Source organism: Echiichthys vipera (genome assembly GCF_963691815.1).
Source record: "Echiichthys vipera genome assembly, chromosome: 15".
NCBI classification, from domain to species: Eukaryota; Metazoa; Chordata; class Actinopteri; order Perciformes; family Trachinidae; genus Echiichthys; species Echiichthys vipera.
Window position 1 is genome coordinate 5,619,124 of NC_139840.1, and position 144,179 is coordinate 5,763,302.

The following is a 144,179-nucleotide window of genomic DNA, read 5'->3' on the forward strand; positions in this document are numbered from 1 at the left end:
GTTAATGCTAACTAGCAGGAAAGTTTCTTGGGGAGCATACCTATGTTCCCTGGGTCCTATGTTCCCTGCTTTGGAGCCTTTTCAAAAAAAAAAATACTGCTGTGTGGGGTTAATGATGCATGCAGTAATATAAACATTAGCTGACAATATCTGATACAGGCACATCTTGACATTAGTAAATTATGATTTCTTTGGCATTAATGGTGGTGGCTGTTTGGCATTTCCTGGAGGGTGTCATCCCTATGTTCCCCCGGGTCCTACGTTCCCCGGGCTATCATGTGGGCCATTTGTTACTCACCCCTTTTTTTTTTAATAAAAAGGTCTGATGTTCCTCGCTTTCCCCAAAAAAGGTCCAATGTTCCCCGCCTGGTATGTGACCAGGGAACATCGGAAACTTTTTTAAGAAATAGGGTCTGATGTTCTGCGCTTTCCACAGAAAATCAGCACTGAATTCCACAGCAAACAGGCCTACGTAGACCCTAACCCTAACCCCTTACCCTGACCCTGACCCTTACCCTATCCGTAATCAACGAAGGCATAGGCTTATGCGACCACAGAACATAGGGATGACCCCGTTTCTTGCTAGTGCTGCAACTGTGACTCCAATAACTTTGTCTGAGAAAATGAATGTGCCAGAAATGGCTTTCTCGTTAAACAGCAGTGTTGCCAGAGGTTATTTCTAAGTTTTTTTTTTTAATTAAGTGGTCTTGTATTTTGTCAGGTTCAGCCCACCTGCACTGTGAGATTTGGTTTAATACGACTTTAAAGATGGAGCTCACAGAAAGTAAACTCTCTTGCTCAGGTCTGGCTGTTTAATAAAAGAGAATCATTTCCAACAGTTATATCACTACAACAGTTACATGATGTTGAGCAGTAAGATGTACTGAATACACAGGTTTGACTGGCTTCTCTAGGTATGTCAAATAAAACCAGGTCAAGAATCCCAATCCCAATGTAAAGTTATGAGTCTAATTTAGAAACAGAATGTAAGCTGTTGCATCACCATAATGCAATAATACTACAGCACCAGTGGCTGTATGCCGACGCTTAAATCCCTTCACGGTCTCAGTGATTTTATTTCTTCAGCTAATCTCATTCTTCCTTCTAACGCGCTAATGAAAAAGCAGATCTTAATCTTTAAATTGGATTCAGCACATTAATACAACAATTATTTCAGAGCCAGCGGATAATGCTGAGTAGGTAAAAAACTTCCCCGCAGTTGTGGTCTTGACCGGTCTTAAAATAAAACCCCTCTTTCAAAGCGGTCGCAAGACCAAGAGCAATCTTGAGTACCACAACACTGGGTAAATTAGGGTATATTAGGTGTCAGCCATTCAGATTGAAAGCTCATGCTTGATCTCACACACAGCATTTAACAGAAAAATATCACCTCAAGGTTCATTTAGTAGCTTTTCTGGAGCTTTCAAGACCTTCATCAGCAGACGGAGGTGGTCAGTTGTGTTTTTAAGTGTAACTTTCTTGTGAATAAGAACATTAATACAGAAAGTATAATGTTTTTGTTCTGATACCAAAGGTTATCCTTAACCACATCCGCCCTCACTGGTGCTATGTACATAACTGTTTATGCAGTTAGTCGCATCTGTCCTGCACATCTTTATCTGTGGATTATAATGGCACAGCTCAAGATCATAACATAATCACTGTATCATAACCACAAAACAAAAGCCTTCCTGCCTGCTTCCACTCCCATCAACATGCAGATCTGCCCCGCTGCAAACACATTCACCCCTCCATCATCAGTACTAAAGACACTAAAACAGCTGGATGCAGCGGTAATTGCATCTTTTAAAGCTGTTGTTTACACGGCTGAGTGGAGGCAGTGGTGAATAATTGAGGGATTGAAACGGTCAAAATGCCAGTTGGTGAAAGAAAGAGAAGCAGAAACAGTTTAATGTAATAACAGAAAGCAAGAATGAATGATGACGGAATAATCTGATCTCAGCAGGGGCTATTCTATCTGTTTCATTATGATGAGCATCAGGCTTCATTTTATAGAGCTGACCAGCGCCATTCATACAGTAGATAATGAAATATGTGCATACACATGGACAAGCCGTGCTGGGGCTAAACAGATACAGATTATCTTTATCAACAAATGACCTTTTAGGACTTAAATGTAGTTTAAACAGCCTCGATTAGGTACAGTATGACATTGGCCATTATGACTGTATTGTTACAGCATCATTTCAACACTGAAGCAGCTCTGTAGCTTCCACCAAGGTGTGAATCTAAAAGAGCCAAAGGAATAAGTATGCAACTACATGCCGACGACACTGTATTATAAAGTAATGCTGCAACACTGTCAGGAGCCATGGTACCAGTGTCCCACTGGCTCCAAAACGGTTGTCCACATTTGAATACAAAGAAAACAGTCTGCATGTTTGTCTCCGGACAGCCAACAGAGGGACAGTAACCATCAGTCATGGTGGGTGGAGGGAGACTTGTCGTGGTTGAACACTTTAAGTACCTTGGGGTAATTTTTGATTCTAATCTTACCTTTAAGCAACATGGTAAAAAAGTCAGAAATACAATAGCACTTCATTTAACAAACTTCAAACATTAAAGACCTTTCCTGACCATGCAGACAGCAAAGACCTTTATGCATGCAATGATACTTACCCATATTTCCTACTGTCCTACATACAACATGTTCACATACATCAGAGTACTCTTAAACCAATTTAAGTCTCTCTTCGAGAGAACACTTAAAACTCTTGACAAAAACACATTACCATTATTGTACTTGGAATTTGATAGCTACCCGTTGTTTTTGGATGTCTGCCTCATCTCGAAGGTCTTGAATGGACTAGTCCCTCCGCTATTACAGGCCTTCATAAAGAAAAAACATTCAAGAGTAAACACCAGAGCACTGAGTAGAGGAGACTAAAGGACTAAATTTGAGGAACACAGTCTGGGAATACTCTGCCAGCTGATGTCAGAAACTCTGACAATTACACCACCTTTAAAAAGAAAACAAGCCACACCTGCTCTCATGTGTAACCTCTTTGTCTTTTTTACCATTTGTATCGATTTGAACCTTTTTGTGAATCGGGACTTATTTTTGTGTAAAATTTCCACGTTTATCTTTTCTCTCTCCCTCTTTTTTTGCCATGGTGTGTTGTCTGTATGTTTTTATAACACCTGCCTTAGGACGACGGATGAAATTCAGCAATTATGCATATTTACATTGATGCCCTTTGATATGTTAATCAATGTGCACTGTCCTAATCAAATAAGTATAAATAAAATAAATAAATACAAAAAACGTGAGCTATATACTGCATAGGATCCCATAAGCTGAAGGAATACCAACGGCAAATTCAATGTGATGATTCAGCACATCAAAGGTTTTTTTTTTAATGTTAACCTAGAAAGATTTTCAAGCTCCCTCGAAATGAAACCGTGTCCCACTGCTATTTATCATCCAAAGCCTGAATCTGTTAACAGATAAAGCCAAACTCTAGTTGGCAGTAGGTTAGTTGATCCTAACGCTGCCGACATTTCTTTCACTGAGGCTCTTTCACTTTGATATCGCTGATGACGCAGAAGATGTCAGTAATCAGCTGCACATCTTGTCTCTGAACACATCCACTAAGATGGATCAAACAGGGATCGCTGATCTGAGGCAGTTGAATCATCTCGGGCATCTTAAGTGTTTAAAAAGGCAGAGAGGCTAAGTGGCTCTTCATAGAGAATCACTTTGATATGCTCTTCTTCTGGATGCTCTTCTTCACAGCTTTACACATTTCCCTCATCTGTGGTCTGCAGAATGTGAACATCTATCAGAAATGTCAGCGCTGACGGATGCGTATCCTCCCACGCTGTTTGAAGGAGCAAATATAAGAGATGTAAATATATGTTAATGATCCTGGTTGCTAAGGGGGAAGTCTTTGCTGTGTGTCAGCTTCGTTTAAGGACGAAACAAAAGAGCTCTGTGGTTTCGATTCTTTGAAAAGAATCCCACAACAACAAATGAATTTCCTTGAACTTCGTTGCGGAGCAGTTTGTCCATCAGATATGTAAACGCAAGAACAAAGTAGTTCACAGTGACAATAAGGGTGTATCCTGTTAACATTTATTCCTCTGGTCAATCATTAGTAAAGTAAAAATTATTACATTAAACAGGATTTTGTTGATAAGCAAACAACCAGAATATGTGTAAAATCTGGATATTTCCATGGCATGTCATTCACACGCACAACATCACTGTAATTCACCATTACACCAATTAGTTACACTGAACACACTTCAACCAGTGTGTTGTCAGGAGGAATTGCATGTCCCTCAAAAAATGCACTTCTTAAAGGATGAACAAATCTTATGAAAACACCAAACTCAACAATATGTTAATCAGTATCTCTATAGTATCGGACTTCCCTTGTGGCCTCAGTCCCAAACCGATTGGTTCCCCTAAAGGAAAATTCCGGCGTGAAATCATCCAATGGTTTTTTTCGACACACGCTCACATCAAATATGCCATCGAGATAGTTTTTTCATGTATAAACTATTTACAGAGCTATCCCGGAGAGGCACTAACAATTGCTAACAGCCAGATGTGGCTAGCACAGATTAGCTTGGGGCAGTATGTTAAAGGCATTTAAATGGCTTTTTTAACCACTAACTTCTGCAGTAGCATGATAAGCATCCCTACACATAAAAGGAAGCACAAACAATGTAGTTAGAGAACCCAGAGTTTATTATAAGAGCGTTTTAAAGACTTACCTACTGGCCCCTGTACCAGCTCCTCTCATAGTAAAGTCCATTCAAGTGGATTACCAAAGTCAATCCAAAAGGAAGGAGCCCATTGGTGCTTTGTTTTCTGTGTAGGGACTCTTCCCATGCTGCTGCAGAGGTTAGTGGTTAAAAAAGCCATTTCAATGCCTTCACCATAATGCCCCGAGCTAACCAATGTTAGCCACATCCGGCTGTTAGCGACTCTACCGGATTTCTCTGTTAACAGTTCATACACAAAAAACAAATTATCTCGATGGCTTATTTGATGTTTGCAAGTGTCGAAAAAGACCATGGGATGATTTTACGCTTTAATGATGTCAATATTATATATAAAAGCAGGTCACGAATATGTAATTTGATTTAAAAAAAGTCTCAATCATTGCCTGAAACAGAAGTAAACAAAGTATTTGTTGGAGACTATTTTCAGGAGCAGATTAAATCCCATTTGGTGGCCTAGAGAGTATTCACAGCACCAGGATGTTGTAGGGGAGAAAGGGGACAAATATATCAAGGAGTTATCGTAATGTTTTATATTGCACCAATCACAAACGAGGCAGATCTGTCAGTCGGTCATGATACATCTCTGCCTGCCAAAGGACAAACTGATATCTCGTGGTGTTCACATTGGCCAAGCACATGCAAATGTAAAACTGTTGTGGTATTTACGTTCTGATTAAAATCCTTTGACATAACCGAAAGGTCGTAGTGACACCATACTGAGGGTGAAGGTCAAACACGTTTCTTGCTCTTTTTGCACATGTCACCGCGTACATCAGAAAAGTTCAAATGTCCGTCTCTGGATCTCGATAAACACTTCTTATGCAGCCTCCTCCAGCTGCGCTCAGTCTGCAGGATTATCTGGCTATCAAGGTTACCTGTTGAGTTTCTCTCAGCAATCAAGTGCTGCACTGCAGTCAGTTGTGCTGCAGGGTGGAGGACAGTCGTTGCCGCCGCCGCCGCCGCTCTGCACCGTACAATGAACTCAAGGATGTGGCAAAGACAACAATGTGTGGTTTCAGCTGTTGTGGGTTGGGGAACAGACACAAACAAAGAGATGAATAATGCACTTTGAAGTTTTAGCAACTTTTGCCATTAAAATCCCATCAGCGCTTTGGGGTCTCGGAGAGAGATGGTGGTGTGTGTTTGATAAACAGCTGCTGTCGATCCTCTCTCTGCTTCTCATCCAGCACTCTTTACACATGAGTTGAATTAACAGATGGGGGGATTTGCCTCATTTTCAAGCGGTAGTGTCAGGCTGTTTTCATTATATCCGTGTCTGTTTGACGCTACCTCTTGGATTCTCTTTCCGTCTAGTTGTGATCATCTCTCTGCTTTTCATCGAGTCAAAATCCACCTGTCACACACAGGCAGATTAGCATTTCGAAATCACATTATCCGTCTCTGTGTGCAGTGCACGAGGTGACAGGCAGCCACTGTGTTATAGAGTGCTGCTGTCAGAGTTAAAAGCTTTCCTCTTCAGAGACATTTAGAGAGCTGGGAGAGGAAGCTCCCAGCAGGCGGCTTACAGCAGGGAGGAGAAAACTTTTATGATAGAGTGAACAACCTGTGCGAGCTACAGAAAAAACAAGTGCTCATGGATGTATTTTTGTACCCTGCAATTGTTTTGCTTTCACGTTACAATGGAAAGAATATGAGAGGAAATAAATAATCATAAGAAGAAAAAGAAAATAGTAAGAAAGTAAAAAATTAATCCCTACTGTAGAAAAAAATCTCCAAGTCTCTCGTCCAGTGGCTATCAGACTGTAGTGTACCATTCCTCAAACAAAACAAATGTGCTCAATGCGATGATCGGAGTATGTTCAATTTGAAGAAGAACACATTGACTGGGTTTAGAAAATCATCAAACAATGTCCTGATATTTGGTGCGTGTTTGCAGGCTTCGAGGACTCGGCAATTCTTGCACATGTGTACGCAGGTTTCCCTTTAAAGGGGCTTTGAGGCTCTACTGCCTCTAAAGACTGCACACACACACACACACACACCAAACACCAGCTCTTAAAGAAGACTTACACCTCCTTAGGGCCTAATTATGGGTCAAACATTTCCACCGACATCATCATTATCCTAACAGAGCACTGCTTCAGCCAAACGACTCCAGTGCCAGACTCCAGGCATCCTGATTCACTGAAATAAAGTTGTCTGAATACTCTAAGTCGTAACAACAAAAGTCTTTTTCACAAAAGAGTAATTACAACCTTTCGATATGACAGTATCTTTAGTTAGCTGTAGACATCACTTCCACATTTACATTTTTTTCTTATATTTACAAAGAAAAGATAAGTCCAGTAAACTATATACAGTAAAAGACAAGACTGTGCATCGTTCCTTTTTTGCTTTCCACATTCTGTGGAACCATAGCCTTCAGCATAGCATGAGTGGCTGAGTGCAGTGTAAAGTCCTGAAGCGTGGCAGGACTCCGCTGTCCGCAACCACCAGTTCATCAGGTCATCAGGCCTGCAGTTAAATGAAATACTCCTTTGGGTTTTCAGCGGAGACGTTCTGAGGGTCAGTCTGGTTGTTGAAAGGGAAATCTGGGCTGTTTTCCCGTTTGACCTCCTTCACTTCCTGGTTTCGATACGTCTCTTTTCTCCGGTAGAGGAATCTGGCAGTTATCGCCAGAGCGGTCACAATCACAAAGATCACCACTGCTATCACACCTGCAAGGTAGACGACATTTACTCTGACATACCCAAGCAGGTTGGGAAATATATTTATTAGACTTCTCGCTAGGAGTGGGATGAGAAGATTGATATAAATGTTAGCACAGGTAGCTATGTGTTGTGTTTACTGTAAGCCAGGAGTCTGCAATCTTTTTTTTACATGAAGTCACATTTTTACATTTTCTTGTTCGTCAGTGGGCCATATCAATGAGTGCTGCAGCAATGGATAATATGATAAATATGATATGTGGTTTTTAAAGTTCGAAGCAAGTAAAGCTTTTGTAGTTGATCTGAAAAAATCACCCTGAGAACTAGCATAATAGGGCCTCTTTAAACCAAGAGCTCCATCAAGTCACTTCATACAATAAAGAAATGCTTCATTTGGACATCATTACTGCACCAGCCAATGGCTTTGAAAGAAACATTTCTTGTGCACTTGTTGCTAGTGTGCCATTGGTGAAGCTGCCCACGTGCCGATGGTGGCACCCATGCCCAAGGTTGCTGACCCGTGCTGTAAGCAGTAGATAAAGGCTAGCATGGCATCGCTAGTCGCTACCAATATTACTATAATTAGTGTACTTATTAGTCTGGAACCTTTTGGTTGATTTTCAATTAGATAGACCTATAACCATCAGAGCAACGAAACGACGCAGTGCTGAGCGAAACATGCAAGTTGAGGCGGTTCTTTGTTCATTTTGAAGCCGAAAAACAATAGACAATACGTTAACATATTATTGATTATTACTTGATCAGTGCTGCATAGTTCATGAGCCCGGTAAACTGCAGTGGACACAGAGAACACTGCAGAGAACACCAGTTACATTAGAAAGTATGACGCTCCTTTGTCAGACATCGTCTTTAACCCGCCCCACATTAGATAAACAGCTGTGATTGGCTTCCCCAGGGTCGGCTGGGATTCTGCCTGAACGAGAGAGGGGCCAGATGTACCTACCAGAGCAAACGAAACATGATCTTGGCAAATTTGTCTGGTTTCCAGGCGAGAAAAACACCAGTGAAGATCAATAAAAAAGTCCATTCCAACAACTTAGAAGCGGTCATATTTTCATGTTGTATCCTGTGCATTTAACAGGTGGAGACATAGAAAACAAGGGGAAACGGTACTGGTGTTGGAATCTTGAAATGATACCCAGACCTCATTTTTATGCTGTGGTATCGCTACTTTTATGTGAATATATTATAATTAACCACTGCTGGCAACCACCTGAGCAGAGCTGTGGCATTTTGATGTGTCTTCATCTCTCTGAATCCAGGAAAGTCTCGTTGGTCGCCGGCTGACGTGCTGCAAAGTAAAACTACCCCAGTGGTCATGGAGTTTTGTGAAACTACTGTGATGATTCCTGCCCATCCTCGCCTCCCCTGGGTACATGAGCTCTTTTGCCCTATAGTCTGGTTTGCTCTTCTAATTTAACTTCAACGCACGATGAACAGCATTTCACATATTTGGACTTGGCTGCACATTTCATTACTCGGGGAAAGTTTGATTTAATTGCAATTTCAATATACAGCTGGAATCAATTCCGCCCTATATTACTTTGGTTTGCATTTGAAGATAACGGTGTGAAAGTTTCTCCATCAGCAAGTCATTTCAGTGGCGGTTTAATTTGTGAAATTAGCCGTCCTTTGTGCACTGACACATAGTCGCAGAGATTTAATGGACACTTTTAAATTACTTTTGACTCTCCCTTTTTCTATCTACATGCTGGGCAGAACATTTTTCATCATCACATCACCTTTGCTGACTTTCAACAGAATATCGCAAATCAATGAAATATTGAGTGTAATCTCTGACAGAGAACAGTTAAACATGGTGAAGTAGTTCAGTACCTCCGATCAGAGCCGAGTCAGTCCTCATGGCATTGACTAAAGGTAGACCTGAACCCACTGAACCAGACTGATCTGCAGCAGAGAAAGGCAGAGAAAGGGAAGATGGAAGAGAATAAAAGAAGGCACCAAAAATTAGAAGATGCTGAGAAGAACAACAGCAAAGCACAAATGATGTAAAGAAGAGGTGAAGAGAAAATATGATACAAAAAGAGAGGAGCATAAAATAAACAGCTTAGAATAGAAAAGAAAGAAATTTAGAGATCACAGTATCATCATTCAGGGCGGGCAGGGAATAAAGCATCAGCTCTCCAAAGGCATCTATTAAAGCAACATGAAGCTAGATAAAAGCGAGACCAGAGGAAAAGACACTGGAAACTTCCCTCTGGGGTCCAAATTAATTATCTCATCAAGCACATTGTCATGAGTCTCATCAATGAGGTGTTCATACTTAATGAGCCCATTACACAGTTTGAAATAGCAGCTCCTGCACACAGAAACAGAGGAGGGGATAAATAGCACACAGGTTTCTATGCATGCGTTATTTTTAGGGGCACAGTGCAACATCTAATGGTGTTTTTGTTAGCCTTTTAGCCAACATACTATTATTTATTTACTAAAGCATACACTTTTTTTGTAATTTCAACTGCAAACTGAAAAGGTTGGGAATCTCTTTGGTCCCCTAAACAAAAAGCCAATGTTCCCATAGGTTATTCCAGAAACACAAACAAACTTGTGGGACCCCTGGGTGTCTTCCGCCCAGGGGCAGTTACCGGCTTTGCCTGGTTGGTAATCCAGCCTTGATCATGGCCTTAAGGGCAAGAACACTTCGGACCAGCACAGACAGCAGTTCAAAAAATAAGAAAGAAAAGTCATGGAGGACAGACTGGCTGTGGGCCCTTGTGCTGTGGTGGAAGACAGAAAACTGAACCTAGACAGTATCCACTCTCCCCAATGCACTAGCTGAAGCCAAATAATGAATTCCTTAGGAGCTTTTAAAAACAAAACAGATCTCCTCCAAATGCTACATAACCTACAAACGTGACTCCTCCCCTCGTACCTGACAGGTGGTGTGTGTTCTCTGCTGCGTAGGGATTGGCTGAAGTCGAGGAGCCACAGTTGGACTGGACTAAAGGTCCCGTGATGATGACAGGGCTGGTGTCCGGGTGGAGCAAAGCAGCTTTCAGAGGGCTGATGGAGTTAAAGTGAACCACCGAGAGACAACCGGTAAAACCGAGGGACGCCAACCGGGCCAGGTCTGGATCCAAATCATCGGACTCTGGAGAGAGAAGAATGAGAAGCTTGAAATAATAAAGTCATCCAGAAGGTTCCTGACGAGATAACTTTTGTTTATTAAAAATAAGAAAAAAAAACAAGCTCTGAAAGGAGTCCTTTTATTGAAACGACAGTGGTTGTCAATTGTTTCCCATAAAACCCTTTTTTTGTATGGTTTTCTTGAATCATGTCACAATTTCTTTAAAAGATTAGCTCAACCTTTTTGGAAATACGCTTAATCACTGTCTTGCCGAGAGGCAGAAGAGAAGATTGATACTACTACTTTAGCTTAGCATAAAGACTGGAAACAGGGGAAACAGCTGGCCTGGTCTGTCAAAGGTAACAAATAATGGGTCTGCCAGCACCTGCAACCTCAGGTCTGGTCTTTTTTATTAGATTTTTAACCTAGCAATATAGTTTAAATTGATTGTATTTGTTCTTGAAGGTTTTAGTTCTTAATTAGTTTCAGTTTACTAAAACTATTTTTCACTGCCTATTTTTATTTTTGCTTATTATTATAACCCTGAGGGGTGTACTACGAAGCATGCTGAACATACCCAGGGTTGCTTTGGATAACCTGGATCGACAAACGTGAAACTGGCAATCAGAGTTAAACGGTACCACAAAGCTCACTGTAGAGTTCATTTGTCAAGCCAGGGTTCCCACTTTAGTTTCAATGCACATTCTCATAAAAGGGACGCGTGTCGTGTCATTTGACTCACCCTTTGAATAGATCAAGGGCTGCAAATTTCACTAAAGAGGAGCAGATCATTCTAATCATTATAAAGGCCTGCTGGCAAAAAAATATATAGCAGATCGTGTAAATCTGTAAGTGAAAAGATTCGGCATATTGTCAAAAATAACTATGCCAAATGCCATTAGAGTGACGATGATTTGAAAATGCAAAAATGTCCAACCTGCTTAATTTTATATTTTTGAGGGAATGCAAAGTTGTAATACACCATACAGGCCATTACTCCATAACCTTTAGTGAATACGTTTTCAGCAAAAAAAGGTCCAACAAGGATGATCAAATAGCAATAACCCTCTGATGAGAACCTGTATCTCTCATAAAGGAAGTCTAGGAAGCTGCTCTTAACGGTTCGATCCCCAGGCAGCTGTGGCTTGGTGGAAGAGTGGCTCGTCCTCTGTTCGAGAGGTTGGTGGTTCGATCCCCATCTCCCCCCGGTCCACATGTCGACGTGTCCTTGGGCAAGACACTGAACCCCGAATTGCTCCCCGTGCTGCGCATGGGTGTGTAAATGTGGTGTGAATGGTTAGATTAGTCCACTGCCATCAGTGTGAATGTCTGTGTGAATGGATGAATGTGACTAGTGTGAAAGCGCCTCGAGTAGTCAGAAGACTAGAAAGGCAAGTTAATTTACTCTGAACACATCCACCTCTCTCTCTCTTGACCAGACCACACACTTCATTTACATTTGCGTCGACACCCTACAACATCAACAACGAAGGGAGTGGATCAGGAGATTGATCACAGAGGCAAAGACGTTACCGGCTGAAAACACTGTCGCTGTACAATTGGTTGAACTTTTATACTTTCATTTAGAGCATGTAGCCTCTCTAAGCCAGCAGGATGACTCGCTGAATGAAAATCACTACACACACTGACAGGTTCATTGACTCTGCTTCACAATTCCCTGTTATCAGAGCAGGACAACAGTGGCAGCACATTGACTGTAATGATTAGCACACACACACACACACACACCCTCATTACAGCAGACAGATCATCAGCGATTCTGATTTCAGTCTGCATCCATCACTCCTAAAGACAGATGTGCTGTCTCACCTCTATCCGTTCATTTAATGAACGTAAGTTTCGTCATCATTCACCAGCTCTCCTTGAGCAGTGTAAACAGCAGCTGTGAAAGCCTACATTACCCCCGTAACCAGCTGCATCAGTGCCTGTTGAGATGACTGAGAGGTGACAGTGGCTCTTATCAGCACACATCTGCATGTTGATGAGAGCAGCAGGAAACATTACTGTAGCCTGTAAGCTCCTCTCTCTTCACTCCATCACCTCTCTCCCCCTCTCTGTCTCTCTGTATTCCTTCCGGGTCCATTAGTTAGGCTGATGGATGACAGCGTTGTCAGGAAAACGACAGAAAATCCACTTTCCTGCAGCTTTTCAGATTCTGATCTGACTCTCTGCTTCCTCTGGTTTGACAGAGAGGAAGATCGGTCACACGCTGACATGACGGGGTTAAAACGCACTGAGCTGAGTTACAACACGCTGGAGCTGTGCATCCAAAAAGACAAAAAATCTTGGTGAATTTGTATTAGTTACTTCATAAGACATTTAGTGTGCATGTATGCCATGCCACATGGATTTTGTATTATTGTACATTTAGTTGTTTTGACTTATTCTAAGTCCTACCACAGACATGTTTAAAAGTATGTATAATTGAGTTTGCTATGATTAATATTTTACTAACATTGTTTTTCAACATTTGAAGTAAAAAAAAAAAACCCTCAGAGAAGGGGCTAGATTCTAGAAGTACATCTACTCTTGATCTGGCCTTGCCCTGCCCACTGATGCTTGCGTTATCCTTGAGACTTTTGGTGACTACATTCTAGCTCCCACCGGAAGTTGACCAGTAAAAGAACGGCGCATCAAGATGGCAAAACACATTGGCGAAGTTCAGCTATAGGCCTATTTTTGAGTCAGCCTCAGAAAGGACGGCTGGACCTGGAGCCTTGCAGAGCTTTGTGAAATTATGATCTACAACTCAGTTTGGCCGTCCTGAACCCAGGAACCTACGAACCCAGGAACCTAAGAACCCAGGAACCCAACCTTCTTTCTACTGCTAGAAAGTAGATGGTGTTGTGTGTTCACAGATGCTCTCCTGCAGTCCTCTGTTGGAACCAGTGGACTGTTGCCTTTATATCAGCTCCAACCAGTCTGGCCATTCTCCTCTGACCTCTGGCTAAAACGAGGCATTTGCGCCCACAGAACTGCCGCTCACTGGATCTTTTCTCTCTTTTTGGGACCATGCTCTGTAAAAACCCTAGAGATGGTTGTGAGTTAAAATCCCAGTAGATCAGCAGTTTCTGGAATACTCAGACCAGCCCGTGTGGCACCAACAACCATACCACGTTCAAAGTCACTTCAATCACCTTTCTTTAACGTTCTGATGCTGCTGTGAACTGCAGCACAGCCTCTTCACCATGTCTACATGTCTAAATGCATGTGGTTGCTGCCACGTGTTTGGCTGTTCAGAAATTTGTGCACCTAATAAAGTGGCCGGTGAGTGTATTATCAACAACACACTTAGCTTATGTTTTGTAGTTGCTAACCTTATAATATTTAGTCATCTACAAGGAAGAAACATGCCTTTCTAAAGAAATCACACTTTTGATGCAGATAACAGAAACTACATGACCTCCTGAATGGCACTGATAAACTGAACTCTTCTGAAATTAAATACAATTTTAGTACAATTCCTCAGACACCTTTTACAGATAACTTGAGTAATTTTCCATTTGGTGCAAACAGCTAAAGCTACATTTGTTTCTTTGAGTATTCCTAAACCGTGTGTCAGCTGAGGTTAAACATCTTGAGGCTGTTATTCAAATGTGTGTGAGTGCTCCGTTACTCTAACTCAAAAACGCCATGCCTCTGTTTTTACTGCCTCCTCACTTACCGTGCACTCTGCCCAACACCAGTGACTTGATGCCGTTGAATTCTTCATCAGATGTCAGATTAAATTCCTCTCTGGCGTTTTGGTCGATCTGAAAGGAGAGAGTTTTTTCCTAAATTCACATTTGAGAATTTCTCACTTTGGTTAGATGAGAAAAAGCTGGTGGTGAGTTCAAGAAGGGAATGGTTCAACCCGTGGGGAGCTCCATAAATATCAAGATTTATGTTGTGGGGACCAAAACACCCAATTTTATGTAGATGTGTTGGCAGTAAACTGTGAACTAAACTGTCACCATATGACTTTAGACTAGAGTATGGTCCTAAAGATATAATGACTCAGTACGATGGGAACTGATAACATGTGATGCAGCTCATATTTCACTGAAGCCTCACAACACAGTGAATCAGGAGGCTGCACCCATGCAAGATGAGGTCACCTTGTATTTCATCTCTGGCTGTTGATAATTATACAGTCACTCAGGCTCCTGCTTAGATGGAGTTAACCTCATATATCATCTGATGCTGCTGTTAACAAGATACGACGTTCAGAAGATCATGATATGATTACAATGCTTCATATTTCATCTGGAGCTGTTTTAATGTGGAGTCTGTCCCTAGCTGCATCTAGGACAGAAAGTGCTTTATCATATAGATGAATATCATAATATTGTACATTGGTACAATGCTGCGAGTAGATGTGACTGCCTGTGTGTGCATCTGTACATGTGTCATTGTCTTTGCCCTTGAGATCGCGGCCTTATTTGGCAAACATGAAAAAAATGTCAACCAGGCCATCAGCAGCAGCAACACTTATAGTCCAATACAGTGTGTGAACAGTGTGTGCAACTCAAAAGAAAACTTGAAGCCCATAAAGATTAATGTTGTTCCCCTATTTTGCATTGAAAGCAGAATATAAATATTTAATACACACTATAATATAGGTGAAAGCTGATATAAGTGTTTATTAATGTATTTGCCAACTGACTTTAAGTGTGCACCCATAAGTAGAGGCTGCAATCTAAACAGATTTATGACAATATAGTAAAACACAGTTGCAATAATATAAAATATTATAATTTCCATCAAATAATGAAGATTAATAAACACATAATATGTCCTTATATCTGCGTATAACTCAGTGGTGATTGCTCTAAGACTGCAAGGGAAGCTCAGCTGCCCCTAAAATGTCACAAAATAAAAAAAGTGGTGAAACATGTACTGCTGTGTGTACATTTCATTGACTAAATCGGCGCTAGACAGCTTCATCTTTTGCCGAGCTCTGCTTCTGCATGATGATTGGATGAGCTGTCTGAGGCGGAATCCTTTTTTGATTGACAGCTAAATGAGCGAATCAGTGACCTTGAAGAATAAACATCCACTGGAGCATTTTCCAAGTTTTTCACCCCGTTGTTCTGAACTGATCCGGAGACTTTACCGATCCCCAGCAACTAACTGATCACCTCACACCAAAACAGACGTTGAGGTGATTTGTGAAGGGTTGTGTGGTGGCCACTTCCATTTATGTCTCCATTGTGTTCCCCACTCCGTTGTGTTTAGGCCGATTGCCAGCAGGCATGGCTGGACCGGCCATCTGGCATACCGGGCAATGCCGATTCACAATCGACCGCAACGGTATTTGAGACACGAAACGTGGCCCATTGGTTGATTTTCTTGAAGGACATCGTCAGTTGTGATAGACACAGTATCAACCCTCCGGAGAACCCTAACCACATGAGCTCTCACCTCCTGGTAGAGTTTTGGCACCATCACCTGACTAAAGAGCTGTCGTGACGGGATGCGGTATCTCAGCCCCAGCGTGTTCAGCAACAGCCGAAAGCCCGACGGAAAATGGCCTCAAATCTTACCAATAAATTAACCTTTGCCCTGGTAATTTCTGGCGCTCTTGCGTTGTTATGGGGGAGAGAAGATGCAAAGCCTCTCGTTAGGGTGGTTTGCCCCTTAGTTTCGCTCAGTCGGTGGCGTAACGTTACTTTGCTTCTCACTGTGGTGCCGGCTAATGTGCTGCTGCATCTTGCCGGTATATGTTAGCAGTCTCTTGCAATATTTACATGCTGTTTTGGTTTTGTCTGTCCATTTCTCACCGGTTGTATCTGTGTATACGGGAAATCCAAAATTGCGCCACACGGATGATTTCAAACCGCTCGGTGCATCCTCAACTTCAAAGTTGTTGCCTACTGTAGCCATGTCTGCCCTTGTTCTGTGCCCTGTAGCGTACCTACGCAATGACCTAAGTCACGTGACTTGCCGTTGAACAAATTAATCACCAACCAGTGACTTTCTTTATGATAACATAACCTCTTTCTAAAAAAAAAAGGGGAAAAAAACATATTCTACTTCTCACGCATTCATGATTCATTTTTTCTGTCAACCGGTGCGAATCGTCAATCGTTTGTACCGATTTTGTGTCACGATGCATTGTTTCATCCCTAGTATTTGGTGAACGGTTCTCCGGTTTCCTCCCACAGTCCAAAGACATGCTCGTGTTCGGTTCATTGATGACTCTAAATTGCCCGTAGGTGTGAATGGTTGTCTGTCTCTGTTCATCTCTATGTGCCCTGCGACAGACTGGCGTCCTGTCCAGGGTGTACCCTGCCTCACACCCCATGTCAGCTGGGATTGGCTCCAGCCCCCCGCGACCCCGACAGGGATAAGCGGTTGAAGATGAAGCTGTAGTGCCCAGTGTCAAATAGCAGACAAAGCTGGTGTGTAGCTGTTGTAGAAAGTGGAACATTTTGAGCAGTAGAGTAAATATTTGACCTACATTTGTTAGACGGCCAGAAATCCAAACTCCAAGGGGATTCTCATGTTGCTCTGTTTCTGCTGGATATGTACGTAGGCTATTGTTTGCTAAAATGTTAGCGACAGGGATTAGATGAACGGATGAGATGGTTTTACCTGCACGGACACAGAGTCGGTCAGTCTCCTGATGGTAACAGAGTGCAGTTGTCCGTTGGCCAGGCTCTTCACTCTGCTCCTCAGCACTTCAGCATCGCCACTGCTGTCCAGCTTGTATCTCACCTCCAGTTTATCTACACACACAACGCACACATCAAACCATGGGATGACATTATAGGTCTCACAAAAAAGGAAATAACCTTCAAAGATTGAATTTCAGAGTAAGAGATTTTCAAGTGAAATATGATCATCGTTTCAGAATGTGCGACTTAGTTGGTGTCTTGTTGTTTTCCTACAAATGGCCTTGAAATGTCTCGGCTAACAGGATAAACACAAATTTAATCCTTCAAAGATGAATGTGAAGATTTTAAAGAAGCGGCTGCTCTATTAATTAAGACTTCAATATTAAGAGGATAAAGACTAATTCCATATCAATAACAGGACTAATCTGATTAAATCAAATTAATTCTCCTAATATTAAGAACCGTAAGTGAATATTTAACAGAAGAGAGGGATAAGGAGGTAAAGTTTGTCCTTCAAAGTATTTCTTTTTACAGCATGTATTATATTAATGTGAATAACCATAATAAAGACGACTGTGGAGAAATAATTAGTAACAGTAGGAACCTGCTGCTGCTCTGCTAATGCATTCATTCTTGAAAAGATGCCGAGGGAGGTTGTGTTTGGCTTGAGGAGGTGTAATTGCAGTCGAGGGTGAAACAAAATGAACCATCTTAGTGCAAATAAGAGAAAGCTCTCAGGGATTTAATTGGACACTTCAGTTTAAGTGCATTTACCTGACGACTCCACGGTCAGCATAAAACCTTAATGCCCGGCTGTCCATCAGCTTTTTCTGAGTCATTAAAGTCAGAAAAAAATCCATTTACATCTAATCTGGCAGCAAAGTGCCCATTTTATTAGACTCTCGGATGCTAAAAATGTAATTTTAAATTCAAAGTGCCTCATATTACTCTTAAAAGCCAAATTACACAAAAAGTTTATACAGAACTTTATAAAACACATCCGCAAGTGTTCTGCTGTTTTAGTCAGCAGCACACTGAGCTGCCATCCATTCATAGCCCACAAAAGTTCTATTCCCTCAGCATCGCTCATCAGGTCTCAGTGATACGACCAGGGGATACTTTTTCAGCCTGATACTAAACATACTAGCTGGACACTGGCTGGACAGATTAAAGGGCAGTCGAGGCTGACGGGGTAAATCCAGGGAGGGAAAAACCTGACAGATCTGAGGACGAGGGGTGGAGAGGTAAAACGTTGAGGGAGGAAGACGAAGAGAGGTGGAAAGGAAAAGTCTGGAATAGAGTTGTTATTTGGGTTTGAAAACCGAGAATAAAAACAAGAGGAGAGAAGAAAAATGACTGAAGATGAAGAAATGAGCAAGACACTTTAGTACAACGTCTTATTAAGTTTGAATAAAGCCTCCTCACCGTGCTTGTTGATGAGCAGGGCCAGGTGCTCTCTGTGGTAGGAGCTGACGTAGAGCAGCAGAGCCGGACTCTGGTGGGTCCTGAAGCTCAGGGAGACGTTCTCTCCTCTCAGCGTCATGTCAGAGTAGATGGAGGACGGCAGGGTGCTGCTGTTCCTGCTCAACTTGTACGGCTCCTTGAAGGTGTAGCTGACGGACGTCCCTGACTTGAAGCTGGCCGACACCTCTGGAGGAAGAAAAAATCTGATTTGTGGTTGATGTATGTGGACGTTTAGCTGTGTCACTGACTGTTGATATCATAGAAGGAGTAGAAAGGAAATTATCATTTAAATCAAAGTAGCAGGATAATCAGCGGTGGCCATTTTTACTTTTGCCTTTGTAATCTTCCATATAAAAGGTTAAATATGGAGAACGAGCAGAACACCGCCATCTAGTGTCTCAAGATCGTAGGTGAGGTTTTGCAGTAACATTAACGCTAAATAAGTCAAATTTAATAAGTTAAGTTTAAGTTAATGTGTCGTCTACACACTCTTGCCATAGTGTAGGAAAGCACATTGCTATCAACTGATGAGTGACAACTTTGTTCAGCTCATTTCCTGTAACCAGTGTAGCGTTAAAGCATGGTGGAATTAGCAAGCTAGCTAGCTAATTAGCGGAAGGTTGGCTAACTCTGCCATGCTTTCATGATACACTGGTTAGAGAAAATGAGCTGATCAGTGGGCTGATGGTCCCTCCGCTCCACTCTCTGCAACCAACACCATTTCTGGAGTTGGGGCCAATCTCCTTCTGGTAAGTTGACATGACATGTGTTGGCACCACAATGACTAACAACTATAGCCATTTTCTTTTGTACTTTCTGTACATTCCACACATTTACAGGTTCCAGAGTACATTTGCTAATTAGTCTGGTGATGCCATTACTTTATAATCAAAATGTATTAATTAATTAACCTTTTTTGTGGTGTTTCAGCATTATTTAGTGTTAGAGAATGTCATGCACCACCATCATTAAGTTTTTTATCCTGCATGAACAAAATTCAACTTTGAAACCCTTCTGTAAATATAGTTTTCTCCATTCCACAAGACGTTTTTTTAACAGTGAACAAATGACCAAGAGCACAGTAGCATACATTACATAGTCAGTATAAAGACTTTATCTGTGTAGAGTTTTCAGACTTTATGTAACTTCCAAGGGAGGCGTTGGAAAATATCTGCATGTCTGATTAGTTAGCGAGAAAATTAAAAGATGTTCTCAAAATATCTGCAGAGAGTTGGGGAAAAAGACAACAAGTATTCTTTAGCTTTCTTAACTGTCAAGACCTTGCTTTCATTTTCCAACAGGAAACAGAGATAAACTTTTAAATTAAAGTTTGCCACTGTGACTCATTAAGACATCAAAAACAAACTCAAACTCATGAGTAGATAAAAGTCTTTTTTCAAAAAGTAGAAATGACTGAACTTATAAAGCTATTAAAAAACACAGAGGCATAAAGGTCGATGTGATGACGCATTATTAACATCGAACAAATGACTTTAACCCACCAACAGACTGACACTATGTGCGTTAAACCTTGGATGTCTTATGGTAGCCAAGCACGGCTGTTCGGTGCAGTAAAGCATTCTCTGAAATAGTATAGATCCTTAACCTTTACACAACAGAAGATACACACCCACATATGGAGGCTGCCATTAGGGAGATTAGAAATCCTATTTACTGAGAAAAAGTTTGATACTTCGCTCAGTTGTCTCTTAAAGAAACTATAAGCTGGAACTAGAAATCAAAACAGCTTTAACCTTTGAGATGTATTATGAGACGACTACAGAAAAGGTGAAGCAAAGGGAGGAGATGGAGGCGTGGAGGGACACAGTGCAGCATGATGTGAAGTGGTTAGACAAGTCTTCTGGAGGGAGGTTGAGGCAGGTGGCACCACTGAAGGCATACTCCAGCCGAAATCCAACTTTTGAGTACACTTTTCCATCTTTGTGCTGTACAAACTTTGTACTTGTACTTGTCTTTGCTGTGGTCATCTTAATAAAATCAATAAAAAGTCCAAATAGTCTTCTCAAACCACTTCTCTGCTGTCCATCCATAAGGTGATGGACAGAATATGGCTAAATACATACAACACCTTTAAGTCAATCTTCATTCAAGACTGTGTTGAGCATTGCGTTGGTGCCTGCGAGCCAATTAGTAAGCTCAGCAAATTAACGCACAAGGTTAGAGAGGTTGTGATGGAATGGAAGAGCAAGAGAAAGGCACTAACTAACAAAAAACAACACACAGTGGAAGTTGTGTATTCAGGTGACACTTTTGGTAATATGAATATTGGACTCACGTTTATCAGGTGCACAAAAAAACCTCCAAATGAATGTTTAATGTTTTTGAAAACAGACACAAGAAACATTAGTCTAACAACTTTACAAGGTGATGATATGTCAGGGCTGTTAGCTTGTTGTGGAGTTCATCAGCCTTCAAGTGGCAAAAAATAATGAATGTTGCTTTTAATTAAAGGTTGAATATGTAGAATCTTTATTAAAAACTATATTTGAAAAAAGAATCAACCCACGGGGCATTTTGAGTACAGAATGAAAGTATTGCTTTTCCAGGTTTCACAATGACTTGCTGTCATGTTCTGTTTACGTTGTACCCGCCAGCATAGCAGATTGCCGGGGTTGTCTGTTGTTGGGTGCAGCTACTGTAGGCTGGCACTGGGTGAAATGGAGTTTGCCAATCCTGCAGCTGCTCCAGAGCCTAAGAGAAGGGGGTGTTATTTGTCCCAGCAGCTGAGTGACCGGAGACGGGCAAAAACCAGAGTCAATATAGGCCAAGCATTCACTCTACGGCATTAAAATGCACGGCCAGATGGCTACGTTTCTCCTTGGTTGGTAAGCTAACTTGTTTGTTTGTTTACTTAGCTGTACCGGAAACAGCTGTCAGTCAAACTCCTCTGCAATACAATTAAAATACAATTTTAAGGTGCGATTTGCCGGAAGGGATGGGTTCAAACAGGCTCAAACAGACTCCGGTCTCCTCTAGGCTACTGGGCCGGGTCTGACGAACATGGCAACCTGGGTGGTGGAATTATGTTTTGTTGTCGCGACTACGATCTAGAGACACTAGATGGCGTTGTTCTGCTCATTCTCCATATTCACCCTTTAAAACAAAATGATAATAAGGTTTTCTGCTAATGTAGCTGGTAGAGTTGCTTACTTGACCAGCCACATGAAAACTTTACTCATGTGTGTCTTTAAATGTGTGTACCTGTATGGCAGAAGACTCCAGTGTATGCTGACAGGCCGCAGTCACAGTGGAAGCCGTTGGCTCTCTCCACACAGCGGCCCTGGTTCTGGCAGAGTGAGCCGTAGCTGCTGCAGTGACCCGGGCAGCCGGGTCGGACCCCGGGTGTGATCTTCGCCCTCTCCTCCAGGTCCAGGGTGACGCCGTTCAGCTGCAGGGAGCGAATACAGCCCCGAAAGCCCTTCTGCCTGGACGCTGTCCCTCCTGAAAACATATGAACAATGCATAACTTGGTATTACATTTACATTTTAGACATTCAGCTGATGAATCAAAGCCAGAGCTCCTAGATCAAAGAGGTGATGGATATTCCTCTGAGTAGCAAAGGATCTACTTTAACGCACCAGCACACTCATTTTCCTGGCCCTCCTCTCATTTCTCTGAGTGTTGACAAGTCTGTATGTTTGTCTTTCTCCTCCTCCTGTCATCTACAGAGGATCCACATGTTGCCTCTGCACCCCCAGAAGCTCCAAACTGTCAACACCCGTCTATTGAAAAGACACAACGATGAAACAGCAGGCGACAAGCTGTAGGCGGGGACATAACTTTCATCAGCTGTCCGTCTGCCTAATACCATGCTGGCTGCACTGGCTGATTGTCTGTCTAACAGGACATGCTCACATCATTGCTACAACAGCTCAAACTGTGCATTCAGTGTTGCACATTGTCTCCCTGCGATGTAACATGGTCACCTTTTGTTCACGCACTTCAAACATGCCAACATTCTGCACCAGCAAAGATCACAGATTGAAAATCTTATGGTGTTCAGAACACAAACTCGACAGCTCATTGCTTTCAGAGTTTGAAGCTGACAACTTCCTATTGTTCAGAAGCAGAGGCGGCGGCAGCAGCAGCAGCAGCAGCAGCGGCAGCTTTTCACAACATAAATCACTGAGCTCTGTTAGACTCTCCTCAAGGCCCCCTTTCTCTGCTTTGATTTGACTCGTATGAATTATTGAACCAGCTAAGCAACGCAGGGTATGAAACTCGCCTCAACATTTCCTCTGATACAACACAATAAAGAGTTATTTTTAAAATTCTTATTAAGTCTACTGAAAGTCATTGTTCAACAGATAGGTATTAGGATCTAGGAACCCTTAAATGACAATAATACAGAAACTGACCTGCCTGGAATAAGAAATATTTAAATAATATTCATAAGTGTGGCACACTGCCTGCTCTCACATGCACAATAATATGACCTAACTCAACTACGCTCACACAGTTAATCAGTGTCATTTGACACTGTTACCCACAAGTCACCACATCTAAAAACCATGATAGCACTGCTACTTGGAAAATATCCATGCAGACATTCACTACCCCTTGCATTTGTGTAGCTTAGCCAAGAAATCCTGTGTGAACAAGAGCCAGATCAGGAATTTTGGAAAAGGTAGTCCCCTCTCAAAATCTTTTAAATGTCCTGTGAATTTTCTTTGTGATAAACAAACACCCTAGGATACCCAGAATATACAGTATATACTGTCAACTCTTAACTCTGGTAGGCAGAGTTGTGCGTTCATTTAACGATAGTTCATGAACACATTCATATTTTGGGCGAACGTGAACTGAACGTAGTGTATTACTGCCTGATGAACATTACTGTGAACGTGTTCATTCTAGTGTCTGTGAACGCCACGCTCTCTCAGTTTAGCTTCGTTCAGTAGGGCGCCAGATTTCTATAGAGCCTTCCAGGCAAAACCCAGGCTTAAACAGACCGTAAACAGGCCTTAATATGTAGCGGAAAAAACACCCAATCTGGCAACACCAGCCGGTGTCGCACCGCCGCATGCGTCATCAAAACAAAACACAGGCTGTACAGTGAGGATAGGAAAAACCTAACACTTCTCTGCAAGAACTTTTCCATTGCAATGTTTTAGCAATAACAAGGGAAGCATTCTGCCATGCTAGAAAGGTTTAACGTGATTCCTGCAGGGATCAGTGACAGATCCTTGAGGAACACCACCTCTAATCAAAGCAACAACACAGAGGAAAGGAAAGGTTATTAGAGAACAAACTCTCCTAACAGGGATAGTATCAGTGTGATGAGGGTTTTGACCTATAACTCCATCATGGATTACACTCTCTTCACATCAAATGGAGACTACTGCTTACAGGTAACACTTAAAAGAGTGTAAAGACATGGTGATCAAAGATTAAATCAAGGAATTCAGATCTCAGAGTCCATCACAGACCTTGCACCAAAGTTAGACCTCCAAGACCTCATATCAAACAGTTCAGCCTCTAGTGTCTCAGCATGAAATCTGCATAGTATACTACTACATACTACATACTATGCAGAGTGGAGAACAATTAGTGTAAAAGGGATCATCAAAGGCGATGCACCTGCAAGCCTGAACATCTCGCTTGGAACGCAAAATGTAGAAAAAATGAATCCAACCAAATTCCATTCAACCACTCGTTCGAGAGTACAGCTGCAGCTCGGAAAGGAGAATGAAAGTCTCAAAATGAAATCAAGAAATATTGTCTGATATAGGTAAAGGACAATCTGAGATGTAGAGTGTGTGAGATAGAGATCAGACAAATCATCAAGGACGAGTAGAGTGTGGATTTCTGTATAAATAATAAAACACGATATCTTTTCAGTGTCTATTCCACTGTGATATAAAGGGTTTGAGAAGCTGAAATCAAATGATACCTCATAGGAGGGAGGCCTACATTGCATCTATACATGCTCTCAACCGTTAATCCACCACAAACAGATTTAATCTGGACAATGCGTTACAACAATGAGTTAGGCGGGGGCACTCCCAGGCTGCTTGCATGCAATCATATACGTCCTGGGTCAGGCGATTTCTCACCCTATTTATCCGCACAACGTACAGCCAAGTCACCTCAGTCCATAGGTGACTTGGCTGGGAACCGTAGGGTCGCTGGTTCAAGTCCCTGTGTGGACCATGTATGGAGCGTGGACTGGTGGCTGGAGAGGTGCCAGTTCATCTCCTGGGCACTGCCGAGGTGCTGTTGAGCAAGGCACCGAACCCCCAACTGCTCGGGGCGCCGGTCACTGGCAGCCCCCTCGCTCTAACATCTCTCCTTAATTGCATGTATAGGTCCTTTCTGTGCATGTGTGTGTATTTCGGGCCTGTGTGTGTAACATGATTAATAATAAGAGTGAAAAAATACAATTTCCCCGGGATAAATAAAGTACTTCTTCTTCTTCTTCTTCTTCATACAAAAGCCATGGCATGGGTTAGAAAATGATAGAAAATGGTGCTGAATGCAGGGAAATTGAAATGAAAAAAACATATAATAGACTATGAAGTTAAATTCTAATAATTAATAACACAGCTAATTCCTCATGGCCTGGTGGCAATTGTTTTCCGACAGTCAATCCCAGTTCAAACCTCCGCTCTAGACGACGTGGTGCTTCCAGCTTAACCTAATTTGTGATACTGAAATACCTCAAGACAGCAGGGTTTTAAATAAACGATGTAACAAAACAGTTTTTGCCACTGCAAAGAGGACCAGAAGAAAACAACTGAAGAACATCATTCTAAATATTTTACCAGCTAACCTTCACTTGTCAGGATACAGCTTACACTATACTACGGGATCTGGTGTCAATAATGCTGGATTTGCTGAGGGATGTATGAAGCGCAGATCAAGGGAATCCTCAAAATCCTCATACAGGAGGGAGCTTCGTCTACACACAGCGGCAGAGAGGGGTAAACAGCGTGTCTGTGTAACATCAGTCCGTCGACAGCAATGCAGCACAAATATACTAAGACTTAACTCTCCAAACAAGGCAAAAATAATTGCTTATCAACCTTCACAAAGGAAGTGCTTTCTGAGCTCATTCAAAATTGCTGTGTATGGGTTTTTAGCACCTATAGTAAACAGCAATAAAGGAATGTGAAAATGAACAATGGTGTGGATTATAGCTCCGTGCGAGGCAATAACAAGGCTTATTAATCAAAACAATGAGATTTAGTGCCTTATAAAGCAGGGCAGGATTATGGCTCATAAATACACCGTGTATATTGAGATATGGCTTATGAATTTATACAAACCAACGCAGCGGTTTATAATTCAAACAATGGAACAGTTTGCTTAACAAATCGAGACTCATAAATACAACGCGTGTGGTGAGATTCATGCATTTAAACAAGCCAACGCTGAGGCTTGAGAATCCAAATAACTCAATACTTTGTCTTACAACGCTGCACGTCTGCGGGGAGGGATTCTGTGCTCATGTATAAACTGTGCACGGTAAAATATTGTATATGTGCATAGTAATCCTGCAAAGCCAACTGCCAGACAACACGAAAAATGAAGACATTTGCTTGAACAATAATAATAACTTCTTTGTCTTCGGAGATACGGAGAGACAGAGAGACAGAGAGAGAGAGAGAGAGAGAGAGAGAGAGAGAGAGAGAGAGAGAGAGAGAGAGAGAGAGAGAGAGAGAGAGAGAGAGAGAGAGAGGGGGAGAGACGGGACTGGAGAAAACAAGAAACAGTATAGAGCTTGATTCTCTGTGAGGCTGTATTTGTTGTTTGTTGTTGTTTCCCAGTTGGAAATTTAAACTGGAACATCCCCTGAAGTTGTAATTTCCGAGTTCCCAGTTGGAAATTACAACCTCAAAAACCAACATGGATTAAATCTATGACAACCTATTGGTTTCTCCAAACAGCTATACTTCGGTAACCTGACTGCTCCAGATGGATTGATTTGCACTTGCTCAGCATATCCATCTGGGAACTCTCATTTGGAGATTTTTTGGGAAGGGGCAAGGGAAAATACTGGTTGCTGATTGGATAAACCATCTGTCTATCACCAACATACGGGCCAAATCAACCAATCAGATCAACGAAGCAGTTGACGTGCTAACAGCGTTGAAGCAAAGCTCAGAAAGTAAACAAACATGTCAGTAAAGGATATTTGGAGTCTGTTTAACAGATTTCAAGTGCCCGGTCCATATTCCAACAGCTTGATAGCTGCGCGCGTCTCATCGGCGGAAGCCTCCATGTTGTTTTTACACATTTTCTCTGCCACACGTTACCAAAATGATCTGCGAGTAAAATTCAATGGAGGTCGCGGGTTCAGGAAGGTCTCATGAGGCTAATATTTCAGTACTTCTCAAGTCGCTGCTCATCTCAAATCAAGAAGTCAGAACATTGTACTACAAACATCCATTACCAGACCATTCTGGGGGTAAATACCAGCACACTTCCATCCCAACACGTACATCTATGAGACTTCACTGGGAAACAACAACAGGTTCAGGCTGATGGTGGTGACCTCAGAGCGGATTACTCAGCCAATCAATATGCACCTGATTTCCCTGCTGCTGCTGCTGCTGCTGCTGCCTTCATCCAATCTCACCACTGTTTGCCTGTTTATTTTCCCTCCACACTGTGTGTCTACTGATGTGAAGTGACATATATAATATTTACAGAGTGATAACACCTGATAATAAATGATGGATTTTCTTTATTTTTCCCTTGTAGTCTAGTTAGAGGTCACAGAGAATTCAATTGTGGTATTGAACTGATGATGTAGAGATAGACAGGGCTGCACTATTGATGTTTGTATTAGCTCACACACACTACACTATGCATTACCGCTCCCTGATGCATGCTTTATTTATTAAACATGGTTATTGTTCACGGTCAGAAACCAAAGACTCAGCACTTTCATATTCAGTGGTGCTGAGCAGCATTTAGCACTTTGAAACAGAAGGGTTCTTGTCCTTTTAGAAGATGTAGAACTCTGTAGGAAGAGATAATGCGTTTTTGTTTCGTCTCTGTGTGAATTTTATTTCCGTTGTTTTATTTGTTTTGTATGTGATCACTGTTTTACTGTGTTTTGTGTTGTGCAGCACTTTGTAACACTGTTTAGAAAAGTGCTACTGTATATGAAGAAAGTTTATTATGACGTTATTGGTATTAGGAGAAAGCGTAGAGATATTTTCTGAGGACACACATCCTGTAAAAGTCCTCCAGATGAGGATCAATGTGTCAGATTGGCATCTGACACATTTACATTGACATGTGTGAAACTGCTATGATTTTCAAAGCAGAGGAGTTGGACTTTCTACCTTTTCTCCTATGTTAAGCCAAACAATAAGTAATAAACATGGATGAATACTATCCATATCTTTACCTGAAGTTACCACAACTATGTTCCTGCAAATCTGAGAGTCAGAGCTCCAACAAAACTGGCACATACTTCTAATTGGTATTCAACTTAACATGACTTCATTGTTGTGCACAAAACACAGTACTGCTGCCTGAGTTGTTGGCCCATCAATCACAAATACAGAAATAATGAAGACATATGCCAAACAATGGCAAATTGCAGTATGAAAGAGGAACATCTGCCACAACTGGACACGCCATAGCAGTCCATAGGTGACTCGACTGGGAACCGTCGATGTCGCTGGTTCGAGTCCCTGTGTGGACCATGAATGGAGTGTGGACTGGTGGCTGGAGAAATGCCAGTTTATCTCCTGGGCACTTCAGAGGGGCAGTTGAGCAAGGCACCAAACCCCCAACTGCTCGGGGCGCCGTTCTATTGGCAGTCCCCTTGCTCTGACATCTCTCCATTAATTGCATGTATAGAGGTCCTGTTTGTGCATGTGTGTGTATTTCGGGCCTGTGTGTGTGTGTGTGTGTGTGTGTGTGTGTGTGTGTGTGTGTGTGTGTGTGTGTGTGTGTGTGTGTAACCTGAATAATAACAGAGTGAAAAAATTGAATTTCCCCTTGCGGGATTAATAAAGTAATAATTCTATTAATTCTTACCAACATGAACAAATAAAACATAATACACTGTAGAGAACTGGAGAACAAAGAAGATATTGTATGAGTACATATACTATGTATATACAGTATATTTGTATATGTACACCAAACAAGTGCCTGTGTGTGTGGGAGGGATAAAGAGATATGCTTCAGACAAATAAAAGAGAGGTATGTCATCCTCACCTATGAACAGCTGGCTGTTGAGCTGCAGGTGAAAGTGTCCGTCAGCAGGAGCCTCCTGCGTGGCGACAGGTAGTTCATCCAATCGAAGCGACGCCTCCTTGATGTTCCGCTCGGCTCGGATTCGATGCCACCGGTTGTCGTTCAGCGGCACGCTGGACTCCACGCGAACCTCCAGAGGCCCGTTACCCACATCGAAGGAGAAAACCACCTGAGTGGAGGCTGATGGGAGAAGAAAAGGATACAGATGAAAGAGGAAGTCAGAGCAGGTAAAGGCATGATTTATGGCAAAGGATGGAGATGGCAAATAAAATAGGGGGGACGAATGAACAAAACAGACGTATTAATCAGGACTGAATGGTTAAATAGAGCTGGGTCTGTACGACGTACTCTACGGGGGAATTGTTGGGTCTGTGTAAATCATAAATAAGTCACAGAGTGTGGTCTTTACCTACTCTGTAAAGTGTCCTGACGTAACTTTTGTTATGATTTGGCACTATAGATAAAATTGAATTGAATTGAATTGAATCGAATCATCAGGTCAGTAAACTATTTGACACCATTTTAACATTTGTATTGAGATACATATTTTTTCCGAGTAAAAGTTTGGTTCTATGAAATCATCTCACACCTGGAGATTCAGACTGTCACGTGGTTTTAAGCAAATGTATCCCAATCGCCTGATATCAGCAGTTGTATCATTCAGAATCGAGGGTCCGTGGTGTTGTGGAGGTTCTTCAAATTCAATTTCATTAAGAAGGAAGAAGGAAATTTCATTTGCAAAGCCGCATTAAATACACAAGTCACAGAACTACTCTGATGACAACATCAACTTACATTTGCACAGCATCTGCAGCTGTTGAAATGCAGCCGATTGAATGGGCGTTAGACGAGTTACTTGTCACTAACTTATATATGAGGCAGTATGGCTCAGTAGGTCATTATCAACCGTTCTATTGGTAAGCTGGAACATCCATCCGACTCGCTCTAAACTGCCCGACCACAGCCAAACATACCAACATTGCCTTAACGTAACCAAGTAAAGTTAGTTTGAATTCACAATGAGACTCCCAGGGCTTTAGGCTGAATACACACAGACTCAGGTAGATCTGCAGGGTGGTCCGGCGGTGGGAGTGTCACTGGCCCGTCTGTGTGATGTCCTGTTGTGTTCTTTTACCCCTAATGTAACACAAGTAGACTTTATATTTCAGTTATTATTGTTTTCCTCCGGATCGTTGTTATGATTTTGACATTTCCGACTGCCCTTGAAGGCAGCTTCATTTCACAGAGAGACAGAAAAAGAGACAGAGGGACTGAGCTTTGTGCTGGAGCTTGTTGTAGGAAACACAACTGTTAAACTCAGCTGCTGGGCAGATAAGTGCCTGCGTTTCATTTTTTTTACCCTGATCATTTGTTTTTAATTCTCTTGTCAGTGAAAGAGGTAGGACATTTACTGCTGACTGTGCGGGACTCACACTGTGAAAAGTCCGATCGTACTGGCCACTGCAGTGTGACGTTGGGTTGCATTTCTCCAAAAGTTGAGTCCGTCTCAACTTTTCACAGCAGCCTGTTACAGTTTTTTCCCTGCACCCCCCTGTGGCTTCCCCTGCCTCAGCATAAACGGTTCTCTTCTTCCTCCCACAGTAAAAAGACATGCATTTGTTAGGTTAATTAATGACTCTAAATTGTCCATAAGTGTGAATGGTTGTCTGTCTCTGTTTGTCTCTATGTGCCCTGAGATAGTCTGGCGTCCTGTCCAGGGTGTACCCCGTCTCACGCCAGGTGTCATCTTAAGCTGCCCCCCCCCCACCTGCAAAAAACCTGCAAGTCAAAGCCCATGTATTTGGTTTCATCCTTATCTGTAAAATTCCAACTGTCTAGCTGTAATCTCTGCTCTTGCTGTTATTATTGTCTGAAGTAACCACAACCCCTCGACTCACTCCTTAACTTGCTTCATGTGTGGAGCTGTGATGTTTTGCTCACTGACATATAGAGCTCATGGGAAATGGTGTTCCTAAAAGGCAGATAAGAACAGAAGAACTGAATAAACAAGGACATCAGATCGTTTTTTAAGAATCGACCATCCATATAGACATGTGACACAATATAGTGCTGATAGATTCTCTGATCCAAGGCTGGATTTTTCTCAATTCAGATGTCGATGGGACTCAGGATTAGCTTTTCTTATTTCTGGAACAGAATAGTTTCACTTCGGCGTTCTACTGTTGCCCCCTTTTCTAGTGTTTTGCTCAGATCTTGCTGAAGTCAATTCTGGAGACTGCCGGTGTCTCATGCTTGGTGTTTTGGAAGGAGAAGACGTTTACTCTGAGATCACAGAACAAGATCAAACTATATCCCAGCATCATATGGTAACTTCATTTAGAAATTGTTCTCTGAGGAAGCTTGCAACAGAACAGCTGCAGTGTTCAGAGCTGGAACAACCACACTGACAATGATTTCCCCGAGGAGAGAGGCTGTTGGTGCAGCAGTGTCCCTGTATTAGATTCTGTGTGTGTGTGTGTGTGTGTGTGTGTGCGTCTGTGTCCCTTCAAATCTCATTTCTAAGAAAATGCAAAATGCAGCACAATACAAAAACACACAAATAAAACTGGTGAACAGGGCTGATTGTGTTTCAAAAGGCAACTAAGGATGGCATCGATAAAAAATGTACTCAACATCAGACAACATGTCTGCCCATAAACACGAGTGTTGGACCTCGCTGCATAACCATAAGCATAAAGAATACCCTTGGGGGTATTTCCACCGAATTTTTAAGGGGGCTGTAAAGGTATAACACTTACCCAGCTACATTGTTGTGGTACCCATAAAGTAAAAAAGTATCCTCTTGGTTATTGCTGTCATTTTCTTAATCATTCATATGCACTGTGGGCAACAGCCTGAATGCTATGCGGAAAACAAAGAGCTGAAACAAACAATATTGTCTGAGAGTTGAGTTCTCATTCTCAGCTACTAAACCCACCCTGAAGCAAAGAAAAATCAACGGTGTTATAGATATTTCACATTTGGTCAGATGTTGCAGCATGTAGCACCCCTGAACAGAAATGCGTCTGTTTCCTATGTACAGGTTAAAGGTGCGAGATATGACTTCTTCATAATGTCACTAAACATGTTTGTATTAGGATGGAGACGGTCTAGTTGTTTCCCTCAGCTATCAGACTTTATGCTAAGCTAGTGTAGCAGCAGTGAAAGGTCCCTGCTGGGCCACTGTATACAGGGCTAGTTGCCGTGGCTTAAGCAGAATTTGACTTCAAGTGTGACGACAGATGAGGAAGTTGTTTGCTTGTGTGGCCATCGCTGACAAATCTGATCACATCAAGGACACAAAGTCCCGAAGAAGACTTCAGGTGTATTGAAGAAGACCCAAGGGAGTGCAGTGTTGAGTACGAAGTCGATCAGATAAGGGATTCTTGAGAAGGCTGCAAGCAGCAATACTGAGAACCAAGCAATTGTCCTGTCCAGAAATTTCCGATTTACTGTAAAACCAAGTTCTCAGGGGCTTTAATGCTAGAGTACAGTATGATAGTTTAGACAATGGTGTGTTTCCAACTTTGTGGTAACCCATCACAATGCCCAATAGATACACACAACACCTTTGGGACAGACAGGATTTCCCAATATCCTCACTACTGCTCAAATCTAATAAAGCAAATCCAAACAGACAGGTACCAACGGTTTCTGAAAAGGCTTCCCAGCTTCTGTAAAATGTTAAACATTATGTAACAATCACAGTTAAAGTCCGGACAGGAAGGTCAAGACAGCTGGTATTCACACTATAATAATAATAATGATGTATTCATCCTTCAGGACAGTTTGAAACAGATTAAGTCTCTAACCTCTGGGTTTTACATGGATCCAGATTATGACTTCCACATCGCTCTAATCCGGATTAAATCTTAACCCTTCAGCTCCTACTCACAGCTCAGTTCGATCCGGATGAAGTCTTTGATGCCCAGGTTTTCCAGGAAAACACCAGATGAGGCCGTAGTCTTGAACAGGAAGGAGATATCTGCGCTCAGCTCTCCGTGGAAGGTGGGGAAGTGGAGGTACGACGTCTCCTTGTCGAAAAACGCAGCGTTCCAGAAGTTCTCTGAGAAACACAATAAAAACTCACCGTCGAGATCTTTAAATGGAAATCATGTAGCAAACAAATGAATCAACACAGTCGGCTAATCAGCTTAGACAACGGTATAATTTCTGTTATTTGGTCCTGTTTGATTAGCTATGCCGAAATGTATTTATCTATCTACTGGGGTAGTATAAAACGGCTGTAATTATGAATAATTGGAAAAACAGCATGCCCTGTTTTAGTGTATAATGCATTTAATGAGAAGTGAGTATCAGTGTGTGATAACTTAAAAGGAAATACAAATTAGCAACAGTTCTGCTAATGCTAATTAGCTTCTAGATGCTGAGGTACTGCACCCAATTTATTTTTCACATTAAACACCTAATCCCGTATTTCCATATTAATAATACGCCTGAGAAGAATTAGTCTCTCCGAAATAACAAGTTATTATTTGCTGCTTGATTAAAAAAACACTGGCTGATCGGTTGAATCATGTGTAACCAGGCAAGCAGAGCTGGACTTACTGTCTCCATGACAACGGAGCGGCCCCACCCTGTACGCCGCTTCTGACCCGGGCCTCTGAACGTCACCCAGCAACAGAGACCTGACAGGAAGGCTCTCCTCATGGGTGAGCAGGCCAGAGTCCTCAGTCCTGGAGGAAGAGGAGGGTAGGGGAAGACGAGAAGAAACAGGAAGTGATGGAGGGGTGGAAGAGGAAGGAGCAACAGAGTAAGAAGTAGATGGAGAAGAAGAGAGGAGGATTTGGCGAAGAAAAGAGACAGGAAAGAAAAAGAGGGTAAGAGAGGTCAACAAGGAAGACAAGAGATGAAGATGCAAAGGGGTCAAGTGTGCCGGAGAAGAGGAAGAGAGCAAAAGAGGAGGAAGAGTAGAAGGAAAAATGGGAGGAGATGAGGAAATGAGATGACAAGCCAAAAAAAATAAAGTGGGAGGAGGGGGAGAAAGAGGGGAGGAAATGGAAAAGAAGAAGGACAAGGAGAAGAAATGGTGGAATTAGGAGGGAAAAGTGACAGAAGGAGAATAAAAAGAGGTAAAGAAGAGAAGGAACAACTCAAAGGAAAGGAATCTATAGACACTGTTTGACTTGATTAACCATTTTGACATAAATGCTGATAATTATGCTAATTGGCCTCGGCTGTGCAGTCTTCTGCAGTTTTTCCGGAAAACAATTGTAATGGTGAGGCAGATCATAGCTATCCTGACACTCAACCCTCCATCTATGCCACTTTTGGTGAAAGCTTTTTTCCAAAACAGCACTCCAGACAGACATCCGAGTGAGCAGCTCTGTCCATTTACGCCCGTGTTCAGTTTCATGCGCCTCTGATCTACACGCCAGTCTCTTTGTCTGGTGAGGATTGTCGAGGACTGGAAGCGAACAGCATATCCTCACAGTCCTCTGAGGATGTGATCAATGATGAGAGATGGTAGAAATAGAGAACTGAGATGGAATGAAGATAGCAAGAATATATAAAAATATCTACGGTTTTCGCTCAAAGCGTATGTGTGATGAGCAGCAGTGCTCATATTGACTGAAGTGAGAAAATATTTACTAAGTCCTTTATTTATCATGACCGAAAGAACGGGGTCGCGGGTACAAGCGGAGGGGGGCTGGAGTCTCCCTTAGAGGATGAGAAGCTCAGCCCTCCGTGAGGAACTTGGAGTAGAGCCGCTGCTCCTTTGCGTTGAAAGGAGCCAGTTGAGGTGGTTCAGGATCATCTGGTAAGGATGAACCCTGGGTGCCTCCCTAGGGAGGTGTTCCAGGCACGTCCAGCTGGGAGGAGGCCTCGGGGAAGACCCAGGACCAGGTGGAGAGATTAGATCTCCACGCTGGCCTGGGAACGCCTCGGGATCCCCCAGTTAGAGCTGGTTAATGTGGCCCGGGAAAGGGAAGTTTGGGGTCCGCTGCTAAAGCTGCTGCCCCCGCGACCCGACCCCGGACAAGCGGATGAAGATGAGATGAGATGAAGTCCTTTATTTAGCTTTTCCTTTTTCTATTTAGCTACATTGAACTATGTTTTATCCTGCTCTTTTTGTGTCTGAGTCAAATTCATACATTGTTTATTCATTGCCTGTGGGTGCTGCTATCTGATTTACCTGACTGCCTGATTAACCCTCCTGTTTTTCCCAAAATGTGCATAATTATCAGCATGAAAGTTGAATTTATTGTCAAAGAATGGACTGCGTCAAAAAATTAAAACTCATGAAGTTCAGTACCACTCCAAGCGGTCAGCGTCACAGTTGCAGTAGTGCTGAGGGTCCACGCAGTCGCCCTGCAGGCCACAGACACACTGCTGGCTGCCTGGCTGAGCTCCGCCCCAATAAGTCTGGACATGACCGGGACCGGGACCCCCGAGCCACCAGCTGAACGGAGAGCCCTCTGAAACACACACACACACAGACGGAAAAGACTCCCTTAACTTCTCTGACCATGTCATGTTTATATATAATATCCCTCTTGGCAGTATGGAAGAAAAGTTGATTACAGCCATAAGGGTTTTTTTGGGCTTGGAGAACGGCTTATCCAATGGTTAGTATTACCATTAACCTTTGAAGTTTTATTGAGTGTTTCATTAAACTTTCTGGTAATGAATGCAATCTCACTGGTGCATGCTGGCTAGCATAATTTAAAATCATATGATGTAATAAAAAGGAAAACTAGAGCAAGAGGAGATGCAGCTTGGTCTAAAACTTTGTGAGACTATTATTTGCAAACTGCACCAAACTGCAGCCTCTTGCCCCCGTCCTAATCAACCAAAATACGCTTGCAGAACACAAAAGTTGCACAGATGCACTCTTCATGGAAATACTGTACTGCGTATAGCGTCCCGAGATGAACAGGGCCGTGTTGAATAGAAAGAGTCCCTATCGCTCAGCCTTTCAAGATGAATTCACTGTTTGAAGCTGAGGGATGTTTGCCAGCTCCCAGCCTTAATGCTGAATATATTGTTTTTGAATGGAAGGCGATGAGAGTATACAGTGAAAAATGTATTTCGCATTGTGGGAGTGCGTAGGTGTAGAGGAGTGAGAGAAGGTGATTGGAAAGGTCTCTGTTGAGTCAGCACTTTATTTTTCCCAGAGAGCAGCAGGGGGGGTTATAATGGAACTTTTATCTCTCTACCCATTCTTCCTTTTCGGCCACTTCCACTATTTCCATCCATCATTTTATTAAGCGCTCGCCCAAAGAGTTGCTTATGTAGTTTCTGTAGTTCCACGGGAGAAACTTTAAGGATGTGTCCTTGCAATCAATAGGAGTGGATGTCCACTGGATAACCGGAAATCATTTTGTTTATTTGTTTCATCATTGCTTTTTTCTGTCTATTAATTATTTCACTAATTGTAACAGCAGAACAATTTGTATGATATGTTACTAAATATGACACTGAAACAGCGACTGGTACGTAACCATGTCAACAAAAAGCGACGGTTAAATGTTATGCACCAAAACGATTTGGTTACGATCAGGAAATGGTTGTGATTTTATTCAGTACTTCTGGGACACGAACACCTTTGGGTGAAAATCGTGTGTTCTGGGACCCATCCAGCACCCCGACCCCCCTCCCTAAGCAGATTCAGATGCTCTTACACAACATCACCTGATTTCTTTCATTGCTCTGGACGTCATTTTTACTGTAATAAATACCTGGATTACAGTCACAGCACATTACATCAATATACTGTATGTATGAACAGTGAATGAGAACAGGCTGGGCAGGTAGATTGGTTACTGTACTATGTTAACCATTAGGGCTGTACGATTTAGCGAGTCTGCGATATAAATATATATTTTGTTTCCACAGAAAGTATCGATTTTTTTGGCCGCAAGTATCGATACATGAACCCACCCAAAATCCACTGACCTATGACCAATACTTTGTTTTATGGCCAAATACCTTCTAAACTAATCACATTCCCACCAGCCTCCACCAAGTTCAGAGCATCAAACACTTAATCTCCTAATTTACAACACATGGAAGGAAATTAGGAGATGAGTGGATAGTTTAGAAGGTATTTGGCTTTAAAACAAAGTATTGGTCATAAGTCAGTGGATCACCAAAGTTGTCAAAAATCATCTTGAAGAGGACATGAACCAAATGTGATGGCAATCCATCAAACAATGGTTGAGATGTAATGTTACTGTGCTTTAGGACATGCTGCTACACTTCACTGTGGTTTACTGTAACTGACTTCAGTACGAAATGCTGCTACACTCCACTGTGCCATACTGTCACTTAGTTCTGTAGGACATGCTGCTACATTTTTAACATTTTTAACACTTATAACTTATCGCTCCTTCTCACTTATTTAGTTTGTACTTATTTCATTTCAATCTGCTGCTAAACTGCACAGCGCGTATTGTTGTATATTGTATTAACCTACGCTTAACCACGAGGTCTGTTGCACTCTGTCACACTTAGTTCATTGCTTGATTTATCTGACGTTAGCTTTATTTTGATTTGATTTATGTTTATGCTTATTGTCACTCTGATCCTTTCCAACCTTTGTATTAAAACTGTTGCACAATAATTTCCCTCGGGATAAATAAAGCTTCTTGAATCTTGAATCAGATACTTCATCCTGGACCAAAGTTATGGACTTACAGAGGATCACACTGCTGGCATGACTTTAAACTATCAAATGTACACATGTCCCTGATGTGTCGCTATGTCACTTTATACTGAATTATGTTTTTTCTTTATATGGACTTGAATTAAGGTTTCAGCTGTTAACTGCTACCAAGACCAATTCAATGGGACTTGGTGAACAAAGTGATTCTCCCTCTGTTTCTAATAATCACCACCTCTGAGTCGATACACGCACATGAAAACACCTGACTCAACAAAAACAACAATGATCCAACTCAACACTCATTACTCAAAACGAGGGGGGTATTAAGCAAATCCTGATGATCCATTTGTCTGAATCATTTGTGAAAGTAAAGAAAATCCCTGAAACCACGTTGAATTAGTAGCAAAGAGCGTGGCGATTTTGTTGTTTCTGGTTGAGAAATAGTCCCAGGTGAAGAGAGTCTGCTCACCAAGCCTTCATTAACTTTCATTTAACACAACAAGTCAATTAAGAACAAGTTGTTGTTTACAGTTTTCTCTCATTTGAATGTGCACTTGAGGGGTATTTAAGGATAAAGGGAGGAAACAAAATGCTAGAGTGCTCTCCCCGAGGTAAGATTAAAAGATTAAAAGGATTAAAATTAGATATAATTTTTAAAAGTGATCTACTTTTGATTTAGGAAGTTAGGTAGATGAGATTTTTGTGATTTCTGCAACTATCATTGCTTTTATTCATTTATTTATTTGATCAATATAGCCATGGGGCTACACGGTGGTGTAGTGGTTAGCACTGTCGCCTCACAGCGAGAAGGTTCTCCGGGTTCTCCGGTTTCCTCCCACAGTCCAAAGACATGCACGTGTTAGGTGAATTGATTACTCTAAGAATTGCCCGTAGGTGTGAATGGTTGTCTGTCTCTGTTCGTCTCTATGTGCCCTGCGATAGACTGGCGTCCTGTCCAGGGTGTACCCCGCCTTGCGCCTGATGTCAGCTGGGATTGGCTCCAGCCCCCCCCGCGACCCCGACCCCGGGATAAGCGGTTGAAGATTGAATGAATGAATGAATATAGCCATGTGTTTTTCTTTTACTGCTATTGATTTGTTTGCATTTCTTGTATAGCGGCCCCATTAAAAATGTGGGATCTCCCTCAATGTGTCTTTGGATGTTTAAAATGAATACATTTAAATAAAATAAAAACATTATTTAATTATAATCACAAACTCAAAATGAAGCAAAATCACATTTTGACTCGAGTGAGGAGATTTTAACAATGTTTTCTTCTCTAGGATTCAAAAATAAACAGGAAGTGTAGAGGCCACAGCTTTGAATGACTTCAGCACATCCGCGCCCACAGGACATCACTAGTGCATTATTATTGTTTTGGCAATGATGTCTGAGAAGGATTACCATGCATTTCTCAGTTTCAAGATGTCATAGGGAACTTGGAAATTTGTTTCCCGCCACCTACGTTCGGCTTTCCAACACTCTTTTCTATTCTTACCAACGCGGCATTTCTCCACGGAGACTTTTTTTTTGCCAGAGACCACTTTCACCTTACGCATGGGTGTCAAACTGATCCAGTAAAGGGCCGTGTGGCTGCAGGTTTTCATTCTAACCAATCAAAAACACACCTGGTCCAACAAATCAACTGTGTGAAGACAGTTCAGGTGATTGAATAAGTCGAGTCAGGTGTGTTCTTGCTTGGTTGGAATGAAAACCTGCAGCCACAGCGACCCTTTACTGGATCAGTTTGACACCCATGAGGGTGCAGTGACATCAATGATATTTGTAACAAGCTCCTTTACTGAGACCAAGGGGAGGGAGGGTGTGGTGATTAAAGCCTGAATAAATGTTCCACAGGTGTTTACTGTGATATAATGTTTTGTGATGACCTTTCTTCAGGAATGATCAGAAAGAGCAACATCAATCAAAACAACTATAGAAATGCTCACACCCTTTGACATGACAAGTGTGACCTTTGTTGTGTGTGGGCTCTGTCACATGCTGAGTCAGTCCATGGTTATTAATGACTCAATACAGTTATTTAGTCCCTTTGTCATGAAGTTTGTCAACATGAATGTTAAAATCACCAACAAATGCTTCTCGCCATGGAACAGGAAGTCGCTCTAACTTCAACATATATTGTCCAAACTGCACCAAATGTCCCAGGCATGGTAAGAGTCCAGGCCTGACGACAGCCACATGCCAAAAGTTACCAACAGCCACAGACAAACGTCATCTGATTTACATAACATTTTCAATATGCGTTCTACACTTGATGCAGAGAAACACAAAGCACACTCTCTAGCGGCACACAGCGCATGCCATAGGTGCTGCAAAAGTTGTGATAGATCTGGCAAAACAAACTGGTGCTCTGCAGCTAGACCCTTCTCTGTTAGTTAGTGAGCCTCAGGTGATTGTAGATTCTGCAACTTTTTGAAAAAGCCAGGCTAGCTGCTCCCCCTTGTTTCTAGCCTTTATGCTACGCTAGGATAAGCATGGATGTAAGATGTAGCATGGTTCAGACACAAGAGTGGTATTCATTTTCTCAGCTCTCTGCCAGAAAGTGAACAAGATAAAACATATCAAACTTTTCCTTTTAAAGTTACCTGTCTGACTACCTGACTCGGCAGGTAATGCCCGTGCTCCAAGCTGTTCAAGGTGAGCAGCTCTATGTCTCTACTTGTACCTCATAAAGAAAACACATGAGGATATATCCAGCAAACCTTTTCTGAGCAGGCCCTTACCTGGAGTGTTGAGGAGGCGGGACTTCCTGCAGTGGTAGGACAGTTCCTGTTCGCAGTACTCTGATTGGCTGATGGTGGCCAATAGCTGCTCCTCTTCAGTTGAGTAGTCAAAGTGAACTGAATGCTGGTTTACACCTGGAGACGGTTGGACTCTAGTGAGCTCTGTGTTGTTGTGCTGGATCACCATCCATGTGTTTTCCTCTGGTGGGGACAGAGAGGGATATTGATTTCTGATGATTGTTTCTGATTCATTTGCTAATTATTCATTTGTCATATACATTTGCCAACATTGCCCATTCATGCAAAGATAGGTAAACTATATTTTAATACCATGGTGTGGATGAATACTGGATTCTGATTGGCTGCAAGGTGTCCATAAAAATGTGATATAGGACACCTCGTGCTAAGTCCTGTCATAAACTGTCTTTTCAAATCCAAAAAAAATAAAAAAATAAAATCACTGCCCCTCTGAACCCCATTCACATCCCATTCTCTTTTCAACCCACTACTCCAGGCTGTGGCCGAGCACATGGATTATAATTTTTTGTGAAAACCTTGATTTTAATTTAGGGACAATGACATGGCTAGATAGCTAGCTTATCTTGCCGTAAAAAAACCGGCAAATTATATTTACTTTTTGTCAACCGTACGCATTGTTATTACTTTGAATCTTGCTAGCATAATACTTGGTAGTAGTTGGGGTTCAATGAGCAGAGCAGACTAGAAAAAGCTTCTGCACGTCGTATCTGAGGTTCGTCCTATTTACTGGAGAACCTTATGGGATGTGAATTATTCCTCAGGTAATAGTCAAACCCTCAGGTATTAGCTGGGAAACAGAGTTATAGTTTGAAAAAAACTTCATATTTTGATTGCAAAACAGTCTTTAAAATATGTTATTTGGCAATGGACCAAGGAATAAGCAGGTTAATGCCCTTCGAGGTTTCCCATGGAAGCAACTTCTGGCTTCCCCGTCAACCATTAGTTCCTATATAGGACTAGGACAAAGACTTAAATGATTGCCATTTTGGGATAAAGTTTTATTATTTGTCTAACCAAGAGTTAGATAAAAAGATTGATATGACTCTTGTATCGTTTCATTAAATATGAAGCTACAGCCAGAAAGTGGTTAACTTAGCTTAGCTTAATACAAAGACTGTAAGCAGAGGACATCAGCTAGCACAAAAATACAGCTACTAGAACATTTAAAGCTCATTCATTGACACTCTATAGTAAATTCATTGATATTCACCTCTACTTTTGAGAGCCAGGAATGCAGTTTCCTTACATTTCTAGTTGTTATGCTAAGCTACGCTCCATATTTAGAGAACAGGCATGAACGTGGTATCAGTTTTCTTGTCTTTTCCAGTATTTTCCAGATTGGTTTTTGCTTCAGAACTGATCTGGGAGAAACTGGTTCTCTCTTAGTGAAGCAGTTCTGATGAATTATCTGCAGTGTAACCTAAAAAGCCATCATTTACCTGCCTGTTAACTGCTTTAATTGAGTCTTACACTAGTGTGTTTTATATTCTGTTATGTTAATGAATGTCTAAATCAATGACTAGCTTACTATTTTATTTCTCAGTGTAACTACTAACAGGGCTATAATGAAGATGTGCTGTATACATCGCGAAGCTATCCTGTATATATACAGTCAAGTCAATTCAATATAAAGATGAAATAAAATAAGCATTTTTGGAACAGAACTTTAAAGAATGTGTGACAGATACAGAGGGGGAAATGATACTAGGACAAAACAAATATCATCACTATTAAGATTTATACAAGTACACAAAATGAATGAAACAGTGGGCCTTTATTATTCATACAAACAAATGACATTACAAAGAAGAGAAAGTGAAGAAAAAGGGAGGGTGGATGATAAAGTGAATCAGAGCACGATGACAGGAGCAACATCATTTACAATTATGTAAATGTTAATCATAAAACACATTGAGTGATGATGGGAGGGAGAGGGGTAGTGTGTGTGTGTATGTGTGTGTGTGTGTGTGTGTGTGTGTGTGTGTGTGTGTGTGTGTGTGTGTGTGTGTGTGTGTGTGTGTGTGTGTGTGCACGTGCGTGTCACCTGTCATGTTGCAGTAGACCAGCTGCGGTTTGATTGGTCCGCTGCCGTCCACGTCGATATTAAAATGTCCCGACGTGTTGCCGTTGTGTTTGTACGCCTCACAGGACTGTTCGAACACAGCTGGGAGGAAAATAATGACATCAGCTCAACATGAATCACATCAACATCAACATATCAGCTGGTAGACACACACAGGAGCTGTGAGGGGATGAAGACTACACACTGTGGGGGACTATGGGGGATGCACTGCACTGAATCACACACAGGAGCTGTGAGGGCATGAAGACTACACACTGTGGGGGACTATGGGGGATGCACTGCACTGAATCACCGTCCCATCATCTCATCACCTCATCGAGTGAAGAAAATCATCTTGTGTTTTATCTCTACAGCAGTATCCCATAAAGTGAAGATTAATCCAACAGGAGAGTAATGACTGATGAGAGTGCAAAGACTCAATAAATAAAACTTTAGACCTTTATCCTCTCTGCCTCTTCCTCTCTGTCACTGTGAGTCACACACACACACACACACACACACACACACACACACACACACACACACACACACACACACACACACACACACACACACACACACACACACACACACACACACACACACACACACACACACACACACACACACACACACACACACACACACACACACACACACACACACACACACACACACACACACACACACACACACACACACACACACACACACACACACACACACACACACATCTCCCGCAATCAAACAACCGAGCCCCTCAAGTCAAATCCATATCTTAAGGTTCCCACACGTGCTGCCCACCTGCTCATCTCTCTTTTACGCCTTTTACTCATCACATTCCCTCAGTGTGGTTGGAAAAAGCTTCCCACTGAAACATCAGCAATAAAAATGAGACCCGAGGTCAACGGCGTGGAAAACTCTCCTGTTTTGGTTGTAAGGATTTGACTCCAGGGAATCGGCACAGAACGGGAGATCTCACGAAAGCTCACCTCACTGCCGCAGTTTTATTTATTCATTCAGTATTTGGCAGTCATGGCTACAGTCTCACAAAAAAATACAAACAGCTTTTATAATACTGTTTCCTCCACCACTGGGAAGAAAGGGTGCAAAAATCAAATATAGCTCACAGGAGGTGGTCTCTTTAAAGGCTGATTCCAGTTCATGCATTTGTTTTGTAGTTTTGTCCAAAATTTCTGTTCAATATGCCAAAGTTATTGCTGAGATCTGGGAGCATGGTGAGATTGCTAAGGGCTCACTCACACTGTGGACGGCCTGCTGTCTGCAGCTATGCGCGGAGCGGGTGCACTCACACTGGTCAAACGCACCAGGCTTTAGCCGAAAAATCTGTTTTGGCCCGGTGCGGAAGGACAGTGTGAGTGCGCCCTAAAACAAAATCGAGTCCATAGTTTTTTATTCATTCATAGGTTTTGGAAACACCCACCTTGAGGGCAAAACAAAGCTGCCCTCCACACTCAATGTGTGGAGGGCAGCCAATGACAGTTCAGTGTTAGTTAGCCACAGTTAGCCAAAATGTCAGATAGTTGTTTGTCTGGATGCACACATGAAGAGAGACAGGCCTGGGCTGTGTTTCTACAGAATACCATCTCAATGCAAGAGGAGGAGATTGTGGACTTGCAGCCGTCCCTAGTGAGAGGTCACCCATGCAGCCAACAACTACGATCAAGTGTGCCATCTGTCGCATCTCCATGGTCAAACCAGCTAATTTCGTTGACATCAATTTCCAGACATTGGTACGAGCAATCTTACTACATCTGCTCTACTCGCTGAGACTTCACTCTTCTCTGTCCGTGTGCCCGTGTCAGTGTCCAAGTTTAGCAGCAGCTGGTTTGCGATGGAAGAGACTCGAGAGATGGTTAGCTTGGCTGCAATCGCCCAAAAAACAGCATCATTCACCGATCCAGATCAATTACATTAGGCTTTCATCTTGGCAGCAGTATAAGGGATGGATGTCTAATGTTGGCTAAACACTGCCAAAGTGCAGCTATGGCCACAGTTGGTGCTCTACGTATATGGGTCACACATGCCTAAGATTACCTGTTTGTATAAATATCTTGGTTTTCCTCTTTTGGTAGGTGAAATACACATTTGTAGGTTGTACAAGATAAAAAATTTGAGATGTTATGTGAGCCCCAGGGTCCTTGAAGTGATATTCCAGTGTAAAATCATCACAGGCTCTTTTTTGTCACATTCACACAGATGGCAGGGGACATCTACATACCATCTAATCTAACCATTCACAACACATTCACACAAAGCGATTCGGGGTTCAGTGTCAACATGTGGAGCGAACCACCGATCTTTCAAATGGAGGACGATCCACTCTACCACTGAGCCACAGCCACCCTTGTCATAACTTAAGACATCTCCCTATTCCTTATGAAAAGTTGGTGTCAGCAGCTTTGTGAAGAGGTTTTAAGTGGACACTTAAGAAACCTTTGTCTCTTTGGTCAGTGCCTGTGTTGCATGTTTTCTGAGTCCTGTTTATTTAGTCATTGTTTTATTGCATTATGTATACAACAGGATGTTTAATCTCATTTAATTTCTTTCTAAATTTTAAATTATACATAAAGAAAACAATCTTAATTATTCAGTTTGACACACTATCTCATTCCTAATTTGTATTTCATCTGGTTTGGTGGTCGTGCGCTGATCTTTGAAAGTTCAAAAAAACAGAACGTACATCCAAAAATTTTAAATACTGGGTGCTGGACCGAGAAGCAAGTACAAAGGATAAAGCAATGCGTCCACACACCAGAGTCGGCTCCATGAAGCTTTTTTTAATGGTGTTTCCCCATGTGCGACGTTTCGGGCCCAGCCCTTCATCAGACATAAATAAGTTAAAAAAAAAACAGTATGCACATCCAAGACTGTTAAATACTGGGTGCTGATGTTTAACTCACAGCTGTGGCAGGTCGCTCCTCTGTAGCCGCTGTCAGAGCAGTTACAGTGGAAGACGGTCCAGGACTGGCTGCAGCTGCCGCCATGTTCACAACGACTGGGAGAACACCTGAGAGACAGAGAGATGAAGCATGACTTCACATTTTGGAAAACAGTTCTCCTGACAGGAGGAGCAAGCATTTTATATAAAGTCATAATTTAACTGTAACTCAACAAGTAGGCGACGCCAACATGCTGGTGGGAATACAGCTTTATTTCCGGTTCACCTTTGTCAAAATGCATGAATACCCCGCTCACTAAAGGAGCTATCTGTTAAACGGGTTATGAGAACACCAATTTACATTTTTTTTTCATAAACGGCAGTTTTTCAAGCCTTTATTATAAAGGATAGACAGGAAATGTGGTGAGAGGAGACACGTAGCAAAGGACCATAGATCAGATTTGAACCTGCGAACACTGCCTCGAGTATCTTCAAGCCTCTACACACGGGGTGACTGCTCGAACCACTCACCCTTAACGGGAATTTTAATTTGCATGTAAATGCACTTGCTGATTATGGGTAATGTACAAACCAGGTTTTAAGAAGGGAGAAAAATGTGTCATTCTGCAGCATCAAATTTTGATTTTTAATTATTGAGTCAATGTTAGAGGAGACTAATACATAGCATTTTCCTTACTATGCTTATAAAGAAGGTATTAATGAGCATTTAAAAAGCTCTAAAAGGTCACTCTGGGGTGACAGAACCTCTCTCTCTAACTCTCATCAGCCCACAGTGCATTGTCTTCGTATATATATAATAGTGATGATTGGGAGGACCGTGTTTTCCACCCGCCACTTTCAAAGACAAAACTACTTCATTAAATTAACATTCAGCTTCTCCTTTCACAGAGGGAAAAACCTTTCAGCCAAAGCTCTTCAAGGTTATTTAGGAACGTCTTTCATTTTTACATTTTTTTAAATTGTGGGAGGTTGCTGAAAAAAAACGTCTCATGTTGAATGTAAAATGATTTCTGCCGAATATTCATTTGAAACACCTTTCACCTCCCTCCAGAGAGAAAAACAGAATAATGTTATTACTTTCTCACTTCAGATGTTTCTTTCATTCGATATAAAAGGAAAAGTTTTCTGCTGAATTGGAAATTTCCCTTTCCTTTTTTCTCAGCAGCAGATCTTCTCTGATTGAACCCGGCTGCTCTTTTAAAGTGCAGCCATACTGTTTGAAGAAGCTCTTTAAAGGTATCCATCTCCCAGGAGACTTCACTGAAGCTCTGTGTTATTTAGAGATAAATACAGTATGATACCGCTGCTAGCAGCATCAAATCAGTCCTGTGTGGGAGGGAGGAGAGGGACCTGAAACTGTGACATTAGAAATAGGCTACTGTATGTTGTGTTTTTCTTACTCTGCATATAGATGATCTACTGTATACTGGATGTGGGAGGCTTAGAAGCTCCTGGGGGAGTTCAGGAAATGCATATGAAATGTAAACATACATACAATGAGAGAAAAAGAAAAACAAATGGGCCTGAAGTCTGTACAAAGGGTCATGGTACGTTATTTATGAAAGTCAATGATCGGGTCATTTCAAAGGTAGAAATTGAGTGGTTAGTACTGGAACGCAAATATGTATGTATTAGTATACACAATCACCAACACAACCAGGATGGCAGAGTGGTTAAGGCGTTGGACTTAAGACCCAATGGGTGAATACCCACGTGGGTTCGAACCCCACTCCTGGTATAATGTTTACCCTACGAAGCGAGTAGCTGACGCAGGTCAACTCCTTAAACTACCAAACAAATCTCAAACCAGACTAACTTCTGCATTTGTGCAATACAGACAGTAACACGGCTATGTCCCGTATTGTGGCAAATCTAAACGTCGAGCACCGGGCTTTGAACTCCTTCAAAAGAAGTACCCTGAGCCATCGGTTCACATATGTGGACTACACATGGGTTAAAATATGTGGACTACACATGGGTTAAAAGTGGGTGCAAACTTTCACTGAACATATAAACTGAGTGGACAGAAACATCAAGTTCACCAGAGAAGAAGTCAAGGACAATAGTTTCCCTTTCTTAGACTCTGACGTCCATAGGGAGAATGATAGGAGCCTCCACATAGGGGTATACAGAAAACCCACTCACACGGATCAATATCTACTGTTTGACTTTCACCACCCCCTCGAACACAAGCTTGGCATTATCAGAACCCTGCAACACAGAGCTGATAACATACCCACCAGCTCACAGGCCCAAGGGGAAGAACGCAAGCACCTGAGAGGCGCCCTCACAACTTGTGGCTACCTCAGCTGGACCTTTGTGAAATCGGCAGCTGCTTCCATAAAGAAAACCAAAGTGGTTGAGAAAGAAAAAGATAACAGGAGAAACAACATAGTCATCCCATATGTGGCTGGGGTATCGCAGAAACTCAGGAGGATTTTCAACAAACACTGCATCCCTGTGTATTTCAAACCCGGTAACACACTCAGACAGAGACTAGTACATCCGAAGGACAGAACACCACACCACCACAAAAGCAACCTGGTTTATGCTGTCCAATGCAACGAGGAACGCAAAGATCTTTACATTGGAGAAACAAAACAACCACTGCATAAACGCATGGCCCAACACAGGAGAGCTAACTCCTCAGGCCTGGACTCGGCTGTCACTCTAACACCTCAAGGAGAAAGCCCACTCCTTTGATGACAACAATGTCCACATCCTGAACAGAGAGGACAGATGGTTTGAAAGAGGAGTAAAAGAAGCCATCTATGCAAAAGTGGAGAAACCATCACTTAACAGAGGGGGAGGTCTGAGAAACCCCTTATCTACATTGTATTTTGCATCTGAATTTATTTTAGCGTTGAACTAAACTAAAAAATAAGTCAATGATGAGTCAATGAGTCAAAATATTCAGACACACAATTTCAAAGCATAAATATTCACTGCTAGAAATTCAATGGCTTTTTAATTTCAAAATCCGATGACACAGATTTACTTCCATATGAGTAACAGTGTTTTTATCCACACAGGTTGCTTTCCATCTTTTACAAGATCGGCTGGCCAATCCGAGAGGTTTGAGAAAAACACACACAAAATTTAACGTCATTAGTATTTGTAAAGCTGAGGGTTATGTCTATGTTGTTTTTATATTCCTAAAACATCTTTTACAGAGTGTGTTTACTTATATAAGTACATGTGACAGTGTTTGAGTGTGTGTTTACCCAAACCCAGACAGCAATATTGAGGAGAAAAACAGATGACTTCGCAGAATCTGCAGCCTCCTCTTTTATTTAGATACAAGCACTGACTCAGCTGCTTGTCTGCCTGCTACGGTGTGATTTTTACCTGCATTTATCTCTACACTGCTTTAATCTTGTATGCTGGAGCCTGGCAGATAAAGCACTTAGCTTTCACCTTAAATTCACATGCCCACACTGCTTGAATCTTTTATTTTATATATTTCGATTTTGTGTGTGTGGCAGGGTTTCAGGGCTGTGATGAGTGTTGATGTACAGTAATCAAACTCATTCTGGCAGTACTGATATCTGAGCATATTCTCATTCAGTCTCCCAGTTGTTTCAGTCTCCGTTCAGTTCGGCTGTACTGACAGGAGCAATGAAAGTACAATGAACGAGTTGTACACCCAACCTTTTTTCTCCTAACCTTAGATTGATTACATGCACTGCAAATTAACTACCAACACCAGGATGTCTGGGTGGTTAAGGCATTAGACTTAAGATCCAATGGACAAATGCCCACGGGTGGGGTTTGAACCCGAGAGTCACGTTATCACACAAATCCATCTTGTCAGACTCCAACAAATGCATTTGTGAACCAGCCAATCAATCTCCAAGGAGCCACTGGCAGTCAAGGGTGGTCAATGTTACTCTGCGGTATTATGAGGCAAAACAACCATGGTGAAAAGTAAGACCAGAGATATATCTAGTGGAAGAGTAACTTAAAGTAAGGCAGTTGAGGCATTTAAGGTGGCAGAAAACATTTGGGGGGCGCTGCAAAGCCTTTGTTTCAAACGGGTCCAATTATTTATTTGGATAAAAAACATTCTGTCTTTAGCAAGTACCAAGAATTATTGGATTTAAACAAACAAACAAACAACTTTAGGCGTCCCTTGTGGCATGTGGGTCATTTAGAACATCCTTTATAAGTACTTGATATTTGCACCGTATTAACCACACTTAGATTTGGCTAAATTACAAATAAAGTAAGAACATCTGTTGACTTTTTGATTGTGCTGCTCACAATGTGATCACAGGTTAGAACTGAAGTAAATTAGATCTGACTATTTGATCCAGTTCAAGTACTGCTACAAGACTGTATGGCCAAGTCTATTAAATGCATGACTGCTTCTATATTGTACTCACTGCATGGGGTTACACTGCTATTAAGTCTGTGCACAGACACACTAACACAGATGTAACACCCTGCTGTGAGGTAGGAGAAGTGTGTGCAATCTGTGTCTGTAACTCTATTTTCCTTTAAGTTTTATATCCCGTGGACTCCAAATTGTATCAACAGTGTTACAATCAGGGGAAGTACAGTGTGACCCACAGTTTTTCTCTTGTGTTGTTCCAATTATTCTGGATAATAGTCGAAAAAAAATAAAGAAACAGATATTTAATTAAACCCACTGGAGCAGATTCTCCTTATCTGGTGCGTGTGAGGCTGGTGTTTAGCTGTATTCATATGTATATACAGTATAGGGGGTATATGAGTGTGCGCCTGCTCGTTTATAATTGATCTTTTAATCGTGATTTTTAGTGTGACACTGAGACAGAGGCAAGTGGTTTGGCTTCACGTGACTTACAGTGCTCTCTTTATGTGATGAGATAACTATAACTGACTCTCAGAGATGAAAATGGAAATGATGACATCAACAAAGATGAACTTTTCTCCTCCCCTTTGCTGCATGTCCTTCTGCATATCTATACAATACATAGTGAAAGTGTTACTTTTAATTAAAAAAATAATCATTTCTAATATTAACGTGTTCTGTTTAAGATCTAGCGGTAACAATGGCGGTCTAGCCGTGACTCAGATCTTGCCTAGCCTCACCAAACTAATTTGCAAATGAATATTAGTCCTGAACCTCTCAGTTTCAGTGCAGATGAAAAAGGCCTCTGGATGTAACTGGATAGACCTACAACCATTCAGAGCAACAACATGTTACCTACAACCAGCTACATCAAAGAAACAATGTAGCACTGAGTTACACAGGCGAGGCATGGGGCAGTAAAATATGGCGGCCACTTAGTTGTGAAATAGGCAATACAGTAACTGTTGTTGTGGAAATAGATTCTTCAATAAAGATCAACAAACAGGATCAGCTTTTTCTCCGTGGTTTATTTTGCCAAAGCATTTTCCTCTGCAGACAAAAATACGTTCACCCCCACATCCTCACAAAGTTAGAGTCTAGCAGGAAATGACGACGTGTCAAATCTCGCACAGTCTTTTAGGGAGAGGGACAGGACGAGGATAGCCTTGGTTGGGTGACGTCTTTAGACCCAACAAAAACATGCCTCAGACATTACAATTCTGAACACTCTGAACCTCTCTCATCACAAGGTCTCTAACACAGGGTACAGATGCACAAATATGCCAATATATCATCATGAGTTAGTTATTTGCATTATCCGTTAGGAAGGTGAGACAGAGGAGACGCTGAACTGTGTCTGACCTGACAAAACTATGATTATGAATTACAAATATCCAAAATTCCCACAACACTGTTCTCGCCAAAAATACTCCAGGGCTGGAGCATGGTCTTGCTACACTGGCTTGTCATTCTGGGATAGGGGTGCTCTCATATGTTTGTAATTCTTTATTCAATCCCAATTTTCTTGGGCGGACAGTTTGATCGGAGTTGCCTGAGCATGGTAAGCTGCACTGGACGGAGAACGGCAGTCACATTCAGTAACTATGGCACTCCTCTGTCAGTCATCCTCCTGCATCGCCCCATGCGGTTGATATTTGTTGTTTTAAGTGGAACATTTGAACAATTATGGGATGGATTTTCATGACGTTTGACATCTTTCTGTCTGTGTGAGATGTTCTTCATAGATAGGTGTGGGGATGGGGCATTATTATGCCTTTATGTCCTTCCTGAGTGACGAGATAATAGACAACCAAGGAGATGGGGAATGACGTGTAACAAAGGTCCCCGCATTGTGACTCATGCGTCTCAAAAGAGAAAATGTAACACCTTTAGTAGATGCCAATATGATCTACATAGTATTAGTAAAAGACAGCTGCGGTAGGAATGAAACTAGAAATAAAAGTCCTGACATTAACAGAGAATGGAAAGTAACTAGTAAATAAGAAAAATGAATTAGAAGATTGCTGTTTTAACACTTGTACGACATATTACACTACTGATGTAATCATGGTCATTCTGACCGCCTTGATAAAGGCTGATAAATCATGACAACAAGGAAGATACACGAGAGACAATAACAGATTACTGAAATGACGAACAGATGAGAAATGTTTTGTCAGATATCAGGGGAAATAAAAACAAACAAAAGTGATATTTTCACACCTCTGAACAATAATTATTCATTCCTTAATGGAAATACCGAGGGCATGCTTTTGAATCTTTGTGTGTTTGTTTATCTTCATGGATTCAACCCTGACAACAAACCGCTTCAACTAACAAATCAATGACTCTGCCAAAAAGTCAAAGAAAAGAAAATTACATTTCACTTCAGCATCAGTTGTGTCTTATATTAAGTTTGATCACAAAACAGAGACAGAGCACAACGCCACTCATCAATCCCCCTATATTGACTTGCTCAATGGGGGAAAAAGCATACAAATAACAGGAGAGGCAAGTGTTTAAGCGATGGACATAAGACCCGATGGGTTCAAACCCCTTTCCTGGTAAATGAAGATCTCATCCATACTATGGAAGGTTGCTATGATGGCTCAGAAAATAGAAACAAAATAAACAATGGACATGTAATGGACACATTACTAAATTCCGTCTGATGGTATCCTATGTGGATACCATCTGGTGTGAGTTGTGCTTTTATCACCGTATGTGCTGTCAGCTTGTTATCAGCTTGTTGTAAGCTCGTTGCTACTTGTTGTCAGCTTGTTGTTAGCTCATTGTCAACTTGTTTTCAGCTTGTTGTTAGCTCATTGTTAGCTTGTTGTCAGCTTGTTGTCAGCTTGTTGCTAGCTTGCTGTAAGCTAGTTGCCAACTTGTTGTTACCTTATTGTTAGCTTGCTGTCAGCTTGCCATTAGCTTGTTGCTAGCTTGTTGTTAGCTTGTTGTCAGCTTGTTGTTACCTTATTGTGAGCTTGTTGTCAGCTTGATATTAGCTTGTTGTCAACTTGTTGTCAACCATATCATGGTTGAAAATGCACATGACTGCTTATCTCAGGAATATAAACTGATCTACATTGCACGCATTAGTGTCTCAGTAATGACAGAGGGTAAAAGGTGATTCAATGGGGGAGCAGTGAAATGGGATTTCGGGCGTTCTGACCTGTCAATGATGCCGCACATGTCAAACTGCAGGTAGCTGTAATTTCCCAACAGTTGTTGCTGCACCATAATCAGGTCCACTGGCTGGTTCCCCACACTGAGGAGGCGCATGCAGCCATGAAAGATGTTGAAGGGATTTTTACATTCCTGACTGTCCTCTTCAGCAGGACAACCTGGAAAGGAAAGCAAGTTCAGCTACAGCCAAATGAAAAACACTGAGAGTCACATGACAGCAGTGATAAAAAAGCAACAACACAGTGATAGGCTTTAAGAAAATGCCAATATAGCTATAGTATAATGGATAGTATTTATAGAAATGGAAGATACATCAGAGCTAAATTGGAATACAATCCACAGGGATGGATAAGATACACCGTGAGTCTAGTAAATGGACTATACTGTAGGGGTTAATGTGCACAGTGCTCTATTTTCTACAGAGGTTAAAACCTTTTATGGTTTACTAAAGAGTAATATTATGTGAAATTGTGGTAAATGTGTTCTACAACACAGAGAGCATAGCTGTGTGGCTGGAATAATGCAAATAGAGGCCAAGCCTTGATCGAATGAATATGGGTATTTTTTTTTCTTAGTAGACCGTTTAATGGGGAAAAGGAGATAGTGTAAATGTGTCAATGTGTATGTGCAGGATGATAAAAAAGCCTAAGGCAGTTAAAGAACATGCCTAGACTGCAATATTGCTCAGCAAAGAGAGGACAAAAGAGAGGAGATTTAAGAAAAGGAGGCAGTGAGGAAGCCAGCGGAGGAAGAGACAGAAGGAGGAGGAGGAAAAAACAAGACTGGAGAGAAGAAAGAGAGAGAATAAGAAGACAAAGAGGAGGAAGAAAGGGAGGAACAGCACGATAGAAGGACAGAGTAAAGATAGAAATGAGAGCACCAAAAGAGAGAGGATAAGATAAAACAGACTTATAACTTTCATTATAAAATAGCCACAAGCTAAATTTGGCTCACAGCACACACAGCTGTAGAGATGAGTATTGACGACTCCAACTGTACTGTGCTATATATAAAATGCCAGCGACTTCCACATATTAAAACACATATTTCATGGCAAGCTCATATAAAACCATAGGGAAACAGTCAGATAACTATGATTACTGCACCTACAGTTTTAAGTTTAAAGGCTTCTTTGTATATGAAAAGACACAATTCAGGTGGCTTGAATTTACAATTAAAAATTTAAAGTAATCATTCAGGTAAATGTGCCTAAAAATTAGTAAAAACTGAAATACAGAAGAATTACTTTATTTATCCCACACAGGGAAATTGAATTTTTTCACTCTTATTATTATACATGTTACACACACAGGCCCGAAACACACACAGAGAGGACCTATACATGCAATTAAGGAGAGATGTTAGAGCGAGGGAGCTGCCAGTGACCAGCACCCCAAGCAGTTAGGTGTTCGTTGCCTTGCTCAACAGCACCTCGGCAGTGCCCAGGAGATGAACTGGCACCTCTCCAGCCACCAGTCCATGCTCCATACATGGTCCACGCAGGGACTTGAACCAGCAACCCTACGGTTCCCAGCCAAGTCACCTATGGACTGAGCTACTGCCGCCCACAGCTTAACAACTGCAGATCTACTGCAAAATTACAAAACTACATAATTGATAATGTGAAGCAAAGCTACTCTTGAATACTGATTTATACACTACACAGATTCTTTACGGTTTGAATGTCCAATATTATTGGTGCAGTCCAGTATGAAGATTTCAAAGGTTTACCTGCTTGCTCTTCAGTTTAGTGTACCAGCCCAATGACTGCCACCTTCTACGGTTTGATAATAGACTCTGACATTCGTGTTTCCCTCTTACCACCAAAGAAGAGTTGACCTCCTACACTGACAGAGTGGCTGGCATGAGCGACGCCTCCTTCTTCTTTATCTACAGCGATAGTCAGACGACCTCGCCTGGAGTTCAGCTCCACTGAATGCCACTGACCGTCATTCAGAGCCGAACCTGAAAAAACGTTTGATTAGAGTTATACCATGTGCATTTTCACTTATGTAGCAATCAATTGTATAGGCCGTTAGACTGACCTGCACTGAGCTCCAGCAGCGCCCTGCCAGCTTTATGGATCTGTAGCCGGAGTCTGGCCTCACTCAGGTACAGCCAGACCACGCCCCCTCCCTGAGGAAGGTCAAAGGTGAGCAGAAGCCCCGCCTTGTTCCACGTCCTGAACTGGAACCCAATGGACACATCCCCCGAGGAGGACGCTGTAGCCCCCGGCAACTGGAGGAAGCTCTGGGGGCCGGGGAACGTCAAGGCGACGGAAACCGACTCAGCACAAGAAAAGGTCACATTGCCCTGAGAGAGAATCATAGAAGTGGAGAGAGAGAGGAGGTGGGACCGAAAAATGATTACTAGAGAGATAAAACAACATAAAACATGAATATTAATCAGCTGTGGAGGGTGTGCCGATGTGACCTCTGTCGCAATGATCTCATCAGCAAGTCTCCTTGAGAATAAAATCCATGAGTGAAAGTGAAAAATGGCTTAAAGGTGGTGAGAGAGGTTGGTTTGTATGTGAAAAGCACTATATGGACTTTCCCGTTGCGGTCCATTGTTTTGAGTTGTGGTAATGACACCAGGTCCATTGCTAAGGCTGCTGCAGTTATATATAACAGTCCCAGCTCTCTGCTGGGAATATCAGTCTGCTATCTTTATAATGCTCCGGAAACACAGATGACATCTAAAAGCCCTTTGTAGGGCTGTTAAAGTGATATATGAACGTATATGGTGGAGGATGCAGCACCACTGCAAAATATAAAGTAAAAAGTGAGCTATAAAATCCCTTAAAAGCCATTCACTCACACACATGCACACCGACCCCCCCCCCCCCCACACACACACACACACACACACACACACACTTACACACACATTCATCATTTAAGGCTCTACTTCTACTTTTGTTATCATACCTTTAAAAATGACCAAACATGGTCTCTATATCGACTTCTTCCTCTCCTCCCCTCTTTTCCATTGACCTTTTTTTTGCCTTTTTTAGGGAGGATAGGCGAGAGATGTACGTAGGTGCCTCATAGAAGTGGTGTTGGTGTGAAATTCCGGTGTAAAATCATCCCAGGGGCTTTTAAGGCAAATGCGGTCGTCAAGTAAGCCATTGAGACAATTCTTTTCAAGTAACAACTATTAACGTAGATTTTCCGGAGAGACGCTAATAGCCTGCCGTGGCTAAGACGGATGAGCTCGGGGCGGCAAGTTGAAGCTTTTCATTGGCTGAAATTGCGGTACGATGGCCGTGCTCTGATAAACCAGTGGCTTATTGTTTTGAAACTGGACATTGAGACGCTAATCGAGACGCTGTGTCTGTGTCTGTTTACTACGAGAGGAGCTTCTACCAGGGCCAGTAGGTAAGTCTTTCAAAACACTCTTTTAATAAACTCCAGGTACACAAACTACATTGTTGGTGCTTCAGTTAATGTGTAGGGACTCTTTTCACGCTACTGCAGAGGTTTGGTGTTATTTGGAGCAGTATTAGTGGTTAAAAAAGATGGTTTAATGCGTTCAACTTGCCGCCCCGAGCTAATACGTGTTAGCCACGACAGGCTGTTAGCGTCTATCCAAGAAATCTACATTCATAGTTGTTAATCAAAAAAAACGGTCTTGATGGTTTATTTAATGAACGAATTTGCCTTAAAATGCCCTGGGATGATTTTACACCGGAATTTCACTTAAATTTTTTCCAGTCATAAATTTGATATGATGTCCATTCTCATGCTTCATTACATCTCATAAGTTGTTGAGCAATTTTTGAGATGATACCATTTGTTACACATATTTGGTGCTAAATTTAATGTAAATGTCAAAAATCCCACATTAGGTTTTAATGCTCAAGACATGAGCAACACCATAGAAAAATCCCTGCTGTGATTTGGTATCAAAACTGTTTGACATTTGGAGGTTTCTGTAAGAATTGCATGTTTTGGCAATTGCATAGCGAGCACTTGTGTAAACTGCTCAGAAACCCCTTTACTGTCAACACACCTGGGGAAGCCATCCGTCCTCTGGTTTCCTCAGGTCTCTAGTTTGTGGTTGTACCCTTTCATGAGGCTGTGTTTATCCTAGAGGTCACAACAGCTCATTTTTTACTCAAGTTTCTACAATGGAAGGGCTACTAACATCATCACACATGAATGCATTTGGGCTGAGTGAATCTAAAATAGTCTCAGCTTTCCAGTCAGAACCAATTTATGCAAACCCAAGACGGTTTAGAAACCCCAGTGTGAGGAAATATTCAAATGATCTAAAAAACACACAACAACAAAAAGAACACATTTATAGTGCATGCTTTGTTTTGCCCCAAACTGTCTGGGTTAATCACGCAGTGGACATATTTGTAAAGGGGACTTCAGTCACTTTTAGTCAGTACCCATAAAACCCATTTGCATTCAGATATCTTGAGATCAAAAATCAAGGGACCCCTTTTGCCTAAAAGCACGACACGGTTAGTACCAATGGATTCCAAATGCAGGCGTCAGCGAGGAGTAAAAGAGGTTAAAAAGGAATATAATAAATAGACTCTATTAAATCTACAGCCATGCATGAACCATTCCTAATAAACCGTCTCTCGTTACAGTAAAGAACCAGCTGAGAAGCCGAGATAAAAAAAAAAGTTTCAGAGTCACTCTTCACTGAGCTTGGTCCACTTATTGTCATTGCAGAAACAGTACCTTGCCGGTCCTGGCGAAAAAAGACATGGAAACATTACTGAAAATCTACACATCACCTGTTTCCTCTCATCACTCACCGCTGTCATTAAGTGCCTGTAAGCTTCACTGACCAACTAGCAACTCATTAGCAGCAGCAACAGCATCCAGATGATTTCTCCGTGACGCTATAAGGATATCAACATTAGCACACCCGCATGTAGACATACACCCATAGCCTCATACGGTATATCATGCATGTGAGAGATTGCATAGCATTAGAGAAGCTTCAGTGGAATATTAGCTTGTGTCGTCGTGGTGTTTTTTTAGCACCTCATGTAAAGAGTAAGTCACAAATAACACCAAGAATAATCTTTTCTCAGTTTTTGAAGGCTAGCCTCCAGATTTGATTTCAGGTGGCGCAGCTCCAGCTATTGATGCTGTGTTCTCTCTCAGATAGAAAAGCTTGGAGCCCAGGGAGTTTGAGGAGCTGCACATCAAAGCTCTCTTCTTTCCCCAAACGATTTGCACGATCTCTAATCGCCACATTAGAGGAATTAAAAACAACTCTATGAGGTGCCACCAAAGATGTGTAGGCTAGACAACATGCTCTGCCTCCTGAGCCACACTCCCTCTATATTGTCCCATGCATGTTTTATCACTATATTCAGTGGCTTATCACACATACACTGCTTATAGTCTGTTTCCATTCTGATCTCATTAATGATCTGCATCAGAGACATGACATCATGTTGTTTATTCAGGGAAATCTTCACATCACAAATTTCATTTTAAAGTTGTACTCCGTAAGATTTTCATCTAGTTAACTGTCTTTGAAGTTCCTATCTTCCTATCTAAGAGTGAATAAAACAACGGTGATTGAAAGCACTTTTCCCTTTTTGCTGTGATGTAAATAAGCTGTCCTATATGAAATTAAAACTACAAGTATACTGTAAAAGTCTGGCAGATAATTTGATAGAATGCTGAGATTCATTCCCATTGCCAATGCAACTAACACTTGAATAAATCATGTCTGCCCCCCTTAATAAATTTCATTCAAGCAGAGCTCAGGTCAAATGAAATGGAAAACATATGTACTTTTTGCCAAGTATTACAATCCGTGTGTCTGTGGTGACATATTTCCCCTAGATGTAAATAAGCCGCCATGTTAGTGATGCTGTTGAGAGCGGTTGGTCTGTCGGCCCAGATCATCACAGATATGCCGCGTTAACTCATAATCGGAAACTCCCAACTTCTGAGTCAGGCTTGTAGTAACGGCAGAAGTGTAATAGGAACGTGTGTGTATGGATTTAAAAGGGTAACATGTAGGGGACGGACTGGAAGTAGAGAGGTGAATGTGTGTCAATAAAGTTTCCAAAAGAGCAACAATAAAAAGTCAACACTCAAGCCTTGGTTACATCTTACTGCCAAAGAGGCCGCTAGAAACAAGACTTCTCAATTCTTATGGAGTGCAACTTTAACCACAAATAAACATAATACCAGGAGTGGGGTTTAGCACCCACTTTGGTATTTACCCATTGGATCTTAAGTACAACACCTTAACCAATAAGCCACCCATATAATACTCACCCTTAGACCAACTTGCTGGTCATTGTGTTTAGCTAATTCTATCAGGTTGAGGCCGTTGTACATCAGGTTTTCCAGGCAGCCATGAAAGTTCCTCTTGGAGACAAGGTCCTGGTCTACCCCTACACTCAACTGTATGCAGACAAAAACATAAACAAGATGGCAAAAAATAAATATATTTGCTTTTAAAATTCATATGTCGGTATTATGTTGACGTAGGCATGTTTCTGTGTCTTCCTTCCCACCTGTTCCATGTTCCAGTGGCTGAACTCTGCAGGGATTTGAACCCTCTCGGTGTGTTTGTCCACAGTAAGGTTGAGATGAGAGCTGCGCCACTCCACTGCTAAATGGTGCCAATGCTGGTCATCCAACAGGCTGCCGAGGGAAGCGAGACGCCGGGGTTCAGAGGATGAAGTCCTACCTGAAAGAGATGAGCAGAAAGAGCAGGAAAAGAAGGTCGGGGTAGACAGGACGTAAAATGAAGAATGAAGGGAGAGGGGCAAGAGGAGAGAGTAGATGAAGAGTATAGAGGAAGAAAAGAAGGAGAAGAGGAGGAGAAAGTTAGGTGATGAGACGTAAGAGGAAGAGAAGGAGGAGTAAAGAAGAACGGGCGATTGAGAGGAGCGAACAAAAGGTACAATGGATAAAAAAAGTAGTATGGCAGAATAAGGAAAGGAGGGAGGAGAGGATAAAACAGACAGACACAAAGAGAAAGTTATTGAAGACTAATTACAAAGAGAGAAATGGAAATGACACATTCTTTGAATCAACACATCATCACTGTTTGATTTAAAGTCTGAACTCAACATTAAGTTACAAGAAAAGAACCATGTGCATCATTCAAGAGAAGATACAATGAAACGTCCAGCTCAGGTCACCAATGAAATTTACATTTTCAATTTCGGCAAACCAGAGAAACTTTGATATGAAACATTTTTGGCACCCTCTAGCTTCTGTGTAAGAAGCACTGGGCTTTCAACTTACAGTGAGTGCTCCAGAAGTCGGGTAATGTAGTAGAAGAGCCGCAAACTTCGCTTAGGTAGGAGGTCAAGGGGGAATGGTTGGTTCGTACACAACACGTATCAGACTTTCCCCAGGGAGACCGTGGTTTGTGTCCTGTCCCGTGTTATGTCAAAGTGCCATGTAGTTGTGTTGCCTAAAGTAGTTTTGATGCCTTAAAGTGAAATTCCAGGGTAAGATCATCCCATGGTCTTTTTCAACAAATACACTCATCAATCATTTTGTCTAACAAACACTGATTAGCTCGGGGCAGCATGGTGAATGCATTAAAACACCATTTTTTAACCACCACTACTGCTCAAAATAACACCAAACCTCTGCAGTAGCATGATAAGAGTCCCTACACATACACCGAAGCATCAAAAGGCTCCTTTCTTTTGGATTCCATTTGGTAATTCACTAACTACGTTGTTGGTGCTTCGTTTTATGCGTAAGGACTCTTATCATGCTACTGCAGAGGTTTGGTGTTATCTTTAGCAGTATTAGTGGTAAAACAAAGCCGTTTTAATGCCTTCACCGGGCTGCCCCGTGCTAATCAGTGTTAGCATTCAGCTGTTAGAGACTGTCTGGAATATCTCCGTTAATAATTGTTACACAAAACAAATTGTCTCAATGGCTTATTTGATGAGTGTATTTGTCGAAAAAGATCCTGGGATGATCTTATGCTGGAATTTCACTTTAACATAACATGTAGTTTTGTTGGCCAAATCGAACTATGTAGTTTTGTTGACTAAACATAATCAACTAGGTTCGTGACCTAATCCTAAACAAGTAGATTGGTCAGGTGTTGGTATGTGAAGAGTAGGGTATGAGAAAGGGTTGCAGCTAGTGATGTCCAAATGAAGCCTCATGAAGCATTAGTTCTATTTGTTGAGTCCACTGGATGGAGCTCTTGGTTTAGAGCAACGGGCTCAACAAATGGTGATTCAATGTGTTTTCAACCCTTTGTTGAAGAAAGAGCTCCATCTAGTGGACTCCGAAAATAATGAAAATGGTTCATGAAGCTTCATTTGGACACCACTAGTTGCAGCAGCTCCGAATCTGTGGTTTGCAGGAACATAACTAATCTGGTGACTGGGTTGGAAACTCCATTGGTTATCTTTGACTTCTGTGTATTTGTTGTGTTATCAAGTCTGCTATTCTGGTTATTTCATTGGCAGGTTTGTTTTTATTAAGCATAACAACAATCTATTTTCTTTTTAGTGATGGTGGGTCCTCCGTTTTCATCTTATCTGAACGGACAGTGTATTGTATGTTGTCTTCTCATTATCTGACCTGGAAGTCTGCTTCTTTCTTATAGTCTGGTGTCAAGGGAATGCAAGCCAAATGACAGCTAGATATTTCACTGTCTTCAGTATCCCACAGAGAGGAGCACATCACCCTCTCCCATCTCCTTAGGGACTACAGGATATCTGTAAATATGCACTGAGAACTGAAGCCAGATATGTGATAAGTGGATTTCTCCCCCCAAAGTACAGGAAGAGGAACTTTGTGTTTCTGATGAGAGGAAGAGCTGAATGCAGTCAGACATTAAAAATGTATTAGAGATTCTTTTGGGGCGACACAATTCCAACTTCAAAGAGAAAAGGAGGCAGTTTGATGATGACGGACAAATGTATTTTTGATATGGCAGCCCATTTCGTGTGAAGGTTCGTCTGCAGCTTGGATGAGAAAAACAACTTCATCCATGGAGGGAAAGTTATGATGGAGACGCCCTGAAACAGGGGACGACTGTCCTGTCAACACATTTACTGTAACGAGTTACAGTCTGACGAGTGGAAAGAGACAATGAAGTCAATATTAAGAGACTTAAAATATACAGAACCATTTCCAACCTTCTCTTCATTTATCATTCTCTGTTTTCTTTTTAGCTCTGTTTCTTTTTGGCAGTGGAAGGGGGGGGGGGGACTTTGAGACTCAGGCCTTTGAATCCATGGGGCGACAGTAGCTCAGTCCATAGGTGACTGGGCTGGGTACCGGATGGGTTGCTGGTTTGAGTCCCTGTGTGGACCATGAATGGAGTGTGGACTGGTGGCTGGAGATGTGCCAGTTCATCTCCTGGGCACTGCCGAGGTGCTGTTGAGCAAGGCACCGAACCCCAAACTGCTCGGGGCGCCGGTCACTGGCAGCCCCCTCGCTCTAACATCTCTCCATTGGTTGCATGTATATAGGTCCTGTCTGAGAATGTGTGTGTATTTCGGGCATGTGTGTGTGTGTGTGTGTGTGTGTGTGTGTGTGTAAAATGAAAAAAACAATAGAGTGAACTAATAAAGGAATTCTTCTTCCTCTTCTTCTTAAATCATCACTGACCTTTGTTACAGTAGATATTATTCAGGTAATGAGTCGGTAGGTTAGTTTAATGCTGCACCGAATAAAAGAATATAGAAAGTGAATATTTCAAACTTAAAGATTTGAATAGTCAACTCAACATGATTTTAGGGTATCATATACTCAGCAGTATAATCATCATCATTATTTTTAATTGGAAAATGTAACCACTTCATTTGACATTTCTGATCTCTCCTTTGGCAAAGTTACCATCGTTATTATTAAAAGGTCAAATTCTTTTTACGCTTATCCTGCTGGAATTCTTTTTTTTTTTTTAAAGATTATATTTTGGCAGTTTTTTCAAGCCTTTTGTTAGATAGGACAGACAGGAAATGGGGTGAGGTGGAGGAGTAGACATGCAGCAAAGAGCCACAGGTCGGAGTCATACTCGCGGCCGCTGCCTTGAGGACCTTCAGCCTCTTTACATTGGGCGACTGCTCTAACCACTCAGCCACAAGCCGCCCCATGCTGAAATTCTTTTGTGACAAAATGGGCCAATTAAGCAATTAAGCAATACATTATTCATAATACTCATAATGCCATGCTACATATCTCTCATAATGAGCTTTTCTTTTTCTACATACTGGTGTAATCAGGAACCCGTGGAAATATTGTGCTAATGACAAGACTTGCTGCCTCTCAACACCCCTTGGATTTGTGAATATCTAATTAAACTGGGTGGTCCAGCTTTAAAAAAAGCATGGTTCTGCAGCTGTGTGGCTATTTTCTGGCATAAAGTACATTCTAGAAGTGGATCTTGACAACTTTGATGTTTGACATTGAGCGAAAAGTGGCATGTAATAAATGTGAGAGTAAGAAACAATCTTATTTGGCCCCTAACGAAGACATGTTGGGTTTTAAATTCAGCACTATGCTGTTAAAACTGGGCCGGCCGGTGGTTCAGTGGATAGAGCAGTCGCCCCCCCCCCCCGATGTAAAGAGGCTGATGGTCCTCGAGGCAGCGGTCGTGGGTTCAACCCTGACCTGCGGCCCTTTGCTGCATATCTCCCCCCTCTCACCCCATTTCCTGTCTGTCCCAGGCTTGAAAATTGCCTTAAAATAATCTTTCAAAAATAATTAGAGACTGATGAAATGAACAAGTCTGTGGCTAGACTATGTTCTCTAGACACAGTAAGTGTCCAAGTCTTCCAGCACCAGCACAACTTTGTTGTGTTCTCATTTAATCATTTCAGTAAAGCAAATACATGTTATGATTTGAGTAGAAGTGCCCGATTTCTTCAGTTGCCTTCAGATATCGTCATTCAATCTATTACCCGTGACTTGAAATGAGTCATCAAATGTTATTGAGATTTCGATACAAGCATCAATACAAAGCTTTAGCTGCACCACACTATTAGTGTTTGTCTACAAGCTCCAGTTTCAAGTGTAATACCACTACTTCTGTTCTGGATACGTCAAACTAAAGCTTGTCACTTGAATGACAAAATGAGAAACACTGACAAAAATCTCAACTAGCTGGACCAGGTTTAAAATATAAGGAGAGTGGAAGTGGTTGTAGTCCGTAATATCTGAACTATGGTGTTTTCTTTCATCTATAATCCAGGTCAGAGTTGCTGTTTCTGTGAAGGGCTGTTGCTGAGTGTTGCATCATAGAGCCAACTGCATCTGCTGCGGGGGTTCAGACCTGGAGATGTTAGTGTTAACAGAACAGAGCTGACCATGCATGAGCTCAGGGTCAATGCACACAGCAGATGACCTAAATTACACAATCAGAAACCGATAAAGCCTATGTAGAGAGAAAGAGAGAGAGAGAAATAAAGTGGAAAAACGTAAGAGGAAAAATAGGAAAAAGGTTGTGTTGAACTATTCAAAGGACAGAGTGAATATCAAAAGGGTGTGTGTGTGTGTGTGTGTGTGTGTGTGTGTGTGTGTGTGTGTGTGTGTGTGTGTGAGTGTGATATGTGTTTGTGTGTCAGAGAAAGAACAAAAAAGGCAAATGATTTATTCTGATGTGGAAAAAATATAGCAATCTGAGATCTGTGGAGACCGACAACTGAAATTAGACAGCCAAAGGAACAAAACAGACCCAAGCAGTTGTGTTAGAAACAAAGAGAAGTAAAAAAGGGACAGAAATACAAAAAAAAACAAAGAAAGAAGACAAACTGTTGTTCTCAGGGCTGGTCTGTCGCAGCAGAAGCAGAGCTCATCTCAATCTCTCTTTTATCATTTCAATGGACAGCCTTAATTTCCTCTCACTGAGCTGCAGTCTTTCTTTAACAGGACACAGTCTCTAATGTGGAACTGCCATTGTAATGAACAGATGACACAGAACAGGGGCCAGTCTTTACTTGAATCACAAGTGAGTTAAGTGTCACAGTGAGTGTTTTGTTCTTAAAGGTGACAGTTTTTCAAGGTGATCTATTTGTAATGGAGATACAGATGCCTGGGTCTTTTGCAAAGTTGATTCTTTATTTGAACTCAGTGTTTAAAATGGCAAAAACGTCCCTTAAGAGGAATAGGTTATGGATATGGTGGATATGCAGTTAACTGCTCTTGTATACATGCATTGATTATGTTAGAGGAGATGGAGGAGAGAAGAGACAGAGGGAAGTTGCTCTCATGGATGGATGGTTGGATGGATGGATGGATGGTTGGATGGATTTATGATGGATGAATGGATGGATGATGGATAATGGCTGGATTGATGATGGATGATAGATGGATGGATGGATGGATGGATTGATTGATGTTGATGGATGGATGGATGATGGATGGATGGATTTATGATGGGTGAGTGGATGGATGATGGATAATGGCTGGATTGATGGATGGATGGATGGATGGATGGATGGATGGATGGATGTTGATGGATGGATGATGATGGATGGATGGATGTTGATGGATGGATAGAGGATATATCGATGGGTGGATGGATGGATGATGGATGGATGACAGAAGGATGGATGGATTGATGGATGATAGATGGATGGATGGATGGATGGATGGGTGATAGATGGATGATGGATGGATGGATGGATGATGATGGATGGATGGATGACAGATGTTGATGGATTGATAGATGATAGATGGATGGATGGATGGATGATGGATGGATGATAGAAGGATGGATGGATGGATGGATGGATGGATGGGTGGATGGACCGATAGATGGATGGATGGATGGGTGGATGGACGGATGGATGAATGGATGGATAGATGAATGGGTGGCTGGACGGATGGATGGATGATGGACGGATAGATGAATGGATGGATGGGTGGATGGACGGATGGATGAATGGATGGATCGATGGAATGGAAGGATGGAGTATTTCAACAGCCAGATGGGTTCACACACACACACACACACACACACACACACACACACACCCCTCTGTGCAGACTGTAAGCTGTGGATCTTGCAGAGTAACAAACACATGCTACAGCGAACGCGTACCATCCATCATGGCTGCAACTAGACAGAGATGCAGCGGCAGAGTGTGAGCCAAGATTTAAACCAATCAGGCGGCAACGTGCGTTTCGTCGATCTCAACCAACCACAACCAATCTGAAGCTCAGAGGGGTTTCTCTATTATCATCCACCTTATACAGATACTCTACAGAGAATACAATGTGTCTTTCCTGAAGAAATAGATTTTTTAACTGAAAGTCATACAGCAGTAGTGTCAGTTAGTAGGGGTGTAAGAAAATATTCATACTTGTGGTATTATTTCAAAAACACTGAATTGATTTTTAATTAATAGCAAAAGGGTTCCTGGTTCGAATCCCTTCTGCGTGGAGTTTCCTCGTTTCCCCGTGTCTGCGTGGGTTCTCTATGGGTTCTCCGGCGTCCTCCCACAGTCCAAAGACGTGCAGGTGTTAAGTTATTTGATGACTCTAAATTGCCCGTAGTTGTGAATGTGAGTGTGAATGGTTGTCTGTCTCTGTTCGTCTCTATGTGCCCTGTGATAGACTGGCATCCTCTCCAGGGTGTACCCCGCCTCACGCCCAATGTCAGCTGGGATCGGCTCCCCCCACGTCCTTGATAGGGACAAGCGGTTGAAGGTGGATGGATGCAAAGATCGGTGACATGGTGGTGTGCTCTTTATACTGTTTCTAAAATCAGATTTTAAAAAAATGCAATACATCACTTTGCTTATGTAAACATATTACATTTTAACTCCTGTGTCATGATACGTATTGTATCACCAGATTCTTGCCAATACACAACCCAAGTAAGTGGTGCTTGGTGATGTTCCTTGTCAAATGAGATGTGTTTACTGAACCTGCAAAAGCTTTATTTTTAAAGATGTATGAAGTACTTAAAATCATTGGTGTGTTTCTGTCATTGTGGGATGGGCTTTTTTGAACCTTTTAGCTATTTTCTGAAATATTGAAAATGCTCATCGGGATGAGGAAATCAACTCACCGGACAGCTAGCAAGGCCTGTCAAGGTTTTCAAATGTAAACGTCAGAGTAAACACCAAAAAGGTGGAGGCGCAGCTACGTTGTAAGGCTATGATCCCCACTGAATGGACAAGCAATACGATCTCTCCGTCCATCTCTATCTCTACATCTGAGGGAACCTGCATTGGTATTTCTAGAGAGATGTCCAGTGCTGTGGTGTGGTTTCGGCAAGACCTGACAGACAGCGCCATTCAACCAATCTGACGGACACATTCTGTTTTATGATGAATGAAGCATAGGTTAAAGGAGCTTATGGGATTCAATCTGACTGGAGTTGTACCTTGTAAAATTCATTCATTCATTCATTCATTCATCTTCAACCGCTTATCCCGGGGGGGCTGGAGCCGATCCCAGCTGACATCGGGCGTGAGGCGGGGTCCACCCTGGACAGGACGCCAGTCTATCACAGGGCACATAGAGACGAACAGAGACAGACAACCATTCACACCTACGGGAAATTTTTAGAGTCATCAATCAACCTAACACCTGCACGTCTTTGGACTGTGGGAGGAAACCGGAGAACCCGGAGAAAACCCACGCAGACACGGGGAGAACATGCAAACCCCACACAGAAAGGCCCAGGCCGGGATCGAACCTGGAACCTTGTCGCTGTGAGGCGACAGTGCTAACCACCTTGTAAAATTCAATGTGACAAATGAAATTGATTGATAAAAATCTGGCACCTGTATGTCTTGATGATCTATGTTGATGAAGACATTAGTCTACGGTCTCGAAATTACCAGTGTGAAACATCACAGTGGTAATGTGTTTAATATCCTCAACAGCCATTCTAAAATATATTTAATAAAGTATGAGTACATGAGTGTATTGTGTGTTGCACCTTGTCTGAGCAGCAGCAAGAGCTTTCCTCTCTCTAACTCCAGACTGAGGCCGAGTCCTCCCTCTCCCTCTGCATGCAGCAGTGTCCCAGAATTCCTTAGGGTTTTAAACTTCAGAGAGACGACCTCTCTGGATGTCCGCCTCGGCCCGGGACCAGGCCTGTACACCAGACTGCTGCTGCTGCCGCCGTCCAGACTCACCACATCAGAGGCTGAAAGACAAAAACAGATACGACATGACTGTATGAGCAAGTAACAGAAACATCCAAACCAGAACCAGAACCAGTTATACACTAACTAATTTGTACTAAGCACTTTATCCTTCAGTGTGGAGGAACGTACTGTAAGTCCACAGAAGATAATTGTGTTGGAGTTGCTGTACATTTCATGTGAGAGTATGCAGTGAGAGCAGGTTTCTTAGACTTGTACTCCATAAAATTTGATATACCTTGTTTCTAGTGGACCTCTTTGGCAGTAAGATGTAACTTTCAGAGCCTCCATCTTGTCATGTTCACTGTCCTGTGTGTTGAATTTCTTTTCTTCTTCTATTCTTTTGTAACCTTTATTGACAAACATTCAACTCTCTACTTCCGGTCCGTCCCCTATATGTTACCCCCTTAAACACACACACACACACACACACACACACACACACACACACACACACACACACACACACACACACACACACACACACACACACACACACACACACACACACACACACACACACACACACACACACACACACACACACACACACACACACACACACACACACACACACACACACACACACACACACACACACACACACACACACACACACACACACACACACACACACACACACACACACACACACACACACACACACACACACACACACGTTCCTATTACACGTAGAAGTTGGAAGTTCCTGATTTCCGATTACAATGAAATGCAGCATAACTGGCAGTGACGATCTGTGCCGACCATAGACTGTATAAAAAATAGACGTAGCATACCCAGATCCGTTCTTTCAACTTGATCCAATCGTACTCGCCTATGGGAGTCGCCATCTTGTCAGGCTTTGACTCCGCCTCATTTCCTCTTAACAAAAAAGAGCATTGATGTTGGTAGGGGGACGTTGGGGGGAGGGAGATACGTCCATCTGGCTGACGTCGACCTCCGAGGAGAAGTGAGGGCCAGCAGCTAGCTGTCACTTGAGGCCGCACCCCTAATTATTCATAAACTTTAACCTCCAATAAAATAAAAACTAGCCCAGTACAACATAATTCACCCCACTCAGTGTTGTCATGGAGATATGACCTAAACATACAGACTAGAATGTTTTTTGTACCAGACCTTAAACAGGTTTAATTATGCTCTGAAAGCGGCCTATTTAACATGGGGGTCAATGAGAAATCGCTCTATTGCCATGCCTCTGGGCGAACTGCGATTTTGGCACTTCCGGATTGGATAAACCAGGAAGTCGCTGTGGTGGGGGCTTTGTTCACAGTCCTGTGTTGACTTTTTTTGTCACTCTTTTCTTTTGTAAACTTTTTTAACACACATTTACATATCGACTTCCGGTCCGTCCACTTTAAGTTGCCCACACACACGCACGCACACACACACACACACACACACACACACACACACACACACACACACACACACACACACACACACACACACACACACACACACACACACACACACACACACACACACACACACACACACACACACACACACACACACACACACACACACACACACACACACACACACACACACACACACACACACACACACACACACACACACACACACACACACACACACACACACACACACACACACACACACACACACACACACACACACACACACACACACACACACACACACACACACGTTCTGATTACACTTCTGCCCTTCCTGTTTTCCGAATATACATCTAGGGAGGGAATGTCGCAACAGACACACAGGTTGAAGTACTCGAATAGCAGTGCCTTCATTAGTGGGTCATATGCTAATCACCATTGTTTTAACTCACTCTTTGATAGATAGGAACTTAAAAGACAATTAACTAGATGAAAATCTTATGGAATACAACTTTAAATATGATTAATGTTGAAAAACAAAATCACTAGCATCTGGACAGAAATTCTGTCTACGGCTGGAACATTGTGGATGCATCAGAGAGTGCGACTGAATTCAGTTTACCACTCCCCACCGGTAAATTTCACCGTGGGGTCCCGTTTGCTCGCTGGGGATTTTGGCTGAGGTGAGGTGAGGTCAGCCGAGGTGAGGTGAACAGTGTGTGTTGAGTGTAATACTGTATTGATAAAAAAAAAAAAAAAAAGAGCAGCAGCTGAGCTCAGCATCAATTCCCTTTTCAGCCGTATAAGTAATTTCTTTGACTGAATGTTTTTTAATGATGTAGCAACTCTTTGACTCCCTGACGCCAACCACTTTGCTTGCAGTAATGCTCTTATTGGATTGTACAGTGTATTTCCTGCTGATTACAGAGCAGCAAGATGAAGCTCCAGAGCACTGAGTCATCCTCAGTGTGTAAAGCTGAACTTTAAGTCTACTCTATATACTATCGAGATATTCTAATCGAGTCCCACATGACACTTCATCCAAGAATATTATGTTTTATCAGCCCTGCAGTCTGTCACATGTCAGGGAAACATCGTGTGGCAGGTACATTCATTGAGGGTGCCTTTACTTTGTGTTCAGTACAGCACCTGACAAGTTATTAACCTCTCAGTGTTTCAAATTCTGTGAACAAAACTAATGTCTTGTAGACTTTTAGGCAACTTAATTGAACCTGCATTAACTACGACTGAAAACTAAAACAATAAGCTGAAAGATGTGTCATTGTTAATATAAAATATTGATTGTAGTTGCTTAAACTGTCAATCCCACAATTTCTATTTTCTAAGGGCGCACTCACACTGTCCTTCCGCACCGCGCCCCGGGCTTTAGGGTCCTTGTCCCCCCGCTTGCCAGCCCGTTTGTACTCAAACTGCCTGGGCCTCGGCCAATGCTTCTTGCTGTCCATAAGTCATCACGTCATTACACGTCACACGCATTGATGACGTCATTGCAATGCGTTGCTTTGTTTACAATTCTTTCCATAGACCTTGAAGTTTTTTTGTTTTTGAATATTTTCATCCGACCAAATCTGCAGTAAACACTCCACCTCCGCATCACACCAACGTGAACCTTTCGTGAACTCACACTGGTCAAACGCACTAGGCTTTAGCCGAAAAAACGGTTTTGGCCCGGTGCGGAAGGACAGTGTGAGTGCGCCCTAAGAGAGCCCAGAAGCGAAATAAAAAAGAAATACGTTTCTCTTCTCTTCTGCATTATCCTGAGAAATATGTATAACAATAAGAATTTTGGCCCAAATCCTTTAGAATAAATGTTTTATCTCTACACTTTCACTCCCCAAAAAACTTGAGTTTGGCATAAAAACTGCACAAATGATATATTGAAGTACTCATGACCCGAACTTCATCCTCTTACATTTAATCTGTAGCTAGAAAGAAATATGGGCTGTTGAAAGCTTTTCTAACAAACATATCATTCATCTTCAACCACTTGTCCCTGGAGCCGATCCCAGCTGACAATGGACGTGTGGCAGGGTACATCCTGGACAGGACGCCAGTCTATCACAGGGCACATAGAGACGAACAGAGACAGACAACCATTCACACCTATGAGCAATTTAGAGTCATCAATGAACCGAACACCTGCACGTCTTTGGACTGTGGGAGGAAACCGGAGAACCCGGAGAAAACCCACGCAGACACGGGGAGAACATGCAAACTCCACACAGAAGGGGCCCAGCTGAGGTTCGAACCAGGAACCATCTTGCTTTGAGACGACAGTGCTAACCACCATACCACTGCCCCACTGTGCCGCCCCATATATATACAAAGATATCAAGTGTACAAAAAAACTTTCCATAAAATGTTGTGTCCACCCATCTCAAACCACTTTCCTCCAGGACTTTTTTCATGTCACTGATACTTCCTGGTTTGAACTATTTGTTTTTTTGGATTGGGGGACCGTGTGCATACAGTGTCTGTGGTGTTTGTTCAGTTTGCATCACTATGTTGAGTTTTTATAGATTTGTCAAAACACCTAAGATACATCATGAAATGTTTTGTTGTGTTTCAATAACAGATTTATACCCACAATACATTTTCCACACTTTGGTAAAGCGTTTGCTGCAAACAGCTATATTTTAGTTCCCCTAAGTATATTTCATTTGTTTTTCCGAGGAGGATTCAGCTGAGCATGCCACATTAGTTTACCGCGAGGAGCACCATGAGTCTCCTCTGCCAACCGTCACGCCGGCTGATAAACATATTACACTAATATATCAGCTGTGTCCTTAAATAACTTGAGGATATTTCCAAACTTCTACAGGGTATTTATCAAAATCCATCTTTTAAATGTTTCTCATAATCCATCTTCTCCCACAGGGGACAGCAACAAACACAGCTTTAAGGACACAAAATGGTTTGATCATAAATCATCTTTCCACTTGAATTGATATGATGAATTAATGCCAGGAGGATGGATTGTCATGTTGCCTTGGTTAACCCGGGTCTGGACCTCACAATGTATCAAGTTTTCAAGTACTGGGTGTTGTTGTTGTGCACTTTTCAGCCCACATGAGTTTATTTGGAGATACCGTGACAAGTTGATTTTCATTTGACATGTAAATGTGATTCTCATGTGAACGCCAGAAAATCAGTGGCTGTGAATGTAATCTAACACCATCATCAAGTTAATATTTTAATTTGTCCAATATTTGGCTTCATGAGCAAATAACTGCAAAACTAATGGCCTTCCCATCAGCCTCATACATACTTTGTGGTAAGTGTATAGATGTATATATATATATATATATAATACAAATATATTTAAATTAGTAAAGAGGGAAAAGCTGAAAAAAGAAGATTTCGTGACTTTTAAAATAACGGTATTTGACAGAAGACACTCTTTGAAACCGTTTTATTTGTATCTGTGACAAATGACAAATGTATGTCACCCCTTTGAAATATTTAATGTTTCACAAGAATTCGCAGCTCAAAACAAATGTCTTTTATCTTCAAAGCTTCAAATCGGACCACAGCCTAACAGATAAAAGGAGGAACTCATAATATAGACACAGCTGTGGATAGAAATCCCCCACACAGATAGTCCATATGGGAATAATGTTTGTGCATTCATATTTTCTGTTTGAAAATGTATTTGAGCATATGTAAATGTGTGAAGTCGTGTTTGATATTCATGAGTGGTGTGTTTTTATGAGGGACAATATAGTGAACAAACAGCTGTGAGGACAGAAACTGGGGCAGAGACGCAGCAGGGAATTATTGCTGAGACGACAAAATATTACAAACACCTGCTTCTTTAACCGAGTCGTGAGGAGGGAGAAGAAGGTGAGGAGGAATCATTATCAGTGAAGATGATAAATCAATGGTGATTGAGCATATGACCCACCAATCGCCTTTTTGCTGAGTATTCCTTCTATGAATGCAAATACGCTGCGATGTTAGTGATGCTGCTGACAGTGGTTGGTCTGCCAGTGGAGCTTGTCACTGCCGGTTATGCTGTGTTTCATTGTAATCAGAAATTTGGAACTTCCAACTTCTGAGTCAGGCTTGTAGTAAGGGCAGAAGTGTAATGGCTGGGTCAATGGCTCCAGCTCCCCAACGGCCACAGTCACCCAATGCATGCCTTAAGGCTTCCTGCTTGGTCCACTCCTGTTAACAATCTACATGCTCCACCTTGGTCACATCATTTGTCATCTTGGACTCAAATTCCACTGTTATGCCGATGATACCCAACTCTTACTCAGCATCGCTCCATCCACACAGCTCCCCCCACAGTGTCATTTCAACTGTCTTCTAATATAAAAACCTACTCCAACTCAACAACAAGAAAACCGAGCTCATGGTTGTGGCACCCAAGGCACTGCTCTGGAAAGTTGGAGATTTTTTTCTCCAGGTGGACAGCTGCACAATTTTCCCATCAACTAAAGTCCTTAACCTAGGTAACATCCTTGGCTCCAGTCACACATCAAATCTGTCAAAAACATCTCCAGACTCCGACCTTGCCTCTCAGACTCTGTTACAGAGACCCTCATCAATGCCCTTGTCACCTCCAAACTGGATTATAGCAACAAAGTCCAGTAAAACTCTGGACAGGCTCCAATATATTCAGAATTCAGCTGCAAGGGTTTACTGTAAACTGCCAGAATAAGAGGTGGATCTGCTCCGTATACCCGCGTATACCCTCCATTACACCACTTCCCACACTCATTCCACTTCCACTGGTTCCCGGTCAAGTTCCGCATCACAAACAAAATCCTCCTCCTGAACTACAAATACCCCAATGCCCTTGCCCCCCAGTACTTATCAGACCTCCTCCACCAACATATCCCCCAGTACTTATCCGACCTCCCAAACCAACACACCCCATCCCTGTACCTGCGGTCATCAAACTGAGGTCTGCTCTTCATCCCCTGCACCAACCTGCGAATGTTTGCGGACAGAGCCTTCAGTGTGGCAGCCCCCACCCTCTAGAACTCTCTCCCCACAGATATCCTCAACACCTCCACCCTGATAATCTTCAAATGTGACCCCAAAAACATTTTTTTACCAAGGCCTTTGGCCCCTAGATGTGTTCTTTGTGTGTATGACTGTTTGGTTGTATGTCCCACGTAGATAAGCGTCCTTGGATTCCTTGAAAGATGCTATATAAATCCAAGTTATTGTGTGTGGGTGTGTGTGTGTGTGGGTGTGTGTGTGTGTGTGTGTGTGTGTGTGTGTGTGTGTGTGTGTCTGTCTGTGTATGTGTGTCTGTCTGTGTATGTGTTTGTGTATTTAAGAGGGTAACATACAGTATAGTGGATGGTCCGGAAGAAGTTTACAAAAGAGCAAAAAAAGCCAACACACATAGTGACCATGAACAAAACAAGATGGAGGGCTCTGAAAGAACAGGCCTGCAATTACATGTTACAACCAAAGAGGCCGCTAGAAGCAAGGTTTCTCAAATCTTACGCATTATAACTTTAATGTAATGTTAGGAGATACAAGAATAGAATCACTCATTGATAAGAAAAACAGTGACTTCAACACCAATTGGTAAACAGTCAGAACATATGTTTTTGTGGGATGTGTGTTTACTTCAATGTGTTGAGGCCAGGCGCTGATACTGCCAGTATTGTGTGATCTGATAAACTAAAAGGAAACTGTTAACACAATGTGTTTTGTGTGATATGTGTTGTTTTCACTGTGAACATCAGAGGGGAGAGTGTAAATCAGTTGTGAAATATGACAATGCTTCCAAGAAAAGGTTGGCCGGTCGTCCTTTGTATCTTACCACAAACAATTGAATTGGTGTGATGTGTAATAAGTGTTTCTTTTCTTTTGAACCAAATGAAATGTGTTGTATATTGATGTTGACTCCTCTCTTTCTGATTACACAGTCATAGTGATTTGTCATTGTTAAATCCACCATGCCATTTAGATTTCCCTGGAGACTCAGCAGGTAATTTAGATGAAACCAACTGGTGTCCACAGTTTAATTTTCAGCTGGACAACATCTCTAGAGAGTCCATTCAGTCTAATAAAGATAATAATGCTTACTATAAGGACATCCGTAGGTTTCCAGCCGGAGTCCGATCCTCCCGCTGGGGTTCCAGTCCAGAGGGATGAGGCGGAGGAAGCGAGCGATCGCAGGCTGCTGCAGTTTGTACTGAACCACACTGTCTGCATTACTGTTACCTGGAAAAGACTGGAAACACACAAACACAACAATGACTTGTTCAATATATTTCTGCATGATTGCTACCTGAAAACTTAGTTCAGCAAAACTGTGTTAAAAATAAATACAATCATACACTGTACATCGCTAAAACAGCAGTGTTCAATTTAAATCCAACCAGACTTTATCAAATATAGGACTAATTTATATACATATAAACCTGAGGAATCAAAGCCATCCGCCAGTAAACTGGTTTGGATTTGTATATATTAATATATTTTATTTGAGAAAGTGAGATAATAGTCTGGAAACATACTCATACTCTTTTCTCTTTTTCCGTACTTATCCAACCCTGGAAATAACTCACATTAAATGCCATACTTTGTAATACTATTTCATACTTTCCATAGTGCATAGGAACCCCGTAAGAGCCAACCAGCAGGGCCTTCAACTCAACAAATGGCCCAGAGGAAAGGACAACAGAGTCTCATTTTATCTGTGAGGGATGACGTGAATTGTTCAACAGAAGCCATTGTCGACCAGAAAGAGTCAAAGAGAGACATGATGAGGGAGATTAGCTGTGAATAGGAGAAAGGAATAAAGACACAAAGAAAAAAAGAGAGGAGGGGATACAGTAGAGTATCAAAGGGAAATGACAGAAGGGAAAAATGAAAGGGAAAGAAAATCACATGGTGAGAGTAAGAATGGAGATAATCAGTAGTGCCAGAAAATGACAAGAGGAAATAAAAAGAAGAGAGGAAATTTGAGAGGAACGAGGAAAAGTGAAAAAGATCGCCACTCGTGTCCGCATCCCCAACCCTTCAGGCAAGAGGAAACAAACAGATAAAAAGGAGAGAGACTATAAAGAAAAGATGGATTGTTATATTTCCAAGCACCCATAGGCTTTCGGGGAAAAAAAGAGAACAGACAGAAAGAGGAAATGAGAAAAGAGCACTTTTCCTCCATAGTCTTCAAGCCTTTAAGCTAAAAGCAGAAGCCCAGTGGAAGTTGATCCAACAGCCCTCTCATCAACTCTCTACTCTGAGACACTCTGTAATCCCTGCAGAGTAATGCACAGAAGCTGGGAGATACTTTAAATGGGACTAGTTTTGTGCTCAGTTTATGTAGAGTGTCAGATCAACATGTTATTAAGCTGTGAAAAGTCTTTCTCTGCTCTCTGAGATGATCCTCAGTGCTGAGATTAGCTGGATTCCCTCCATGTGGGGAAATTGCCTCATCTGTACTTCTACCAAACAGCTCCTCTCTACACCACTGTAACAAATGTGTTTTTACCCTGGATACCAGGGGACCAACATTTATTCATTTCTTAAATGGAATCTCAATGTAAGCCATACATACATACAGTAGACCCGATCAGATTATTCATTTACTTCTGGGGAGAAAACCCCTGCATATTGTACATACAATTGGTGTGGAGCAAACAGGGGTGAGGAAGAACCGGATATACTCTCATCTCAGGGCGCACTCACACTGTCCTTCCCCCTCCCTCAGCCCGTTTGTACTCACACTGCCTGGGCCTCGCGCAAATGCTTCTTGCTGTCCATACATCATCACACCATAACACGTCACACGCATTGATTGACGTCATCGCGATGCGTCGCTTTGTTTACAAATCTTTCCACAGACCTCAGAGTTTTTGTGCGTCTTGTCGACTGTTTTTGAATATTTTCATCGACCAACTCTGCAGTAAACACTCCACCTCCGCATCACACCAACGTGAACCTTTCGCCACCATTGTTGTTGTTGATAAATGTCCGCGCATGGTCTGTCTTTTATTTTTTTATATGTCCGAATAGGCGCACATAAAATGACGTGAGAGCCGCCGTAGGCGTCGTGCTCGTACACGTGCGCACGCTCGTGCTCGTACATGTGCAAACGCGCTCTACAAAAGCCCACCTCTCTCAAACGGGCCATGGACGGCCAGCTGGCCGCAGCTAGGTGCGGAGCGGGTGCCCTCACACTGGTCAAACCAACTAGGCTCTACCCGAAAAACCTGTTTTGGCCCGGTGCGGAAGGACAGTGTGAGTGTGCCCTCATTCATCTAAAATGCATGTTTGATTCCTTTATATCTCATTAACATCAATTTTACTGACGTTTGTAGAGCTAAAGAACTAAAGAAAATAACACCACCCAAAATTGGAAGTTAGCCCGGCCAATGGTGATGGCACTGTTCGTGATGCTAAATTTGCTTTTTATCGAATGCACTCCAAATCAACACAGTACATAAAACTAGAATTACCACCTTGTGGTTGTATGCCTCCACCAACCAGTCGAGTTGCAGTTTATAACCAAACTGTCCAGACTCACATAATATACGCAGGAAAGACTTTGAAGCAATTTAAAGCAATTAAACGTATTACGTCTATTTTTTTGGGTGAAACATGGTTGTTTCACACACATCAACCCAGTGGCACACAAAAGCTGAACAATCAGCACAGTTTCAAGATTAGCCTCACCAAGTGAGAGTATGGAGATTAATTAGGTAGGGAAGGCAGCATCAAAAATCCCTGGTCAAGATTTGCTAAGCATCTGTGATATATATGACACCTGCACGCTTCGGAAAGGTCGTAAAATATTTAGAGGCCCCTCTCATCAAAAGTAGTTTTGTCCCCCTTCCTTTAGGTAAAAAGGTAAAGCGTAGTATTAAGAGCAGAACTACTCGTTTCTATAACAGCACATATCCTGAGGCAGTTCAATCCATAAACTCAACTAAACTCTGTCCCCTAGTGGGTGTCTTAATGCACCAGACACTTGCGTTTTATTGACTCTATTTGAGTATTTTTATAAGTTTATGCTGATGTTTTATTTACTGCTGATATGTATTTGTATTAAATTGTTTTTTCTACTCTGAGCACACACCAAGAATTCCACTTCAATGGTAATAAATTATTGGATCTTGACTCTTAAATGTCCAAGCAAATTGTTTGTTTCGATTTGGTATAAGGCTCTCTGCGAGCATGCAGGTGAACATGTTTGTAACCATCCTACTGTGCTGAAAGGATTCATCACAAACAAAACTACTAAGTATTCCTGTGGCTGCATACTGAACCATGTACCATCGGAGGAGTGGGACAAATACAAGTTCAGCACGACACTTGTGCGCCGTGAAAACACTGAGGAAGAGTGCTGTGTCTACCAGGAGGTGGGAGGTGATGCCTCACTGCCTCTGTTGTCCATCTGACTGATTTCTTCATTAATCAGCTCTGTAGAGACCAGCTGAGCTTTGTCACTTCCATGGCTCATGCTTTGCCATGTTTGTCATATTTCTTCAGTGGTGGAAAAAGTTGTGAAACCTAATTAAAAGAACCTAAAAAATGAACCTAATGTAGAGGTAAAACTAAATCTGCAATGATCTACTAAAGTAAAAAAATGACTGTTGGTTTTACTTGATGTGATCATAGACTGTATAAAAGAAATGGGATGTAGCTACTAGGAAGTCACCCATTAGGTTGTGGACCACAGTTTTTAAGCGTCCCGTTTGGCATTTTGGTGGTCGCCAGCTTTGTGTTTTGAAACTGGATGTGACCATATTTTGACAAGAGGGCTGAGCTGAGCGCAAAGCAAGTGTTTCAATGGCACTGTGCTAAGCTAAACGCTAAAGAGCGAAATTTCAACTGGCTGATGAGAATCATCTGGCGGACTATTGTCAGCGGGTGAGCGGGGAGCTCCAGTGCTGGCATCGTTCATCTGCACGTAGGCCTACTGTCTGCGCCGTCAGAGCCAGTAAAAAATCTACAGCTTCCCTTAAATTACCAGCTAAGGCTAGCTGTAGCTAACTAAAGTTAGCTTTGATAGAAAGGTGCAAAGACATTTTTGGTGCCATGGATATGCATTACTAAACCTGTCTGTTATGTTGTTATGTAAAAATGTTTACGGAGGTAATAAATCAACTGAGTAGAATGGTCATTTTCTCATTAACTTCTATACAATCAGAGGTCTTTTTGCAACCAGTGGAGTCGCTCCTGCTGGACATTAGAAAGTATTCTGGTTTAAGGTTAAGTCTTTGTAACAGCAATGGCAAACATAAAGTGAGAGTCGTTGCAAAGCAAACTTGGTGTAATTTTAGAGCAGGAGCATTATCCACCACTGGAGACAGCCATGGCTAAGGGCATGGAGCACCAACACAAGAAGGCTAAAGAACAAACGGGATATCAGCCTACCAGCCTGCCCCAAAGGTCTCGACCATCCAGACTAAAGCACAGCACTGGGGTTTTCAAACTATAACAGGCTCAGCAGTGTTTATAAATGTCTCTGTTTAATGCCGGAGTAGTGTGGACACGCGGTGTAAATGATGCATAAGATATGTGTTCTAAAACACATGAATGTAGCCTAATCCAACTGTTTCGATGTAACTGCAGTGCGGACTCACCCCAATGCTGTCCTCCTGTCTGTACTGTTTCCAGTTGTGTCCCGTGTCGCTGAACATCAGCAGGTACGACGACAGCCAATCAGAGCTGCCGTAGCGACCCTGGGTAGCAACGGCAGTGATCTTGGTCCGCTCGCCAAGGTCAACCTCCAGCCACTGATACCTGTCTGAGGTGAGAGGAGACCAACCTCCAGCTCCTGCGGGGAGACAAGGGGACAAACAAGCATACATAAGTGATTTATTTTCCATTTACCTGGGTGGAAATGAAACAAGCCATCGTTGACGCTGAAAAGGGAATTGCATTGCTTGACCTTTCACTCTAAAATCACACTTTTCCGTGATGAGAACCGCATGAAGAAAATTGATTGAACCGCAGCGAAACCCTTTAAATCTATTTTGAAGCTATAATGGGATATAAATCATGCTTTAGGAACTTTCCAGTTAAATCTAAATCACTCACCTTTGCTATGTGACCTACAATGGCATCAGGGATTTTTCTTCCATTTCTATCCTTTCATTATTATTCTTTATGACAACTTGATGCAATCAGCGTTTGATATTTCACTTGTCAAAGCAACAGCAGTCTTGCAATGTCATTCTGTCCCGTGCGCCTTAACCCCACCTTAAATTTGAGCTCAATTCAACTAAAATCAAGTTTTACAATATTCTGACATGAAGTAAACGGCTGAGAACGTACTTGTTGTAAAAACGACTGCATGTCAAACTAAAATGCTTTTTGACCGTTTGAAGACGTTATTAAAATCCAACCCAATCGCTGTCAGTGAAGATGTTGGATACTGTGTATATATCGGTAAGAAATGAAATTTAACTACTGAATAAATAGTTGAGAAACAAAACACGTGCAGATGTTTGCATTCAGTAAACTGAACAATTATGAGTAGAAGTATGAAAACTTGAATCATCAAATCATCATAAGGAGAAATCTTTTGGAACCACAAATAGCCAACTCAGGTTTATTGTAGGTCGCTGAGTTGGCCTGAACGTCAGCTCAGAACAAATAAAACAGAATAAAAATAGGAGCACATAGAAGCTGATATCATTTCCCAAACACAATATAATCTATTAGAGGATCTGGTGCCAAACATTGATTCGCTTTAGAGTAGCCCTTCGTGTGTGTGTGTGTATCCTACCTCATATTAAATGCCATCAACAAAGAGGCTGTGTTGTAATGTATTGATTGGCTGTGCTCTGGGTCTTGAGGTTGAGAAGTTTTCCCACAGAAGACAAAACAAGGTGATCGATCGGGGTTGAATTATTGAAGAAATGTGCACTATTTCAGTAACCTCTCTGATGCAAAACAGAGTGTGCATGCTAGTACGACTGTGTCTTACACTTCTTATCTGATCCTCAAAAGCTGTAATGTAATCTTTGTGTGTGTGTGTGTGTGTGTGTGTGTGTGTGTGTGTGTGTGTGTGTGTGTGTGTGTGTGTGTGTGTGTGTGTGTGTGTGTGTGTGTGTGTGTGTGTGTGTGTGTGAGTGTGAGTGTGATTGTGTAGGCCTGTCATGATCACAAATTTTGCTGGGGGATAAATTGTCCCAGGAATTATTGCGAGAAGCGATAATATCGCCGTTTTGAGACCATTTTCAACTGATATACTGATAATGACGTAATAATGCAAGTGCAACCTTTCAAAGATCAATAAACTTTTATTTCAAAATAATATTTACCCCTAGAACTCAAAGACTTTTTAAATATCCAATATAAATGGACTCTCAGTCTATTTTAACACATTTAGCTGCTACTGTTTTACAACAAATGCGACACAGCGGCTCGCTCAGGTGAAGTGGTTCACCGCGGTCATTCAGTTTGAACCGGAAGTGCTCCCACACGGCAGCTGTCGCGTTCGACTTTGAATCCAATTCCATCTTTGTTGTTATAACTCCAAATCTCAACTAGCGTGTCCTCTAATTTGCACCTCACAGGGCTCTCCTGCACCACTCTGGGTAAGGCCAGGGGTCCACCTACCCACACAGAGGCTGTGCAGCTGACAAGTGACTGACACGACACGCTACCTGGTGAGCAAACCTACCTCAACCTGCTCTCTATGGTTTTCCTCTTTTTCGACCTCACACCAGGTCAGACCTACTGATCAGAGCCGTAGCTCAAACGAGTTTATAACAGCTGGTTGTGGAGAAAAAGGGCTATTCACTAATGATCTTATGTGCAGTAAATACAGACATTGTGTGATTGTGTGTATGTATCTGTGTGTGTGTGTGTGTGTGTGTGTGTGTGTGTGTGTGTGTGTGTGTGTGTGTGTGTGTGTGTGCATAGGAAAATACTATGTCAGGCCAAAATGAGGACTCAGTGCTAAACCACCATATGGGCGGATTCTAAAGGAGGATGCTGCTGACCAGTATCCCGCTGAGGACACACACACACACACACACACACACACCCATACACAGAGAGCAGGTTTCAGAAGGCTTACAAGGCACAAACACATTGAGAGCTGATTAAATGCCACTTGACTTTATGAAAAACAATTCAGTTCTCTCCAACAGGAGGAAGCAAATATTTTGTCCAACAGCTGCTCCTGCACATTACAAGCATGACATGTTGTATGCTAATGTTTTAGATGGACCAAAGGTCTACTATCTATATTTTTTAGCCCAATCCGAATCGGTGACATCCGAAGGAATGTCAAGAATTGTGGTGTCAGAGGCACCACAGAGACATCTGATGTTTTGCATGATGACACACTACACAGGATAAAATGTCACATTGTTGTGCCTTGCTTTAATTTGCATTCCTAATGTGCCACGGTTGGTGCCTTAGGAGGCTGCTGACATGTCTGTGCCAAATATTAGGTATCAATTTAGATTTCAACTTATCATTGCCTTACAGAAGAACTGTTTTATTCCTCAAGCCATTACCCTGTATATAATATAGAGCTTTATCAACACGTCTCGTCGGCTGGTCACTTGCACTTCTGCACTTTTATTCAATTCACATTTTACAGTTATGGATTGACTGTTTTATTGACTTTGGTATTTTTTTTTTTCACTCAGTGTGATTGGATGTGTTTTTTTATGATTATGTTGTGCCCTTACTGTCTTTGTTTTTACTGTGGACTTGATGGTGTCTGGAGCACTGGACCACAGTAATTTCCCTGTGTGGGATAATAAAGTTGATCTGAGTCTGAATCTGAGAAGTGCTGATTTAGTCTACTTTCTCCTCTAAGGGCGCACTCACACTGTCCTTCCGCACCGCGCCCCGGGCTTTAGGGTACTTGTCCCCCCTCCCTCTCCCCCCGCGCCCCAGCCCGTTTGTACTCACACTGCCTGGGCCTCGCGCAAATGCTTCTTGCTGTCCATACGTCCTCTGAGTTTTTGTGCGTCTTGTCGACTGTTTTAGAATATTTTCATCGACCAAATCTGCAGTAAACACTCCACCTCCGCATCACACCAACGTGAACCTTTCACCACCATTGTTGTTGTTGTTAAATGTCCCCGATGGTCCGTCCTTCTATTTACATGTCCGAACAGGCGCACATAACGCTACCGCCGTAGGGCTCGTGCTCGTACACGTGCGCACGCTCGTGCTCGTACATGTGCAAACGGCTCTGCTAAAGCCCACCTCTTTCAAGGCCGTCCACGGCCCACTGTCCGCAGTTATGCGCGGAACGGGTGCACTCACACTGCTTAAAGGTACTAGTTCTTAGCTGAAAAAACGGTTTTGGCCCGGTACAGAAGGACAGTGTGAGTGTGCCCTTACTTAGCCTGGAAACCATCCTGGCCCCTCTTCCATACAGACAGGTTTCTAACCTTGACATTGTACGGACCAATCACAAGCGTTCATGTCATGTGGGGTGGGTTTAAGGCGAGGACTGACAGTGTCACCGTCAAGTCTGCAGGTCTATTCAGGGCAGTTTTTCAGGCTCAACGCAGAACAAATTAGGCAGAACCGATCGAATATGACTCAATATCCTGTTACTGTATGGCTTATTTCTCACATGAAATGTTTTCAGAAACGTAGTTTAGTGCACTGTTTAGCTGTAATTTAAGAAAGTTTGTGACCTGGCTGCCAATGGTGCTATTTGTATTGTCCCTGGGACGGTTTATAATTTCCTTTCGACCAGCACTTTATCCTAAGAAAAGGTATCTTGAAACTACTGCACAGATAAGGTATATATCACGTATGCTGTAGATATCCATGTGAGAAACAAATCTTAGTACCATCAACGAGCCATAATTCTCATTTTTACACATATGAAATATCTAATGCAAAAATATTCAATGATCAATCCAACATTAAAATTTACTGAGCGCATGGACACAGCATACTGACGAGTTTTATGTCACAATATAAAAAAATACGACACTATCAAGCAAAGTTATGCTCCCAAAATTGAAACCTTTTGACGATCCACCCAATCACTTTTTACGAGTCTGTACGGTGCTTTCAATTTTGTGACTGAAAGCAGTGTTGGAGCATTCCTGTGTGCTCAGTCTGAATGTTGTCTGCAAAGATACACTTCATACAAACAGAGTGAGACAAGCATTTCATCATTTCAACTGACAGTTTTCCTAAATTGTTTCTTGAAATCCGTGATGACAGTAAAGTCCGTCTGAGATCTAATCGTTCATTTTAAACAGTTATATTACAGCATACTGTATATTTTTACTCTGAGTGTCATTTAAGTTGGAACATGTGGAATATCAACAGCTTTTCTTGCCAGTCAGAAATGCCTCTGAACAATGTGCGCTGGCAGTTAGAGGTGTGAAGCTCAGCAGTGAAAATGAATTGGTGTCGGTCCGGCGGCTGGCGGAGGCCAATCTTTAAAGAGCTAAAGGCCAAAGCTAATAAGCGCTTGACTAACAGACATGTCCAGTGACAGGAGAAAAGAGAAGAGCAGACATTCTGACCTTTACTCATGAACATTAGACTGAGAGGGATACGGCTCAGAGACAGAGAGGCGTTACAAAGATTCACTGTGTCCATCCTCACAGTATAACTGAAACTAATGTAATAGAGGTGAACTGGGGGGCTGATGGTCTGAATGCTTTCTGTCATGGCTGTCACTTTAAATCAAAGATATCGCCATGGTTTCAGCCCCCCAGTGTCTGTCAAGGCAACAGGTCTAACCAACCATTGAGAAAAGTAAAGAATAATGGAGGTCAGGAGTGTGATGTCACTGCTCAGATGGCCAAACAAAGGAGCAGGGAACAGTGACACTGTGGAAATGAGGAAATCTAACACCAAAATCAACGGGGACACATGCCACTTTGTATAAAGAGTCTGATATCTTGTTTGCTTTGTTTCATCTGTCGAATTAAAATTGAACAGGAACCATTCGCGACGAAGTGTAATGGTCCCATTTTCAGCACTAACATACATCAAATAACGGAAAAACCCGGTAGAGTCGCCAACAGCTGGACGTGGCTAACACTGAGTAGCTCAGGGCATTAACCGCTGCAGCCACAAAGGGAGACACAGCCCGAGACACCATCACACTGCCATGACAGAGCTGGTTTTAAATCAAGAGCTGTAAAGGGGTACCACGGCTGCTGCATCTCCAGTCAGGTGTACATTGGGCGGAGCGCTGTGAATCTTAGGTCTAAATAATAACATGTCACCTAGCTGTGTGTTTGTTGTCTGCGCAGAAATTCATTTGTACCCATCCTGGACAGCATATTTGAAGAGCTCCATATTGTTGTGTGAAAAATGAGGCTCAGTGAGGGCAGAGGGACAAAACAAAGAGGAAAATGAGTTTTCAGAATTAGCTGGCTGAGTGGGAATGTGGTCATTGTTTCAGGTTAATTGTGATGTAAAATTAGGTGCAGCCAAGTACAGCAAGCCCTGACCGAGCCTGGCTGCACCTCACTACAGTATAAGGAGCAGATGGATGGCTAACTAAAGAAATGACTGTTTCATCATCAATAATGTACTGATATCCCATCAGACAGCTACAGACAGACAGGTTGAGAGAGAGAGAGTGAGAGAGAGAGAGAGAGAGTGACAGGTAAAGGGACAGTGAGGCAGACAGGAAGTGAGACAGCTAGGATATTTCAGACAGACTGTTGTAAGTGCCAGGTCCAGAATGAGCGCTGGTCATTTGCATGAGAATCCAAAGTCTGTAGGGTAATTTCAGCAGCCTGATAACATGTCAGTCGGACAGAGAGTGGAACAGGAAGCTAATGGGCTCAATGCAGCACTGACAGCAGCAGCAGGCTGGAGAACACTGCATGTGATGCAGGAGAGATTTACATTTACCAAATGCCACAGTGCAAAAAGGGCACTTCAAGAAAGTCCAAATATCTTACTGCAGGCAGATTAAGTCTTATTTTTTTTCTTATCCAAGATATATACTCTTGTCATCAGACAATTAGAATTTGCATTATAGATTATTTAACTTGTCTTAAGTCCTGATATGCAGATGTGTCAAAAGTATTTAACTTCATTACTCAAGTAGAAATGTAAATACTAGGGTTTAAAAATACTTCTGTAGAAATATCAACTCAAGCTTATTACTCAAGTTAAAGTAATAAAGTACTGGTTTCAAAACTACTTAGAGTATAAAAGTAAAAGTCATTCAAGGAGGAACAAATGGCATCAAGGACAAAAGCTTAGGCCACGCCACAGGGGCCTATAGTGCACTACCCCACCTCCCCCAAAAAAATCTTTTCTAAAGGCCATAGTGGCTGTCATGTTGTATTAAAATGTTAATGTTGAAGTTAGCCATTAGCACGTGGTACTTGGGTGCACAATTTTGTGTGTGTGTGTGTGTGTGTGTGTGTGTGTGTGTGTGTGTGTGTGTGTGTGTGTGTGTGTGTGTGTGTGTGTGTGTGTGTGTGTGTGTGTGTGTGTGTGTGTGTGTGTGTGTGTGTGTGTGTGTGTGTGTGTGGAGAGGCTGCCTATGTACCTGTACATGCAAAACCTTTGTTGCACTTATTAGCATTACTATTTGCGTCAGTTTTGGTGAAGTAAAGCCTAACTTTAGACCGCTTATTTTTCTCCACCATCTCCTAGCGCCCTGTGTGAGAGAGTGACAGACGGGCAGGGAGTGGGTGAGTCCTGGCCTGCCCCCTGCACAGGTGCACGGCCTCTGACCATGGCTCTGACACAGAGTCTGTTTAGGAGCAGAAACAATAACATCCGAGGCTGTCGAAAACTACGGTATTAAAAAATCTTGCACCCGGGTAGTATTTGTACTTCGTTACCTGACACCTCTGTTGATATGGCTTCGTTAGATATTTAATATATTTATCAGCTTGCAATGTCACATTAGGGTGCTATATCAGGCCGGCAATATACCTCGGTCTGTCTGAATTCATGGACCAGGCCGCAAAAAAAGGCAGCTACTCTCAAGTGTAAAAACACCTAGATACACTGCACCTTTCAGACCTGATGGTCTGCAGTTTGACTAGGATGAATACTTCTAACCCAAGAGGAGAAGACATCATACTATAGAACATTTTCCTGAAGAAAAATGCTGAAAATTAGTAGAGAGCTGCAGACGGAGCAGAGGAGAGCTAAAACTATTAGCCAAATTTACTGTGTTGACCGGCATCAATAACTAAACATGAAAGCATGGCAGGGTAACGGCAACTTCTCCATCTCTCCGGAAGACAATACAATAACAATACAATACAATAACAATACACTGACAATAACAGTTTGAAGCAAGCACTTTCATTGATTTATGTGAAATGGAAGAACAACCCACAAGGTCACACTTCTGCCTCACATTGCTTCTGGTACAGTGACGCATTTTCCTTAATTATATGTACATAGCTTATGTATTTTTTCACAGTTCTATGCAGTTTTTATCTGTTGGAGGGTCGTGTAGTGACTCAGAAAGAATAAAAATAAATAAATAGACGAGCCACGTGAAGTTGAGCTGCATGGTCTATGTAGCAGCATTAATTGGATGTATTGGACGCGCTGCAGCAGCTGTGTTGCGTCGCATCAAACCATACGTATTTTGGCCGCAAGACAGATTGCTGCTCTTGTATTCACAACAAGCTGTAAACACAGTATTGACACAATATCTCACTGATAGGACAAACTCTCCTTTTAGCTAGTTTTGGTCTCCGCCAACACCTGACGGAAAGATTTGTCACTGTAAGCTGCTAAATGCCCGGCTGTGATACGATCCAGAGCTCGAGAACATCTACGAGTGGGTCCTTTGTGACAGACTGACAGACTGTTGTGTACTTTTAAATGAACCGTTTTAACTGTTTTGCTAAAAAAAAAAAAGATAGAGGTGTTCAGAAGTGTGAATTTGCCTGGGGCCTTGCTACCAGAACAGAACAACGGAGGCACATTGAATTCATGAAAACAGTCCATAGAGATTTCATTGTTACTTTGGTGGAATTAAAGATAGAACTTTCCAGAAGCCACGGAGGACAACTACATTTGATTGGTCAATACCTGAGCCGTCGGCCATTGTTACACACTCCGTCCCAATTTACAGGTTCCAATTAGAGTTTAATTCCACCTCCAATTTTTGATTACCGTGGCACAATAACCATTTTCCAGTCCATTCCAACATAATTGCATTGGCTTCACTGATAGCTGTCCGCTCGTCTACTTAAACACAATGACTGCTAATAACATTTGACAGGAAGACAGAGGTTGCTAAATTTGTTCATACCAGTACGAATGAAAATGTGACGGCCGACTGAGTGAAACTAATGATTACAGCCGAACACAGACTTTTGCAGAAGAAGGACAGGGACAGTTCCTGCAGATTAAGGAAGAGAGGAGGTGGAGAATAGGGAGAGAAGAGAGAGAGGGGGGGGGGGGGGGTAGAAAAGGGAAAGAAAAATGAGTAAAGAAGAGGGTGGAAAGCGAGGGAAATAAAAGATAAAAAGTAGGCAGGGGAAACAGTTCATTCATCCTCAGGTCCCTGGCAAAAGGACATTTATCTCCAATCAATAGACCATCAGGGCTTTTTATCCACTTCAGTGTCAAACTCCGAGCCATCAGGCCTCCACTGTGATCAGCTACATCAGGTCGAAGTCTGAAGAACCATGTAGGTCCTCTGGTCTCGCTGCAAAGAGCAACTGCTGCTGGCCTTTATAAAGTGGAGGTTACATTAGGTTGCTGTTTGCTGTGGCAGAGCTGCATTTATAAATGTTCCACTATCCCGAGGTCCATTGACTTGTTCAGGATTTAAATAGGGCTCTTGTGATCTGCCGGTTAGTCCACCATGTTGTTGACTGAAATACCTGAACAAACTATTGGATGAGTTACCATCAGATTTGGTAGAGAAGTTCACGCTCCCCTCAGAATTAATTTTAATAACTTAGAGGTAATTCACTCTCATTTCATCCAGCACCATCATGAGTTCAAAATGTGTCCAATACTTTAGTTTATGATCCGATACATTCCCATCAGCCTGGGCGGATGCATTTTACAGGGGTGTCAGACGTGTTGAAACCAGTTTGAGTGGATTTGGGGTTTTCAAGGTTGATTCGATTCAAAGATTTTATTTCAGCACTGACGGCTACGCCACGTTAGACTATCAAGTCTTGATTTGTAAAGATCAACAGACCGCTGGTTTTATGCCGTCGCAACTGTCATTCACATTTTCAAATTCTTATTTAAATATAGGCTATATGCTAGTGGGATATGGCTGCCATGTTTTTTTTGGGATGGGGGGGAGGGGGTACCACACAAAGGCCACATTTATTTAAATTACAGATTGTGCTTTGGATTCGACAATTGTAATTGAAAGCTTATTACAGACAATTTTCGAGATAGAATTGATATTTTGACGCCCCTAATACTTTGCATTTGATGCTAATAAGAAAATGTTAACATGGTAACAAGTTAAAATAATTAACAATATAACAAATTACACCTGCAAAAAGTCAGTTTTGAGCATGTTAGCATGCTGACGACGAAGTGTGGTTCAGTGTTCCTGTTTTCAGGCGGGTTATTTTCACCGTCTGTGTGTGTGTGTGTGTGTGTGTGTGTGTGTGTGTGTGTAGGTCATCATGTGTCATCTACTTTAGCTGGAACTACCACGGCGGAGGTTTTGAGTATTTTGCAATTTTGATCTGTCTGTGGCAAGATCACCACAATAGCATCACAACCGTGCACTTGATAGTCAGTTATCAAGCGAGGGGGCCTACAGTAGGGGAGTAGAAAGTTGGGAAGGGTCCTTGGCCCCCTCTATTTTACGCCCATGGCCAGAAGACCGTGCGAAAAACAGTCATGAAACTTTACTGTAGGTAGGTATTAAGTTGAGAACAAAAAGAAGACTGGGTGTGGTTGGATCATGGGTGGTGGACATAGGGGGGTAGAAAGTAGGGAGTGTTATAGATTGTTGTTTAATGTTATAGATTCTAGCTTCAAGGCTGACTATCTGACTGATTAAATCCCTTGTAAAGATGCTGTGTAGGTGGTATTCCAAGACTCTGACAATCTCTCTTCACTTAGCGGGTAAATGAATTGAGAGCAACGCTGCTCCTTAGAGAACAACTAGAGGAGGCAGAGTGTTAGCAGCAGCAGCAGCAGCAGCAGCAGCGCGAGATGGAAATGAGATGGAGACATTCATTTATTCATTGATTTCCTCGGCGGGCAGCTGGAAACGCTCTCGGAGGCAACGTGACACACACACAGCTTTCCTTATCAACATACTACATGCTAGAGTTAGATTAGCAAAATACATGAACCACTGTTGTTAAGTTGCTTGTTGAGCCATTTTATTTGCTGTAGAAGCAAAAATGGAGGTGCCTCATTGTACATGTACATCACCAATGCTGTACAGCATCAGCAACATCTGTTGTCCAGTACATTCTAGGAGTTATTTTGCAGGGTTGTAACTTTTATTCCAATGTGGAAACGTATCTCAATTGTGATAGCCTGTTCTGTGGACTGTTTAAAGCAGTTTGCATTGATGTCCAGCAGAGTCAAATTCACCATCAGCATGATATGGGCTCTACAAGATCTGCATGGTAAAATGAAGCAGCTACCATAGATAACATGGTAAAAAAAAGTGATAATTAAAATGATAAAATAATGAAAAAATACATATATTTAGTAAATTAAAGTAATGCAGTTAAGTAGTAGTGTTTTATTGGTTATGAACCTCACGTCTACACAGGCATTTACACCCCTGAGACGAGTCTGAGACACAACCGTGTATTGATTAAATCTGTTACGTGAGATGTGAGTGCAAAATGCGTCTGACACACTTCCGGCCAAGACACGGGGGGTCACTCTAAGGGTTACAAAGGGGGGCGAAACAAAAGTCTGGTAAATTTCTGGTTACTTTCCAGAAACTTTCCATGTTAAATTAAGCTGGGGAATTTTGGAAATATTTGGAAATTTGATTCATTCCACGGGTTCAGATATGTAGCTTCAATACTCTTGTGCTCCGGGGTTAAAAAATTTCTAGAACTCATCTGTGCGTGTGACTGAGGAATAGCATAGATTTAAGTGCGTAAGTAAGTGTGCTTACATGAAATCTAGTTGTTTTAGTCACGACTATGCTAGAATTTTACTATATTTAGAATCCCTGTTAAAGTGAAATTCCGCTGTAAAATTTATTTTTAGGCAAATTTGGTCATCAAATAGATAGTCACTAACAGCCTGCTGCGGCTAAAAAGGATAAGCTTGGGGCGGTGAGTTGAACGCATTCAACCATCTTTTTTAACCACTAATACTGCTCCAAATAATGCCAAACCTCTGCAGCAGCATGATAAGAGTCCCTACACATGAACTGAAGCACCAACAACATTAGTTAGCAAACCTGGAGTGTATGTAAAAGAGTGTTTTGAAAGACTTACCTACTGGCCCCGGTACCAGCTGCTTCATTCAAGTCAATTACCAAATACGATCAAAAGGGAAGAAGCTCATTGATGATTTATTCCAGCAAACACGTAAACATTGTGGTTTGTGGCAGTTTGGTGAAATATAAGTTAATAATAGATCGTAAAAGGTTTGAAAAAGTCCCACACAGATTTCCCTGCAGCACCCAAACCTTACGCAGATCTAAGGGGTCAGGGGTCAGGGGTCAGATCTCAGGTTGGTGGTGGAAGACGCACAGGTAAAGACGACTAGCCTGCAACCTGAAGTGAAGAGAGACAGAATGCTTCGTGTTTGTATCTTTCTCAGCTGCGAAACAAAAATGAAAGCCTACAACCCAGAAACTTTTCATAGGCTGCCATTGTGGAACGATGACCGTGCTCTGATAAACCAGTGGATTATTGTTATCAATCTGGACATTGAGACTCTGATCGAGACAATTAGGCAGAGGGATTACCATGTCCGCAGCAAACCACAGCGTTTACGTGTTTTGCTGGAATAAAACATCAATGGGCTCCTTCCTTTTGGATTGCATTTGGTGATCGACTTGAATGAAGCAGCTGGTACAGGGGCCAGTAGGTAAGTCTTTCAAACTACATACTACTATATACTACATTGTTGGTGTTTTGGTTAATGTGTAGGGACTCTGATCATGCTACTGCAGAGGTTTGGTGTCATTCGGAGCAGTATTAGTGGTTAAAAAATACATTTTAATGCGTTCAACTCGCCGCCCTGGCTTTAGACCAGTGAACAAAGGCCAATGATGGAAATTAGCTCTTAAAGTCTCCACTTCATGAAAAGGCCTAAAGTGTTCACTTCTAATATCGTTCGGCAGCCTTGGAGGTAAATCAGAGTATTCAGTTCAACACTGAAAATAAAAAAAATCTAACCTTCAAATATAATTCTGTGTGCTGGATACTGTTACAGGTGATACAGATGTGTGCCAATACCACAATAGAGAGCCTTGTCAAACCACTGATACCAAGAATCAAAAAATCACATCAGCAAACAGAGACAACAGACTGTTGGCTGACACGCTCGACCATCAAACAAACGGGACTGAGCAGTGTTCTGCACGCTCTGCTTCCTTTAGTTTCCCAGGTGGTGCAAATCATTCCGATCCAGATTAAACCCATCTCACCCTCCCAGCTGATTCTGGGCTTTGAAGTCAGGATAAAGCAGTGAAGCCCGTTCCCTGCAGAAAGCTCCACAACAAACCGTGATCTTCACTTTGTCAAAGCCTCGCATCAGCATCAAGCACAGGACTCCCTGCTGGGTTTTTATGTCGGACAAACATTCGCATTCATCCTTCTGACATAAACAACACGTCAATACGAACAGCATATACAGAGAATAAATATGGGACAAAGCAGGGTTAAGAAGCCGTGCTTGTTCTTGGTTTTAGTCTCTCAGGCATCATTATGATCCTCTGTCTTTGTGAATCCGGTAAAAATGTTCCTGTTTGATATGTTTTACATACTATTTCCCGAGCACAACTGAAGCTTGTCAGCAAAAGAGGAGAGATTTGGCACAGCCGCCTCCACTGTATTGTCTCTTAGACTCGGGTACACCTCACATCTCACTTGACAAGCGCGCACCACCCCTCTTAGAGAAACCACAGTCATTGCGTTGACATGCACATCAGTAACTTGAAATTGGTCTTTCCCCGGTTAAGGGAATGATCGGATTATTGAAGTTCCCCACGTATGAGAGGAGGTTGAATGAGAAAATGACAAAGTAACTTGACTTCCGGTACAGCAGGTGACGCTCTGCCAACATAGAGCTGGACTGAATACGGCTTAATTTTCCAATTCACCTTTGTCAGCGGATGACTTTTGGACTGAGTTACAACAGAAACGGATCTTCTTGGCAGTGATGTTACTTGCCATGGCGAAGTCCTCCCTCAGTTTAAAGGTAACGCTCTATTATTTGTTTTTTTTCACATTGTTTTCAACGCCGTTGCTTCCTGGTTTATTCAAGAGTCAAAAGCCAATACCGCAGAGTGTCGAATTGGAGTTCTAACCCCGGTACATGCGCAGACAAGAAACCTGATATTATATATATATATTATATATATATATATATATATAATATATATATATATATACACTGTTTTATATTTCTGTTTTTACAAGTATATGTTATCTGTATAATATCGTTGTTGTTATATATGTTTTTTGTATAGCTGGAGTTTGAAACGAAAACAATTTATTATTAAACAATTATTAAAGTATTTCTGATTCTGATTCTGATTATCGAGGTCTGTTAACCGGGGTTTGAAAACTCCGATTTTACCCGGGGTACGCTGTTTACATGGTGTTTGAGAAACCAGAGTATGCCCTTAACCTGAATATAATCTGTTTTTTAAACTGCATGTAAATGCACCGACTACAGGCAAAATAAACATTAGTCCTTAAAAACCAAGCACTGCCAACAATAACAGTAATAAGAATGATTACGAGATTTTAGCCCAATGATGTGCTTATGTATCCAGTGTGGTCACAAACTCTTCCTTACCGTCTCTCCTGTTGAGTTTTGCGAAGCCCGGCGCGTGACTGCTGGACAGCTGTGACGAGCTTCTGAAGGACGATGGCAGCAGATTAGACACCAGCGCGCCGTCACACACTTCTGTCAGCCAATCACAAAGCAGAGAAATATCATACTTAGTAATGTCTTTAAAATAGATGAAACACTTAATCCAACACTGTTTGGAACTAACATTTTCTGGAAGTATTGAAGTATTTTCTATGTCATACAGTATATGCACATTTTAAGGTAATTTGTTGTCAATTCACTGAGGTACTACAGGTACCTGTGCACACATTCTTCCTCCCACATTACCCACAATGCAACTAGCAGTTCGGTCAGAGGTGTTATGTTAGTAGCTAATGTAGGGTAGATCCTAGATCACACCGGCTTGATGTGTTGACAACAACAACACTTAGACTGCAACACGATTCAACAAAAGAACAGTCCAGATAGTTGAACAGAAGTACCGCAATACAAATCCTGAGTGATTCAGTGCTTACAGATTCAGAGTAAAGCAGAATACCAGAAGAAATGATAACTGAAGAGAGGGAGTTTTATCATTGAGCTGCAGGTTAAAGTATGCAAAGTGAAAACATTACATTTGACATTAAGCCTCAGTCTCTCAGTGGTTCAGAACAGCAGACTGACTCAGGATCACCTCCTCTCTTAACATGAACATTTTTATGATTCAAAACCATAAGAAATAGATGGAAAGAAGCCTCCAGACTCTTCTCCGGAGTGGAAAAACTCAGCAGAGAGCAGAGTTTAACAGTAAAAACACACTGAGAAAATAACAATCTAAGAGACAGCTGAGGATTATTATGCTCCACCTCTTAGCCTGAGAGAAAACTGTTGAATAGTTAAAAACAGCTGGACAGGAGCTCACGGATGCTGAGAGGTGAAAATGATCCACACTAAAGAAATACAGCTTTGCTTTCAAATGGACCATCATGCTTTTCAGCATCTATCCACTGTAACACAATGGCATTTCTTCAGATAATGTAGTGCACAGAAGCTTTGAAATCAAAACCAAGAGGTTTTCACAGCTTCATCATTGGTCCTGCAGAGAGAATCTGAGCCAATGAGCGGCAGAGTGGAGTCCAATCAGTGAGAAGCAGGTCTACTGTTCCCCAGGTGGAAACAGGTCTTTAAGATGGAGTGGCACCTTATTAGATGAATGAACAGTGTAATAATGTGGATGAATGAATGTTGTAATCATGTCGTGTTGTAGAAATGACTGGCTCATTACAGGCTAGCTCCTGATGGAGATGAATCAGTGCTGTCAGAGGAAACCTTCACGTTTCACACTCTTTTGGTTTATGGATGACTGGCTGCTATAAAAACGTCATATATTACACCCTAATGCAATCATTTATGTTGATTGGGCTTGTTTTAATTGACTTCACAGTTGGGTTTTTTCTTCTGTCATTTGATAGGACTGCATAACATGGAGAAATATTCTAAACAGTCAAAGACACACAGCAGAAATTATTATTTGTTTTATGAGAAATCTGAGTTTCATGAAGATCGGCTCAGTAAATATTCAGCTTCCCTCTCAAACTCCAAACTGTGAGCTGAAGCCAAACTAACGCGGCCTCCATCTAAAGCCTCTCTGTTAATGGACGTTGTTCTCCGCTGCTGAGATAAGAGCCAATTACTATGATTCACGCTGCGGTCCAAGTCAACAACAAGGCTTTTGCTTCGATTACTCTGTCAACATTAGTGTACTTCATCTCAACAACACAAGGTCTTTATCTGACTCTCCATATCCACCAAGGCCTGATGATTGCACTTTTGAGGTAACTGGTATAAAACTATTTGAAGGGCCACATTTTAACCTGAATATTTCACAACTTAATATGTCACATCAGATCATTTTCTTGCTGAACTGTGACACTTTGATATTAACAATGAATTAATTTGATATACTTTTAACAGTTCACTGTCGCTGTTTTGTGACCAAGAGCAGATTCTCAACTAAAAGGCCAGGCTGCAATGTAGTGATCTAACTGTCTTATCCTAATTTTACAGGTCTTCCTCTCATTGTAGTCGTGGCAGATAGTTTCAGTTTGACGTTCCACAACTTTAGTGTTTCGGCTCTAAAAACACTTTGCTATGCTTCCTGCTCATTACCAATGGGTAGACAGACAAAGTTATTAAACTAGCTGGTGAATTCAGAAGTGCATTTAGCAGTTAAAGGGGCAGATATTTTTTTCAGGAGTGGGTAAAGACTAGTGATGGGCAAATGAAGCTTCATTTTGGCCACCAAGCATTAATTTCTGGCCAAAAACACTTCAAAGCACTGCCAGTGGGTTTTGCTTGACAACAACATTAACATTAGCTGGGTAGCTAGCTTAATGCTACGTTGGCAGAGGCTTGACTTCACAGCTTACACCAAGCTTACACCAAGCTTACAACGCGTACAGTTATAAAAGTACAACACTCACCAACACAGCTGGCCACACATGCTAGCTCCTCATTGGGAACAACTGCAAAATGACGCAGTTTTTAGCAAACTATATGGTGTTCCATGTTTAACAAAGGGTTGAAAGCGCACTGAATTATAACTCCTTGAGCCTTTGTCTAGAAACCAAGAGCACCATCTAGTGCTCTCAGATAATAAAGAAATTGTTTCACATAGTTTCATGGAGCCTCATTATCCCATCACAGGTAGAGACCAAAATAGAGTTAAAAGAGGAGAGGAAAAATTGTCCAGAAGTTTAGTATAACAACTTTCTAACTTAATAATATGTTATTTGGTCTTTTTGTTACACCCAAGTATATATATACTGCCCTTAACATAATCAGTTAAGGGCAGTGGAAGGAGCACTTTGCGGAATTACAGCCTCCCTGGTAAAGTCTACTCCAAGGTGCTGGAAAGGAGGGTTCGTCCTATAGTCGAACCTCAGATTGAAGAGGAACAATGTGGATTCCGTCCTTGACGTGGAACAGCGGACCAGCTCTTCACTCTCTCAAGGATCCTGGAGGGGGCCTGGGAGTATGCCCATCTTCTGTCAGTGACCTTCAGCACTCACTGGATCCGTTCAGAGCCAAGTCCGTTGCGGCTGGAATGAGGATCAGCACCTCTAAATCTGAGGCCATGGGATCTCAGCAGGAAACCAGTGGATTGCTTACTCCAGGTAGGGAATGAGTCCTTACCCCAAGTGACAGAGTTCAAGTAACTCGGGATCTTGTTCACGAGTGAGGGAACGATGGAGCGTGTGTTTGGCCGGAGAATCGGAGCAGCAGTGGCAGTGTTGCCGCTCTACCGCACCGCTGTGACCCTTAGAGATAGGGTGAGAAGTTCAGCCATCCGTGAGGAACTCGGAGTAAAGCCGCTGCTCCTTTGCGTTGAAAGGAGCCAGTTGAGGTGGTTCGGGCATCTAGTTAGGATGCCCCCTGGGTGCCTCCCTAGGGAGGTGTTCCAGGCATGTCCAGCTGGGAGGAGGCCTCGGGGAAGACCCAGGACTAGGTGGAGAGATTATATCTCCACACTGGCCTGGGAGCGCCTCAGGAAACCCCATTTAGAGCTGGTTAATGTGGCCCGGGAAAGGGAAGTGTGGTGTCCCCTGCTAGAGCTGCTGCCCCCGCGACCCGACCCCGGATAAGCGGTTGAAGTTGAGTGACAGTGAGTGAGTGATAATCAGTTAATGCAGGCTTAAGAATTATAATATCAACAGCTTAAAATATGTATGTGAAGAGTTTTACAGCTGCTTGAAAACTTCAAAAAGCCTCCAGCTCAGCCGCAGTGACGCTGTGGCTCTGAGTAGTTTCTCTCTGATGATGTCATTATTCTGAGGGCTGATGTCTTTTGAGGAAAGTGTTTTACAGGAGTTATTATGAATTCTGATGTACAGTCATATTGGCTTTAGAGTCGATCTTTAATAATTAATCATTAGTAATAGAGTGGTTTTGAGCTTCATACACATCCTACATGAATTCCATTATTTTAAATGCGGTCTAGCCACTCAGCAGTCATCAGAGAGCCTCCACCTCTGTGGTTCTCTGGAGCTCCTCCTGATAGTCTTTATCCCTGCAGGCTTTGACCAGACAGACACTTGTTACAGTGGGTGGTGGGGGAGCCCTCAGCGTGAAAAGCAGGTGAATTACAGTAGTCTGAAGAGCTGAAATGAGAGGGATGGCTCTCCAATGCCAAGTGCTGTTATCCCTGAGGAGATAATGTGTGGTGAGAGCGCAGCCTCACTGAGGCAACACTCAACAGAGAGGGAGAGGGAGAGGGAGAGAGAGAGACAGAGAGAGAGAGAGAGAGAGAGAGAGAGAGAGAGAGAGAGAGAGAGAGAGAGAGAGAGAGATTTCCTCAGCTGAGCTTTGGCATTTAAGAGCTGACGTCCCTAACACTGTGACCAGTGAAGCACAGACACAGACAGCTCGGAGGAAAATGGAGCTAAATGTTGAATACCTGCTGGACTCTGCAGCCACTGAACCTCGACACTGACCCTGGCTCAGTTGAACGGAGAGTTTTCATGAATATTAAACTACTACACCTTCATCCCGGGCACAAACTCAAAAAAAAAGCAAACCTCCTTCCTCTTCGTGTCTGCATGTCTAATGGCAAGTAAACTGTTTTCCTCTTACATGTAGTTTTTAGGCATCCAGGTAAACAAAAGAATAAACCACAATTTCAACGGGCAATATTAGACGTTACTTTTTACTTTGAGACAAGAGCGCTTCCAAGCAAGTAGGGGCAAGATTTATGAAATTAATATGTTATTTAGGGAAGAGAGGATTTTTCACTTGTTAAAGGAATAAAGGGTGTCTCTACTGTGAACTGCAGAATAACATCATTAACTGATCTAATACAGGCCCGCAAAAAAGAGTTTCAGCCTCAGGAAAATTAAAAAAAAAAAAAGGTAAGTCCCTCAAAACTCAACTACGAAGAGCAGAAAGCCATTATGTTGACATTTGAGTGATGGCAAATATCTTTTCATTTCAATCAACTATCATCCCGGACAACCATCACTCACCCTCTGGCCATTTCATCCATCCATACTTTGTGAAGTTTATCATTTTACTGAAATGACAAATGGCAAGTTTGACAGCAGTCAAAAATCCGTGGAGGTTTGAGGCCTTCAATCAACACTGACATGGCAGACTATTACCAGACATCGAGAGGGAGACCACATCTCATTCACCTGCATTGTCCACTACTTAACTGTTTTTGCTGTGAGCCCACCGAGCCCATGACAGAGTTGGAGACCCTGAATACAGATGAGCTCCATCCATCACCTCAACAAACAGCAGTGAACAGAAGATCCTGCACTTCAGACGCACAAACCCAGTTCAGTGCTTCTCAGTGTGAGGCGAGCCGACTTGTTTATCCATTCAGAGTGTGTAGCAGTAAGCAGGATAATGAGGCTCCAGCGATGGTTGTTTTTGCTCCAGAGCGCTGACAATCATCCTCAAGCAGAAAAAGTCAATACTCATTTTACTAATCTGCACAACTTCTACCTCAGGTTTGACCCAAAGGGGCTCAAACCTGCTCCTTCATGCATAAACGCAAACAAAGAAAGCCTTGAAAACTGAACACAGTGAGTTATTTTGCTTCTTTTTTTTCTTCAACTCGATAGCACAGTAGGTGTTCTCACTGTGATTGAGCTCAGACATAAACAGAGATAAACACAGCAAAGTCATCAACACAAACTTTGGTAAAAGTTTCCCAAAAGTTGTCCTACAAAAAAAAAGAAAGACAAGACCAATTCATCGTCAAGTCAAATTATTTTGTCTCGTCTTGCTAATTTTAAAGCTTCTAAAAGTTTCAGTAATGTCCCTCTGTAGACCTCCAGTCTCAGAGACTAAAGTTAACCTGCAAACTAAACTAAAAATGACTTCATAAGTGTGTGTTGTAGGCTTGTAGCATTATATTTAGACTGTATAAGTAGGCTAATTATAAGCTCAGCCACACAACCTCCACCAGTAACTTATGAAGTTAGCTACCCTAATCTTTAGCAGCACATAACATGTAATGTATCTAATGTAACCGTATCTAGCGGTGTTATATTATTGCTAGGAAGCTCAACATATTTTGGAGGAGAGGGTGCTGCTATACTAATGTTAGCTATATGATTATGGCCATGTTACCTAACTTTATTAGTTACAGTTGTATTAAAATATTAAGGTTGTATTTTGTACCTTGGTGTTGCTGGTGGAAGTCATGTGGCTTATCCAAACTAATGAACGACTACATCTGAGCCATGATATCGTTACAACATTACAATGGCCTACTCGCCTTTGTGACTTACAGTGTCTATAGTGGGCTCAATTTTAAGTTGGAACCATAATATTAAACGATCTAAGGAATCCATTGGTACTTGCCATGCTAGCTTGTCAGGAAGCTTGGTTAACAAACTCTCCAAAGTTAGGCAAGATTCTGGCTTGGGAAAAACTGAGATGGCCTATTTAAAAGGGGTCGCTTGACCTCTGACCTCAAGATATCTGAATGAAAGTGGATTAAATGGTTAACCAGGTGTCTACCCTGACATGCCCACTTCATGATAATGCCATGTAGTTTCTTCATGCAGTGCAAATGTGTCATTTTCACCAATTCTTAAATAGTGTATTTGGATATTTTGGCATAGTGGGGTCCCTAATCAGTCTTGGAATTGCATGAATTGAGTTGGGGTGTAAAGCTGAGATTGAAGACTTGTTGATTTAATTAGCCCAACTGTATTCATGTATGATGATGTTAGTAGCCATGTCATTACAGTGAGACCATTTTTTGAAACTTGAGCTCACGGCCAATTACATCTAACCATCAAAGAGGCCGCTAGAAACAAGATATCTCAATTCTTAGGGAATACAACTTTAAATGGAAACACATGTCCATGCATGAAAAATGTCACATTTTACAGAATGGGAAGCCAAAAAGATCACAAAATGTGCCTGATACATTATGCATTACTGTAAACCTGGAAATATAAGAGAAGCTATTATTTTGTTTTCTGGTTTATAGTTCAACGTCCCACAATGCTTTGAAGAACTGGTTGCCGTGGAGTTTTTGTCTCTCAACAGACACCTTTGGTTGCAAAACTGTCTGACAGCTTCCAAACCGAGAAATTCGGCACTTTTCACTTATTATTGGTAGAAACAAGAGCTCCAATTCTTCATCGAACTGTCAAACACACTCCTGCATAACTTTGATTCCTTCTGGCCTTCGAGCCTTATCCAGCTAGAACATACTAGAAAATAGCCTCATTATGTACTTGCAAGAATACAGCCCACACATATTCACACAAACAGCTTCCTAATGCATACAACCATCTAAACTAATCTACCACTGCCTTTGATAGGATAGAACAATACTCCTCCCCTTTGAGGTTCAACACACTGAGTAACGATGTAGGTGGTTGTGTGGGAGAAGGACATCAACCACATGAAGTCATCAAAAACGGTGACGAGCAACATCATAGCAGCATTTTTCTGTAAAATCTCTTTAAACTGCCAGAACACAGACAGAGAGTTGAAACAAGACTTCAGGGTTCAGCTCAACATCACTCTGAATCATAATGCCTGGATCATACAGATTAAGAGGGAAGGCTGCAGGATGCATCACTCGTAATGGCTTCGGGAGGAGAAATGTACAATAAAATGTGTGCTAATTCACCGGCTAAGTAATAATTGTGATATATTTGCATGAAAATGTCTCTTAATAGAGAGACCAGTAGAGCATGGGGGGAAAATCTAATTTTGTTCTGTCGTTCAAATAAAGTACACGACACAGGGATATTCATCCAAGCACCTCAGGAAATCTCATTTATTTCAAAAATGAAATACTGTATTGGATACTGGGGATTTTTTAAAATGGGAAACTCTGCATTGCACCAGTAGAGGAGCTTATAAGAAAACTATTTTTATGCAAATGAGTGTCAGAGCACAACACTGTACCTCTTGTCTTTTTGAACAAGTGCAAAATCGAGTAACGCATCAATATAATGCTTATAATATTTTTGTGTGGGACCAGATACAGAATTGTTAATTGGGTTATCATATCACAACAGTGTGGTGTTTTCTTTGGTGTTGTTCTAATGAGTGTCTTTTGGGATCCCGGTGAGAGATGATACGTTACAAGGAGTTTATCCTTTTAAAATGATTTTGACTTACGGTCAGAACAAATACAAGATTGTTTATTATTTAGTACATATCATTTCAGAAGATATTCTAATAATCCGGTTATTGTGGGAGCTGTCAAGCAAGCACTCTCTTTAGTAATGTTAAATCATTTAAGTCACATCACATCAAATGATCATAACAAGAGTGAATTTTGACTTTAAAAGATGCATTACAGTGAAGCAATACAATTCATTTAACTCATCAGATGTAAATATGTAAGCCAAATGAATCAGTCAATGCATCTGCTTGACCAACGTGCAGTATCTACTGGAATAATGATTGATTATTTTTATTAAAGCCACAATAATTGGGTTTGGAAAATGTTCCCCCCTAATGGTAATTACAAAAGGGCACTATGACACTTCTGTTTAATATCTACATGCTACCACTGGCTCAGATCATGAAAAACAACAACATATGTTACAACTTCTACGCAGACGACACACACATTTACATAACAATATCACCAGGTGACCATAGTCCAATACAAGCAATGAGTAGATGCATCCAGCAAATCAAGGATCGGACGGAGCAGAATTTTCTCCGATTAAACAAAGAAAAACTGATATAATTGTTTTTGGAGCCAAGGAAGAACGATCCAAAGTTAGCCTCCAACTTCAAATGGCAATGCTGAAAACCACGAACCAAGTCAGAAACGTAAGTGAACGTCAACAGCCACATTAAACAATTACAAAGTCAGCCTAATATCACCTAAAGAATATATCAGGGATTAAAGGACTTATACTTACACTAACTCAATCAAAGAGCAGATACTCCAGCTTTATATCTACATGGTATCTGCTAAACTACAGTGGCTTGCCCAATTCTTCAACACAATGCAATACTGCACTTCTTCACCTTGAAGGCTTTGCCGTTGTTCACTAATCTATAATCCACAGTTGTGTACAAGAGATTAATGTAAGAAATATTGTGAAGGTGAGGTGAAACATGTTTCCAGTAACCTGAGGCCAGCTGCCGCTACTGGAAGAACCGCCAAGCCATGAAGATCACGCACGAGAAAACTCCTTTCCTCCTTTACTATAACAGATGGTCTATGGAGACCTCACTGCTCTGGCACTGCAAGAACAAACATTTTATATCAGCTCCAAAGGTGGGAAATTAGATGTCGTGACCATGGCCGAGACCTATGGAGCTCTCTCCCTGTGTGTGTGTGTGTGTGTGTGTGTGTGTGTGTGTGTGTGTGTGTGTGTGTGTGTGTGTGTGTGTGTGTGTGTGTGTGTGTGTGTGTGTGTGTGTGTGTGTGTGTGTGTGTGTGTGTGTGTGTGTGTGTGTGTGTGTGTGTGTGTGTGTGTGTGTGTGTGTGTGTGTGTGCAGCCTCTTTGCGCCTTCACTAAACCACAACAGAAGCTGCAGTCACAGCATCCATAGTTGTATTTCACAGCCGTCCTCCCTCAGGAGACATTAGAAGATAAGTGCTCTTTAAAAAACTTCTCTGCAGATAATTTGATGTTCTCCATCTTCTCCTGCCTATCAAACACTCAGAGCTCAGCTTCTCCTGAGGCCTCTGTGATTTCTTTAACTAACACGGGGAAACACGTCTGTCCTTCTGTCCCTGCAGCTGTAGAGACTGTAAAAGTGTCGATGCAGCACTTTTACACTGAACTACCGTCACAGGACAGTCTAATTGGTGGTAGCTGGGGTCAAAACCCTGACAGACTCCAATTAGGCCACTGGTCAGAAATATGGGATATGGTGGGAAATATCTCCTGTCATAGCTTGCTGGTCACATCCTTCTGAACAGATTGTTCTTGAAAAATCTGATGGAGGAGAAACTTTAGTGCAAAGAGATTATAGGTGCCCGCTGCATCGATAGTAAAACTTTTGCAATTTGAAAATCCTGAATCGTCCAAACTGAAGAGTCTTTTCAGCTCACGGAAATAAAAAAAGAGAAAAACACAACTTTTACACCAGATCACAGATAAAACTGATAAAGCTTTTCACAGCAAAGAGACTCTCCGCTCTCTGTGAGAAAGATGCTGGGGATAGTGATGGAGCGGAGGATTGTAGGTGGCATAGCTCCAGACTTCTATTGCGCACATTTATTGTCTTCTTGTCTTAAATGTAGTCTTTTCCCTGAAGCTTGAAAAAGTTTATCTCAGAGTTGATAATGCACTTCACAGAAATGTAATGTCTTTGCTCTTTGTTTCTCCAGGTTAGGATTCGTCACGCTGTTGTAAGATGACCGGTCAAGACCTGAAAAGTGTCAGATGTGATCAGACTGAATCCAACTTTCTTTAAACTGAAGCTTTTTCCGTCCACAATTATTTCAAAATAGCACTGACACAAACAGCATGAATCTGTTCCTGAAACTGAGACATTAATATTTATACGAGGGCATTTGTGCAGAAAATCAGTGATCTTGGGGTTGAACATGGACACACACACTCACACTCTCTTCACAGCCAGGCGGGGTGAAATTGTAGAGGCAGTTGAGAATGTCGCAGCAGGGAAACTGACAGGGGAAACTATGAGCTACTCTTCCTCTCCTCCAACTTTAATACTCCTCTTGCAGCTCATCTTCCTCTCTTTTTCTTTTCAGTCTATCTTCAGCTTCTTTCACATTCCTCTCCTTGTTCTCTTCCTTTCTTGCTCACTTCTGCCTCTGCCTCTGCTCCTCACTTTGCTCCTCCTCTGCCTCCTGCTTTGTCTTGTGAAGTCAAACCATCTCAAAGATGTGAGGCGGTGCATCCAGAAAGCAGATGGCGGCCCAACACACACACGCACACACACACACAGCAAAGTCATTGAGGGATAAAATGAGAAAGGCAGTAGAAAATGTCACTGCAGAAATACAGAGGGAATACGACCAAAAGACTGCAGACTCTGACCCCTAAAAAGTTTATCCCCTTGTACTTTTTTCAGCTTGGTGCTTAGCTCTGATAAAACTACGTATTGTAATGCTGAAATCCACCCTCGCCTCTTCTTTAATGGCCAATGACTCAGCTATGTCCACCTCTCTAATGCAGACTGACCGGCCCTGCTTCTTCTCATCAGTAGTCGCCGCAAAGCAGCAGGCTGCAGAGCTGTGGACACCAGGTTTATTAAAATACACAACAGAGAAAACTCTAATCAGCATCAATCTCAGTGTGTAAAGAGGACAGCTAAGGGGCCTGAACTGTGGCGTCTGAAGAGATGTAGATACGGTTTGCTGTGTCCGTATCTGTGTTGCATCTGGTTTGCACACTGGAGGACACGAATCGTGCTGAGGGAAACAACGGAGCAGCCCTGCAGATCCATGTTGCCAAATGTGGGTCTGAAAAGGTGTCAATTGCAGGGCTTATGGTGACAGTGGTGATATCCAACCTGCTCTATGAGTAGCACAATGTGTACAAATGCTTTTGAGAAAAGCCAGTTTCATCTGCCAAACCCACTCAGGGAACATTGGTGTATAAGTGCCTGGGTATGAGGGACAGATGTTTTTTAAGAGATGTCACTGGTAGCCTCAAGTTTTCATCGAAACCAGAAAATCTCCATCATGTCGTCTTGTCCAATCTTTCCGTCCAAGCTCCACCATATTTAACCTCAAGACCTGTCACGGCTGGTGTAATAGCCATAAACACTCTCTCGCTTCTGATGGGTCTGAGAGTCACCTCAAAGGGATAGTTTGGATGTTTGGATGTTGGTTGGTGTGTCCCCTGTCACAGAAGCAAAGCAATATAGCCGCTGTCCGCAGGGGTACATTGCTTAACTTCCGTGTCGGGACTCTCTGCTCCTTCAAACTGGGAGCGTGCCGACCACCATCTACTGTAGGTAACACACAGACTATGACAGACTTAACCTCGCCAATTTGAAAAAAGCCTGAGAGAACCTGGGCTGGGGGATATGACTATATGCATTGTCAAAATGCCTATTGTATGCATTTTTCTGTATCGTTTCTATCGCGATGACAGAAAATAGTGTCCAAAACTGCGTCACAGCAATAATTATATCATTTGAACCATCTACAGTCTGTAACACACTGACGATGGATAAGTACTTCATACAACCACACTTCAAAACACCCAAACCATCCCTTTAATGTATATACTCAACATGTTTGATGGTGGAACCTCTGCGACCTAAAGAAAATGTCAGAATTGCTATCCTCTGCATCCACAGACACTTACACAGACTTGCAGTCATTGGTCAGATGTGTGGTTAGACAGGAGCCAGGCTTTGTTGTTCTCGCTCAACTCTGTCTCTTTTTATTCATGACAACTATTTATGCCACTTTGCACATGCACAACCCAGCGTAATTTTGTCTTCCAGGGGCGGCGGTCTGAAAATGTGTGCGGTTATACCCATATCCAAACGGTATTGAGTCTACCCCTTTACTACACTTACACAACAAATATCTACAGAGATGATGCAGGTCTCTAAATGAACCCTTAATGGACAATTATTTAAAGATATCATTGACGTCTTTTTAATCCCTTTGTTTTATCACAAAATCTAATGATTTCTTTTCTTATTATAAAAATTTACACATCTCTTTCATAGTCCGACTTTTTATGTTTGACATGCCATGAGGTGTGACGCTGAACTTTGTACACAAAATATAGAAAACTAATGGTCAATTTTTTATGAAATCCCCAGAGGAGACACCTTGATGCCAATGATCACACTCACACTGGAAAAGCTTTTTTCTCGCACCACCCACAGACCACAGTTTCACAGTACATTGCAAACATATGAACTTTGCTGAGCACACTCTAGCTCCCTGTGGATCATTCTTTATAATAATAGTTTGTGTTTGCACCAACTGCAGCAATGACTTCCCTTTGCATCTGTCTAGTCAAAGGCAATCCCTGTGGTAATAGAGAATGAAAGCGCGTGGTGACCTTGGTTATTAATGCAGTTACAGCTGGTAAGTTTAATGTCCTCGGTAAAACATCAAATTACGATAGTCATAACTAATGTATGAGCTGGTGCAAACAGAGTTGTATAAAATCCATTTGTTGAGTCTACTGTCTCAGGGTGATGGAGTATCATGACCTCAGCGGATGAAAGCTGATATTTTAGGTGGCAGCAAGTCATCTATGATGGTGAGGCTCCATTTGATAAATGGCTTCATTTTTTGGGGAGACTTCTGGGGACGGCCTTGACCAAATACGGCAGCCAGCAGGTCCCAATATCGTATGGATAGACTGCAGTCCTCGGTCCGCTCCTTGCTTAACTACCTGTTCCTGGGTTAATAAATCCAGATTCATGACTGGTGGCTTCACATCTGTAACCTTGACTTCATCAAGTCCCATTCATGGCTCCACTTTGCCTGTGCACATTTCCATAAATGACACTAAAGAAGAAATATGACGGGGGTTTATCCTCAGCTACTTTCCTTTTTCCTCATCGTGGCGCTCGCTGACGTTGCCCTCTCATGAATCATAAAGGACCAGGAGGCTTACTGGGAAGATGAGCTGCTTACACAAATGGCAATGGCTTTGTTCTTCTCAGTGCAAACAAGCAGTTCACTGAAAGGCAATAAATTCCCATGAGACAAGCCCACACCTGGAATAAGCTCTAGTTCAGTCTCCATCCTCAGCATTTTCTTCACCAGATTAATCCTGGGAACAGATGAGGGATAATTCATGAGCTCAGAGACTTAATCAAGAACCCCGAATATTCCCCCGGAGCCTCCACAGTTTAAATAACCAACTTTTTCTTTAGGCAAAATGGGCAAGTAATAACATCCATGAATACAGCCTCCAGCATCTCCATAATGTACTGTAACTCATATTACGTCCTTACACAGCCCGCAGTAGCTCAACAATCAATCCGTTCCTTAAACGCCGAGCATGTGAACAACCAAAACACGCAGATCTTACAGCCTAATTAGCTGAGACACCAAGTTCAAGGCAAATAAAATATGATTACCTGTCGATCGTGAAGTTTAATCACAGGACAACTTGGTAGAAGCCATCTGAATACAGAGGAATTTAACCTGACTGACTCACAAAAAGCTGTTGAAGTGGTGACTCAAGAGAACCAGTGAGTCAACAGGGATAAGGGGGGAAATGCAAATCAGCATACAGACACCCAGTGGGAGTGTGGTGGTGTTATCTGTCATTAGGCTATGATTATAACACACACTACAGTGGCTCTCAGACGGCTCAGAGGGGAGATAAAAACCTCAAGGAAGACTGATGAGACTGAGAGAGAAAGAGAAAGTATGCTTGAAGATGACAACTGTGAAAATGGCTCTTTTTCTGACTGATATTGTGTTTGTTTTGTTCTATAAACTCAACTACAGGCCTGTATATTAAACAATATACAGTCGAGCCAAGAAGCACATACTTATCTTGTTCCTGCATGAATATAATCTGATAAAACAATGCAGTTTCCTAATACTCAGACTACTTCTAAGCTTTTCAAACTCATACAGAGTGGTTTTCGTCTTTGATACAACCATCTTATGAAGGTTTAACAGGGCTTGACGCTAACTTTTTGTCCCCAAGGAGCAAATGTGCTCCCAAGTTAAACAACTTAGAAGCGTGTAAATAACTTTGGGTGCAATGAACATGAATCACATAATGTGTTTTTCCTTAATAAAAAGACACAAGACATTTAAAAGCAAACTGATTATTTAGATTTTGAATGCAAACAGTAGCCAAACTAGGTTTTTTTATTTCTTCTTCAAACTATATTTAATAATTATGTATGATTTAAAGTCTATAAAGGTTGAAGGTTCATTTAAAGTTGTAATCATCAAGTTATTTGTCTTTTAAGTTTCCATCTATCACAGAGTGAGTTAAAACAATGGTGATTGATCATATGACCCACTAATGAAAGCCTGTGTTTGCCTTCGCCCAGTATTCCAGTCTGCGTGTCTGTGGAGACATTCCCTCTCTAAATCAATGTTAGTGAGGCTGCAGACAGCAGTTGGTCTGCCAGCTGGACCCTTGTCAGTGCTGACTCCGCTGCATTCACTTGTATTCGTGAACTTCCAACTTCTATGTAAGGGTTGTAGTAAGGACAGAAGAGTAATAGGAACATGTGTGTGTGTATTAGAGCTTAGATCGGACCCAGAAAATCAAGCCCGACCCTAACCGAGCCTGTGCATGCTCGGTCCGAGCCCGGCCCGACACATTAACAGTAAATATGAGCCCGAGCCCGATTTCAACCCGACAATTTTTTCACTAAACAGGCTGTTATATCTTTTTTTTTTCATTCATCTTCAACCGCTTGTCCCTGTCGGGGTCACGGGGGGCTGGAGCCGATCCCAGCTGACAATGGGCGTGAGGCGGGGTCCACCCTGGAGAGGACGCCAGTCTATCACAGGGCACATAGAGACAAACAGAGAGAGACAACCATTCACACCTACGGGAAATTTTAGAGTCATCAATGAACCTAACACGTGCATGTCTTTGGACTGTGGGAGGAAACCGGAGAACCCGGAGAAAACCCACGCAGACACGGGGACAACATTCAAACTCCACACAGAAAGGCCCGAGCCGGGATGCGACCTGGAACATTCTCGCCTAGAGGCAACAGTGCTAACCGTTTGAACCACAGAATGGTATTGATCACAAAAGGATCTGAATGAAGAACCGCAAACCACACTTAGGACACATATGTCGCCACTGCCCACGACGTGTTTGAAATGCTTCCATACCTCAGACTTTCCTCCAGACTTAATAAAAGTTCATTCTTACATGTTACTGCCAAAGAGGCCGCTAGAAACAAGGTATTTCAAATCTTACGGATTATGACTTCATACTCATTTTAAAGGAATTTAACATCTTACGATCTGGGGAAGCGGCTCTCCATTTATCAGAAATGTTCCGCATGTGTTTATTCAGAGAACCAGTTATTTACATAACCTAAACTGCCGTCCACTCTATGTAAGCGTGCACATCTGGTGACGCTGCAGTGATTTACGACCACAGATAGAAAATTCACAAAAGTCTGCCTGTTAACAGGAAATAAACTTGCTGCACAGTTGAAGAAGCATGAGCAGGTGAGCAGAGATAAGTTAAAAGGGGGTTAATTGTCTCTGCAGAGTTTAACTGAACTGTCTGTCACTGCTCTGAAGCAGGTGCTGGCAATGCACGTGTCCGTGTGCTCCCTGACGCTCTCACACACACACACACACACACACACACACACACACACACACACACACACACACACACACACACACACACACACACACACACACACACACACACACACACACACACACACACACACACACACACACACACACACACACACACACACACACACACACACACACACACACACACACACACACACACACACACACACACACACACACACACACACACACACACACACACACACACACACACACACACACACACACACACACACACACACACACACACACACACACACACACACACACACACACACACACACACACACACACACACACACACACACACACACACACACACACACACCCCATGTACTGCATGTTTTTGACCCAACTGCATGCGATTATCACGCATGTCTGCATTAAATCTGAGCCCGCTACAGCCTCTTAAAGAAAGATGTCGGCCATGCTACTGCGACACGCAACATAATAACAAAATCTTGATTCTCAAGTGAAGCAATATTTTCTTACACCCCTACGCTTTAGTGCAGTAACTGTTTCTGAATATTTTTAGGAGTTCATACTTCACTGTTCAGTTTTGATTTGTCACCCGATGAGCGTTTCAGCAGAAGAACTGAATAAATATAGTGCCTCTATTAAAAAGGTATGAAAAGCTGCTCCACTTACAGAAGTGATTTAGGGCTTGCTGCTTAGACGCTGAATTATGTGAGTGAAGAAACGCAAATATCAAACCTCTCAGGACGCACTTTAGCTCCTTCAATTCATTCTGATAAACAGCTTCAGCCAGACCTTGCCCCAGGCACAGGAAACAAATGAAATTTGGAGAAAAGAGTCGACATGCACAGTTATTACGTGTGTGATATACTATTGATGGGCTCTTTTGGGAATTAAAGGCTGAACAACAAATTATTGGTTATACGAAACCTAAGATTTGTTTTTGGTTAAACTGTCCTTTGCGTCCAAAAGCACAAGGTTTTAATTTGGCTCTCTGCAGCTTGTGGTGATCAACTGTCCTCTCAATACAAACTGTTACTTCCTTCCTTGAATGTTGTAAAATGTATGTCTATGTATACACCCATGCTTCTCCTTTGAACAAGTTATAGTAAGTTAAGTATTGATGACGATCATGGTAACCCTTGTATTTATCTAATGAGGCAAAGCAGGCTGCAAACACAGTCTCAATCCACCGTCCTTCCCTCTCTTTGACATCTATATAAGTGTTAGACCCTGCTTTTGCCTTCTATTTTTTTATTCTTATGTTTTATCTACTAGATGTTGTGTGTGTTGTTTCTCTTTAAGCCGCAGTGACTCATTTCCCCCACAAGCACATTCAAGCTTCATTTCATCTCATCTCATTCTTAATTTCTTTCTCACAGGGAAGTTTTCTCCTTTTCAATCCATTGACGTATTAATGTTCATCTGTTTAACGAAATCACCCCAGCGTACCTGAAACCTTACATGGGCAATAGTGACCTGACGGTTACTGTTAAACATTCAAATCAAAATGTCACTGCATAACGATTGTAGATGCGGCATCACTGCGAATATCAATTAACCAACTGTTTAGTGTAAGTGTACTTTTCCCCTGGAAATAGTTGGCCTACTGACGATCCACAGTGATTCTCACTTTTTCCTCTCCTTGAAGCTCCTGACTTCAGCACAATCACACCATCCACACAAACACTATACACCAGAGAACAAGATGCCAGAGATCTTGAGAGGCAGTCTGGTAAAATGAAGAAAAAGTGACTTTTGACTTTACATTCAAAGACTAAAGAAATCTCTTTTTATTCCATGCATTCTTTTCCTTATCAAACCCTGGAACCTACATAAACCACAATGTTACCCCACCGCTGTTAGTTCAGACAAAAATGTGTTAAGCTAGAGGCTAATGTTGACAACATAGCTCTCTCCGGAGCCACAAAAGGCATCGTAATGTACTTTTTAACATATGCAGTAGTACTCCCAGAGAGTGCGTAAAATTGGTGCAAAATCCCATTGAAATGGGGTTTTATGGTTAAATTTATATATATTTGTTTGGATCAAAGCACATTTAGTATGAATTCATTTGTTTAAAAGGATCACCACCCACTAGGCTTCCCGGGGTCCAATCTGTATGTTCAGGAGCAGTTGGAATCCAAAGCGGTAAAAGCAAATTAATCAAAGAATCGGGAGGATTTCTGAAAGCATCTGAGGAAAAACACCAGCTAAAAATACAACGCAGCTAATTAAATCCAGTAATTAATACAGACATAAATTGAAGGTACTGCAGTGCTTGGAGAAACCGTGAAATAAATCAGCACAGAACGAGTTAGAAGAGAACAAAACTTTCTGAGGGCTCAATTAGAGACCCAGCAGAGAAGTAATAAACAGGAGAGAAAGAAGAAACACAACTAATAAAAGGAACATCTGGTGGTTTTATTCCTGCTACTCTAAACATGTTTGTTGTTTTGTTTGGATTCGTTTCTATCGAATTACACAAAACAACGTCTTTGACTGTACGTTAAATGTACATAGCGTAGTTGAACAAAACGTTGCTGTTGACAGCACATGCAAGTCGTGGTATCTGCCTTGAAAAGTCTTAAAATGGATTTAATTCTGTGTCCTCCATAGACTGTAAATATAATGGACGTAACTTCAATCCCTAGTCCTAAGCCTTCTTCAGTACAGCACGGTGTTCATTTGGTAAGTTTTGGTCCCATTTAGAGTAAAACAGATGATAAAGCATGGGATGCTAAGGGTGATGTGACGCTATTAGATCGTGAAGGCGATTAGACGTGTTGACAATCTGCCAAAGCAGTGAGATCGTAGTATCGTCTATATGGACACATTCTATCTATTGCTCTTCTATGCTCTGCACAGACGCATCAGGGTTTTTTTCCTCAGCCGAATCCCACTATTGGCTAGTCCGTCTCATGCACTGCCCTAAAGACACGCCGATCAACCAATCGTAGCAAACTACAGGCAGTGACGAGTATGTTTCATCAGACAATGAAAAGGAAACTACCGTGTCCTAACAGCACGTGAGTTTCAGACTTCCGCGTAGCATTGTCGCTGTCTATCCACAATTCATAGAATTTTTGGAACAAATTGTAAAATTTGCGCTTAAAAAACAGGTAAATGTCCCGTGCAAATGTGTACTGTGTACGTTTTGTTGACTAACTTTGACGCACTCGTAGTATGTTTTCATTTAATCATAGTTGACGGTAATGTTTTAGTCACCAAAACTCTCTCGATAAGTGTGGCACCTTGCTAACCAAGCTTTCCAAATTCTGCGTCCTGAAAATGTCCTAAATTTCTCAGAAAGCATATTCACCATGACAACAGAATTTACTTTTACATTATACCACATTAAATCCAACAGATGCTTGTAGTTATTAGAAGCAATGTTAGGTTCTTGTTCAAGGACAGCCAGGTTAATTGTCACCCTGTTTTTAAATGCTTCAGTTTTATTGTATCTACAGAAATAGGTAAAATAAACCAACACACAAATCTGGACTAAACCACTGACCAACTGATCATGATCATTTAGTCCTTTGGCTGCTGGTCTCTACGCTGCTAAACACACAATGACTCTTTCATGTTGTAATATTGGAAGGCGATTAAATGCAGAGTGACTTTGCAGCCCTGCGGGGTGGCTTGTTTCACACACTGACTTCCTTAAATCTCATCACATAAACCCCACCGCTTCACGCTTCCAACTAACAAGTCACCGGAGCGCCATCTGTCACTGCATATGTATTTCTACATTGCTGTTATTAAGTACCACCTTCATGAACACTGAGCTGTCTGCAGGGGGGGGGGGGAGATGTAAGGCTCAGTCATGAAACCTACGGATGGGATCCCGCCACCTCTGCAGTTCTAACGTGATATGCTGCTGTGGTTTATGGTCTGTGCATGATGAGTGTGCTGCTGGGTCAGGCCCTGTGAGATAAACAGATAGACAGAGAGATATAGGCAGATACAGAGAGAGAGAGAGAGAGAATGGCCAAGGCAAAGAAAGACAAACCAAATCCAAAGAGCAGTCTGGACTTCAGTGTAGATTCTTAAAGATGGAATTGTGCGTCTGCGAAGATAAACTTAAATTTCTCCGAAGCTACGCAACCAGAGGTGTTAAGGTTAAGGCTCATGTATGCTCTACGATACACATACGGCTACGGACGGAGCCTTCTGTCCGTACTCTGCTTACATTCCATCCGTATTTCTGCACACATACTGCAAGCTTGCGCATGTGCACCGATACGGACCAAACACTGCATTACCACCTGAAATCGTGGGGGCAGTGTCGGGCAGAGTGCCATGAATAGCAGGGGCGAGTAAGTCATCAAAAACCTTGACGGACATCCTGAAATACTGAAAGCGAAGTTCGACGTCAATTTCTCTCATCTGTAAAACCAATGTCTGGAATTCTCCTTCCACACTCCTGGGTGTATTTAGTGTCTCACAGACCACCACCGCCTACATCGCTGCCTGACATTTTGCCTCCTTCTCAAAAGATGCAGGATCATTATCTCTTCCATCGCTGCCATGTTTGTTGTTGTAATAAACTTTTTTTCAAACTTAACTAGAGTAACTTTTTAATCATAACGACGCCCTCGAAAAGGATGTTTTGCTCAAAGTCCATTCCAACATAGAGGACGCATGAAAGCATGAGGGCAACGACGATAAGAACGGTGATAACGTATGTCTCTATTTACGCACGAAATGGGAGCATAAATAAGCCTTTAACCGTAGCTTTCAGAGGCTGTCAGGCACAGAGGAGCTGAGATACAAATATTATATTATCATAACCATGATGACAAAGGCCCCCTAACCTAAACAAAGTACTAATTTAAACAAAACCCACTATAAGCTGTCCACATTTAACTGCAGAGCAACTTTCAAGCAAACTTTTGAAATGTCCAAAAAAAGAATTTCATATAAGGTGTGTGAGTAAATAAACACAGCTACAGCGTAGTCCAGTCACAAGTTGGCGCTATAGGCTACACATGGCTGTGATCTGCCAGTAAACAAAGTAGAAGAAGTTGAGGTTGCTAAACGGAAACACGCCTCGGTCATCTGACGGCGTTTAGGAGAGAAAAATGATGAGAAGTCGTTAGAAATGTGGTTCAATTGGGCAAGTTTTCATTGTTCTTTCATGTCAGCTAGTGGTGGCCATGTTCTATGCTGTCCGGAAATGAAGCATAACATTAAGATGGCAATAAGCCATTCTGTTTCTAATTTGTTAAGCTATGTTGTCAGTAAGACTGAAAAATATAAAAATGCATCAGCTCCGGCTGCTGGGAGACGGTATGTGCCGGAGGAACAGGAGCGACACACCACTTCAGGGATCAGCACGTGCCGCTGTGGGATTGACCTATTCCTGCGTTCCATCATGAGGACCTGTAGATTGGTTGATACAAAACCCAGTTCAGCGGGAGGGAGGTAAAAAAATTGAACATACTGAACTGTACATACAGGTATAAAACAAACAGCTATGCAAATATCTCAGGAGACATGGAGCCCTCCACAAAAAAATTACCAAAAACTGTCAAGAACCGAAATATTCATGACTGTTTACTTATTATTTGAGCAAATAGTTCTTATTTGCGCAAATACTTAATACTGAGGCGTTTTCATTTACATTGGTATTTGTAGACGTAATCCATTGTTAGCTCTGCTGAAGATGCTAGGATGGGATCAAGTACATCTTCATTATTCTTGTTGATACATGAAGTCAGGTGACCTCATGAAGCTCCAACCGCCTTCACCCTGGGCAAAAGTGTGATGAGACAGAAGAAGTACAAACACCCGTGGGGGAGGGCAGATCCTGTAAATAAACTGTCTCAGAGTCACATAGACTCTCTTTCAGGAGAAGGTTTTTGTTTGGTATACTAAAAATGCAAAGATGATGAACGGCAGCCATGTCAGCTGAAACCAAAGATGAACACCTTCGAATAAAATGCAACACACAAGTAAGCAGCAGGAGAAAATACAAGCAGAGAGATTAAGATTATGGGACATGGACATGAAAAATTGAAATTTAGTAGCCCCAAGGCTTGTCAAGAAATAGATACAAAAAAATAGTTTCAGATTAGATACTAACCTGCAAAACTAACCTAACTGGCTGCAGATAAAACATGACATAAGCTACAGCACCTCTCTCGGAGCACATGAATGCTCGTTCATCACGTTAACAACACTGGGCAGACTGAACAGAGCCATCACTGCTGCTGGAGGACCATTGAGACCAGTTTTAGTTGAAAATAAACAAAGCAAAAGTGCTTTGTTCCCCACTCGGGGAACATTGGACCCTTTTTCCAGAAAAATCTCTTATGTTCCCCGTCACATACAAAGCGGGGAACATCAGACTTTTTGCTTAAAAAGGGTCCTATGTCCCCCGCTTTTGGTTGTGACCGGGGAACATAGGACCTTTTTTTAAGAACATAGGTACACTCCCGATGTAAACAAGCCGCTAGTGCTAATAGCGGAGCTAATGTTAAGCAGCAAACGTCATTAGTCCTGCCCGTCTAACGCTAACGGATGTTAATTTAACACAAGTGACACAACTATGTGTCTGAAAATTCAACCAGCAACGAGACAGAAACAGTGGCTTCCTGCTATACCAACTCTACTTTATCAGCGAAGATAATATGGAGCCAAGTCAGCAGAAACACAGAAGATAAACAGGACTGTAGCTGAATACATTAGCATGGAGCAGATCCCTGTTTACACTGTGGAGAAACCTGACTAACAACAACTGATTCACCAACTGAATCCAAGGTTTAACCTCCTTCATGGATTCATTTAATGTCCACACAAATCCCTGAGCTCTACAAAACAATTAAACAAACAACAAGTGCTGTTATTGATGTTGTTTGTATTGTTCTAATCTTTATTTTTAAAAACGTGCCATAATTTTCCCCCCCTGGTATCAAAAATGATATAGCGTTTCAAGTACTTTCCTATGTATCGGTATGGACTTTGAAATCCTAGTATCCTGACAACCCATGGTAGCCACACAGCAGCAGGAAGGCAGAGATGCAGGTGGAGAAAGAGAAAGACAGTGGGTCTGGAGAGATCTAAAGACAGGTGCGTCGGGAGGATGATAAATGAGGAGGAAGGAAACAACAGGAAGAAAAAGACAACTAAAATACAGAAGACGTGAAAAAGCAGAAGGGAAAATAGAGAGAAACAGTTGTTTTGGTGAGACTGTAAATGGAGGAAGGACGGCTGAGGAACTCTAGTCTAACTGAATATGTAGTCTTCTCTCCTCCTCACTCATCTGTCCGACTGTAGAGGATGCAATCTGCCAATCCGGATGGGGGGGGGGGGGTATTGCACACATATGACAGAGCTAAGAAAAAGGCACAATTTGGTTAAATAAAGAACAGAAAATGAGGACGAGGGCAAGAGCTCCTTATGTCGTGGAAGATGGGAGTAAAACAGTGTAGGGATGGTGGACTTTTTCCTCGACCTGTCTCGATTTCATTGAGGTGTAAATCACGTCTCTCTCTCTCTCTCTCTCTTTCTCTCTCCCTCTCTCATTTTGACCTCCCTTTCTCTTGCTCTCCTCCCTCTCACAGGCAGGGAAGCATAACAGCTGCGCCCCACTTCATATAAGCACACCCTGACATAGCTTCAGACCTGGAAACTGCCTCATGCTGATGTCAAACATGACTCAGTGGCACTTAAGGGAATAAAGTCAAGGCACTTCCCCCATTACAGAAATGACAGAATCAAACCAGCAACTTTCTCAGTCGAACCCATCTCCCCAACCTGAACACAACCTCTTTTCCTCTCACACACCTGCACACTCTTGCTCTCTCTCCGGAGTGTGTGAGTACAAATGTGGCTCGGTCCCAGGATGCTCATCATGCTGCACTGAGCACCAAATTAACCAGAAAGAAAACAGATAACCTCGTTTTATGCACACACACAATGGAAGAACAGTGGCCATCATTCTTCTCTCATCCCTCAGAGGATAAAAACACACAGCCCAGACCTCTTAGTGCCAAACATTTAGCTCTGTGAATCACAAATGGCCTCCTGAAATGCAATGTTTTTTTAGGAGGAACTGAGATAACAGTGAGCCTGAGAATGGGTAAACACGTGCTTAAAATATAGTAATTAAAATAAAAATGCATAATGCATAAAAGTTAAAAACACTGGAGGAGGAGGCACGTTCTGCTTAAAAGTCACTGCAAAAAAAACCCCAATGACATTCATTGTTACACTGATCCAGTCCTCATAATAAATAATAATAATAATAATAATATTCACATCAAACCGTCTTAACTCTCATTTCGCATTTAAACCTGAGCGCTGATGCGCAATCGATACGCGCAAAAAAACACCTTAAAACAGAAAACTCCGCACTTTTCCCACATTAATAGCATCAGAAATGTCGCTAAATCCAAAAATCAGGGGCTTTATATGTTAATAAGCATCGGGCTGTGTCAGAATGCTGTCCCTCCGGGTCTGCGCTGCCCGGACTCACTCCGTCTCCTCCGGGGGAAGTCAAAACAAAAGCGCACAGCCTGCTCACCTTCTCCGGTTGTCCCGTACAAGCTGGAGAGAATCAGGGCGACCGGAGCGATAATCCCAGCGACTCTTTTAGTCCAAAGATCCATGATGAAGCGGGTTGAGGCTGCAGAGAAGCCCGGCGGCTGCTGGAGGAGAGAGACTGCCAACCTCTCCTCTCCAGCTCCAAGAGAGGTCTCCTCCAACCCGACTGAAGGAGGAGAGAAGGGAGAGAGAGAGGAGAGAGATAGAGAGAAGGGAGAGAGAGATGGGAGAGAGATAGAGAGAGAGAGAGAGAGAGAGAGAGAGAGAGAGATAGAGAAGGGAGAGAGAGATGGGCGAGAGAGAGAGAGGTAGGGGGGGCAGAGAGGGGGGAGAGAGAGAGAAAGAAAGAAAGAGAGAGAGAGAGAGCGAGGAGAGAGAGGTAGGGGGGGCAGAGAGGGGGGAGAGAGAGAGAAAGAGAGAGAGAGAGAGAAAGGGGGGGCAGAGAGGAGAGAGAGAGGGAAGAGAGAGAGAGAAGGGAGAGAGAGAGAGGAGGGAGGGAGAGAGAGAAAGAGAGAGAGAGAGGAGAGAGAGAGAGAGAGAGAAGGGAGAGAGGTGGGGGAGAGAGGGGGGAGAGAGAGAGGAGAGAGAGATAAGGGGGCAGAGAGGGAGAGAGGGGGTGGGGTTGAGAAGGGAGAGAGAGAGAGAAAGAGAGGGAGAGAGTAAGAGAGGGAGAGAGGTAGAGAGGGAGGGAGAGAGAGAGAAAGTGAGAGAGTGGAGAGAAATAGAGAAGGGAGAGGGAGGAGAGAGAGAGAGAGAGAAGGGAGAAAGGTGAGAGAGAGAGAGAGAGATAAAGAGAGAGAGAGAGAAAGAGAGGGAGAGAGAAAGAGAGGGAGAGAGAGAGAAGGGAGAGAGATAGAGTGAGAGAGAAAGAGAGAGAGGAGATAAATAAAGAATGGAGAGGGAGCAAGAGAAAGACAGAGAGAGGGAGAAGTGAGAGAGAGAGAGGAGGGAGAGACAGGGAGAGACAGAAAGAGAGAGAGAGAGAGAGAGAGAGAGAGAGAAGAGAGAGAGAGAGGAGGGGGAGACAGAAAGAGAGGGAGAGAGGGAGGTGGTTTTGCTGTGGTCACAGCTCCACTTCAGTGCACCTCCTCCTCTTGCAAACTCCTTGTACTGAATAAAAGCGGTTTCTAAGACCATCTGCAATGCAATGCCACACTGGGTCCTCCCGTTCTCCGTCTCCCTCTGCGTGTGCTGTTGATAAAGAATGAGCTGGGTTAGCGTTATAGAGCCAAAGGGGAAATGAGTCCCGCCGGGCACACCATCAGCTAACGTTAGTCATTAGCTAACACAAACTCACACCTCGTAGTAATGATTCAGCTCTCACTTGTGTTGTATTGTGTCCCTGTACAAAGAGCCAAAATGGAGGGAAACATTTGTGATGTGTCAGCTTGACTAAATTGGAGTCACACTAATGCAAAAATGGTGAGGACTAGCTGACTAGTTAGTTCTGAACAACTTCTCAGCTAGTTTCGAACAAGCAACAACCTCCAGGTCTGGTCTGAGAAAAGTGACGAAAACTGCAGTTCATGTAGTGGCCACTTGAGGGCTGATGCCCAAACAGAGCAAATCCCCACAGAGCCCCATGTTAAAATGCCAAACTACAGCAGACATAAACATGTTTACAGCCTGGTACACAAAACGCTTATGGTCTCTGTAGCTTATTTCATTAGCTGTAGCTTAGCTTTCATTAGGGAATGAGTCCTTACCCCAAGTGAAGGAGTTCAAGTACCTCGGGATCATGTTCATGAGTGAGGGGACGATGGAGCGTGAGTTTGGCCGGAGAATCGGAGCAGCGGGGGCGCTCTACCGCACCGTTGTGCTATCAGTCATCCAGCTAGTAAGCAAACATTTTCCAAAAATGTCTAACTATACCTCTACCCTGAATATTTAGCAATACTTCTGAAATGTAGACTACATTATTTATATAGTTACCTTTTTTTGCAGACTATAGGGAATGTCTGCCACAGTCTCTGGTCTTTTAGTGTTGCTTTTGCTGAGTGATCGCCACCGAAGTGTAAGTAGAAATAATTACTACACTTCTTGAAATCCCACTGAAGTGAAGTTTCATATTTGTCACCGGGCATTTACATGTTAAATTAGTAAAGGAAAGTGACCTTGATGAGAGAAAGCAGTAAGAACGTTTGGGCGACACTGACACTGACTGGCACAGGTGGTGGTTTACATTAAAAATGGAAATGAAGAAGACTTTACGGTATATTTTGGAGCTGTTAAAGCATGTCATTTTATTGTGAAGGACTGAAGAATGTTCCCGGCTGTTTTGACAGCATTAATGTTAATTTGGACGACCAGCAGCTCCCAGTGTTTACGGTGAGGAGACCGGGGTGTCTGACTCTGACTTGGCCAAGAGGAGCACACGGCTAACTCACCGGTGTCAGCGTCCATTTGACCCCTCTTGTAAACACAAAGCTAAATTAGGCAGTTAAAACGATACATGGTTACAAAGATAACAAGTTAGACTTTAGTTTAACACCATTAAATTAACTCAAAACATTACACATCATTTCTATTTGTAGGTTAAACAGATAGTTTGATAGAATTTAGATAAAAACTGCCCGACTGGTGACTAGTGTTGCTTTCGTCAACGAAAACGATGACGAAATATCTTCATCAACGAACCTCTATCACGTGACGAAAACTAGACGAGACGAAACGCAAATGCTGGGCATGTGACGATGACTAAGACGAACTATACAATGCAATTTTGTTGACGAATAAAAACGGGACGAAATGTCTCTTCATTTTCGTTGCCGAAAACAAAACGAAATAACGTTGTTTCGTCTCGTTTAGTCACGTTATTATTATTATCATTATTTTGTAGTTTTCTCCCAGTCTCGCGTCAGGGCGACGTCACTTCCTGAATCCCCACACACGCATTATTTGGATTCTGAAGCTGCCGCTGCTGTGGGCCACAGTTAATGTTAGTGTTAACTAAACTAAAGAAACATGAGAACAAAGTGTGACACCAGCCGGGGGTCGTGTTTGGGAGGAAAAAAGAAACACTTTCACTACACAGACGTGGAAAAGAAAACGTCATGTGTTGTGTAAAAAGAAAGAAATGCAGCCACAAAATCACAGGAAAAAACACCACGCATCTTCAGAGACACCTCAGGGCATCCCATAATGAGCTTTAGGTGAGTCAAGACATGACGTAACGATACTTTCTGTTTTATTAAGCTCATGCGACATGAGGCTACGGTTAATGTGTCGGGTTTTAACGCTAGCTTTAGACGTTAGCCACTGGAGGTGTGTGACTAGACTAAAATGCTCAGACTTTTAGTCGACTAAAACTAGACTAGACTTAAAGTAAAACAGGCGACCAAAAACAACACTGCTGGTGACACAGTTCCGCTACATTATATGAGCTCATGCTGTTAAACCTACAATCTGTCCCTGATTCCAGAACTGTTAATGATGCCCTCAACTTTGAATCTAAACAAAAAGCAATGCTCTTTCATCAAAATGGCAGCTATCACTTTTTTCCCCTCTATCCATGACAATACAGCAGAAAACATGAGAATCTGGGCTCCTTTTGACCCAAAACCAAAACAGCTGAGCTCTCTGACCATCAGTCACCAAACAGACTCTGCTAATAAGGATTGCAGGGACGGTGTTGATCAAAACAGCTCAACCACTCTGCGAGCTGAAGCTAAAGCGGTTCATCGGACATTTAGCTGTTTGGCGGTGCCTGATTACCGACCCCTGTGCGTCTTCAGTGTGACAGCAGAGGATCCTGGCTCGGTATCATGGAGCGAGGCGGAAGAAATATGTGAGATATCCATCAGGCTCAAAGAAATCGAGTTATGCAACATGATGGGAGAAACTTGTGGCATCCCTGGGTGTAAGTAGACAACGATAATAATTACCTGTGCAGCTATTACACCGCTTAATGGCCCACTTAAGAGCCAAGTCTGTAGAGTTGGCGGTTGTGCACTTTTTTATGTGGATCATAATCAGTGAAACTATCACTCAGTCATGATCATTAAAGTTAGAGAGCTTTAGGATCTATGAGTCTTCCACTCAGGGAAAACTGTCTGCATAGAAAAGAGATTTTGGAGAAAATAAGCTATTCTGTTATTTGTATTCAATATTGTATTGAATTTTAATCATGAGCACTAATATTTGTTTCATTCTGTCTGTCTCTTCCAGATCAATTTATGAGGATCTTCAAAAGCTCCTGGGCGACCACAGCGAGGAGAAAACCAGTGAGAAACACAGGAAGACATCATTTCTAAAAGATTTTGATCACTTCTTGTTTGTTGAGCTAATGAATAAATTCTCAACAGTCTTCTGAACCACTATCAAACCATCTAAGCTTTTTAAATTCCCAGCATGGGAACGCTTGCTGCTTTGGTGCTTGATTAAGGCCTTGAACTGAACTAAAAAAGGGCCCTTGGACATTTCTTCCCCCATCGTAGCCTGGTTCCAGACCTCCAAACTTTTTGAAGATTTTTGCACAGATTTGAGTGTGCATCAAGTTCCATTAAGTAGTATATAGATGCAGCACCTCATCTAAGTCTGATACAGGGTGAGCTGTATTTTGTAAAAAGTCTTTTTGGAAACGATTAAAACAATAAATTACTGATTACCCCTTAATTCACTCCTATCAAAGTAGTTAAGTTATAGCTAGCTGGCTAACCTTAGCTGGCTAACCATAGCTGGCTAACCTTAGCTGGCTAACTTTAGTTGGCTTACCTTAGCTAGCTAACCTTAGCTAGCTAACCTTAGCTGGCTAACGTTAACCGTAATCTAAGCTGGATGTTTTATAAGACCTGAAAAAGCCCTGGCTCTGAGTTTTTTCAAGTGACTATTGCAACAAAAATCCCTCTGCGGCCCCAAAAGCCTTTTCTCCGTAGGCCACCATTTTAAAAGAGACGCCTGTAGGACTGACAGACAGGACACCTCCAACTGCACACACATTGTGACTCTTTCTAGTGTGACTCTTCAACCCATGGACTTTTTATATTTGTAAAACCTTTCTCGAGCCCAGAAAAGTGAATTAAAAACCTGCAATGTCATCCCAATGTAAGACTATGAGCCAAGCAGGAACTCATGGGCGGGGCCACGAGGAGAAACATTACCGGGCATATTCATTGGGTCGAATACACAGAAGTAAACTAGGAAGCCCAGAAAGGTTTTTGTCACATGCGGTAGGCATTTAATTCTGATTGGAATGGAAAGGGCGCTATTTTCAGTCCAGCACCCTGGTCTAATAATACAGTACATCCATGAACCTAAACTAAAGGTTGGCCAACTGGCTGTGGTTTGGATGGGCAGCATGGATCTTTTGTAATTTTACAGCAGTCTATCAACATTATGCTGGTCAATCACATACAGTCTCACGGTTATGGCAGGTACTTACTCGCGCCCATGGAGTGTTCACTTAACTTCCACCAGCGTTTCTAATAACAAAGGTCGTCTGAACCTTGTACTGAATGCATTTATGAGAGAGAGGCTTTTTGTTGCATATGGTCAAGAGAAAAGCCCTGAAAACTAAGCAGAGAGGGTAGGACGTGCAGAGAGTCAGAGGAGGAATCTGATGTTAAAAACCTGAGAGTATAGACATCAGGGGATTCAGATGATAACACACCTGTTGAGAGCAAACACAGCGGGGAAATCAGATAACACTAAAGCCAGAGTCTGTGAGAAACAAGGGATCACACAGAGCATCAACACACACACTCAACGTGGGCACAGTCACACACACCTCGGTGGCCTGCAGACACACCGCACACGGAGAAACCAGCTGGCTGTCTAATGTTCAAATGAGATGGGTGAGAGATTTTAAACAATACCAACCTGAGATGCATAAAATCCCAGCGAGAGGAAACAGCAGGCTTCTGGTCGCAGGAGAGATTTAAAACCTAATCATAACCCGTGAGAGTCAAACACAATCTGTGACACGCGCAGCAGGAGAGTGACAGAGATAAGGGGAAATGGAAAATGAAAACTCCCAAAATCTTAAAGTAGGAAAAAGATGGATAGATTCAATTCAATTCAATTCAATTCAATTTTATTTATGGTGCCAAATCATAACAAAAGTTATCTCAGGACATGATGTGTGATGGGAGTTAAAACATAATTTCAGTTGCATTTCTTTTTTTGTTTTCTTTTCTTTGACACAGGAGTGATGTCAGTTAGTTTGTTTGTCAGCAGGATTTTCATAAAACTTGGAGGAAGGACATCGCATGGGCCAAGGAAGAACCCATTACATTTTGGAGCCGATCTGAGCCACAGGGTGGATACTTCTTTCTCACTCTTGTTAACATTGCGGGCATACGTGCTGCATTCATGTGGTGTCGGAATAATTGGAAAAATGGGTTCCCCACTGGGAAAATTCACACTGCATCACATTGTGAGATAGGGCGTGCTTTGACAGAGGTCTGCACTCAACGGCAGCCCTTATAGTTTTGTCAGGGGGAGATTAGCTCGATTAGTTGTTGCTGAATCTCAAAGGTTTGTTGAAATCTCTTGGTTATTCATGAACAAAACTGGGCCACAGTGGGATACCATGTGGGGAAAGCAAGAGAAATATCCTTTCTTGTCTTAGCTGACTGAACTGTGCACATTACAGAAATCTGTTTAAAATATGGACAGTTTATTATTCAGCAAGCTAAAGAAAGAGTCTTGCTAATATTAGGTCTGTATTAATGAATACTATACAGCTGCAAGAGCAAGTCGGTACACACAATAGTGCCTCAGCCTCCCTCCTTCCCAAGCACACACCAGCTTTTGTTGGAAGAAGTTTTCTCTCAAAACTTAGCCGTTGTTATTGGATGGTGAAACATCTCATCTGGTCTTGCCTCATCAGATTAAAAGATCCACACCACTCTGATGTCGGTGCATTAAATATGGAGCTGGAGTCACAATGTGGTTAACTTAGAATTATGACGGAAGTGTGTGTGAGCCAACTCACAAAAACATGCGTTAATCAACCTCCCTAACCCGACCCGCAAACCAGCAGTGTCTCTAAAGAAAATGCCTGTATGCATGCGAGTGAACGCACTACTGCACATGCAGCATTATCTTGTTCTGGTTCTGACTGTAACTGCATTTTTAAAAATATCACTAATGCATACATTCATCATTCATCTTCAACCGCTTGTCCCTATCGGGGTCGCGGGGGTGTGCCCCGTCTCACGCCCAGCTGACATCGGGCGTGAGACGGGGTACACCCTGGAGAAAGAGACAGACAACCACTCACACACACATTCACACATTTTTTATCATGTAACAACTATTAACGGAGAAATCTGGGAAAGTAACAGCTGGACATGGCTAACATTGATTAGCTCGGGGCAGTAAGGTGAAGGCATTACAACAGCTTTTTAAAACACTAAAACTGCTCAAAATAACACCAAACCTCTACAGCAGCATGATAAGAGTCCCTACACATAAAATGAGGAACCAATGGGTTCCTTCCATTTGGATTGCATTTGGTAATTGACTTGAATGGACTTTACTATGAGAGGAGCTGGTACCTGGGCCAGATGGTAAGTCCTTCAAAACACTCTTTTAATAAACACAGGATTTGCTAACTACGTTCTTGAGGCTTCGTTTTATGTCTTGATGGCTTATCTGATGTAAACAAGTGCCGGTAAAGACCACGGGATGATTTTGTGCCAGATTTACACTTTAAACCATCAAAGCTGTTAAATTTTAAACCAGTGATCCACATGGAGAGGGAACGTGTTACTCCTGCACTACATCAATCAACAACAGAGTATTTTTCCCCTTTTGCCATAACTTTCAAAGCAACCACATTAATGCTGACTGCACTTTTGAAAAACAGAAAGGAGAGCAGCATGAAAATGAGCCAACAGAGAGGCTGGTTGTTGGAGTGTGAATAAAGTGACTGATGTTAGGATTTATAATAGATTTATCCTGGCTGCATCTTTAATCTCCATTGTTTGTTCAGTTCCTTTTTTACACACTTGATACTGTCTTTAACAGCAAATTCGGGAACATTTCTTCATACATAATTAAGTAAAGCTGAATATTCATGTCCAACCAGTGTGAGTATCTGTGAAAACATTGACTCGGGATTTGTTAGTAATTCCGTGTGATTCTCAGGATAAATATGGATAAGAAACAGAAGCTTTGCATTTGAGTCAATTCACTGTGGTGTGTGGTGACTGATCCCGTTGATGTCGATAATCTGTCATTATGCGTGTCCCTAAAAGTCTACATAAAAGCTTTCTCCAACATATAAACAGAATGCAACATATTCTTTACGTACTCACCTGTCGTTAACGCCTTCCTTGATAAATTCGGGATCTGGCCCCGTCCACCACCACTGCTCACGCTTTGGTTGAGGTTTCTTTCCGTCAATACATTCTAGATTATAGTTAACCATCAGAGAGATTCAGCCATAGGCCTACATGTTTGAGCCGGTTCAACAGAGGGTGCGATCTCCACCATATTGCACCTCAACCTGTCACATGTGGAGAGGAAGAACACATATCCCCAGTTCCTCTTAAACACCATCATCCCACAACAGCTGGTGGAAAAGCTGAGGGTGCCGGATGTGGACGCTGTATACCTGCAACTGGGTCCTTAACTTCCTGACAGAGGCGGCAGACAGTGACACATCAGGAACAGTCACAGTGAGCACAGACTCACTTCAGGAGGAACTGAATTTTGTTTATGTATGCAAATACACAAAGAAATGACCAAAAAAAGCATCTTAAATCTTGATCTTGGCTTCGGACAGGAGGGGGTGGGACAGCCGACTCGTGTAGCTAGTGTGATCCGCATTGGGCCTTTAGTTTTGCCGTCCTGATCCTGACCTCAGTTAGATCGATCCAGATGAGTATTCTTTTGTGCACTAAAATTGCCGACTAGCAGACTTGTCAGTGGTTAACTAGCCAACTATAGTATCTAGAGACACATATTTTGTGGCAATTTGTTAAGATGTGCTACTTTCTGATGTGAGAAGGCCTGTAGTGTAAATTCTGCAGTGTGAAAGCTTTGCAATCATTTCATCAGTATGTACTGTAGGTATTGTCAGAGACCGACGCCACAGGGAGCTGTCAGTAGAACAGTTATTAGTAGATAATGGAGTAAACTGAAGCATTAAAGGCTCAGTGTCTCTGACGTGATGTGAGTTGTTCCTGAGCCACTGCCTCTTTTTGTCTGCACTCCTGTTTACTGTTTACAACCAGATGGAGCGAGCTGGTGATCGATGCACTCCGACTCTGCTTTAGATTCACAGCAGCAGCTGGAGGCTGTTGGAGGCCTGCTGCCTGATCGGCCGGCCAGTTGGCTGAAACTGAAAAGACACTCAGAGCTTCTTTGAGGGCAGAGCAGAGATCAAGCTGCTGGGAGCAAGAAAAGGGGGAGAGAAAAGGGTTTCAAAGAGAAGTCAACTCTTCTGTGTACGCCAATGCAATGCATTGTGGGTACAAACAGTTTAATGAGAGTTGTCTAAAAGTTGAGAATAATTTATATATTAATCTTTTTGAGACAATTCTACTTCCATAACATTCATCTCTTTACTTCAGATCCGGCCCCTATATATTACCATATTAAATACGCACACACACACACACACACACACACACACACACACACACACACACACACACACACACACACACACACACACACACACACACACACACACACACACACACACACACACACACACACACACACACACACACACACACACACACACACACACACACACACACACACACACACACACACACACACACACACACACACACACACACACACACACACACACACACACACACACACACACACACACACACACACACACACACACACACACACACACACACACACACACACACACACACACACACACACACACACACACACACACACACACACACACACACACACACACACACACACACACACACACACACACACACACACACACACACACACACACACACACACGTTTATATCTCAATGTTCATGTTTGACCTTCAGAAATGTCTTGACTTTGCCCCACAGCCTTCAATAGCCATCAATAACACGTCAGGGTAGACAAGCAGGCTGGAGTGTGTGTGAGTGTGAGTGTGAGTGTGTGCATGTGCGTGTGCGTGTGCGTGTGTGTGTGTGTGTGTGCGTGTGCGTGTGTGTCTTCTCAAAAGGCCAATTTCAATGTAAAGTGTATTTGAGCATCCTTGTTTTTGACACTTAAAGCTGATTTCAAAAAACACTCTTGCAACAAATGCTAGTGTCTGATAATTTCACTACAAGAAAATAGATAAGAAATACACAGAATACACTGAATTCCACCAGACTTATTTTTTAAAATAACACCATCTCCATCCAGTTTTCACCGACTGAGATCAATTTAAAAAAGCTGTTATCCTGTTCCATAAATATATGGAAGAAGACACATTTGAATATATTTCCATTTTGATCTGATGGATACCATTTCAGCCTTCTTTCTGTGGATCCTCAGACTCCCTTCTTCCAGTTTTATTTAGAGTTCATTAATTAATGCATGTAACACATTTTATTTTGCCAGAGCAGCGCAGAAGTCCCCCGCCGGGCTTCAGCATCCCAGAGTCATGTTGCTGGCTGCCAACACATTTGAATAAAAATCACATTCTGTCCAGTTTTATGTCTCTTTTTTTTAATTTAGCCTTCAATTGCTGTTGTTTAACTGATGAAGTCTCTTTAAAGAGGATAGTCCCGCAGAGACATTTAAACCCTCCGAAACCTCAAATCCAAGACTCTGATATTATCTGGCTGATCCGACCTCTGCAGCCTACTCCTCATATTTGTTTAAGGCTCACGGCTGGAAGCTGCATTAGCCAATGCTACTGTAGCTTTGCACACCTGAAATTCCTCCTGAACTGTCAGTGGATGAAGTAGCATCGCGTGTAAGGTAGGTGCCAGGTTTGAGACCAGAAAGAAGAATTCATGGGGAAACAAATACTACAGTATTTTCCGCACTATAAGTTGCACCAGTTAGAAAATGCAGTATGAAGAAGAAAAAAACATATATAAGTCGTACTGGACTATAAGTCATATTTTTTGGGGGAAATTTCGTTTATAAAGTCAGAGACCAAGAACATTCATTCATTCATCTTCAACCACTTGTCCCTGTCGGGATCGCGGGGGGCTGGAGCCGATCTCAGCTGAAATCGGGCGTGTAGCGGGGTACACCCTGGACAGGACGCCAGTCTAACACAGGGCACATAGAGACAAACAGAGACAGACAACCATTCACACCTACGGGCAAGTTTTAGAGTCATCAATGAACCTAACACCTGCACGTCTTTGGACTGTGGGAGGAAACCGGTAAACCCAGAGGAAACCCACACAGACGGGGTGAGAACATGCAAACTCCACACAGAAAGGCCCCAGTCTGGATGCGAACCTGAAAACCTTCTCGCTGTGAGGCGACAGTGCTATCCACTATACCACCGTGTAGCCTGAGACCAAGAAAAGACAAGTAATTTATATAAATCGCCTTGACAACTACCTAGGCGTGGTGATGTAACTGCACCGTTGACACGCCTCTCCCGGCAGCACAATGTTCATGCACCTTTTTGTGAACTTGTTCCTCGAGCTGTGGCCGTCAAGCTTTTAGCCCGCAATTAGCTTTTTTTGTTTTCTTAATTGCAGTTAGACTATCCTCTGCTTTTCGGCACTCCCTCACAAGTTTGTTTCTGCTGCTCGATTACCATTTTCATCTCCAGTGGTACAGGAGCAATAGGCAGATAGCAGATACTGCCACACAAGCCTGGAGGCACACAAGCCTCTCACACCTGAGTATAAGTAGGCTGGTCGTGGGACCAGCCAAAGCATGGAAGAAAGTGGGACTTATAGTCCGGAAAATACAGTAAATATCTGGTTTCACTGCATCCATTTTCCACACCGTTAAAGGACGCTTAATCGATAAAGGTTAAAAATATATGCTTAAAAATGACAGATGAAGTGTTTCCTTTAATAATAATCGATAATAATAATAATTAAAATATTTAAATATTTGAATGAGATGATGAACTGATGCATAGTGCTTATTCATGATAAGTCGATAACACTTAGCACTTACTGAATAAGGTGAATGGTAAATAAATTGCCTTTCTAGTCTTCTGACTACTCAAGGCGCTTTCACACAGATGGCAGTGGACACCTACATACCGTCTCATCTGATCTAACCATTCACACCACATTCACCCAAGCGCGGCACGGGGAGCAAGTCGGGGTTTAGTGTCTTGCCCAAGGACACTTCAACCTGCGGACCAGAGGACCAAAGGCGCTGGGGATCGAACCCCCAATCTCTCAAACGCAGGATGACCCACTGACCCACAGCCGCCCTGTGATAAAAACAGCCTTCTCTCTTTTGGTTTCTAGACAGAAAAAGTCCCTTTCAGTAACTTTATTGTAAAATGCATTTGTGGCTACAGCTCAACAAAACAATGTCAGCATTAAAGTGTTGGCAGTGATGTTCAACTGTTTGGCCTGTGCCAGTTTCAGTGCACTGCATCAAAAATAAAAACAAACAAAAAAAGAGTTGCACCCCAGAGGCTTTAAATAGGTTCTGAATGCAAAATGGGTCACAGGTGTGTTAATTTGACAAAAGCAATATTGCCGGAATCATGTACAAGAATAAATTTCACTTGAGTCAAGACGTGCACGTGTTAGGTTAATTGATGACTCTAAAATTGCCCGTAGGTGTGAATGGTTGTCTGTCTCTGTTCGTCTCTATGTGCCCTGTGATAGACTGGCGTCCTGTCCAGGGTGGACCCCGCCTCACGCCCGATGTCAGCTGGGATCGGCTCCCGTGACCCCGACAGGGACAAGCGGTTGAAGATGAATGAATGAATGAATGAGTCAAAGGATAAAAAAACAACAACGTATGCCCGGCCTTATACACACCAAAGAGTTCAGTGAATCTGGGATGACTTCAATCCTCTACCCTGTAATTCGACTCTGACACGATGAACTAAACTCTCAGCAACTCATAAAGGACAAAACACATTCAATTATGTTAAAAAACAAATAAACAGCACTCGACTTATCTTCACGCCCTTCTGATATCGGCCCTCCTGAAGATCGACCATTAATCAAGTCGCTATCTGAAGAGATTAAATCTAAGAATATGTAATATTAATGAGGGATTGACGAAAAAACACCTAGCAGCCATGCACTTTGAAGACTGAGATATAATTACATCTGCTGTCTGGGTTTAATGAACGTCTGTAAGAATTAATGACTCGGAGGGAAGAAAAGAAAAATGCAGAAAAGTGAACAAAAAGTCCCCTGCAAACTACATCTAGGTCAGGCGGCAGGTTAGGTGTGAAAAAAGTAGGATTGTTAGTGCCTCCGGTATGGAAACTTATGCATTGTTTAATCCTTACCTGACAGATGGTGTGAAATGCCTGCAGGCTGCCAGTCACACGATTAGCAGCAGGTTTCCTCAGAGAGGCACTTCCTGGCTCTGCTGGATCGACGACTACAGGTGAGCTGCTCTTCATCGGATTTTTCTGGAGAGAAATGTAGGTTTTGTTAAGCTGACAGGTTCTTTTCTGTTTAAAGCTGCATGTCTTCATCACTGCCAGCCCCTGGAAATAACTAAAAAATATAAATGTGTAGTCTATACAATATGCCCATCCATTTATTACCTATAGTGTTCAGCTCTGTTTGTCTCGTTAGCAGGAGTTCAAGTAACTACCAGCCCGACTTTCAGGAAACTTGGAGGAAGAATGAAGCATTGGCCAAGGAAGAAGACATGATATTTTGAAGAATGAGAATCTGAATCAAATGGTTGATACACGAAATATTGATCATTTTCATTTAACATTAGGGCATTAATGTGTGGATGTCTCAAAGCACTCACATATGCTCAAAGTCTGCTTCATGTAAGTGCAGCACATAGCAAAGTGCCAAAGGGTGAAGGGAAATATAATAATAATGATTAACTCCCAGCCAGTCACATCACTGGTCAATCACATTGAAGATGACAGCAATAACCCCACAAATGGAAAGCATGTTGTGTGGATGGTGCAGAGCAGCACAACATGAACACACAGCACAAGGAATCTGCAGCCAAACGCAGATGGTGTAAGGTTTTATTTCATTTGTACAATGATTTTAAATATTTTCAGATTTTAGTAAATGTGTATTATTGCATCAATCCATCCCTATTTCAGTTGTAAGTCTACTGTTTATCAAATCATAAATTGTCAAATCATATCAAAAAATGCAAGCATGTACGCCGCCGTTATATTTGATTTCATTGCAGTGTGAGCCTCAGATTGACCCGATCTTTGTGTGTGTGCGGTTGAGTTATCTTATCTAACCTTCCCTCACCTTGTAGCAACTGCTCCTGTCTGATGCCATAAATATGAGCAGGTCTGGATCAATAAGTGTTAAAAACAGCCTGCAGGTCTTTTATAATCCTGGATTTATGAAACCAGGCCAGACAAGAAAGGAGATCCAAATGGCATTAAAAGTGAGCTCAGTATAACTTTCCTTCTGTTTTATCCTGGAAGACCGACGTTATACAACTCCAGACAGCAGCGCCACTAATCCTATTGGTTTTACTTTCAGAGAAACTCATGTTTTTATTGTTTTGGAACAAAGCTGATCAGACTGGCGGCAGCCTCCTGGAAGCTTCAGACGGTCGGAGCTGTCGGTCGGTTCACAGCAGCTCATCTCTGCCAGGAACTAACACGCTTACGCCTGGATTACACAGCGGCAGACAGAAGCTCTGCTCTACTGCTTCTCCTCTCTCAAAAGACGACAATAGGCATCACAATGACTGAAAACAGAAAAAAAGTCTAATTACATTAAACGGCAAATGGCATATTCTGTTTTCCTCTGCATCGAGGTTTATTTCTTTAATTATCTGGAGGCAATAATGAAAAGTGGAAACGATGCAACAAGTTAGGTTTTTTCGGCAGCAGATGTTGCCAAGACAAAAATAAAGGCAGTATTCACGGTAACTAATGTATTTTACTGTACTGAACTTAGTCTGTGATCTCACCCGGGAAGTGTGAAACTCTTAAATGAGTATCAAATTTGAATTTGAAAGAGTGCTGAGAGGAAATTAATCAACTCGTCCATCAGAGCTCTGTAGATAACCGCAGTGTAAATGGATTCCATCCAAGCTTTTTGTGGCCTAATTAAAAAAGGAACAGAGGAAAGGAGTTTCATTAAACCTGAAAATAGCATTTCAATTCACCTGCTTCATTAAAAAATGTTTTTGAGAGGAGATTCGTCTGAGCCCAAATTATCAGCTCAAATTTTCGGAGAGGAAATCATTTATGTAGGTCATGAACTATTTATGCACAAATTGAATGTAGATTTACTGTTTTTTAATTGTTGTTGTAATGTCATTGAATGCACACTGGCTTGCTCATTCAAGTCACTGTTGGCAATGCGTCCTCAGTATCATCGGGCAATTATGTGGAATCGCAGCGAAGAATAAGAGGAAATGTCCAAATGGCTCCCAGAACATTGGCTGCCTAACACGGTTAGCAGGAAAGCAGCAAGACAGAAAAAAAGGAAAGATAGACGGAGGGACGGATGACTGGTCAGCCAGCAGTCGGGGCATGATCAAATTGCTCTGGAGGAATTTATTTCTATGCAGTTTCATTTCTTTCCAAAAATCTTATCAGTTGACACCAACTCTTCTGAAATACTGAGAGAAAATAGAGACAAACTGAGGGGAGAGGAGAGCAGCTGGATAATGAGGGAGCAGAGTGACAAAACCATTTTATCAAACCAGCTGGATGACTGCAGGGGCAGCCTGCAGCAGGGACTCTGGAGAATGAGCCTGAAACACTCTCAGATCCAGGGATTTCAGTTAACTTAAAAATCAGCCAGATGAAAATCCAGGAAAGCACAAATGAAAACTACTGTTCTCTCTTCGACTGAAGACCTGGAGTAAAGTTGTGAATGTTCCAGAGAGGCAATTAGGCTCAACAGAGAGCAGTCAATTAATTATGAAATAAAGAGATGTATAGAAATTGAAGTATACAGTCAAGGACAACACCAGCGTCACAGCAACCAACGTCACTTGTCCCCATAACAATCTACGTAGAAAAAGGCAGCAAAGCCAGAAACTGGAGCTAAATTGATGGACTTTCGGCAGCAGATGTTGCCAAGACAAAAATAAAGGCAGTATTTATGGTAACTAATGTATTTTACTGTACTGAACCCGGAAAGTGTGATACAATTAAATGAGTATCAAATTTGAATTTCAAAGAGTGCTGAGAGGAAATTAAAGAGATGTATAGAAATTGAAGTATACAGTCAAGGACAACACCAGCGTCACAGCAACCAACGTCACTTGTCCCCGTAACAATCTACATAGAAAAAGCAGCGAAGCCAGAAACGGGAGCTAAATTGATGGACTCAGTATACAGCCAACACCATCACCAGAATAAAATGTTGGTATTGCATGTTTCTGCAAAGCACAAATGCGTTCAATCTCAACATTTCTAAACCGCTTCTCCTTTCGTACTCGTCACATACTGACACTTTTTAGGTGCTCCGTGGTTGCAGTTTTAAACACGTGGATAGCATTCATATCAAACAACAACTCTTACTTGTAAACGGTCTGTGCTTACAGTAGGTTAAGGCATCAAAATGACATGGTTAGGTTAAGGTTGTGGTTTGAGTTAAGTTTGTATGTTTGAGACTTGTTAAATTATACCACCTGACTTCTGGAGTACTTACGTTGGTGTTAGTTGAAAGCCTTAAGGCTCATTTATGCTGCCAGTTTGTGCGTAAATAGAGACGTACTGTACGTTATCAATGTTCTCTAAACTTTCTAAACATCCCTACCCTCATGCTTTCACGCGTCCTCTACATTGGAATGGAAGTTGAGCAAATCAACCTCTAGAGGGTGTCGCTCAGATTAAAAGGTTACTCCAACAAAGTTTGAAAAAACAAGTTTCTGACTACAACAAACACGGCAACGATGGAGGAGATAACCATCCTGCTTCTTTTGAGAAGGAGGCAAAATCGCAGGCAGCGGTGGTCTGTGAGACCACTAAATACTAGTGATGTCCAAGTGAAGCTTCATGAACCATTTGTTCTATTTGTTGATCCCACTAGATGGAGCTCTTGGTTTAAAGAAAAAGGCTCCATGAATGGTGATTCAGTGTTTTCAACCCTTGGTTTAACAGAGAGCTCCATCTAGTGGACTCAGAAAATAATGAAAATGCTTCATGAAGCTTCATTTGGATATCACTACTAAATACATCCCAGAGTGTGGATGGAGAATTCCAGACACTGGTTGGAGAAATTGATCACGATCGTCACTTACAGTATTTCAGGATGTCCATCTGGGCTTTTGATGACTTGCTTACTCCTGCTATTCTGCCCCCATGATTTCCATTGGTAGTGCAATGTTTGGTCAGTATCGGTACGCATCTGCAAGCTTGCAGGATATGTGCAGAAATACGGATGACATGTACGCGGAGTGCGGTCAGAAGGCTCTGTCCGTACCTGTATGTGTATCTAACGTAGAGCGTTCATGAGCCTTTATACGTCTCATACAAATGTAAAAAGGTACCAAATACGTTTCATACCAACATTTCTGTGGTTTGCAGAAATGCACAATGCCAACATTTTTTTTCTGGGGACTGGGCTTCTGAATCTGCTGGTGCCACCCAATGGGAGATAAAACCTCCATCATAGTGGAAGCAGATTAACTTGACTCAAAAGCAGCGGCAGAAGGCTCGGCAAAAGGACAAAAACATTTGGAAAACAAAAATGCAGGTAGAAAGGCGGTCCAGGGTGGATACAGCTAGAGGGAAAACTGAAGGGGATGGTAACTTTTTGATGTTACTGCTCCAAGAATGAGGCTACTGCAGGCTCCAGAGATACACTGGAAGGAACTGGGAAATGCAGAGAAGGCAGGAAAGAGAGGATGTTGAGCGGAGTTCACAAAATCTCTTCAGTACTTAGGAGCTTTAGGACCAGCTTGTTCAGGGGTTACTGAGAAACTTTATTTAAAAAAAAAAAAAAAAAGGGAAAACTTAATAATAAGCAGAATGATTTATTTAATATCATTGAAGGCAAAGTTACTCTTCAAACGGCTCCTGCGTTTACCCTGTATAGAATAGCGTTCATGTTAAAGTTCAAATAATGAGAGAAGAGGACGGTCATAAAGGAAATAACGCTAGTGAAAAAAGAATCTAACTAGCTTTGACTTCTCTCAAATGGCCCCTGAATTTATTCAGAAAGTCTTGGACAGAAAAATGTATCAATAAAGCGTGAAATGTCTTTTTGTCTCTATGTGCCCTGCGATAGAATGGCGTCCTGTCCAGGGTGTACCGCGCCTCATGCCCAATATCAGCTGGTGTCGGCTCCAGCCCCCCGCGACCCCGATAGGGACAAGAGGTTCAATCAATCAATCAAAACAGCAATATTCTCAGCTGCCCCTGAAGATCTATTTGTCCCAACACTGGAAAAGGCTGACAAAACCGAACCACAGCCAAACCCTGGTCCTCTACCGCTCCATCCCTCCTTCCTCCTGTCAGTACATTTCCAGAGCCAAACAGAGGGCGTGTTATTCAAATGTACGTTCCATTGCCTGATTATATCTGCAGTCATGATTAGTAGTTCATCTCCCTCACTAAGACCAGCTTGGACAAAGCTTCTCCTCCCACTCCAAACTGTTTAGCGTTTAGCGTTAATTATAGTGTGGCCAATTTGGCTCATATTTCTTGGGAACCATTTGTACATAACTTCCAGTTATTAGTGTTTTCGTTTTTCTAGCTCATTCCAGCTCACGGCATTGAGCTGTGGCCTAAGACGACAAACAATAACAACAAACCAGTACATACTCAATAGGGTTTGGACCCTAATAGATGGAGAGAGAAGGAGTCAGTGAAGCAGCATTTATTTGCAGGTATTTAGAACAGCGAGACAGAGAACAGAAGAGTTTACCAGCTGTTAAATGTGATGGAGAGAGGCGGGAAATAGGCCAAGGTTAATAGAAACAGGGTGAAATATACTGCTGTGAGTATTCTTGTGTTCATTTACCCTCAGCATGACTGGTGAAGTGGGGGATACAAGGTAATTTATGAGGGCACACATGAAGATTGAGCCTTTTAAGGACTAAAATATCAAATAAGGCCAAAATCCTCACACTAGAACTGACCTCTTTCTTGACTGATCCATAGAATAAGAGATATGGGTTACTTTCTTGTTGCAGTTGGACATTTGCACTTCACTGGTCACTTTGTTATACCAGAAAGTCAGAAGCTGTAGACCTCCATCACTGGATAAAAACAGGAAAAACTGACCTGAACACAGCACTCACATTAACTCATTGCTCACTCATCACACTGTAGGTGCTCTGTTCCTCTGGTGTTTTATTTACAGCTTCACACGCCATTTACATTTCCTTTTATTGTGCTGACTGACTTCACAGCTGGATCTGAATCCCTGTTTGCACAACAGACTGACCGTCTGTTTGACCGACTGGGGATCCCTGAGGAGTTTTATGAAGCGTGATATTAGACCCTAAGTTTCCACAATGGGAGGATTCAGAGTCCTACCAACCTCCGAGCATCTCCAGCCCGTCAGCCCGTGTGAGTGACAGCTGCTCTCATCTGGAACAAAACTCGGCTAGAAGAGAGAAACTGCCTCAATAGTGTGAAATGATGAGGAGGGGGTCAGCGGACTAAACCTGCTATTAGGACAGAGTGATTGTCTACAGATCAGTGGACATGATGACAATTCAGTTCAATTTTATTTACAGTGCCAAATCGTAACAAAGGTTATCTCAGGAGACTTTACAGAGTAGGTATAGACCACACTCTATGACCTATTTATGATTTACATAGACCCAACAATTCCCCATTTGAGCACACAGTGGCAACGAAAACGTCAGAAAGACCCAGCTCTGTGGAGGACGGCCATTTGTCTTGAACGGTTGGGGACGAGAAAAGGAGAGGAAGAGAGAAAAGACGGACAGATGGACAGAGAGAGACAAAGACAGACATAAAAAAGACAGACAGAGAGAGACTTCCGAAGATGCAAGCAAACACAAAAGTAACCGTAACTATAATAAAAGCTATAATAATGACACGACTGAACGTCATGGTTCAAATGAAGAACCAGGAAAATTCTGAACCAGGAAAGACGTCAACCCTGAGGGTGCAGTTTGTCATTACAACACAGTGACACTATGTTGGTCACTTGGTGATAGAAGCAAATGCACTTGCGCCTTTTAATAGCAGCGTCCATGATCTGATTCTGGCCTTGGGACCTTTGTTACATGTCATACCACAAAGGCAAAATTGAAAACATAAAAAACTGAAAAGAAATGCAATCCAGGGGGGTAAATGCTTCTCAACTTCCCTTTTCTTATGTCCCCTAAAATGTCTTACCTTGATGTTGGCATGGCAGTTGCTCAATCTGTAGGGACTTGGCTTTGGAACCAGAGGGTAGCCAATTCAACTGAAGTATGGAGGTGGACTGGTAACTAGAGTGGTGTCAGTTCACCTCCATGGGCACAAACATGAACACAAGCATGAGCACAAGCATGAGCACAAGCATGTGCACAAGCATGTGCACAAGCATGAGCACAAGCATGAGCACAAGCATGAACACAAGCATGAGCACAAGCATGAGCACAAGCATGAGCACAAGCATGAGCACACGCATGAGCACACGCATGAGCACAAGCATGAGCACAAGCATGAGCACAAGCATGAGCACAAACATGAGCACAAGCGTGAGCACAAGCGTGAGCACAAGCATGAGCACACGCATGAGCACAAGCATGAGCACAAGCATGAGCACAAGCATGAGCACAAGCATGAGCACAAGCGTGAACACAAGCGTGAACACAAGCGTGAGCACAAGCGTGAGCACAAGCGTGAGCACAAGCATGAACACAAGCATGAGCACAAGTATAAGCACACGCATGATCACAAGCATGAACACAAACATGAACACAAGCACGAACACAAGCACGAACACAAGCACGAGCACAAGCACGAGCACAAACCTGTACACAAGCATGAGCACAAGCATGAACACAAGCACGAGCACAAGCACGAGCACAAGCATGAGCACAAGCATGAGCACAAGCATGAGCACAAGCATGAGCACAAGCATGAGCACAAGCATGAGCAGCAGTGGTGGTGGGAAAAGGGCAGATCCAGAATTATCTCCCTCAATGAGGTAGAACGTGTAGATGTGCTTCCAGCCCCTTATATGAGTTTTTGACTTTCTATGTGGGAAAGCCACGTTCAACTAAATATTAATCATAGAAGAGTCGGTTTAATACACTTTAAAACATTTCAGAACTTTAGCCCTATTTATAACCTTACTTTCTGTGAGACGATGTGATGAAAAATTAATTCTGGCTCAAAGAAAACTTTGAATGCAATATGCCTCTAGTTATTGGGGGAAGTTTGGAGTATGTGCTGGTCTGGGAGCTGCTCTGTGAACTCTAACCATATGGCACATTTCAAAAAGGCCTGAATCCATCCTGCTGAGCACCAAGGACATCTTAAGCAGGAGGTGAAGAGGAGACCTGCAGCGAACTGAGAGGTGAAGTGTAAGTGTAAGGGCTTTGTTCAGAGAGGCAACAGCTAGTGTTTCAGAGATCCTTCTCCACAAACAAGGCTTCTCAGCAAACACAATATTAAGTTAAAGAGATTCATCCTCATTAGACATTTGAGCATTCAAGGGTTATTACTCTTTGTTATAATGTGGGCCAGAGAGGAAACGTCAGTTAAAAGCCATCAGTTCCACTTTTATTTTATCAATTCATAATTTGATAATCAACTAAACAAAATGACGAAATAAACTCTCCAACCCTTTCTATTCAGTTTGCCTTGGAATGTAGTGGTTGGTTACATCAAAATCTGGCTTCCCCTCCAATTGCTGGGAATAAACCAGCAATTGGACCAGCAATTGGTTACACACGATATCATACTAAGTCGTTTTCTTTTTTTATTTAAAAGGCCGCCAACTGGAACTAATGATTACAAAAGATACTGTTTGCTTGTGGTGGTGGGTTCTAAAATATCAGGATGACTGTTCACTGTCCATGTTTCTGAAGTGTCTATCGCTAACGGTTGCTTGGATCTGTGCACACTCATGATACGTAGGGACATGACATTTTGGGGGGTTACTGTCGAGGACCCTATTTTCATAGGTTTTTAGTATTTTCTTCAATATATTATGATAAGGCTGTAATTAAAATAAATGCATTTGCTGACATCTGGGGCAAGTCCACAGGGGCAAGGCGGTAAGACACAGAAAGTTAAGGCCATGCTATTTGCCATACAGCCTGACACACACCTTTTACTGTCACTGTAGTAGAAAAGTAGATTCAGTTGTAAAAGACAAGCCAGTAGCAAGCCAAAGTCTATGATATTATTACTATTTCAAATGTTGCAAACAGTTACCTTTAACCTGACTGCTAAACCCAGAACTTACACAATATCTGTCATCTAGGTGTTTCTGCAAACAGCTCTTAATCCTCCGCACTGACTCTACAGTAGACTGTAAACCCCTAGAGGTACAGTAGCTCTCTTATGATCCTACACTGCAGAACCCGAGGGGACACCTCTTTTATGTGCTCTTGATGTCGCTCTTCACTCTGAAAGGCAACTTGTTGCCAGATGCCATCTAAACATTTGACGCTCTTAACCTAAAGAGCGCCGACAGACACGTTGAGTAGAGAGAGATCCTGTGAGGAGATTGAGAAGAGTTCGGGAAAGACAGATGAGTCAGACATCTACAGAGATGAGACAGCAGATGAGATCCTCAAGCTGCCATCTGAGAGTTTAATATGACAACTGTGCTGCAACTGTGTGTGTGTGTGTGTGTGTTTACCTTGTTACAAGTTAAGTTTCAAACTCAGGAATTCCCCGGGCAAGTTTCCATGGTTATAACCAATTAAAAAAGGTGGCAATTAAAAGTTTTGTTGTACAATCTTTGGGGGGTCATTAAGTTCATAATGCATTGACTGGTTCTCCGTTCTCTGGCAGTGACATCTTTCATCACAAACACCTCCAACTGTCTCTCAGCATGACAACAATCCATTAGACACATTATAAAGAAAAGAAAGAAGAACACAGAACACAACTCGTAACATTTTGTACCCTGCTGCGGATCTCTGAGGAGTGTTGTGAAGCGCAATATTAGACCCAGAGCTTCACAATAGGAGGCTTCAGAGTCCTAACAACCTCTGAGCATCTCCAGCCCATCAGCTGTGACTGACAGCTGCTCTCATCTGGAACAAAACTCTGCTAGAAGAGAGAAACTGCCTCAATAGTGTGAACTGATGAGGAGCGGGTCAATGGTCACCAACACATTGAAAACACTGATGGATATAGACGTGACCAAGAAGTGACCCGCTAATAGGACACAGAACTGACCACAGATCAGTGGACACACATGGTGACACAACTGATTGCTAGGGTCAGACAGAGAATCCCAGTTAATAGAATAAGCGAAAGGTCCCCTGTTATTACTGGAGTGTTCATAATGTGACTTGATGTAGACACCCACACTTTGTTTGGTGCTAAAAGACTTAAGATGCAGTCGCAGCATAATTTGCATCCTCCATTTGCGTTCATTTGGATCAATAAAACAGTGAGACTCACTGGATGTTTTTACATATCAACTCTGGACAATGTTCGCTGCATCAGGTTCGGATATCATCCAAATTTGCCCTTTCGCACATTATTTATCAGATTTACCATATCCGATGTTTTTTAATTTACTGGAATTTCCCTTGTTAGTTCAGGTGAGGGGTGGTGCCTGGGTGAAGCGTGCAGGAGGGAGGACAAGATGCAGATTATACGGTCGTGATGGAGTCAGATTTAGAATTGGTCAACCAACAACAACAACCAAGTCTCTTACTGTTCCTTGAATTTGTCTGACAATTTCAGCGTTGCCCTGTACAGACAGAAGTTCCTCTCGTCATCTCTCCAGTAGGATTTTTCCATTGCCGTCTTTGTGTAAACCAAATTTCGATGTTTGTTTTCTGCTGGTTTCGTGCAAGCAGCATGAAAAGTCACGAACATAACCAGTCGCTTGTTGGGAATTCTCCACACAGTGAGCGGCTCTATTCACAGATCAGGCTCTATCGGACATTGCACAGAATTTGTACTGGTTAGCTGTCAGGGTAAAGTCTCTTTGATGTCCCACCCCACTGATTTGCACATATGCATTCTCAAATACAGCTCTTCCGGGTAATGTCTAGGTTATTTCAGGTTTGCAGTGCATGTGTAAAAGAGGCTACTGGTGTATGAGAGGGGGTCGGGACACGATGGAAGAGAGGTTGGTGATCTTCTTGTTGTAAAGGTATTGCTTGATGTTTTTCAGTGTATCCGCATGACTGCACATTTAAGTTTCAGGAAGTATATAGCAGAGTGGTGCAGTTTGTGCAAGGAAGGATGCAGATGCAGAGAAAATGCATGCAGTATCTTTTTTCAACATGAAAATAACATTAATATTTTACCACGCCGTGAGTAAATTTTACTGTGACGGATCCAATCAAGTCGGGTTTGTGCAACAGGTTTCACTGTTGCAACAAATCTGCTCTGTGTTGCATTCCTTCAGTGTGGGTCTGATTCAAAAAGACTGGATCCTACACTTCCAATAATGTAACTAATGTAACACAGTCTTTCTGTTAAATATTTGTAGACCCTCGTAGTAATTGTCTCGGATTGGACAAAGCTCTCTGGGAGCCACAGAAGACATCAAAGCTCCTCATATTAAACTGACTCGGACGCATGTGAAATCAGAGTAGGGATTAGAGAGTGCTGAAATCTGACTGCTCTGAGGGTTCTGTGTCACAGGTTGGTTGGAGTCATTTTATAAAATACTGCAGTTCTGCTGTTCTGGTTTCAGGCACCAACCTATAAAAAGGAAATTGCCCACATATGCATTTGGACAATTATTCATTTCTAATAACCTGTTTCACACTACTTGGTATTAACATAATTTCCTGCTCTTCACTAACTCTTAACGCATTTAGCACTGCCTCAGGCTACATTCTCCATTTAGATGAAGTTTCTCCTTCACATATAATTTCCTCCTCTTCCCCTTTATTCTCTCATTGTGTCCTGTCCGTCTCTCTCCCTCTGCCTGTGTCTCATCAGCTGGTTCGATCTCTTCTTTCTCTCACTTCTTCTCTGTCTTACTCCCTGTCAGTGTTGGCCATTTTTCTCTGCAGGGCTTCTTCCTGTCACAGCTGACACTTGTTTGTCCTCCACCAATCTTCTGTTGACAGCAGCGGGGCTGATCTCAGCAAACTATTTCTCCTTCCATGTAAACA

At 42.2% G+C, this 144,179-nt stretch overlaps 1 protein-coding gene across 1 annotated transcript; it reads right to left on the reverse strand.

Annotated features, from left to right (window-relative positions):
• Positions 1 to 7,236: 7,236 nt before the first annotated feature.
• On the reverse strand, positions 7,237 to 118,959 carry LOC310958071 (contactin-associated protein-like 4; the record flags this gene model as incomplete). Its single annotated transcript, XM_083928875.1, has 24 exons — positions 7,237 to 7,433; positions 9,282 to 9,353; positions 10,339 to 10,557; positions 14,219 to 14,306; positions 17,131 to 17,264; positions 18,579 to 18,803; positions 21,840 to 22,079; positions 28,822 to 29,040; positions 32,756 to 32,926; positions 33,430 to 33,557; positions 35,138 to 35,300; positions 40,234 to 40,434; positions 42,317 to 42,436; positions 45,259 to 45,365; positions 52,769 to 52,940; positions 54,604 to 54,747; positions 54,828 to 55,095; positions 59,049 to 59,177; positions 59,291 to 59,466; positions 67,660 to 67,869; positions 75,325 to 75,472; positions 79,833 to 80,026; positions 94,129 to 94,239; positions 118,875 to 118,959. 24 exons carry the CDS (start codon positions 118,957 to 118,959, stop codon positions 7,237 to 7,239), a joined length of 3,921 nt encoding a protein of 1,306 aa, XP_083785001.1.
• Positions 118,960 to 144,179: the final 25,220 nt, after the last annotated feature.